The sequence below is a fragment of the Callospermophilus lateralis genome, chromosome 11 (genome assembly GCF_048772815.1).
Source record: "Callospermophilus lateralis isolate mCalLat2 chromosome 11, mCalLat2.hap1, whole genome shotgun sequence".
In the NCBI taxonomy this organism is placed as follows: domain Eukaryota; kingdom Metazoa; phylum Chordata; class Mammalia; order Rodentia; family Sciuridae; genus Callospermophilus; species Callospermophilus lateralis.
The window spans coordinates 22074340-22206890 of record NC_135315.1 but is presented as its reverse complement, the minus strand read 5'-3'; the positions used below and the strand labels follow the sequence as shown (position 1 = coordinate 22206890).

Below are 132551 nucleotides of genomic sequence, written 5' to 3'. Positions count from 1 at the left end.
GAAATTCAGATGCATGTCAACCAAATGTGATGTGTTGACCTTATTTGATTCAAGTCCAAACTAAATGCAAAGCATTCGTGAGCATTTGAGGGAAATTTGAACTCTGATGAGATATTTGATGATATTAAGGAATAAGGTTAAGTGATAATGGTGCTGTGGTTTTTTTTTTTTTTCTTTCTTTCAGTCTTTAAGAGACTTGTTCTGAAGTTCTATAGGTGAAATGACATGATAGTTCAGCTTTGTTTTTAAAGTAATCCAGAGGTGAGGAGGGCGGATGTGAGTCTAGTTTTGGGTTGGCTATGAGTTGATAGTGGTTGAAGCTGGCTGATAAGCACATGGGGCTTTGTGAAGTTATCCCCTGTGCTTTTGTGTATGCTTGAGAATTCTGCAATTGTGGGCCCGGGGATGTAGCTCAGTGGTAGGGTGCTTTCCTGCATGTGTGAGGCCCTGGATTCAATCTCCAATACAGCCAAAAAAATTCCATAATTGTTTTTTAAGTGGAGAGCCTTTCCCCAAGTCTTTGAGATGGGTTGGGTGTTAGATGGGAAGACTCTCTTTTATAGGTGAGAATAGTCCCTCCCTAGCCCCATCACCTCTTTGTCCTGGTTGAAGTCCTGGCTCTCTCCCATGAACTGGGATTTGGGGAAAGACAGTGAGAACCAGAAATTCAACCTGGCTCTGGGCACGTGCTGCCCCTGTGTGGTTGACTTGCAGATGGAACTCTTCAGCCACAGTGGGGACATTTGTGGCCTGCAGTGGACGAGGCCCCTGGCGAGCCCCTTCCTTCTCTGCAGGTCTGATCTCTGAAGTCAGGTTGTCCTAAGGGGATCTTGAGAAGGTCCAGCCATGGTACTGGGCCTCTGGGCCAGGCTTGACAGCCCTGGAAACCACTTGTGACCAAGGCACCCCATCCCTGGCTAATCTCAAGCTGGGGAGCTTGGAGCCAGGCCTGGCAGACAGAAGGGCAGAGAGACCCCATTCACACTCCAGCTTGTAACCTACTGGGGATCTATCAAGTACAGAAAGGGGCAGATTTTGCTTCTTTTTAGCGGGATTTGAGGTAGGGAACAGTGCCACCTTTTATCTGCCCTGGTTTCCAGAACCATCCCTATCACTGGTTGCTCCTGGGACATTAAAGTGGTTGAATGCCCATGGCCACTTCTGAGATATGGGCAAAGTGGTAGGATTACAAAGGAACAGGTGAGTGTACTCAACCCTCTGGGTGCCCCCTACTCCTAGGGCCATGCCTTGTTATCCCAGCAAGGGAAAAGCCCGAGTCACGAGTCACAAGTCATGACCCTACCACGCCAGACTACATTGATCTTTCAGATCCCCGTGGTGCATAAGGACTTAAAGGTGCATGAATGTGGAGTGGCTCCCCACAGGGACAAAGCCCTTCTAAGTAAATCATTAATCACAGTCTCTGTGAGATTGATGCGTGGAAGCAGATCAAATGGGAAACTGAGGCTTGAAGAGACAGTGACCCATCTGCAGTCACAGAAGAAGTTAGGGAAAGTCAGCCTGGGTTGCAGCTATTGGGGTCCCTTCCCCCTCCTTTGTTGCTTGCCCCCTCCCTTCTCATACTGGCCACTGTGAGGGACCTCAGCTGCTGGGAGTCCCTAGAAGTAGTAGCATTTGGTGCAGAGCTGGACTTTGGAGACTGGCAGCTGGACATCTTGGTGAGTGACTGAGGATTCTGGCTTCTTGGAGGAGATGCAGCAATGGAGGGTGTGGGAGTCTGAGGCCCCTTGAACCAGCTCACAGAAGGACCCTGGGCCAGAAAGCCTAGTTCTGAGGATGTGGGAAGCCTGCTGCTCCAAAGAGACTGCAGCATGACCTACAGAGGCTGAAGGGACTTCAAGAGCAGAGGCAGTGCTGGCTGGTGACAGCTTGGTTCTGAGGAAATCTGGACTGGTGGGAAGAAAGCAGGATTTTCTTGCTTTTTTTCCTAGTGGGAAAAGCAGAGGCTTGGACCTCTAATTCTGCTTTTTTAAAATTAATTTATTGGCATTGATCATAAAAAATGTACATGCTTATTAAATAACATTCTAGAGGCCAGAAAAAGAATCTGGAAAAAAAAAAAAAAAAAAAAAGGAAAGTCCCCAACATCTCCCCATGCTTGGAGGAGCCAGGTATTGAAAGAGGGTGATGCAGGGCTCACATCCAGGGAGCTTGCCCTAAGTGGCCTGTAGTGCCTCAGAGACATCAACTTCTTGGGACTAGTGTGTTCATGTGAGCCTAGAGCCAGGAACATGGCCATCCCTGGCAGCACCATGGGCCTCTATCAGAGGTCCTATCTGGAGGCTGTGGGAAACTCTGTCCCTAATTTCTTCTGTGACTACAGATGCGTCACTCATATTTAAAAAAAAAAGAAAGAAAGAAAAAAAAAAAAAAGACAGGTTCAAGGAAGATCAGGGGTGCACTGGGCAGGGGTCTGGGGCAAAGACTGCTTTCCTGTCCTGTGCTGTCTGCAGACTCCCAGCTCTGGGGTCTCTTTGCAGGTAGAGCAGCAAGCTTCTGAGGTGGGGAGTTGGGAGAGGAGGTTAAAAAAAAGGGAAGTGGATCTTGGGGGAGTTGGATGATGCAGACTGGACTCTACAACTCAAGAAATAGGTGATCCTCCATACAGGAAGGGGGTTTGGAAAAGTGAGGGTGCCACCTGGGCTCTGTAGGTCCTGTGCTCTACCAGATCCTAATGGGGTCTGAAATTCACCCCTATTGGTTGAACTATGGTGGCACATCTACTCCAAGAAAGGAACAAGTTATTCTTTGTTGGGCACTTGGTGGGGAGGGTTAATTGGAGATGTGTTGTTGTGACAGGCAGTCTGTTCTTCCTTGGATTTGGTTTATCTGGAATGGTCAGGATAAGACTGAATCCACCCTCTTAGGACCACCATGGATCCCCTTAGAGTGTCAGTAGTGAAAAATGGGCCCTGTGACCATGAAGTCAGAGAGGAAGTTGTAGGGATATAGCAGGTTGCCTGCACTCCACATATGGGTTGCCAATGGCGGTGTACGTCCACATTTAACCCATTTAACCCATTTCCATGGCCTGGGCCAGATCTTCCAGGACAAAGCAGAAGTGGGATTCCTATTGGGCCCTATGCCAAAGTTTCAAAGGATTCCAATGTTCTCCTCTTTCCTTAGCCTTTGCCCACCCCTGCCCTCTTACACCCGTCAGTCCCTATACAGGTCCCTCATCTTCGAGTTCCCTCGTCCTAAGCTGAGTTACCGGCCCCACAAATCTGAGGGATAAGCTTGGTGAGTAGGGGGCGAAAGGGATGACCCATCAGGTGAGGCTGGAGTAGGAGGGAGGACACACCTGCGCACTCATCCCTTTAGCTTCCCGAGCACGTGCGCAAAGCAATCTGCGTCCACCTTCTGTTCGCAAAAAAACGGTCTGAACGCCGATGCTCCGCTGTTTAGAGCTCTGCGGGGCAAGGGCCCTGCTATGGTCCGTCGGTCCTTCGGACGGCCTGAGGGGGATCGCGTGGGCCACAGTCACGAACCTATCGCGGTGCGGAAGGCAGCCTTTTCCTTCGCGGGATGGAGGGCTGGGTGCGGGCCCCTACACACCAGGTGGTGGGGGGAAGTGTGGCACCACCCCCAGCCTCGCCAGGCAGCTCCCCGCGCCCCGCCCTCGACGGCCCCGGAGCTGGCCCAGCCGCGCGGCTGCAGTGACACCCAGCGGCCGTGTGGTGAAGTGCGGGCGCGGCGTCCTCCGCTCCGGGCGCTGGGGCCGGCCTCCCGAGGTTCCCCGTGGTGGTTAGGAGCGGGCACCTCCAGGAGAGGCCGCGCTCTGCAGCGGCTGCCCGCGGGTCACTTCCCCTTCCCCTCCCCCGTTTCCTCCCCTGCACTCGCCGGAGCGCCGGGAGATCCTGCCCTGCTGCAGTGTCCGGAAGGGCGGGGCGGGGCGCAGCAGCGGCGCTGGGCTGTGACCCCGAGTGGTTTCACTTCTGGATCCCGCTCCGGTGGTGATGGAGAGTACCTGGCCAGGGGCAGCGGGGGGACACGCAGGCAGGCCAGATCCAGCGCTCGGAACCCCCGGGATGTCACGCGACCCACGCCTTCCTTGGTTTTCCACCCCCCTGGGTTCCGCCGCGCTGTCCCCCCCCCGCCCCCCTCCCCAGCTGCCGCTCCTCCCTCGCAGCCACCGCCCCCGCCGGGGCTGCAGACCCCCGGAGAGGCCCTGAGCAGCGTGGGCGTCAGCAGGAGCGAGCTGTGAAGCCGCAGGCCGGGGGTTAGGCTGCGGGCTGCTGAGACGCCCGAGCTGTTTCTCAGAAGTGCAGCTGCCCCGCCCCTCACACCCCCTCTGCTCCCACCTCGCGTCGCACCCCTTTCCCTCTTCGCCCAGCTGTGCTTTCCTCTCCCAGACCCCCCAACCCGGGAATCTGCGTCTGGTCCACGCGGAATCAAAAGAATCCTGGAAAGGGTGCTTGGACTCTGCAGAGCTTCCTACAATTCCACAGGTGAGGGGACAGGAGCCTGATACCTCTCTGTCCCCCACCCCTGTGGGCCAGGATTGAAATTTCATAGTACAGTTGAGAAAGTGACCTCTTCAGAAAATCACAGGCCGCCACCACCAGCAACATCGCGGCACCTGTTTCCCAGGTTCTGAGGCTGGTGGGCAGAGAAGGGAGAGGGAACAAATCCTCAGGCGCTTTGGTCTGATTTCTGGAGTTCGCAGGAAGTTCTGGAGCCAGGGAGAGCAATGAGGTTGAGGCTGAGTTTAGAGTCCCACCTGAAAGGTCTTTAAAAGACCTCTGACGACAAGAATGCCCAAAGAGGAAAAGCAAAGTGTTCTGAGCAACCAGAGAGCAGCAAGGCTGAGATTGGAACCCAGTAGCTCAGGTACTCACAGGAGCCTGCAACAGGCTATCTTGCTGGGGACTTCAAAGTGTTGGTGGATTCACTCTGTATTTACCCCTCTCCAGGAGTCTGTGTGGGGAGGCTGAGAATGTAATTCCAGTGGGGGTGGGATTGGAATTGTGCTAGTGGCAGGACAAGCCTGGGGGAGGAGGTGGCACCTACCCCCTGGTTCCCATCCACCAGCCACCCCAGGGCTGTGGTTTATTTGACTAGGCAGCTCTTCTGGCCCCAGGGCTGGGGGGCTGAGAAGGGAGGTGAGGTGATGGGAAAGGGCTGTTCTGGGGCTTCCTGCCCCCTCACTCCCAGAGCAGGGGGGCAGGTTACATCACCCACAGGCCCTCTAACCTCCATTCTTTCCACTGCAGTGCTCTCTCCTTGGGTATGTGCATGTTATTCTGGGGGAAGGTCTGTTATTTTGGGGGCAGGGAGACAGCTGCCTACTTCACAGGTCAAGATAGAGTTAAAAACAAAACCACAGCAAACTCAACACCCCATGTCCTTCAGGGACTTTCCATGACACCTTCCTTCCCCTCTGCCCCAAGTCAGGGAGTACCTCCCCAGAGGGCCTCCCCACCCCAGGTGCAGTGGCTTTTGGCTTTTATGCAAACAACTGTCTGACCTGGGAATGCTCCACAGCTAGAACTTCTGGCCTGGGCCATCCACAAACTCCAGAAAGTTCCAAGCTCTGGCCTTTCCAGAGCTCTGACCTCCACTCTTCCTCAGACCTTGGATTCTAAGAAATAGGGAAAAGGGTAGGGAGCTTGGTCCTTTCCCCTGCCTGTCTTTGGGTGGCAGTTGCCTGCAGGCGGAGGTTTGGCCCTGGCAGCCTGAGTGACCTGGGGTGTTGAGGGATGGGGGTGGAGGACAAGGAGGCTGCAGGTGTGGGGTGGCTTCCCCTGCCAGGCGGCTCACTACCTCCTAAAGCAACAAACTGGTTCCCAAGAATTAGGAAAGAAAACTCTCCTCAGGCTGGAAGGAAGCAGGGTCTCTCCCCTGTTCCTTGGCAAAAGGGATCAAGGCCTCCCTGTCTTCCTTTTCTCCCTGAGCCGCTTTTGCCTGGGGAAGGGAGTAGGGCTGGGGAAGTCCACTTACCATTCTCTCTGAGGCTGACAATCAGCAAGGGAGAGGCCGATTTGAATTATTTAATGTTAAAATACAAAGGCAGGCTGCTCTGCCATTCCCCTCTCCCTGTCCTTGGTGTGGAGTGGGGAGGGAAAACCTGCTGGAGTTCCTCAAAGCAGAAGGGAGGGAGATGGTACTGCACGCAGAGCCAGGGCATGCTGCCATCAACCTGGCTTACTGATCCCAAACTCCAGAAGGTCCCAAGCTCCAAAAGGTCATTCTTCTGCCTCTTCTACAGATGAGGGCAAGCGGGATGGGGATAGTTTAGATGAGGCTGGGCAGAAGGCGGGATCATCTCTCAAACCCTTCTTAAACATTGTCTAAGAGAACAAGATAGGAAGAGGGCCTGATCTTATGCCACTCTCCCAGGAATTTTCTCTCAACACATTAGGTTTGGTCCTCCAAGTACCTATAGACTTATCATTTTTTGAGACAGGTTCTTCTCACATGTTGCCCAGGCTGATCTGAACTCCTGGGCTCAAGCAATCCTCCTGCTTCAGCCTCCCAGGTAGCTGGGACTTCAAGCATGCACACCATCCCTGGCTTATAGACTGTATTTAATGTGGCTGAGTTTAATGACTGCAAATTGAATTTCCCAATGTGGATGTTTATGAGACCTAACAGATGAAAAGGCCAGGACTTGGCTAGTGTTAGGAAGATGCTCTGTTGAGGGAGAACAGGAGGGGCATCAAGTAGCACAGAAAGACACTGTGCTTTCAGTGCATTGATCCTCCTAAGTTCAGGGCACCCAGCCTCCTTGAGTTCCCTTTCCCAGCTAAGGACCAGTAGAACCAGAACTCTACCATGGGGTCTAGTGCCAGAACAGGACACCAAGTGCAGTTTTAGCAAGTCCTCAGGGGAGATGGTTTATTTAGGTGATAATCCCATTCATCTTGATACCTGGACTTTAAGAAATAGCCCAAGTAGGGCTCAGGATATAACTCAGTAGTTAGAGCTTTTGCCTAGCATGTGTGAGACCCTGTGTTTGATCCCCATTAGGGCCAAAAAAAAAAAAAAAAAAAAAGGGAAGAGAGAAATAGCCAGAGGGGCTAAATTAAGGAAATATTCCTTGGGGCAGAATGAAACCCTTCCATTTTCTGACAGCAGCACCCACAAATGACAGGCATGCAACAGGATTAATTTTAAACACACCAGAATTTTTTTTTTTATTTTTTCAGTGTAAAAATTGAACACGGTAAAGACACATTGACAGCACAGCAGGGCTGTTTCATATGCGATGTTGCACTCATGTTCTGCTGAGATCAGCATGGCTAGCTCAAAGCAGGCTTTGGACAGTCCTTTTTTTTAATATTTATTTTTTAGTTTTAGGTGGAAACAATATCTTTATTTTTTATTTTTATGTGGTGCTGAGGATCCAACCCAGTGCCTCATGCATGCTAGGCAAGCACTCTACCACTGAACCACGACCCCAGCCCCTGTGGACAGTCTTTACAGAGGAGGGGGCACTTTACAGTGCTCCAAATGGTTGGATTCTGGGAAAAACTCCAGAGGAAGGGAAAAAAGCTTCTACTGTGTAGGGGGCATTTCTGAGAAATAAAGATGGGAGGGAGAGGCTGTGAGCACAAGCCAAGTGGAAACTGCTATGCAAGGGCTCCCGGCCGTGCTCCTGGCGGTAAGGCCACTCTGAGCCTCAAACCTCCTGTGTTCCTTCCTCGTCATTCTGCAGACCAGGGTCATGCACAGACCACACGTGTGGTGGCTTTGGCAACCAGACATTTAAAATAAGCTACGGTTTTTCCAGTAGCCAAAATGATCCTTCCCCAAAGCTCATAGACTGAGAACCTGAGCATGCAAAACCACAGTCTGGGTGAAGACATGTCTACTTTTTAAATGACCTGCTAATTCTTTGCAACCCACAGTACTTTGGTTTCTGTGAACCCACAGAAGCTGGCCCACCACGTAGGGCCTTGTCTGCTAACCTGGAAAAGTCCTTTTAAAAATGAGTCATTAGCAATGGGATCAGTCATTTTTAAGGCCGCCCCATTTTCCTAGCATGTTAAAATGTGTGTTCTCAGTCTCTTCAGAAGGGAAAGCAGCAAAACCACACTTAATTCAGAATATAAAACAGGTCCCGTGGATGTATTGCAAGGGCTTGGAAGGAGGCGGCCCGCATTGTGGGGCCACTCTCCAGGCTTCCTGGAGTGGGGTCAATGGAGAGATGGACAGTGAGAATCATTTGAGAAAACTTGGGGACTAATAGTTGAAGCTCAAGACAGTGAGGGAGCAAAGCTATTCTAGTTTCCTGGGTGCATCACCATGAAGCATCCATAGCATGTGGTTAACTGACACTGGTTCCAAGGTTCAGCATAGTCTCTACTCTGATGCACTAGAACAATGTGAAGGAAACTGTTACACATCAGTTACCTTCATTTGCAATGAGATTACTATTATGGCTCTAGTAGGGTCTTGGGATATTTTTCATGTCTTTAAATCCAGACTCCGTACATATAGCAGAAAATTTACAATTATCCAACATAACCCATCCCCACCCCTCTGTCCCAAACAAAATAAAACAAAACAAACAAGTAGAACTAACCCATAGACAAAATTACATCAACCTCACAACACCTCTGAAAGGTAGATATTGTGGTGTCCTTACATTTTTAATTAAAACATTAATTTCCAATTTCAAATAACAACATAATCAATGTTAATGTATAAGATAGTCCATTATTATAATATTCAGAGGGAACTTGCATCAAATTTCTTCAAAGTGCAAAAACCTGTTATTGATAGCATGGCTGGGTATAGACTATCTACAGCTTTTGTTACTTTTTGAACTCACACAAGTTCTGGAAATAAAACTTCTAGACTCAGAATTCTAAGTCCACAGTCCTTAGAACTAGGAGTACTCAACCCTGGGTTCATTGTTCTTACTCGGGACCATTCCATCCTGTGACCTTACAAAACAGTCCATTTCCTAGAGTGATCTAGCCTTTAGTTTCAGGTCTAGCCTTTGTCCTCATTTTAGGCACTTAAATCCCAAGTCATTCTGCTCATCCTACTTATGTCTATAGAGATTTCCAGAACTATACTTTCTGTATGAACATAAGAATAGTTTTCAATTCTTTGAGGGATAAGAGATATCATTCATAGTGCTTATCTTTTTCTGCTCTTGATGCTATTTTTTTAGGAGAGAATTTTCACCACTCCCCTTTCTTTTCTTGAGCTCACAAGTCCTCATTCTGAGTCTTTGAGTCCTCAAAGATGTCCAAGCTCTTTCACAAATCTTAAGTGTCCCTGAATTTCCAGAGCTCTACTAGAGATCCATATGCCTTCTCTCAGTAGAGTGCAGCTTAAAGTTAGGCCTTCAGAGAAACATTGTCATGATGGTCTTACTGCCTGCTCTGAGATATATCTCAGAAATATTCTTGCTTTGTCTATTTTTGTGCTGGGGATGGAACCCAGCACCTTGCTAGGCAAGTGGTCTACCACTGTGCTATATCCCAGGCCAAAAGAATTGCTTTTCCCCTAAAACCTTTAAATCTCATCTTCAACAGAGGGGACAAAGAAGCAGAGGAGGGAAGAGAATAGCTATACAGATGTTACTTGGAAAATAGTTAATAATACGGTGTTTCAATTAGTTAAGATTTTTGTGTTTTCAAACATTTTCCTTTGCAAAAGAAATTTGAGGTCATTTTCTTTCTGGGACCCTGTGAATACGGGCCTAGAAAAATGATAAGTGCTCCATTTATAAGGTAAGAAATTTTGTCATTGGTAAAGTCAGAAGCTGAGTCAGGAACAGCTCAGAATGGATAGCAAAGCTAAGATTAGTTGGCTTATCAGTGCCACTCAATGACTTCTTGGAAGAGTGACTTAAGGTATCTACAGATGGTGGATTTATCAGTGCTTCTCTCTCCTCTGGTGGTGGTGGCGAAGGGTGATGGGAGAGACACTTCTGTTTAGTTCTCTGCCAGGAGGAAGGGCCTGTGCAACACTTCAAATTGTGTTAGCATTTGGAGATCCGGTTCTGTTCTTTTTCGATCCTCACCTCAACTCTGCACCTTGGCTGCAAAGGGAGCTTTTTGTTGGTGTGGTTGGTCCCCAGATTGTGGCCTCCTTAGTATGGGGTGGGAGCCTACCTACAGGAGGCTAGTAGGAAAGGAAGGAGAGAGATTAAGCTCATGCTCAGGGCCTCTACTTAAGAAACCTGATGTGCTTCCTGAAACTGCCCCCAGGACTTCAATGCCCAACAGCGGTGGAAGCAATCCTGACCCTTCTCTCCAGGCGTCTCCCCTCAGCCTCACCCCAGTGAGGGTGGTGTTAGTAAAAGGAGTGCTTGTGAAGAAGGAAGTGTTTCCGTGGGTGGTGGTAACCACTGCATACCACTGGTTTCACCTTCAAGACTTAAGAACATGCAGCTCCACATACACATTTTCCCTGGAGTCAATGGGAACCCACTGAGGCTCAGGATGCTACCTTGGAGGTACAGGCTTTGTGTCACCCCACTCAGAAGAATGCAAGTCATTCAGTGAGTCCGTTAGTCATAGGACAAAGGAGGGTCGGACCTGTAGAGACCCCAGGCTAGTAGAATGGGCCTTAGTTTACCATCTTGATATGCAAAAGTTGGTCTCTTCAGCAGGACTGAACAGTCATCTGGTGGGAATACTTTCCTTCCCCAGCTTTCTTTCCTACTAGTCCCTGCTTCCCAATTCTCTTCTCTTGTCCCCCAAAGAGTCAACAGGATGTGTGATATTTCAAGCATATAATAAGCAGCTCCTCTTTCACAATGGGTGTATGTGATCTGGCAGAGCTTGGAGCCAAGTGTTACAGAAATACAGTGATGTACTGAAGACTACACACCAAAATACACCTAGCCCTTTAGCGGAAAGCTCAAACGTATTGGGAATGTTGCCATGGAATTTCATAACCACCCCTTTTTTCCTCCTGAGACAGACGCCATGCTACAAAGAAGGATAAGCCATTTGTGCAGTCTGAGGTGGAACATTTTAATTACTGGCAGCACAAAAATGAGTTGAGTTAGAGCCGAATGCATAAGCCCTTTAGAAATTAAAACGCTAATCTACCAGGAATTCGGAATTCTTGGCTCTGGTAGAAATGTTCATAAAGCTGGCTCTTAATTTGTAAATAGGCTCCATGAAGTTGTCCCTGGAAGCAGAATTTATTTTCCCTAACACAAGTTCTTAAAAAAGAAAAAGAAAAAGAAAAAAAAAGAAAGAAAGAAAGAAAGGCTTTGGCAAGAAGCTGCAGGTGCCAATTTGTGTATACACTTTGGGCAAGATCAAAATACCCTCCTGTTTTTTGTTTCTCCTCACCATCTTCTTCACATTCACAACTGGGGTGGTTTAAGGAAAAAGTTAATGCATTAACATTTTCACACCCAAGAAATATGAAACACATTTTCATATACAGACTCTTCTACTTAATACTCATATACTTAATACTCATATATTAAGAAGTTTAAAGAATAATTTGTGGTTACTGCATAATAACGTATAAATTAAGCTGGAAGGGACCATTGAGAAGGTCTAAATCCAACTTATTTTATGGTTGAAGAAACTTTAAGAGTTAAATGATTTGTTCAGAGTCACAAACTAATTAGTGGCAAATACAGGGTTAGTAAACAGTTTTGGTGACCCCTAGTCCACTGCTGGTATTACAAATTATCATAGTACTTCTCTTCGATAGCTGGATGACCAGTAATCACAACAAAGATGACTGATAAATCTGGAGAAGCTATATTAGACTTTCAGGGATTTTCATGGAATACCAGTGGCTCCATTTAAAATGGGGGAAAAGAGAGTCTACACCTGCCTGATCAAGGAGAACCTGTCAGTAGAGATGCCCCGGCTCACCCCATCTCCAAGTTCAGCTCTGAACTAAATAACCAACATGGCGTCCATCACTGACTCCCCTCCAGAGGGGAGGAGGAGGCTAAGCCTTATGTTTTCGATCCTTGTTTTTGTGTGTGTGTGGAAAAAAAAATCATTTTCAAGTTTGCTTTGGGTCTGTCCTCTAATGCTCCATGAAGGGAAATGAACTTTTAGGTAGCTGCTGGGTTCTTTTCCCTGTTGGTGCGCTAAACTATTTCACTTCAGACCCTGCCACGCCAATCTTGATCAATGGAAATGGATGCCGTCATCCTCAGTGGACAACTTTCTGGAGTTTAAATGATGTTTATATTTAAAACTATCAGTTCTTTTGGTACAGAATTTCTCCTGTAGACAACTGGATTAGCCTAAAGTGGCTCAGCTTTTCACTGGTGACGAGAGGAGAAAGGGAAGAAGCAAAAACATAACAAATGACCATTTGCTTATGTGATAGGAGATGTGTCTGATGCTCTGAGATCAGGGCCTTTAGTTACTGGTAACAGTTCTTTTTTTTACTCTTGGACTATAACTTGAGATGGGGAGATTATATCCTAACCCTTCAGTCTTTTGTTAAGAGCAGAAGGGCAAGGCCAGCTGGTCAGTTCTTCCTCTTCATGGCAAAGGATTAAAAGGCTTTTCAATATATGACTGATATATCTCAGAAAGAATCTATTGCAGCACAACTGAGGGGACTGTTCTGACTGGAAACAGACTTCAACGGATGGTCTGTTCTATTGCTGCAAAATATGATGACAAAATACTTCTTTGGCTTTTAAATTCCTTAAAATTCAACTGATGGTAAAACAAAGGTTTCACAAAAGTAAAAAGAAGATTTGCAGACAATGTCTGAATGAAGACAGGGTTTCTCTGACTATCCATGTGAAACATGACCCTACTAAAAATGATGTGGAAAGGAGTGTGGATCTGAGAGCAACCTGTTAGGGTAGGGTTATCAGTTTTTAAAAATGAGATTGAATCCTTAGTGCAATCTCTGTACTGATGTTCATTTCAACATGGCTCTGTGTTCTCCTCTCGCTATATGAGATGAGAACTCATATCGATCATGGCTTCGATATCCACACATGTTACACTCAAAAGGGTCACGGAAGCCATGGCAACCCATGTGAATGGTGAACATCACATAATCCAGGAAGAGGACGCGGCAATGGTCACACCGAAACACATCCATCACCTCCCCTTCTTTGTTGATCACTTTGATGGAGTCTCTTGGGCAGATGGGAGGGGGCTTGAGGAGTTCATAAGAGCGGGGGACCTCCTTCAGCAGTGGCATCCCACTGCGGGCCCGGGGAAGGACCATGTGGTTTTGTTGATAGATGTGATTCTGGCGTTCCTCGTGGTTGCTGTCAGTGTCTGTAGAGTCATGGCCACTATTGTTGGGGGAGAGGCCTCTTTCAGAAGGCAGATTCTTCTCTGGCAGGTGGATGTTCTTCTTTTCCAACTCTTGGGGGGCACCATTTGGCATCTCAGCCCGGGTGAGGGCTATGGGGTACATGCTGCTGATAACTGGAACCATCTCAGAGGTGGGGGCAGGTGGTGTCTGGACTAAGGGGCGCAGGGCTTCAGCCCCAAGATAGCTGATAGCATTGTTGATGGCTTGGTCCATCATCCGGGTCTGTATCATCTCATTCTCCTTCTCATACATGTAGCTGGAATTATAATTGACATCAAAACAGTGGCGCTTCTCACCTGGAACAAAGGAAACGAAGGCTTACAAAGGGCATGTAGCCAAGGCAGATGGGGATGACATTATTTTCCAGAGTCCTCAAAAAACGAGAAAAGGTATGTTCAAGAACACCCAGCCCTGGTGGCTTGTTTCCACAGAGAGTGGAAGTCTCAAGGGATGCTGTTTGCCAGTTACATATTTGGACAGTCAAAATAAACTCAGCGAGCAAAGGGAGGAGGCCGAGATGTCACCAGGCAGAGGCTGCATCGTGAGGAAAGCCCACTGGAAAGAAAAGGAGGAAAAGAGGCTGAAGACACTATGACAGGCTTAGAGGGGAGAGAGCGACCATTGAGCAGGGGCTTGGGCTGCTCAACTTCCATTGTGTGAAGTTGTAAGGTGCCCCCAACTCCCAGACTCTCATTTAGCTTATTTTTCTGTTTGTAATGTTAGGGGATGCTCAGTGATCAGCCGCAGTAGCTTTAAAAATAGCTACAGAGACAGAGAAAATAGCCCCCAAGACTCCCAACTTCCTACTCCCTAGTTCACCAGCCACCCACTGGACTCAGATTGAAGTAAAAGAGCTTCAGATGCAGGCAGCCCTACAAAAGCCTTCTTAAGGAGTGAACCACATCTTTGTCTCTTTACTAAAATGTGCTGTTCTTCTTTACTTGAAAGATGTATCCCAGATACACATGGGATCCTTAGGACCTATCTCACACTTAGCTGAAGACATTTATTTTTTGTGGTCACCCTCTCCCACTTCAAATCATGTCAAACTGCTGAGAAATTCTGAAAATGGAGTGAGTCGCCCGCAGGGCATGTGGGTGTTGTGTGTTAGAAAACAGAGAGAGGCTCTCTGGTCATGGAGAAGGCAGGGACCGTGTGTGTAGCAATGGAGGATTGATGGTACAAGTGGTCTGGAGAGGGAAGAGAGAGCATGGAGGATGAGAGGGGGTGGGCTCAGGCCACTTGGCTGACGTTGGGTTCTTGAGAGATTTGCTGAGCCCTCTCCTTCTCTTCTGTACCATTTCTAGGCATGTTGATGTTCCAAAATTTGTCATTACACAGAAAAGGCTTAAGTAATGAAAGAAAGAAAGTAACACCAGAAGAAAACAAAAAGATCAGGAGAAACAGTTTCTTTTCTTGAGGCATTTCCAATGTAGTGGGAGAGAAATGAGACATGTATATATGAAATTGGAGACAAATTACAGGATAAAAAGTTGTGAAAGGGCTGCTTTGCTCTAGGAGACATTTGATTTTATTCTAAACGCCACAGTTAAGGTATTTAAGCACAGGAGTAATATGTCTTCTGTAACAAGGATTAAAAGGCAACATATAGGCGAAGTCAAGACAGTAAGAATTTCCAGAAGTCAAGACAGTAAGAATTTCCAAAGTACTTGGGGGAGGGAAAGCATTCTTGGAAAATCTGAATTTTGAGAAGGGTCTTGATGAACTGGTAGGATTTAGATTATCTGAGGGATAAGGGAGGACATAGTAGTTGGGGGACAGCAGAAATGAAGGCAGGATGGTGGCACTGTGCAGGACACTCTGAGGGAAGAGTGAGAGAGTCTGCTAAAGATATGGCAAGAAGTGCAAAATAAAGTATCTCTCAAACTGCACTTTCCCCTCACACACTGCACAGAGTAGCATGGACTGTTTGATTCCAACTCCATCAGTTATTATTTGCATGATCTTGTGTGAAATGGACACAGTGATCATAACTACCTTGTTGGGATCACTGGAAAGTGCTGAGAACAGCAACTGGCACACAAAAGACACTTGGTAAATGCCAGGGTTTTAAATATTTTTTTCCTTTTACTTAAGTTTGAAACAGTTTGTTTTTTCTTTCCTTTTTCTATTATAAAAAATGTAAAGGGCTGGGCACAGTGGCGCATGCCTGTAATCCCAGTGGCTTGGGAGGCTGAGGCAGGAGGATCAGGAGCTCAAAGCCAGCCTCAGCAAAGGCGAGGCATAAAGCAACTCAGTGAGACCCTGTCTCTAAATTTAAAAATCCAAAATAGGGCTTGGGATGTGGCTCAGTGGTCAAGTGCCCCTGAGTTCAATCCCCAGTACCCACCCTAAGTAAATAAATAAATAAGTAAAATGTAAAAAAAAAAATTAAAGGGAACTTTATATTACTAACAAATGGAAAACTAGAATCTTTGCTGCAAATAGCAGGTGTTACTGTGAAAAACCAAGACAATGTAAGAGTAATTTATTAAATTTTGATTAGATACTATGAATACTTGGACACTAAGATCCTTTCTCTTGGTTAAAAACAGAGATTGGGTTGGGGTTGTGGCTCAGCGGTAGAGCGCTTGCCTTGCACGTGCGGGACCCTGAGTTTGATCCTCAGCATCACATATTAAAAAAAAGTGAAATGGAGGTATTGTGTCCAACTACAACAAAAAAATATTAAAAAAAAACAGAGATTACTGGCTCTGTGCATTGGTGCCTGCCTGTAATCCCAGCACCTTGGGAGGCTGAGGCACAAGGATCAAGAGTTCAAAGCCAGCCTCAGCAACTTAGCAAGACCCTGTCTCTACATAAAAAATTAAAAGGGCTGGGATGTGGCTTAGTGATAAAATACCCCTGGGTATTTTTTACAAAAAGCAAAAACCCAGAAAGTACCAAGTGAGAGATTAGTATTAAAGACAAATAGGATCTAATTAAATCTAAATGTTTCTCCTTGGTATAAACAATCTCCTTGGAGATTGAATGAAATGTAAAAAGAGAATTATTTTCTTAATCAAGGTTTTAAAATGCCCTGTGAGCTTCTTGTCAGTTTACATTGTGTGTGTGTGTGTGTGTGTATATTTTTTTTTTTTGAGAGAGAGATATATTTTTTTTAATATTTTTTTTTTTTAGTTTTTGGTGGGAACATCATCTTAATTTTATTTTTATGTGGTGCTGAGGATCGAACCCAGTGCCCCGTGCATGCCAGGCTAGCGTGCTACCGCTTGAGCCACATCCCCAGCCCCATATTGTATATTTTGGGAAACATTGAAAAATAACAACAAAACAAAATATGGTGGGGCCAAAATATGGTGGTGACCAACCATAAGGTTCTGGGTGAGCAACCATAGGGTGTGGATGTGAACAAACAACAAATGGCTGTGTGCCCTTGAGGGAGAGAGGCTACGGTCATTGATAGGGCAATGTGAGAGATGGACCAGAAATTGAAGCCAGAAAGGCCAGCTAAAAGACCTACTGGAACCAGATGGATCTGTCCTGCGTCCCCACTACCTTAAGGCCAAGCTGATAATTTCCAGACAAAAACCTAAGAGGGAAAAAAAAATATGTGAAGAAAAGTACCCTACCCTGACAACTCAATGAGAAGCGACAGAAAATTATGCCTTTGCCAAAGTAAACAATGGTTCCTATTTTCAAGTCCCAGATTGGATGTACCTTTGTTGAGGCTGACTGGAAGAAAGACACTGCAAGTACAAAAACCAGCTGAAGGCACAAACGTTCATTCTCTTGAAAGTGACACAAGAGTGATGAACTTTGGTTTCTTAGCTTTTCAGAGTTTTGATGATTTCCCAGTGTGGCCTGCTCTGCCAAACTCCCTAAATACCAGGATTCCTCTTGAATCTCTCTTTTTTTCCCCACCTAACAGAGAGGCTCCAGAAAGTTTCCCCGGTGGGGCGTATCACAAACTATTTTCATCCTTTCTCCCAGGAGTTTGCTTTTTTTTACCCAGGCCTACAATTTCACAATCTATACCACCCGAGGCATATATCAGAACACGAGATGAGTGCTGAAGCTGCAAGAGGCAAAACATTAAGAGGAAAATAACCCCCTGGATGAGTGGAAATATGTGACTGAGTTCTGTGGTTAATGCAGACCATTGTTCATTGTTAAGAGGGGAGGGCTCAGATCTTCACGTGCAGCTTGCAATCATCGGATCCCCTCATCTAGGAGTTACCGTAACTTGAGCAGTGCAGATGATTATCAGTCACCTGTAGACACGATGACTCAATGTGTATGAAACTCTGAAGGGGTAAGCTACAGTAATTGAAAAGCCAACAGCTCACGTTTCTTTAGTAACACACTCATAAAAAAGGTTAGTCAAACCACAAGAGTATAACTGCTTCCAAAGCTGCTCAGAGCCTCTAGTCCAGCTTCTAGTCAAAATCACACCACACCTTTGAATGATTCATGATACCAGCTTCAGGCTGAATAGAGGTTTTCTTCCAATGAAAATACACAGGGTAACAGTGAGTCCTAAGTTTAGAAACTCAGGCTGCCTGGTTGGGCCATTTCCTCCCCATGATTCTTTTTTTTCCTTTAGTACTGGAGATTAAGCACAGGACCTAGCACATGCTAGGCAAGTGCTCCAGCCCTTTTAATTTTTTTTCTTTTGAGACAGGGTCTTGCTAAGTTGCCCATAGTGGACTCAAACTTGCAATCCTCCTGCCTCAGTTTTCCTAGTTGCTGGGATTTATAGCCATGTGCCACCACGCCTGGCCCCTGGTGATTCTTTCTAAAGGTGTCAAGCTCTGGTATCCAGGCTTTGGTAACTCTAAACTGAGTAATCCCCAGGCATGAATTGATGCAATGTAGTGAGGGCATATGGTTGTTGGCTTCTAACTGCCATCTTAGAAACGGAGAATCAGACTGAGCATGTGGATTCAGACTTCTGTATTCAGAGTTGATGGTTAAGTTCTACTACCTAATCCATTTACTTCTGGCCCTTAGGCTTCACGGTACCCAACAGGGTACCTTAATGAATACAATAATATAGCTATGTTTTTTGGTTTTTTTTGTGGTACTGAGAATTGAACCCAGGGCCTTGTGAATGTGAGGCAAGCACTCTACTGACTGAGCTATATCCTCAGCCCCAACAATAGCTACTTTTAATTAAGGTCTTACTGTATACACAGTGCTGTACTAGATTCTCTGTACTCGCATTTTATCATCCTTTAGGGGTTGATATCTTTTAATCTGTGGATTATTGTCTTTTAATCAGATGAAGAACCAAAGGCATGAACAGGTTGATTCACTTTTCAAGGCTGCCCAGTTTTGGTGAATAGAGAACTGGGATGCAATCCAAGAGTTCACGTCTTAGCACGTGTTGCAGTATTAACTCCTGTTTCCCTACAGCTACCTTGCCCATGAGGCCCAGTCACATCACTGGCAGCAACTTCAGATGCTCTGCTGGGGTGGTTCCTACAGCAGCAGGAGAGGGGGGTTACTGGCAGCAACTGTATTTTTTCCCCACATGGACCAGTGCATACATTCAAAGTGTTCCTTGATGCATAGAGTTGTGATGTCCATCAAATGCTTAATGGAATGCCTGGCATACACTAAGCACTCAAAAACTGACAGATCTATTATTATTGTTGTTGCTATTATTATTTGCTTAGCACCATGTTGGTGCTTTGAGGAATACAAACATAACTGCAATTCAGTAGATGGGATACAGCATTTACACAATTTCATTTCAAGACAGCATCCCTAATGCTAGCCAAATGATAGAAAAAAGAAGGTGGCCAAGACAGTGGAGGGAGAAAACTATAGACTGCTTTTCAAATACACTACATACAACATGAAGCAAATATAAATCTATTCTTTTCTTTATGCTTTGTAATCAGAGGCAGTGGTGGTGATGGTGCTGGAGACTGTCTTTGTATGGTAAGAAGAGAACATCACAGGAGTGGGCAGAGGACCAGTGGTGGGTGGGTGTGGACAATGCATTTTTTTTTTTTTTTTTTTTTTTTTTGGTACCGGGGATTGAACTCAGAAATGCTTTACATACCAAACCATTTTTATTTTTATTTTTTATTTGGAGATAGTTTCTCCTCCTGCCTTATCCTCCCAAGTTACTGGGATTACAGGCAAGGGCTACCATACCCAGCTGGACAATGTATACTTGTGTGTGTGTGTGTGTGTGTATGTGTTGGGGATCAAACCCAGTGTCTCACACATGCCAGGCAAGTACTCTTCCACAGAGTCACATCCCCATGCCTAACAATGTGTACTTTTAAGGGCAGCTTCCAGGCAGGACATCCAGACCAAGAGCCTGGAAAGAACTAATAGGCACAAGTGGGAAAAGAAGCAGGGTGCAGTGGCACACACCTGTAATCCCAGCGACTCTGAATGCTAAGGCCAGGGGATTACAAGTGTGAGGTCAACCTCAGCAATTTAGCAGGACCCTGTCTCAAAAAAAAAAAAAAAAAAAATTTAAAAAAAGGGGCTAGGAGTGTAGCTCAGTGCTAGACAGCCCCCAGGGAGGAGGAAGAGGAGGAGGAGGAGGAGGAGGAGGAGAAAAGGAGGAAGAAGAAAAAGGGAAAAGAGTACAGAGAAGTGGGGTATGTCCCTGTGGCTAAAGCAAAGGCCTAGCAGTTAGCTGAAATGATGAAATTAGAAAAGGTAAACTGGAGACAGATTGTGGGAGGCTCAGACAGTTTGTGAAAGGCTGACCCAGTGGGTTGGATTTTATTTCACTGTTGGAGCATTGAGAGTTATTTTTAAAAAAGAAGGTAAACTGACTTGGCCTTCAGAAAAATAACACAAGTCCAATACAGTCACCATGATGAGGTAATGGGAAATACTCAGGTTTTCTTTTCTTTCTTTTTTTTTTTTTTTTTTTTTTCAGTACTAGAGATTGAACCCAGGGCCTCACACATGCTAGGCAAGCACCCTACCACTGAGCTATACCCCAAGCCCTTAGGTTTTCTTTAAGTGTTTAAAATTTCTCAAGTCACTTTAATGTGTTTGCTGTTACTACATATAATTTCCCACGTGTTCCCACTTATTGTTACTGCAAGCACATGTCAAAAATAAATAAATAAATAAATAAGAAAAAAGTCAAGTAAAAAGAAATGGAATATCCAACAGTTGTGATAGTTCTGGTCTCAACAGAAATGAGACTAAAATTACTAACACTCTCCCAGGAGGAGAACAGAACAAACAGCAGCAGGAGGAGGAGCAAGAACAGAAAACCTGTGAGAGTGGCAGTGATGAGACTTGAGCTGGGGACCACATTTTGTGGCTGTAAAAGTCACTGTCCTCCATAAGATATCACGAGGTAGTTGGATGTCATCTTTCCTGACAGAGTCACGGGAGAAGATAGTCCTTTTCTCATGCAGACACACTGTCAGGACAGGTCAACTGCCATCTTCTAGGGGTCTCCCTTTACCAACTTTCAATGAGTTGAAAGTTGGCTCACTAAGGCCCCCACTGGCACACAACATGCAATGCTCTGTGACCCCTCAAGGAAGGCTGTGGATATGACATCTCATAGACTCAGGTTTGGCCCTGCTATGCTACCATCAGCTGTGTCTCCCCAACTCTTTGGTCCCCCTTCCCTCCTGGGTCAAACAGCAGGTTCCTAATACTTCTAAATGTCAATGATACCGTAATGCTTGTGGAACTATGGACATCAAGCTTTTGGGAAGGAGTGGAAGGGGGTTCTGCTTTTAGACACAGGTATTAAAACTGCTTCCTGTTGCTCTGCTAACCAAAGCAAGTAATTTCTCATTAGTCACTTTGCAGGGAGAATCAGTGGTGTTTGCTAAAGTGTCAAAACCTCACTAACAAACACATTTACCATGGCTGAGGGAGAGCTTTATCCATGCTCTTTTCAACATGAAAGATTTAATAAACTAATACTTAAAACTTTTTAAAATAAGGAGATGCTGTGGTAGTACCTGTAGTCTGAATCATATATCTGTTTTGGGGGAAAGAATGAAAACAAGAAAGAAGGTAGACATGTAGTCATTTTCCTCTTCCCTCCAGGATAGAAATCTGGCCTCCATTTTGAGTCAAATACTTAAGATTGGCCTAATTTGGAGTCTAGCCAAGCAAATTCATAATAGGACAACAGCAGTGAGAGAAAGGCAATCTACTGGAAGGGTTAGGAGGCTAAAAGTAAGCTCCTGGCTTCCTTTCAAAAGAACTAAACCATTCTGATGCCATAAAGATGCTGTTTTCTGAAGATGTGTGTCAATGTATTTCCTATTAGACACAAAGTGATACAAGATTTCTTGAGGATTTTTTTTTTAAGTTTTAATTTTCTCTTGGTTGGGCAATTTGGTTTTACTCTTACCTGTTAATAATAGAGTTTTCATGTTTCCAAATATACTTAAGACTTAATCTAATAGGTCCCTCTTCTTCAGATCATCTCTTAATAGATAAAAAATGCTACCTACTGGTAATCATCTCTAGCCTGCCGGGAAAGTTGCAGGCTGACCTGATGCTATAATTTCACCTTTACCCTCACAGTTCAACAGGTCAAGGAAGCCGAGGCTGGTCTGAGAGCAGTGCAGCCGTCAGCAAGGATTAAAAGGGGTGACTCATTCTGGCTTCACACCTCCCCCATTGCCATTTCCCTGGCAGCTGAGCATTTTCAGAAAATGGTGCCTTGGAGAGGAAATGTAGGAGAGGGAAGAGGGGAAAGATTAGTCCCACGTGTTCTATGTCACTCCATCTCTGACACTGCATAGTGCCACAGATAATGTTCTTTTCCCTTCCTGTGACACCACTATTTTTTGTCACAAAGGCTATTTCAATTAAATGATTCAGGGGGTTCTCCAGGAAAAAAAAATATCTCTCAAACAATAGTTTAGGATATAAATTAATGCTAGAAGATTAGAACAGTGCTCAGGAACAAGAACACCATGTATCTGACAGGAGTCTGATGAATAAAGGACATAAGAGCAAACAAATAAGAGATACCTGAGATACCTGGGTGCCCTGAGTAAAATATATGAATGGTGAGTTAGTACTACTGTTTTTCTTTTTCTTTTTTCTTTTTTTTTTTTTTTTAGATTCTCAGATTAAATAATGTCTTCCTAAATTTTTCTTTTCAAACTTTAAAGGCTGGGAGTATAGCTCTGGGATAGAGCATTTACCTAGCATGCTTGAGGCCCTGGGTTCAATCCCTAACATCGTGAAAAACACAACAACAAAATCCCAACAAAACACCTTCAAACATGAGATATGGTTCATGACATGAACCCCCATCTATATAGGAAAGAAATTACCTGAGGTCATACACGGGCCCCATAATACAAAGTGGTATTCCTAAATGTTGTCTTAGATTTTTTCTCTAAGTCATGCCACAGACTTGTAGATGAGAGAGGCCTTCATGATCATTTCATCACCTATTCGGTCTTTCCATTTCACAGATGAGTGAACAGCAAGGTTATGTGATCTGTCTAAACATACACAGTTAAGAAATGATAGGTCTAGAATGGAGCCTGGGTCTTCTGACTTCTAATCTGGCTTTTCTGATTGAGCTGTATCAGAATTTACCAACCAACCAACAATGTCCCCAGTTATTCTGGGACCTGAAGCCCTGAACTTGTCACCTAAGCTGAAATCAACAGCTCACTTTACTCAGTTTCTGATTCTAGCACTGAGTAGAAATCAGCACCTTCAGAGTCAGCAGCATCTCCTGTGAGACTGGAGGTGAAGGAGCAAAAACGCTGCTGTCAAATGGTGAGAAACAAACGGGATGGATCCCTGAGATGACGAGCAGAACCCTGTGGACCCCACACAGGAAACAAGCTGTGTTTTTTAACCCATGAAAATACCAAAGCAGGCTGAAGCTGTAGTTCAGTGGCAGAGCGCTCACCTGGCATGTGTGAGGCACTGGGTTCGATCCTTAGCACCACATAAAAATAAATAAAGGCCTGCTGTCCACCTACATCTAATAAAAAAAATTTTAAAAAAGAAAATACCAAAGCAACTTTTATTTTAGTAAGTAGGGCTTTAGCTCAACTATACATTTAGGGCAGCAATGAGAACTAGATGCCCTCTCTCAAATTTTAGTTCTCTTGGATCAACAGGCATTGGCCAAAACTGGATTAAAATTAAGATGCTTTACATGGGGTTTCCTTGCTTACTTCTCCCCCAAGTCCCTCTCCATACCAGCTTCAGCCATTACTGGAGTTAAAAATTTTCCAAATTAAAATACACTCATGCCGGTAGAAAAACAATTCAAGCTTTCTTTTATATGGCAATTGGAAACTCCTCACATAAGGTCAAAAGACAAACAGGCAATGATTTAAGACAATGACTTGAACTCACAACTGAATTTCCTCTGACATTTCTCACCAAGGGGAGAGAAAGCAGTAAGGAGGAGGGAGTCTCCCTAAACTGGAATATACCAAAATTTTTTTTTAAAAATATGTTTTGGTTGTCAGTAGACATTTATTTTTATTTATTTTTGTGCAGTGCTGAGAATCAAATCCAGTGCCTCACATACGCTAGGCAAGCACTCTACCACTGAGCCACAACCCCAGCCCTGGAATATACCAACTTTAATATGGCAATTTATTTCAAAGTGATTAAAATTGTACAAAACCTTTTAATTAATAAAAATAAAATAAGCAGCAACACCAAGTCAGGTAATTTTGAAATGGGTTCTTTCAGTATACTCTACAATTCACATAAAATGCTTGTAAAAATTTAGTCAGATTGAAAAACCAGGCAGGCACTTGTCTCCATAAAAGTTACTGAAAAGAATAAACGTGAAAGGACTGAAGTAGGAAATCAACAGCAGCAAGCAGCTTTGAAGATATTGTCAGGTTTCTAAAATATTTTTGTGTTGAAGAAGGTCTGTTTTCGTGTGATAACTATTTTTATTCAATATCACCAACTTTCAATTTGTAACAAAACTGATATATTCAATTCAGTCATCTATTACATATCTATTTTAAATATCATGTATACAGGAACATCTGGAAGAGTCCAGCAAAATATCCCTGCCATTTGGAAGTTCTAACACATTAATGAACATAAATATTTCTCAGTTGTTTCATTCTGCTGTAGTTTTTGACAATGTGAAAACCAATGACATAAAAATTAATTTCAGTAAGACAAGTGATTAAATCAAGCCATGTTATTTAAATCTATGTCGCCCAGTCACTTTCCCTTAAAACCAATTCTCAAATTCAAGAAAATATGACAATACGTTTCAGAGAATGAACAAAGTTTGAGCATGCAAGCAGAACCAACTTATAACATATAATTACAAAAATGCTATCTTGAACGTCTTGCTGGTGTAAGTTGCATAAACTCATGCAACATATGTCATTCAGAGTGAAGAGGAAGGAACAACATTTTAAACACCACCTCCATTTAGGAAACTGGATACCAAATGCTCCCATCTTCTGTTGATAAGATTCTTCAGTTAATATCTTTTATTCTATTTTCTAGAGCCATCCAAATGAATCACACCAAATGAAAGTGTACAATGGAAAATAAGTACCTTGTTTTAACAGAGGTTAAATTAGAAGGGCCTGTGTTAGTAAGCATCTATATGTTATCTCATTCAAACTATCTGCTAACAGCAGCAGGAAAAAGATTTGTATTCTTACCAATGAATTTCTGAGGCATTGAGCTTTTTCGTTTTGCCACATTGCTTGCTAATCTGTCCAGAACGAGAGCTCTTTCACTTCCCATCTCTGCTTTGATGTGTCTCGCCTCCGCACTTGCTGGTTTGGAGAAAAATAAGAGGGAAAAGAACACGCTGGTAAATGGGGAGAAAACAAAATCATCTGGTGTCTATGGTCTGTTGTCGTTACCTGTTATTACTGCTCAGATTTCTGCCGGGGGTACTTGGCGTGGTCAGTGAGGCCGCCACCAGGGCACATTCAAATTTTGCAGTCTTATGCTGAGATGGGAAAGCCCTACCCATCCCCAACCAGTACCTTCATTAGCAAGAGGAAGTATTGAAGAAACAGCCTGGACGTGGTTGGTTACAAAAAGATAGATGGAGATCTTCTAACCCCCATCAGTCTTCTTTCTGATTCTGAGTAACTGCGTGTGACACCTGCACACTAATATAATTCTTCTTAACAACTTTGAAAAAAAAATGGTGCCCCAGATTTACTGCTCTGTTCATGTTAACAGCACTTTTGAAAATAGACACACTCACCCAGATAGCAAGAAATCTACTCAGTGATTTGTATATTGAAATTCTGAGTGTTTTTTTTTTTTTTTTTCTCTTTTTTTCTCAGCATTCTCCTCTCAGTTTCTTTCAAATTCTGTTTCTCTGGGCTCTGCATGATCTATTTCACATGCTCTCTCTATTTTAAAATTTCCCTGGGCCCCACTGCTTTATTGAAATTCAAGAAAATTTTCTATAATGAATTTCTATTATATTTCTAATGAAAAAATGTAAATAAAAACTGCTAAGAATGTGGGATAATTGCCCATCCATAAATAGACATTTGAATGATATAGGCCTGCATTTCCAGCTCTGGCTGCACAGCATGATCACCTGAAGCACGGGTAAGAAATATCTATGTCGACCCCTCCCCAGATTAGCATGATCAGGTGCTCTGGAAGAGAGGTCTAGGCAACAGTATTTTCAAAGCTTCCCAGATAATTTTAAAATGCATCCAGAATTACATACCACCAGAAGAGTATATAAGTAGTACCTATATCTAATTTACTAAAACTAAATTGGAATAAATATAATTTACCTTGGTACAGCAGGATTACCCAAGAAGACCTCATGTGTAAGGTTCAGAGATACTAGCATCTGTAAATATAAAACTTAAAACTTTTGCATATGAGTCTAGCCTGAGCCAAAGAGTAGCAAACTATTGCAATTAAAAGCTAGATAGTAGATATTTTAAAAATTGCCTTTGTCGGGGCTGGAGTTGTGGCTCAGTGGTAGAGCACTTGCCTGGCATGTGTGAGGCCCTTAGTTCAATCCTCAGCACTGTATATAAATAAATAAATAGAATAAAAAATCCATTTACAACTAAAAATTATTTTTTAAAAAATTATCTCTGTCCTATATTCTTGGGTGAGTTTCTGCCCTATGTCCCTTTAAACATGCAAAATCCCTGTATGAAAACAGGTTTCTGGCTGCATTTGGCCAGAAGGCCATAGCTTACCCACCTCTGCCACACACTGAAGTATTGTGATAGTGTAAGCATTTCTGTTTTACCTAAGCATTTCAGGAAATCCAAACTAAAAAGAAGTATCCATACATCTCTAATGTGTCTAAAGAAGAAGATATTAAAATTAGTTTAAGGGACTAGAGTAAAAAGCAAGTGATGACTGCAGAATGGAATCTCCTACCCAACCCTGTGCCTAAATACAGAGATTCGGGAACCATCAGGGCCTGTTCTGTAGTTGAAGAGTGCAGTGTGTTTGCAGTGTGAAGTGATTTTCAGTTGTAGATGGACACAATATCTTTATTTTATTTTATTTTTTAAATTTTTAATGTGTGCCAGGGAAGAGATTTTGATACACAGAAATAATGTCACAAATTCCATGGTCTCTCAGACATTCAGGATCACAAATGGACATATCCAGAGAGAACACTGGCTCCCTTTACAGTCAGTGAATTACAGGGAAAGATCTTCAGGGCAAGACTGTCAAGCATGGCTACAGTAAGAACCTAAACAAAATTAGAAAAAGAATTATTGTTCATTTTATTATTGGCATTAAAAATAAACTCTAGGATCTGGGGTTGTGGCTCAGTGGTGAAGCGCTCACCTAGCAAGTGTGAGGCGCTAGTTCACTCCTCAGTACCATGTAAAAAAAATAAATAAATAAAATAGAGGTATTGTGTCCAGCTACAACTAAAAAAAATATTTAAAAAATTAACTCCATGCCAGTCATTACACAAGATGTTATAAAGCTCAGTGTTTTGTTTTTAAATTCAGGAAAAAGAGGAAATCTGACTCAAAAAAGAATAAAGGAAGAGACTGGTGGCAATGACAATATTTAACTGGGCTATGTGAGTTTCTTGTCAAAAATAGTTCCAGATTCTAAAGAAATAAATCTCCAGTCTATGCTATTAACAACTATGTATGTAAATGAAAACAATAGGGGTCAGAATAAGGGGCCTGGGCAGCTAACTTCTGGACTAGTGGCAGAGTAGTTGGTCTTTAGCACTTGGGCACAGGACACTGCTATTGAGTGAAGTGGATCGAATTCTGTCCAGCCTGGGGATAAGTTTAAATGACCAAACAGGAAACTATTATATATACTATTTCCTTTCACACAAACCACCACCAGATGTGGCAGTACCCAAAGCCCCAAAAGCAGAAAGATGAAAGCCAAAGCCTGGAATTTGAAGTAAGTCCCTGCTGTTGTCACAAAGAGATGTCTCCTTAGAAGCAGAGGAGAAGCTCCTCAGTTTGTGCTTTGATTAGGAACCTTCGTTCTGGCTTGAGCAATTCTAAGAGGATTAAATCCAAGTAAAACTGCTTGCTACCCTGTATTTGTTATAAAAAATGAAATGAGAATGAAGATCAGTACTTTGGGAATGTTCACCCATCACTCCCACTGTACCACTGTTCTTATAGGCCCCTGGCCAGATCACTGCCTACGACTTACCCCAAGCATTATTCTGCCTGCCTCATCTTCCCATATGCCTCTCAGCAGTCACTGCCTACATTTTACCAGAGTCACTATCAATGATAACAAGCAACTTTCTGAGGACACGTAATCAACATCCTTTACATTGGGGAGGGTGCTGAAATGTGGACACATTGACCTAAATAACCGTAATTAGGGCATGTCACTAAATGGCAACCTTCTGAGATAACATCACCTTATATTCCTGGTTACCCACCAAGATGCTCTTAACAGTCATTTCCAGATAAATCTTACTCTGTAAATTGGTGACCAAATGCCTGACATTTAAGTAAATTAAATTCCAGAGTGTTCATGGGTGGATAGATAATTTAAGGCATGGTTAGAGACTTCTCCATTTCCACAACTCTGAAAGAAATCCTCTGAAACTAATCTAGGACCCCCACCCCGTTCACTTGCACCCTCTCTCTAAATTGCTCACTTAATACAGCACCTCTAAGATCCCAACCCTTAATGTACACTGGAATACACACTGGGGATCCAGTTCCTTCACAAAGTTAGCTATTTTCTAACTGGCAAGTTAGGCAACAGCTCATTTTCAACTGAATATGGTGTGCTATCATTTTTTTCCCTAAGTGTCAAGTCTTTTGCCTTGAAATTGTCGGACAGCTGATTCACAGAACCACCACATGAGCACCCTTTAAGGACACAAAGAAATACTTTGGAGCTGGACCAAATCTTTGGGATTGCACAGGGCAGTACAGTGCACTGAAAATACAAACAAAAGAGGGCTATTGGCTTTTGGTCCTCTGCTCCAACTTCAGGACCCAACTATTTATACAGTCTAGACCTGCTATCTCACCATATCACCTCTTAGAAATGTAAGTGAAGGGAAATCAGTTTGGCAAGAAAGTAAGGGAACAAGATAATGGGTTTAAATGACGAAATAGGAAATCCGTTCCTGGGTGGTGTTTGGTGGTTTAATGTTGCAAGTGGTGGGTGTGGGGAATATGGGATGATAGCAAGGAACAGTGTGCACACTTGGTTCTCAAATGCGCATAGAAGGAGTAGAAGAGCAACTCTGGATCAATTTCCCTTTATCTCACTTGCCTACTATATAGTGGATATAATAATTTTCATTTGCAAAGCGATTTTGAAGACACGTTGAAAAACAAATAGTAAAATGTGACATAAAAATCACTACCTTTATTCACTGCATAAGCTTTTATAGTTTGGTTGTTAGTTAACTGTTTCCATGATGCAAAGTGATTATATCAAAGTGATTAGAGATTTAACTATATAACGGTGTTGTGCTTTTGTTTTTGTTCAAAATCAGTCATTAGGTCTTTAAGTGTTAAATGGAGCTTAAATAAGAGGCATTGCTTCCTGTCTCTTCTATGGTGTGGTCAGTCTCATAGAGAGTGGAACAAAGGGGTGCTATTGTGCAATAAGAATTGTCTAACAAGAGATTACTATCAAAGGCTGAGGCAGGTTCGGACAAAAAATGTTACATAAAACTGTTGCCTTTTTGAGTAAGGAAAATGAATACAACACATGAGATATCAATTGGAAAATAGGCAAGTTTTTAAGAACTTTATTCTTTGTTCTGCTATAGTGGTAAAAACACAAATTTATTCTGAAACCCTCATGTTTGCACCAGCTCTTTTGGAACAAGGACAGTGAAGATGGAAAGTCTGACTTATGGATTCATCCATAAATGTAATTATTCGATTACTTTAAAAATCTTAAAGTAATCTGGAACTCATTGTTACACAAAAATATGTATGAGTCCAAGTATTCACTTTGTGTGGAATGAGATTCATTTGAATCTCCATACCAATTATTAGTCCCTTGAATTAGAGATTGATCTAATAAGAAAATCAAGTCTAGGGCTGGGGATGTGGCTCAAGCGGTAGTGTGCTCGCCTGGCATGCGCGGGTCACTGGGTTCGATCCTCAGCACCACATAAAACTAAAATAAAGATGTTGTATCCACTGAAAATTTTAAAATAAATATTAAAAAAATTCTCTCTCTCTCTCTCTCTCAAAAAAAAAAAAATCAAATCAAGTCTATGGTTTTCCAGATTTTTTTTTTCTTCTGGCCTTATATACTCTATTAAGACAACAGAACTGGACTATTTTGATGGCGTCACTTTGCTGTCCAGTATAGAAACTTGGGCTAAAGTAGCAATAACTTAGGTATCTCTATCAGGCCTCTGCATTGTATCAAGAGATCAGTTTATTATTGGGTTGTGAATTCTTCCAGAGTAGGGGCTCAGCTTTTACTCAATCTTACAAAAAATTCTGACATTAAACTCAACAAATGTTGTCTGGATAAAATAAAATGATTAGTAAGGCCAGTTCTGTTGCCCAATACCTACACAGTCTTTTGGAGCTTGGTCAAGCTTTTTCATCCATCTGCTTCCACAAAAGCCTGCTTTCTTGTGGAGGCAGCTTTGTCCCTGGGCTTAGCTCTCCTACTCTGCTGCACTTCAATATTTATTTATTTATTTTATTTATTTATAGTACTGGCCATGGAACCCAGGGCCTCACACATGTTAGACAAGTGCATTTCCACTGAGCTTTGCCTTCAGCTTTTTTTTTTTTTTTCCCAAGACAAAAATCATGCTAAAAGCCCAGGCTGACCTTGAACTTGTGATTCTCCTGCATCAGCCTCTCAAGTGGCTGATATGACAGGTGTGCACCACTGTACCTGGCCACTGCACTTCAATTTAAATAAGCACTTGATGTGTGAGTGTTGTATCCATAGTAGCCATGAAACATCATCACTTTAGAGGTAAGGGATGAAGGCATAAGATGTACAGCATTAGTCAGGCTCAGAATGGAATAGTCTGTCTATACCATGATCCCAATTTTAAGACAGAAACAGAAATGAAAACCATATAGGAAGTACTATCAACAATTAAAGGATTGCTTGTGCTGGATGAAACAGTCTTTATTATTTTCAATCTCAGATTTAAATATCAGGAGATATTTAAAACATAAAAGAGTAATACTTTATTGATATTCAGTATTTATATTTAAGCTGTGACTTTATACATTTTGTCATCTGAAACCACCTTTATACATATTTGTTTAGAAAAGTTAAAACTTGCTGACTTGGTTAACCCTTTATTTTTTTGCTGAGACTTAAAAGTATGTTGCACGCATCCATCAAACCACTCTATGAAATGCAAATTAATCTCTGCATTTCAGCATTTCCTGAATCACCAAATACCACTGAAGATAGATAAAATATTTCTTCTGAGACTTTTCCTTATTTCAAATTTCTAATTGTGAGGATGGAAAGTAAGATAGTGGCTTACTGCAAAATCAATAATTTTGTAGTTATTGTATGTAGAACATAATTTACTGATTCCCCCCGTACTTCCTGGAGAATCAAGACATGCACATATACATATGTGTGTCTGTTACTATGTGTTACTGTGTTTCTTTGGCTAACCAGATAATATTTAACCTTTTAAAAATAGAGAAAATCAGGGGCTGGGTTGTGGCTCAGTGGTAGAGTGCTCGCCTAGCACGTGTGAGGCCCTGGGTTCGATCCTCAGTACCACATATAAAATAAATAAGTAAAATAAAGGTATTGTGTCAACTACAACTTAAAAATAGAGAAAATAAAACCAAAAAGTGGAACTCCCCACCAAATGTCCATTAAGTAATGAATGTATAAACAGAATGTGGGCAAGTCCATGTAATGGAATAATACTGAATCATAAAAAAGGAATGAAGCACTAGTACATACCTCAACATGGATGAATCTCAAAAATGTCACACTAAGTGGAAGAAACCAGACATAAAGGGGCACATATTGTATAATTCCATTTATATGAAATGTTCAGAATAAGCAAATTTATAGAGGCAGAAAGTAGATCAGTGTTGCCAGAGGGGGTGGGAAGTGACGACTGGTGGTTACAGGGTTTCTTTTGGGGATGATGAAATGTTCTGGAATTGGGGTGACAGTTGTACACCTTTGTAAACATATTGAAAGCTATTAAATTATTTGATTTAAAAAGCTGAGTTTTATAGTATGTGAATTGTATCCCAAATTAAAAAAATAAACATAGCCAATCACAAAAGCAACTGAGGCTCTAGGGATTTTTAGGTTATTTACTGAACTTTGACAAGTCTCAATTTCTAAAATGAGGATTAGATGTTCTCTTTTGTCCTTCTAACTTTAAATACTATAGATTCAATTTGGATTTTTTTAACTTGGGAATTTCTCATAGTGAGTGATTTGCCCACTGTCTGAAATATACAAGTGCAAGTAATGATGGCCGACATCTGTTCTTGGGCAAATACTGCTTAACATTAAGTATGTTGCTTAATCTAAGTTTTAGGTTTTTTTTTTTTTTAAGGAGTAAACATTTCTCTTCAGAAATAAGGAGGAAATCCAACTCCTTGATAAAACCAAAGATGCCAACAGGATAAAAAGCAGAAGCAGTACACACCAACGGAATTCAGTTGGCCAGCTCCCTGTACCATAAAATTGGCTTTATCTAAAACAAGAGTTTCCTCTCACTGTACAAGGGCAGTTTAAAAACTCATGGTTTCTACTCCATTATTCCTGAGTTTCACATTTATTTCTGTCATATTTTTGTAATCTTTCTGCTTTAGATTGTTCAAATTATTCAACTGCAGCTACTTCTGTCAAACACCAAATCCCATGAGGGGATCTGTACCTTTGTTCCCATAATCTAATAAAACATCTTTACCCCAAGTCGGAGACCAGGCTGATAGTTAACTGGATAGGACAAGGACAACTTCAGAGATGCCATACAAAAAAATTTCAGCTGCTTCAACCAAAGAATAAAAAAGGAAATGCAGCCATAATTGACATGTAGAAAGACGTCTAGTGTTCACTAGTAGACATCTAATTCAAATCACTGAATAAAATAGGAAATCCCCAAATCCAAATATAAACATCACAATAAATCATATGAGCAGGCAAAAATGTGACTTATGGGCCCTATGCAAAGAAAATCCTTGTGGTTTTAACCAACTCTTCCCTAGCCACTCCCCAATTGCCATTTCAGTTAGTTGACAACTCCATTCTTCATCAACCTGTTAGGAAATCCTGTTAGCTCTGCCTTTTATACACACACACACACCTCATCAATTTTACCACGACCAAGACACAATTTTCTTTGGTTTGAATTCTTGCAATGGTACTCTCCAATTTCTAATCTTGCCCCAAATACAATCTATTCTCAATGATGAGTTACAGTGATTCTTTTCAAATGAGATGTCTAATGATGTCAACTCTCTGGATTTAAAACCCTCTAGAGATTTCACTGAGAGTAAAAGCCAAAATGAGGTCTGATAGGATCTGGTTTCCCATTTCCTCTCTGGCTTCATGTTCCATTACTCATTCTGTTCCAGTCATATAGGACTGTTTACACTTTAAATTTGAGCCCCAGGGCCTTTGCACTTGCTATTCCCTAGTTATCTACAGGGCTCACTCCTCATGCCCTTAAGCCTATTAAAATGTTTTTTTGGTTCAAGTCTTCCCTGACTCACTCTCCCTGCTCATTACTTCATTTTTCTCAATAGCACTCATTACCTTCCAACCTTCTAATTTATAGTTTGCTTGCTTTATTCATAATCTGTCTGTTCCCATCCAAAGACAAACTCCATGAGGGCAGGGTGTTTGGGGAATTTTATTTACTATCACATCCCACCACCTAAAAGGGCAGATACTCACAAAATGTGTGCAGCGTGAGCACTGTGGAACTCACCAGTGTCGCCCAGGTCGGAGCTCTGAAGAAATGTACGGCAGCGCTCCTTGTGCTCCTCAAGGGAACTTCTCTGCTTGTAACTCCTTCCGCAAAACTCACATTTGTAGGGTTTCTCCACTGAAAGGAGAGCACAAGGGCAATCAGCGACCTTCAGGAGTCTCCCCGGCTCCCTAAAGATGGCAGCCTACAAGAGCTTCACCAGAAAATGAGAGTGCTAAGTGGAGCCAGTGTACTGGGGTGCTTTTGAATCTATATTAGTTTTACATTCAGCAAGCTGTAATAGGTTATGGGCTATGGTTGATTCTTATGTCAAAGTACTCTTCCAAATGATCCTCTCCTGTCTCAGAAAAAAGGATTTGGATTTAATAATCACCATTGAGCATAGTGTTTGGCTCCAGGTTAAATCTCATTCTTCTTGTTTGACAAAAATAGGGCTCTTTTATTCCTCAAGAAGGTTAGTGTGGTGTAAGAAGGAAATGGGAAGGGATCCCTTATTCGTGATGTCCATTTGGCTCTAAGTATAGACTGTGATAGCTTTTGGGAGTTAGCCATTCGGCTAGAAACTCTAGCACATCAACATGTTTGGATAAATTTATCTCACCCTTGTCAAGTGGCACAGCAAAGTCTGGGTTTACCAATACAAATTGAACTAATTAACTAAGGATAATTTTAATTAATAGAATTAAGATTTACTGTAACAATGACCTCATTTAAATTTTTAAGATGAAGCATAAGTTTCCTCAAAAGTTCATCTACCATATAATTTGGGTAAATTTATCCTTTCAACTCCCCCAAATACTTTATTGCTTGACATATATAAGTAATAAACTCTCTGTGCAAGCCTGGCTTTTCTGACTTGTTGATAAAATGTACTTGAAGAATTTTTCAGTTTTAGGGACTGAAATTTTAATTTTCTTTCCATTTGTGGTGTTGGGGCTTGAACTCAGGAATTCATGTATGCTAGGTAAGTGCTCTACCTCTGACTTACACCCCAGCCCTAAAATTTATATTTATATTTTTATTTTTTAAATATTTATTTTTTAGTTATAGGTGGACACAACATGTTTATTTTATTTTTATGTGGTGCTGAGGATCAGACCCAGTGCCTCACGCATGCTAGGTGAGTGCTCTACCTTTGAGCCACAACCCCAGCCTCCTAAATTTTTTATTTTTTAACTCTTCTTCCTCTGCTTAAAGCAGAGGCATTAGAATTTAAAGTGCTATAAGATTTTTATGAAATCCCAGACTAAAATAAAATGCAGGTTTGCTAAAGCTAAAAAGTTAAGCTCTAAAATCTGTCTTACAAATGCCTATTATTATTATTTCTTTTATGTAAAAGGCAACAGAAAAGAACTTTTCTAAATTTTGAATGAATCTCACCCTTAGTGCACTACTTTGAAAAATGAGCTGTAAAAGAAAGAAACCTTCCCTGCCACTTATGATCTCTCAGGAGGGGTTTTGTTGGGTTGACTTGTTTAATCCTAGTCTCTCAATTGTGACACGTTTTGAGGTCGGGGCTGGGTTTTAGTCGAAGCAGTAGATTCAGATTGACATAAAAACAAACCTTTTTTTTTTTTTCAATTAAAATTTTGTCAGATAACATCAAGAACATCAGGTCCCAAATTTGAAAATAAACCTAGTCTTATTTTTCTAAGAAGGAAATTCTAAAGGTTTGAAAAAATGTATTGTTTTGCCTGGTCAAAATAAGGAGTAAAAATATTTAAGAGAGCAGATGGCTTTTTATGAATTTTTATTGCTGCCCATCTCTTAGAAATTAGAAATAAGTAGGCTGAATGATGGGAAAGTTGGGTGTAGGAAACTTAGCCAAGAATGGCCAAAAAGGATCTCTCAACAATGATTGACACTTGGTTTACAGGTTTTATTTTTTTCTTTAAAAATTTTTTAAAATACTTTTAAAACTATACATTCCTTTGTCCAGTTTTCTGAAGGGAATGTGTGTGTTTGTGTGTGTGTGTGTGTGTGTGTGTGTGTGTGTGTGTGTGTTTATGTGTGAGGAAAATAATCTTTTAATAAAGTTTACCATAAGAAAATTCTGATGGTTCTAAATTTCTTATAGAAATTAAGGCATTTTTCCAGGGCAGGCTCTTCCTGTCTGACTGTTGTTCTCCAGGGGTGTAAGGATGTTGAGGAGATCATCTCTACTGAGGCAGACGGAGAGCAATTAATGCCTTAATGGAAGTGCAATTAGCCCTAGAGGTCTGCTGTTGTAACCCTTCAGAACTGGAATGACAGATTAAAGTCTCCACACTTAACTCTTTCTAGCTTCCACAGTTACTAGACATGGAATGTTCATTTCCCTCACTTACCAGAATGTGTCCTAAGATGCCCAGTGAGCGCATCTCTTCTTTGGCATGCGTAGTTGCAGAGGTGACACTTAAAAGGTTTTTCCCCTGTGTGCAGTTTAATGTGGCGGAGGAGGTTACCTTTCTGAGTAAAAGATGCCCCACACTGATTACACTGGAACGGGCGTTCACCTTTAAAGGGGACAAAAAAAAAAATTCTGCTCACCAGGCAAGTGGAAAAGCACATGCACATATTAGATGCCTATGGCAAAAGCTCATCTTCTAGACAGTTCTGTCCACACTGCGATCACTTGGGAGCTGCATTTCCAGACAAACAAGATTACTTATGAAATCTTCCCTCCGGAAGAAATGAAGCACCCATTTAGGATGGTATTGTCTTGTCTTGAATCAGAGCAAAGAGACAAGGGTAGCTTGCAGAGTTTTCTAGATGTAAACGTTTATATTACTTAGCATTCCTTTTAATATAATTTCCTTTGAAATAAGACAGAGGCAAGCCCCAATAAGGTGTTGAGAATCGAGAGGCTCTTTTTTGGAGTATTCATATCAGATGTCAGATCTATTGGCTCAATGGGACTGTCATTTGCAAGCTTTCCTATAGACTGCCTGTTTACTATCTGAAGATACAGTCTTTATAAAAACTTGTAATAAAAACCGTGTCCTGGGCTGGGGTTGTGGCTCAGTGGTAGAATGCTTGCCTAGCACGTGTGGGGCACTGGGTTCAATCCTCAGCACCACATAAAAAATAAATAAATAGGAGCTGGGGTTGTAGCTCAGTGGTTGAGCGCTTGTCTAGCATGCATGAAGCACTGGGTTCGATCCTTAGCACATAAAAAAGAAATAAAAATAAAGATATTGTGTCCATCTACAACTAAAAAAAATTTAAATAAATAAATAAAGTTTTAAAAAAAAGCTATGTCCTTTTATCTACCACATTAAACCCAAAACAGTAAGGAGATCTGCTTTTACCGAAGTATTATGCAAAAATATACAGATATCATCTAAGAAGCAAATCACACAATTCAACTCCTTACTTACTAATGGAAGAAAAAGCATTTGGTTGACCTAGAACACTGTGCTCTCTATAGGCTTCTTTTTTTCTTCTTTTTGTAGCATTTGCAATATGTTTGCCAAATGCACAATGAAGCAGGAGGGAGAGATACATCAAAATTACAGCAAAGATCACTGGAAGTAATCCAAAGCCCCAAATCCTACCACTTCATTCCTTGAGCGGCTGTGTTAGGACAGTTTTCAGAATTATGGAAAAAAGAGACTATTTACCCGTATGGCTCCTCTTGTGAACCATTAAGACATTGAAGCTAATGCAGGATAATCCACACACATCACAGTTCATCTTTCCACTGGTTGGCCTGCCACTATCATATGAGACAACATGTCTCTCCAGCTTAATATTTTCATACTCATTATATTCTCTTGCATAGCTATAAGGAATTTCTGGCTCTTCTGCATTTCCCAAGGGCTCTGGCTTTAAAACATTCTCATCTCTTTCACTGTATTCATCTTTCTCTTTCATCAAATCATCTGCAGGGGAGAAAATGCAAGACATGAACAATGACTGCATTTGAAGCTATGAAAGCAGTTCAGAAAGCAGAGACCCACAACTGACAATTAAATACCAAAAGGAGCTAACATAACATTGTACATCTACAAATGCCATTAAGATGATTACTCATTATTTCAATTCAAAACCACAATCTTTGGAAAACACAAATACTCACACACATAAAAATAGATGACAGTGTTTTAGCTATGCAGAAAATTAGAAATAATAAGTTTTTGCCATAACTGCTCTAAGGGACCATGAAATGAACATTTTGAGCAACCTGTCTCCAATACTAGGGGAGAAGAAAAGCTCTGAGATCTAGTACCTTTTTTGGTGGCTGTAGTTAAAAAGGAATGGTGATGTGCTCTTAGGTTTCAAGGAGAAAATATCATTTTAATCCTTCAGACAAATCCAATTTATGAGATGTGAGCCACTATGAGAACTAAATAGTTAGCACCGTTTTTTTTCCTAATTTTGAGCCACACATCCCTTTCCATGCATATGAACTGCTAAAACACATTTTATCTCCTTATCTCTCTTGGGACTGATAAAGACACAAAACTAAGAGTAAAGGAAGCTGTCAGTGCTAGTGAAATAGTGTTGAGAAAGATAAAAGGAGAAGTAATTCTTAAGTACAACCTAAGGATCCACTTCTATTGACATAAGTATACGAGATCATTCTAAGCAAAGGAAGGGACACCCAGACCCAAGGCAAAAAGGAATAGGCTTAAGAACTAGAGAGGAGAAGAGGGTCTGGCTCCAGTGAGCTGGCTGACCAAGTACCATCTTAAAAAGGGCTGTCACACTCTTAAAATGAAGAACGTAGGAAACAGAGAAGGGAAATTTATGTGCCAGCACCAACAAAACCTAAATATTTGCCTGACAAGATTACAAGTGTTTTTAAGGGATTATTCATGTATATGTATGCTATAGAAATACTTTCTGCTTTAAACATTGTTTTTTGGAAATTGGAAGTTGTACTTCCCTGTGAGGAATCACATGTCAATGGAATTTAAGGCTAACAGGGAAATTAGAGATCAACTAATCTGACCCTCTTGTTTCTCAGATGAGGACACCTGGGAGCAGAGGTTTCCAGCGATCTGTCTGAGCTCACACAGCCAGGTAGTAGCAGATATGTGACTAAAACATGAAACTTAATCCAGACCTATCAATTACTTGGATATGACCTCACACACTAGATATAAAAGGTCTAAGTGGCATCCTACCAACTATGCCATGCCCCCCCTTCACTGGAGTAGATGTTAAACCCAAACACTCTGAAAAAAAAAAAAAAAGATATTTTTAAAAAGCACACTCCTTCCAAAACACATCAGTAAGTGTTGCTCCTGTTGCCACACAGGAGGAAGTACAGCTGCAGCTGGGCCTGGCTTGCTACCTTCTACCCAAGTTTCAATTTTCACTTCTATCAAGGTTACCTTTCATCTATATTAACTGTGTTTGCTTAATAGAGCAAGACAGGGCTTAACCACTACCAGCAGAGCCCTGGCTGCAGCCCTGTTTCACTGCTTACCACAGTCCACGGTTCACAGCTCTCGCTCTTTGGCAGAGGCAGGGCTGCAGGATAAGCTTGCCATGTTCCACATTTGCCTGTCCTATGATCTGGATTGCATATGAACTGACACCTATGTCCTGCTTGGAAAGGGGTTCATTTTCTTCTTCCTCTGGATGGGTCTTGCCTGCTTTCAGATGGAGTGTTTCCTTAAGTGGTTTTGTTTAAAAAAAATTTTTTTTGAAGAGAAGGATGCACCTGAGACTTGTACCCTCCTTTCTTCCTCCATCACTCCAGCTGTGGGTGATATCCCACCAAAGCTTGAGTGCTCTTCAGTTTGCATGTAGGCGTTTAAAAGAACCTCAACGGAAAACTTTAGCTACTGAAAACCATAAACAGCAGAGTGAAAGGGCCAGCAGAGAAGGATTCTTTTCATCTTGGTTAGAAAATGTAAATATGACTACACTCAGGCCACCCCATGGTCAGTGAACATTAAAAAATAGCAAGATCAAGGGGTGGTCTTTCTAAAAACAGAACAGAAGAGAGCTGTTCCTTTTCTCAGGGTTTTGGTCAGCCTGGCCTGGAACTCAATACTAGTTCAACTTGGTTCAAGGTCAGACCTTAGATTTATGTCCTTTATGATTTAGCTGTGGAGCAAGAAAGACAGTATTTGAGACTAGGACCTGTCATAGGGAAAGCATAAGAGTCACACGGACAAGGCATTAATTAGGGAAGTCCTTTGGAGTACTGGACCAAAAAAGTTCCTGGTATAGTTGCTCCTTGACCAGTTTTAGATAAATGACCTGCAGGACCTCTCTATAGGTGAAGGTAAACAACTGCATGTTAGAACAAATTAGAATCTAAGGTATGAATAGGATTTCTGAGAGATTACTGGGCTTAGCATTCAGACTCCAAATATATCCACTGAAACATCCAGGAAAGACACTAGACTGCTCTAATGAAGAGATTCACTCCATTCCTTGGGAGGAAGACTTGTTGGAGCAAAGGAAAGGAGGAAACTCTACTTAGTTTTCCTAGAAAATGCTGATGAACATGTCTAAAGTCAAATTTGTTATCTTTGACTCCAAACTTCCTTCTGACTTGTGACTGACTGATTTTTACAAATGGCATCTCCCCTCTTTCATCCTTCAAACTATGGAATCCTTTCCTTTTCTCTCTTTACATCAAGTTTGTCATAAGATCTGTCAACTCCATATCCTCAGGCTCCCTAGGTGCCACCTCCTCTTTTCATTCTGTTTGCAATATAGTTTTTAGTCTTCCATCACATCATGCCCAAACACACCCTCTCTCAACATTCTTTTCTTTCTTTAAAAAATATTTTTTAAAGTTGTAGGTGGACACAATACCTTTATTTTATTTATTTTTTATGTGGTGATGAGGATCAAATCCAGTGCCTCACACACGCTAGGCAAGCGCTCTACCACTGAGCCACAACCCCAACCCTCAACATTCCTTTCTAGTCAGATTTACTACGAGGTTATTTATGCTTACTGCCTCTATGGCCTCAAAACTGACAAAATCCCCTGGAATCTGGCTTCTGCCACCATAATTCGTTGAATCTGCTTCCCTGAAGATTACTGATAATCTCCTGATTTCTAAATCCAGTGCTTTTTTTCTATGCTATTCCTCCTGACTTCTTGGTAGTCCTTGACACCACTGGCCACCATTCCTTGTTCTTCTATATTTCAATTTCTTCAATGAAATCGTACCTCCCCTTGCTTCCTGATTGCTTCTTTCTACCTCTTTTTCCTCCCTCTGCCTCCTACCTACTTCCCTAATCCTCTGTTTTCTTCCCTCTATACACCTCTCCTATGGTAATTTCATCCATTCATAAAGCTCCAACTAGCATCTTTTTCTTTAATTTTTTTTAGTTGTAGATGCACACAAAACCTTTACTTTATTAATTTTTATGTGGTGCTGATGATTGAACCCAGTTCCTCACATGTGCCAGCCTAGTGCTCTACCACTGAGCCATAATTCTAACCCTCCAATGAACATCTTAAATAATTAGTTCCCAAATATATATCTATGGGTGTAAACTCTCCCTGTTTTCAGTCTTCTATTTCCACATTCTTCCAAAGTTATCTTCTCAGTTTTTCAGACTACAATTCTTAGAGTCATCCTTCTTTTTTCTTGTTTGCACCCCACTTTCAATCACTCATTGGTTCTCTTTGTACCCAATCTTCAATCTGTGCCCCATTCACTATTCCCTGTGCCCATTGTCATAATTCTCAGACCCTCTTGCCTTTCCCACAACCCATGGTCTCCACATTGTTCTCCTTTCTCCCTTCCAGCTCACCTTGTATATTACCACAAGGTTGCCCTTCCTAAACTATAGCTCTGGTCATATTCCCACCCTGTCAAAATTTAACAAATTTTAACCAAACTAAACAACTTCTAAGTATTCTTCATTTTGCTTATATCATTTTTCACTGCCTAAAGGTCTTTCCCTAACATTGCCACAGGTCCGAGTCCCATACATCTTCTAAGGCCAAACTCTCTCCCTTCTAAGTATGTCTTCTCCAATCTTCCCACCTGGAAAACAACAGGTTTCTTCTTCTTCTTTTAAGTTTACTTATAAAACTACTTCATCTCCCCTATGGACATGTAAGCTTGCTGAGGGCAGAAGCTATGTAAGCCATGTACAGGTACCTCAGTATTCCCTATGACTTTGCTTAACCTGTACCTATTGAAAGCAGTGGTTGCTTGATATGGTGGTACGGTAGTCCCAGTTACTTGGGAGGCTGAGTCTGGAGGATCACTCGAGCTAGGAGTTTGAGGTCAGCCTGGGTAACATAGTGAGACACCCAACTCAAAACCAACACGTAAATAAACAAAAGATCAGAGGTTATATGGTTTTAAAACAGAAATTTTAGGGCTTCTACCATAGATCTATAAATCTGAGTGAGGGAACTGGAATATGCATTTCAAAACATGTTTTCTAGGTAAACCTGTATACAAAGGAGTTTGACCCAGTGCCCTGATAAAGTAGACATCCAATAAATTCTTGGTACCTAAATATACTATTACATTAGCCTCCTAGCTGGCCTACAGTATATGTGACCGCTGTTATGCTGTATCCTGTTTGCCAGATTAATTGTCCTGTGGCAATGAAACCCTTCTTAGGGACTTTCAATGATTTCATCTTTTTTTTTTTTTTTTAAAGAGAGAGAGAGAGAGAGAGAGAGAGAGAGAGAAAATTTTAATATTTATTTATTTATTTTAGTTTTCGGCAGACACAACAACTCTGTATATGGTGCTGAGGATCGAACCCGGGCTGCACGCATGCCAGGCGACCACGCTACCCCTTGAGCCACATCCCCAGCCCGATTTCATCTTGTTTACAGAATAAAGTCCAAACTCCTTAGCAAGGCTAGTCCAGAACCTGCCTCACACCTACCTGATCATCTCATTACACTTGAACTTTGCTACTCAGAGTAAAGTTCTTGGATCCAGCATCCCTTGGGAGATTGTTAGAAATGCAGATGCTCAGACCTCAGTCCAGACCTACTAGATCAGAATTTGTAGTTTAACAAGATACTCAAGGGTTCTTCTGCACAGTTTGAGAAGGACAACAGCAATCTGACTAATCATGGTCCCAAGCTTGTTCTCCAGCCTTTCCCACACCTCAGACGTCCTTCCACCACACCAAAGATCTATTCACATCCCAGAAGGAGATTAAATGCCACTTCTTCCATGCAATCTTCCTTGATATCCTTGACCAGAAGAAAATTCTTCTTTTTCTTTGTTTCATATACCTGTTTCATTCAGCTTTAAATTTAGCATGATGCAATTAACATCTACACATCTATCTTTGTATAGTAGGCATGTTCATAACATGTTACATGTAAACCCAATAACACTGTTCCAATGACTTATATTATATGCTCAGAGATGTTTATCATCATTTTTCACTGATTTTCAGTTGTCAGGGACTAGCAGCTTCTGAAGTATTTAATAAATACAGAAAATCATAAAGATCTGGCAACAAATACCCAAATATACTTGAGAAACAGCCTCACTGTATACTTAAGTCATAAAGTGAATGGACCTTTTGTCATGTGAATAATCCCCCATTTTGTTTTTGCAAATTCTAATCTTCTTATTATATGTATCAGGTTTCTTAGACATACAATTAAATTAATGATTTTAAAAGAACATCTAGAATCTTCAAAGATACCAGCAAAATTTTATTTATTTATTTTTTTTTTGGAGGGGGGAGTAAAATTTTATTTCTTAAGTCAGGTGGTGGTTTCAAGGATGCCTGTTTTGTTATTATTATATAAACTGTACATGTAATTATATGTGTCTTTTTATATGAATGATCTATTTCATAATAAAAATGTTAAAGGCTTTCTAAGTAAATTTTTTATAATTGAACTTGTGGGGAAAAGAACATAGCAAACCGCAAATTGCTGATAAAGGTAATTGCTACACATTCCCAGAGGAGGGAAAAGATGTCTAAATTGAATCTAACCCATAGGAAATTAGATTAAACTAAACTTCTTTCTAAAGGAGCTGCTCTGGGGTACAATTGTTCCCATCTTTGTCTATGTTCAGAAGGCCTCTTAGGAAGATGACACACTAACACACACACCCCCCAGAGAGAATTTTGTAGGCTGAAGAGAACAAAGGTCTGGCTCATGGGGGCTGATGCACATGGTTTCATTTCCTGGGGTGATGGTTATCACATGAAAGGCTTGCACTCCAGAGTAGACATTTTTGGTTTCACCTGAGACACTGCAAAAACAATGGGTCCTGGAAAGGATCCAACATCTAAATCCTTCAGGGGCAATAGCAGTCTCAGCCAACTGTGCCTCAGTTTGTTTTTACAGGCACATAAAATGCTCCGTTGGAGAGAAGAACCTATCAAAGTCACAAACAGAACAGGCAACTTGGGTGCCTTGGAGAGCACGTTATTAGGAACTTCCTCATGTTAAAAAGTAGGTTCCAAATTTCCTTCCTAAACTATAGGACCTCAGAATCCAACTCTGAGAAGAACTGAGTTCGAAGTAATAGTCTCAAGTTTGCCAGTGATACTGTGAGAAGGGACAGAACAAGTCAGAGGCTGTTAGGGAAGACACAAACGGGTGATGTTGTTTAAGTGTTTTACAAGGATCGGGGGTCATAACCATGAAATCCTCAGCACATGCAAAAGTCAACTGGATAACAAAGAAGCTTAATCATCTTAATGTGGCATTTTAATGATGCCACTGATTTGCTATGCCAATTCAGAGATAATGAGGCCCTAATGCTACAGATGTTCAGCCAGGCTAAAAGAAAGGGGGGTGGGCTTTTTGAGCATGCCATTTTCTAACTATCCAATTAAACAAATTGTGAAAGCATCTAAATAGTTTACCAGGTTTTGACAGCTGTTAATAGGATTTAGAAGCTTGAAGCATTAAAGAGCAAAATGGGAGATATATGTATTGTAGGTATTTAGCCTACGGAGTTTGTTGCCATCATCCAATCCAACACAAACAGATGAACTACAACAGATTCTCTTATAAAATTAATACCCGTACTTCTTTCTCACAATGGCCTCTTTGTATTAGGAACGAAAACACTGAAATCGTGGGTCATTTTCATTTTCTAATTCACACTTTTATGGATAAGTAATGAGAGACAAAAACCTGCAATATTTTTTTTTAAAGTTGTAGTTGGACACAATACCTTTATTTTATTTATTTATTTTTATGTGGTGCTGAGGACTGAACCCAGTGCCTGGCAAGAGCTAGGCAAGCGCTCTACCGCTGAGCCACAACCCCAGCCCTAAAAACCTACAATATTTTGAGAACTAAAAAATAAAGTTTCAGAATTTCTTTACTAGTAAAATTATAAAGTTTCAATGGAAATTTTGATTATTGATTTACAGGATTCATTATGGTTTCTTCTTTCTCTTTTAAAGCTTAAAATGATGGACAGTTATTAACTCTAAAAATGCCTCTTTTTTTTAAAAAAAAATTCTTAGTTGTTGATTGACCTTTATTTATTTACTTATATGTGGTGCTGAGGATAGAACCCAGGGCCTCACATGTGCTAGGCGAGCACTCTACGGCTGAGCCACAACCCCAGCCCCTAAAAATGCCTCTTTTTAAATTAGGAGAAGGGCTGGGGATATAGCTCAGTTGATAGAGTGCTTGCCCAACAAGCACAAGGTCCTGGGTTCAATCCCCATATACCACACACACACACACACAAAAAAAAAAAAAAAAAAAAGGAAAAAGTGATTCAGACTAACAAGAGATAAAATACTAATATCCCAATAGCAAAGAAATGATAGATATTGAGTAATATGTGGTTGGTTTAAGTTCTCATTAAAACATATTCTCATCAAACTTTTAAATTTACCCATATAGAATCTACACTGGTAATCAGTAAATCATGTGACTTCAAATGTAATCGCATTATCATGAAAACATAAAAAAAGTTTCAGTTGCAAAGGACTTCCCTCAATTTTACTGACATAAATTTTTGTACTATTATCTGATTATCAAATAGGTCATTCATTGGCATAATAATACAAACAATTTTGTTCAATAAGCAATTCATTGCTTCCCCGTTAGAACAAGAGGAGATTCACCACTTTTAACAACAGGAGTACAACACTCAGCAGTAGGTGAGGTTCCTGTTGGTCAGTTGAGCTAAACTCCTAAATGTCATGGAACCAGGTGCAGTTCTTTATCTAAAACTGTTGGAAGAAGTGGAGAACATGATGTATGAAAGTTCTTTCCAAACCATAAAGCAGTCTACAAATATAAAGTTCATGCTGTCAGTTATAGAGATTACCTTTTTCTATTATTTTACAATGAATTATATGACTTTGTGTTTGTATTTCTGGGGGAAAAAAACCCTGCTATTCATCAAAAATAGTTGATAAAATTCCCTAAAGAGGTTGAGGTTATGTTAAAGAGTAAAGATAAACTAAAGTATGTACCTGGTAGAAATCTCATTCATAAATACATAAGGAAAAAACTTCCTTTTCATTTAAACATGAACTATTGACTATCTTTCTTAAAATTAATATAAAATTAAAAGCATTTATAATATAATTCTTTGAAAAATTGTCATCCATATATAATTAAATTGGCTAAAAATGTTCTGACTGTCACCATATCAAACTCAGGACCACAGGTAAAGGAAAGGAATGAAATGTCTTCCATATACAGAGCCAAAGAAGGTCTTGGTGTATCTAGTGTGTGTTATGTTATGTGATAATTAACATATATATTCCACATAAAAACTAGAAGTATTTTCAAGCCAGAGATGGGCTTTTAATGATATTTGTGTCCCCAGAACTTATCAGAAGGATAAATTACTTTAAAAATTGAATGAACTAATGAACGAACTTCTGGGGCAGCCTAAACCAATTTACTGATGATAACCAGGCCAAGGAAGGAAGAAGTAGTAAACGAATGAGGACAATATGGCCCTATTGGTCTACAACAATCTGAAGCTGATATGCAGCATGTAGATTTTCTCTTTTAGAATACACGAGAAGAGACCACAGTCCCACGTGATGGTCAGTTTTGCAGCTGATATCCTTGCTCTCTGTAGTCTGGCTCCTGCCACTCCTACTCCATCCCTTTGCAACAATAACGCTCTGCTTCTTGATCCTCTTCCCTTAGCTCCATTCTTCACTGGTTCTCTTCCTTCCTCGCTTATTTATTTTCTCTGTTTACTCCTCTGTCTCCTAGATGTGAATGATCTCCAGGGGTCTATTTCTTGAAACTTTCACCTCTTCACTTTACCATCTCTCTCCTGATCCAACTTTTTATGGTGGATGATTCCCAAGTCCATTTCTAAAAGATCCTTCCTTCTAAGCCCCAGGCATATACATCCAATCACTTCCTGGATTTCCTACACTTGGTTCATACTCCAACAAGCTGCAAACTAGCTCATTATTTTTCTTCTTCTTCCTTTCCAAAACTATTCCCCCTGTAACATGCCCATTTTCCATCCACATAGTGCTATTCAATGTCAGTGTTTGTATTTTGTTCTACTTGTATCCTCAACATTTAATACTGTGCTTGGTACAGAGCTCAGGGACTGCTTCCCAAGTAGAAGGAAGGAAGGAAAAAAAATTGAAAAGGAAGGAAGGAAGCAATGAACAATGACTTTGTTCTTTGCCTCAAGTACAAAATTAGGGTTGATTGTGTTTTTAAAAATCACACAGACTGCAATTTTGCCTAAAGCTAGCACATTAGCTCAGAGTAGAGGGAAACAATAAATTGTATTTCTAACTAAAGGTATTCCAATCAGACCCAAATTATATAAAGAGTTCTTAAAGGAGAAGGAAATGAATATAAAGATTAAAAATTAGATGATTCTATTTTTTCTAACATGAAATTAGTTAAATTTTTAAAAATACCAAAAATAATATAAAAATTACCATCTGTAATGTATTATTTGGACTTTTGGCTCTCTCTGCTTCCTTCCCTCCACTGGTTTTCAAATAATGGGATTAGAGCACTGAGAAATATTGGAGAGACTCAATACTGTCTTCTCCTAGGTGAATGTATAACATTAAAAGCTCACAAGGGAATAAGCTATCTTGTCACTGGAACATGTTCATCCCTGGGGGTGAAGCACAGCAACTGCTTAACAGCTGCCCAGTCATACACTTTAAGGCTGCAAGCAAAACTGCATCCTAGCTCAACCAAAAACTGTGGAGGAAATATTGTCTAGCAGAATAAAACTAGAATGGAATCCAGCCAAGAAACTGAAGAACATGTCCCTTCTATTTCAAATGGTAATTCCAAATGATCACAAATAGGTTTCTATTAATCAGATTCAAATAATGGAGTAGGTATTGATAATTACAGGGAAGGGACAATATGGAATTTAGCTTTTTTTTTTTTCCTACTAAAATCTGAATCTTTGCAGTAACTACTTAGGTGACTTGAACAAGTCACTTGACTTCTATGAATTTCCTCATTGAGGCAAAGATGATATCTATACCTCACAGGGTTGTCACAATAATGAAATTAAGCAAAATAATGTATGTAAAGGTACTAGCATAGTAGCTGACACATAATGTTTATGACCTTGAATTAGGCAAGGTCTAAGATTTCTTAGATATGACACCAAAAGCATGATTCATCTTACAACTCAATAATAAGACAAATAACCCAATTAAAACACAGAAAAGATTTGGACTGACATTTCACCAAAGAAATTATACATATGGACAATAGGCCAATGAGAAGACACTTGATGTCATCAGTCATTAGAGAAATGCAAATTAAAACCACAATGAGATATTCCTTCACACCCACTAGAATGGTTATTACCAAAAAGACACACAATGATGAGTGCTGGCAAGGATATGGAGAAAATGGTGTACTCTCTTTTGTTGCTGGGGGGATATAAAATGCAGCCATTTTATTTTTTAAATGGTGCAGCCATTTGGAAAACAGTTTGGCAAGTGGTAGGCAGCCTTCTAAATGGCATCCAGTGATCTCTGCTTCCTAGTTCATACATGGTGTGATGTTCCCTTGAGTGTGGGCTGGACCTAGGTGATTTGCTTCTGATGGCAAAAAGCGATGGGAGGCGTCACTTCTGTGATTAGGCTATAAAAGACTGTGAGTTGGATCTTGTTCATCATCTCTCCTTGTGTGCTTCTCTGAGAAGTAAGCTAGACAGATTATATGGAATGGGAGGCAACATGTGGCCAACCTCAAAGTCTCACAACCCTCAAGACTGAATCCTGACTGACCATGAGTGAGTTTGGAGCTGACCCTTCCCTAGTCAAGCCCTTGTATGAGACCACAGTAAAGGTCAGTGCCATAACTGCAGGCTTGGGAGGGACTGTGAAGCAGAGGACCCAGAGACAATGTGCCTGTATTCCTGAGATCATACATTTATATTGTTTTAAGTTGCTAAGGATTGCAGTAATTTCTTACACGCCAATTGATAACTAATATAGGCAGTTTCTTACAAAATTAAAAAAAAATTTACCATACAACCCTGCAATTCTACTTTGAGGTATCTACTCAAAAAAAAATGAAAACATACATTCACACACAGACTTGTATGTAAATGTTCATAACAGCATTATTCATAAAAGCTGAAAAATGTAAACAATCTGAATGTCCATCAACCAGCTACCTTATAAATAAAATTTACTATATTAATACAATGGAATACTACTCAGAAATAAACTACTCAGAAACAAACTCCTGATACACACAGAAACATGGATGAACTTCAAAGAAGTTGAAGAAGCAACTTCTAAGCAAAAGAAGCCAGAAGTAAAAGGTTATGTATGGTATCATACCATTTATATAAAATGTCCAGAAATGAGTATCTATAGAGACAAAAATCACATTAGTAATTGACCACAAACAGGTACAAGAGGTTTTTAGGGTTATGGAAATATTCTAAAACATGGGGGTATTACAGTTGCACAACTCTGTTAAGTTTACCAAAAAAAGTCAATGAACTGAACACTTGAGCAAGGTATGAAAATTATAACAAGATGAATGTTGTTTTTTTAAAAAGAATAAATATATACAGATTAAAAAAAATAAAAATAAACCAACAGCTAGCTATCCTCTATTGACACTACCTCAAAGGGAAGATTTGTAACTACACATTTATCAGCTACTACAAAGAAGATCATGACAAATGTTTTTTTTTGTTTGTTTGTTTTGTTTTGTTTTTTAAGCTATGACCAACCCCACAAATCTTAAAAGACTATCTTTTAGGAATTTAGGAACTAGTATATAGCTCAGTTGTGGAGCCCTTACTTAGTACAAGGGAGGCATTGGGTTTGATCTCCAGCAAAACACACACACACACAAAAACACACACACACACACACACACACACACACACACTCACACCGAAAGATTAACTCCTCTGTTTTCATGCAGATGATTTCATGTTCTCTTAAATGAAATTAACAAAAATAAATGGTTAGGGGGCTGGTTTGCAGATCAGTGGTAGAGTACCTGCCTGGCATGTGTGAGGCACTGGGTTTGATCCTCAGCACTGCATAAAAATAAATAAAGATATTATGTCCATCTACAACTAAAAAAATATTTTAAAAAGAATAAATGATTAAAAAAAACACAAGATGCATCTCCTACTTGGCAGTAGGAAAGGAGGCTAAAACAATCAATTATAAAATAGTTGGACTGACAGGATACTATTGTACTTAGTAATTTTATTATCAATTTCAGATACATACCTAACCACTGATTTTTGCTTCTTCTAAATTGTGCTATAATCCACAAGTATACAGATTTTCAAACTGTGGGTTACTTCTTTGTCATATTTTATGTTCATTGACTATACTGTCTCAATTTCTATTCTATTAATAACTTAGTGAACTTTGCTAGGCTATAATTATCAATTAGTTAATGAGTGCATCTCTGACCTGCAAGTCAGCAGTGGTATAAATGCACATGGAGGAGTGCTCTGAGGGTTCATTCAAGGATGTGAGGACTTAAATTTCTCATAAATCAAAAGAAAAAAAATTAAAGAATTATCTTTCCTATATGGTCTCAGAGAAAGAACTAGCACAACCTGAAAGACTAGAAAATCAAGCTGATGGTGAGTAAGGGAGAGGTCATATAAAAATGCCAGACATGGCTTTGGACTCCAAGCACTAAAGGAGGTAATAAAAGACCATTAAGTTGTTTCCAAATTTGGGTGGGTAGGAAGTATGGTTACAAGCATGGACTGACTTAAGTTCATCAAAAGCCTTTCATATTTTCTCTAGGGCTGCTCTGAATTTACTCAAGGGGTAACAAAGGATAACAAAGGCATATCTGGGATTTCTGCTTCTGTAGACGCAGGTGCAGAAAAGCCTGGTTCTAACAAATCTTGTCAATGTCTTTAATGCCACCAGACTGATGAATATAGTGAAATATCTGTCACGATCCCATTTTTACTTTTTCAGTTGACATAATTAACAAATCTATTAAGGGTAAGGTCACAAATTATTTTTAATTATTAAACCATGGGTCTCCATATGTTATTGTTTAGACAGCATCACCCACTGCAGAATACAGTCTTCAAGACTGTCATTCCTGCAATCTCAAATCTAGATCCAACTGCAGTCAGTTAAAGCAGATTTCAACCAGGCAGCTAAATGAGAAAACATCTGGACCTACCAGTCAAACTGAGAAAGGTCACATGTTAAATCCAGATAATCTTGTTTATTGCTGTTTGAAGGTTATACACCAAGGGCTGGATTACCAAGGTCCTCCTTTAGGCCTGGCTTTGACATCTTCATTCATCTGCTGTGTGTGTGACACTTTAAAATCCAAAGCCTTAAAACTACTGTATTGTTAGTCACTTCCAAATGTAATTTTCCTATCTCTGAGCCCAAATACTCTGTCAACCAATTGTTGGACTTCTGATTAAATGTGGGAAGAAACCACATAATAGAACTGTCAAGGGTGAACATCTAGCATTTTAAAAACTGTTTTCAGAGACTGGGGATGCAGCTCAGTGGTACAGCACTTGCCTAGCAAGCCTGAGGCCCTGAGTTCAATACCCAGCACTGAAATTAAAAACAAAAAAACAGCAGGACACAGTGGTGCACAACACCTCAAGAGGCTGAGGCCAGAAAATCATGAGTTCAAAGCCAGCCTCAGCAGATTAGTAAGGCACTTAGCAACTCAGCAAGACCCTTTTTCTAAATAAAATATTTAAAAAGGTTGGGGAGGGCTGGGGTTGTAGCTCAGTGGTACAGCACTTGCCTCTCATGCATGAGGCCCTGGGTTGGATCCTTAGCACCATGTAAAAATAAATAAATAAAAATAAAGATAATGTGTCCATCTACAACTAAAAAAATTATTTAAAAGGGGAGGGCTGGGGATGTGGCTCAGTGGTTGAACACCCTAAGTTCAATTCCTAGTACCAAAAAAATACCAACAAACAACAACAAAAAACTGTTTCAAGTTTACATTTAGCATTTTTCTATCCATGAAGCCACCTGCAACTTCTCCATCAAACTTAAGAAAAAAGAGCCTGGTGCAGTGGTATATGACTATAATACCAGCTACTTAAGAGGCTGAAGCAGGCAGATCCCAAGTTATAGGCCAGCCTGGGCAACTTAGTGACACCGTCTCAAAATAAAAGGACTGAAGATGTAGCTCAGCAGTACAGTGCTTGCTTAGCATTTGTGAAGCCCCCTAATACCAGCAAAAAGTAAGTAAAATTTAAAGAATTAAATTAAAAGATTGCTCTAGGACAGGTTTCAGGATGGTGATAAAGAAAGGGGAGTGGGTTTATCTTAGATTTTTTTCATAATTAGTGAATATTATTCTATATACACACAGAACTAAACCAAAATTGTTTATGTTGGAAGCAGTTCCACATGTCAATAAATACAAAACCATCATGAACACAGTGAAGTCAAGAGCCTTAAGACCTGCTTTGGTTAGATCTTTTAATCTCTTCTGGGTTGTGGACTTCTGGGAAAATTGTACTCTTGGCCCAGAAAAATGTACACATGCCTGCAAACACAAAATTTAAAGGCTGTAAATAAGCCTTTAAATTACAGGTGCCTCTAGGATATTCTTTATGTACTATAAGATAACAGTTGGAAAAATAAAACTTTTGACTTAAGTACCCTCAAAAAGAAATTTGAAAGGGCTCAGCAGATTAGTAAGCCACTTAGCAACTCAGCAAGACCCTTTTTCTAAATAAAATATTTAAAAAGGCTGGGGAGGGCTGGGGTTGTAGCTCAGTGGTCCATTGCTTACTGGTACATGTGAGGCACTGAGTTTGATCTCAGCACCACATAAAAAATAAATAAATAAAATAAAGGTATTGTGCCTATTTATAACTAAAAAAAATTTTAATAAGAAATAAATTTGAGGGACTGGGGCTGGGGCTCAGTGGTAGAGCGCTTGCCTAGCATGTGTGAGGCACCGGGTTAGATTCTCAGCACCACATATATGCAATTAAGTAAATAATAAAGGTCCATCAATAACTAATAAAAATATTTTAAAAAAGAAATAAATTTGAAGTCTTATATTTCTCCTTTACATAAAATGGACATTAAGAAAATATTAAGGTGAAATTCCCATTTTAATCGTAAGTTTACTTTTAAAAATAGATAATTGTTGGAGATGGGGTTGTAGCTCAGTGGTAGAGCACTTGCCTAGCATGTGTGAGGCCCTGGGTTTGATTCCCAGAACCACATAAAACTAAATAAACAAAATAAAAGTAAAAAAATAGATAATTATTTATTGTAAATAATGAAGGTTTAAATTGTTACTACATACTTTCAGATGTATCTGATGAAACATAAATTACTGCAATTTGATTTACCTATCATAAACTAACAAATACATAAATTAGCTTTAACTAAGGAATTTTCTCCTTCAACTTCTATTTCCAGTTCACTTTACCTATAGAGTCTTATCCCAATACACTACCCTTACATTCTCAGCTCTTCTATTGCTTAGTCTATATCTCTCCAACCAAGAAGAAGAAGAAGAGAGAGAGAGTAAGGCTATTTTTGTTACCATGAAGTGCAATATGTCAAAAAAAAATTCCTTCTGGATCAAATTATTAGAACCAACTGATTAAAACAATCATGGTATATTATACATGTACATATACATATATATATACATGTGTGTGTATATATGTATTATTTTTTATTTGTTGATTTTGTTCATTTTATTTATTTATTTATATGCAGTACTGAGAATTGAACCCAATGCCTCACACATGCTAGGCAAGTGCTCTACCACCAAGCCACAACATCAGTCCAAGATTATATTTGCTAAAACAGATATATTGATGCAGGAAGAAACATCATGACCAATGCCACAAAGTAGGAAGCCCAGAAATTACTCGCTTATTATACAGGGAATTTGAAGGGGGGATACCTGTGATTGAACTCAGGGGCACTCTACACTGAGCCAAATCCCCAGCCCATTTTGTATTTTATTTAGAGACAGGTTCTCACTGAGTTGCTTAGCGCCTTGCTTTTGCTGAGGCTGGCTTTGAACTTATGATCCTCCTGCCTCAGCCTCCTGAGATGCTGGGATTACAGGTGTGGGCCACCATACCCAGCTATAATCCTTGATCAATAATTATCAAATATAAAAAGTAAAGTTTAGGGGAAATATATCTCTCTCTTTCTCTCTCTCTCTTAGTTGTAGTTGGACACAATACCTCTATTTCTTTTATTTTTATGTGGTGCTGAGGATCAAACCCAGGGCCCCACAGGTGCAAGGCAAGTGCTCTACTGCTGAGCCACAACCCCAGCCCCCTCCCCCCACCCCGGAATCTCTTAATGAGAAGATAAAGGATAATTTGCGAAAGTCTGATTAAAGAAATTATTGAGTTGACCCTTTGTTTGGCATCCTGAAATTACTTGCACTGTAGAGATGGGTGAGGGATGTGCCTTTCTTTAATGAAGTAGAAAAGGATCACTGCAAAAGAGGAGATGGGGAAAAAAAATGGCAGTGGCTTCTAGGGCAGATCAGCTTTAGGAAGAGAACATACTGAAGTTGAGAACCTGGAAATTAATTCTCTTAAAATAATCCACACGCATTCAATCCTTGAAAAATCTTCCCAGTGTTTAAAGAACACAGTTAAAAAAAAATCCCATTGCCAAAATGTACTTAAATGCTCTCCTTCACTTTATTTGATTAATCAACAATTGTTTAGTGAGCACTTGTGGACAAGGTAAGGAATAAATGGACAAATCGATGATTGGATGGAAAGGCAGAAAGAAAAGGGAACAAAACATTTGCTATCTGCCCAGAACTTTGGCGTAAAAGAAGAATATGTCCAAAAAAGATTGTCCTTGTCATATCTTTGGGACACAATAAAGTATAATAAGACCTGCCACAACACAAATGTACAAATGTGGTTACAACATGATTGGTGACTGCCTGCAGTTATCCACCCCACTCCCTTCTCAGATAAGAGGAAGCTGAAGTTCTTTGTGCTGTGGAAGTGGGCAGGAAGTAACAGCTTCATGATCCTTCGGAACTTTTAAAGTTTAATGCATGTCAACTGTGTCCACTATACACTTCACAGTGGTTGTTTTGTGCTTTTCCTAACAGCACAATTGCTATATTTCATTAACTTTACAATAATATGATCCCCATATTTTGTAAGATAAAATTTCTGGATCCTATCTACTATAGGGAGATCAGGAGATCTCATGTACTCTTCTCAACTCCAACACTATTCTCTTTTATGCAAATTACCCTACCCCAACAAAAGCCCCTGCGGGTTTACAAATTATTAGGAAAAAAAAAGAAAAAGAAAAACAAATTTATAAGCCAGGACAGGTTTTTGTTCATTCCTCAGGTTGTGGTGTGCTGGTAAATGCTTACCAACCAACACAGTGAGTAGGGAGGGTTTTGTTGATTTCAGTAGTATAAACAGTCCACCATGGCCAATTTCAAGCTACCAGTGTAAAGTCAGCCAGATCACAAAATTCCTGAAATTAATTAACTAATTAATTTATACCAGGGATTAAACCCAGGGGTGCTTAACCATTGAGCCACATTCCCAGCCCTTTTAAAATATCTTATTTAGAGACAGGGTATCACTGAGTTGCTCAGAGCCTCACTAAGTTGCTGAGGCTGATTTTGAACTCTTGATCCTCCTGCCTCAGCCTCATGCTTGCTGGGATTTATAGGCATTTGCCATCGTGCCTGGCAAATTCCTGAAAATTTAACAAGTGACAGTGAGCTGGCTCTGGCACACCACAGGGACTATCCTTTTCCCCCTGCAAGGTCCCCGCTTCATGTAGCTATCAAACTGCACAGGAAACATGATGGCCCAGTCACCACGGCTGGTGCCAAACCTTGTGTGAGCTCAGGACTCAATGGCAAGAGTGGTTGCTGTGGGAGTCAGCATGCTCCACTGTGTGTTTCATGAGTCTGCTATCCCTACTGGAAGGAGGCGCCAAATGACTGCTCCACAGAAGGAAAATGAGAAGGGGAAACTTCCCAAGGATCCAGTAAGGACAATGGGAAGACCCATTTTCCTTTAGTTATTTCGATTGTTCATCTTCTTTTGCAGATACCAAATGCACACCTACACATTCCTCTTACTTCACTGTGCTACACAGTCTGGTTTATAAAAAAAAAAAAAAAAAATCCAGAGATTTGTTTTGTTAAAAAGTTTCAAGGAGACCCTGTCTCGGTTTTATCACCAACAGAACCACTGTGTGACACAGTGGAAGCTCTAACACTCTGCCCAGTGCAAGCACATAAAGAAATCCCCTGTGAGTGAACTTGTGCAGCAATGCGCTGCTGATTTTGTAAGATAACCCTTGCATCCCATGAGCGACAGGCTTGATCTGGGCTTGAGAGATGTAATATTTTGATAAAAAACGGCACTTCCTTTTGAAGCATGTATCTGCGTGTGCTAAGCCATACCGCGGAACCTCAATGAGCGCAAGGCGAGGCTGACTTGGTCTCTCCCAGCTCGCTCCAGCCAATCTCCTTCACACATCTATTGTAACAGCAATTAGCATCCATGAACCACAAATGTGGCTTGCTTTTTTCCCCTTTCAGCTGCATCAAAGTAGTGAGTACTTCTTATACTCACACAACAGTTGTACACCTCAAAAGGGATGGAGACTGTGCCATGGAAAGCTACTGAAGATGAGAGCCATTTCCTAAGGGGGAAGTTCCTTAATTCAAACATCTCTACAGCATAAGGTGTCACAATTAGAGAAATTTTAAGGCCTTTCAATAAATTATCAAATTTGACTTTTCTTGGGGAACCTGGCAAGATCCATAACTCTAACAGGAAAGAAGAAACCAAACAAAAACACTAAACACCACAGTACTATGAATTAAAAAGAGATCTCTTTCATGATGGGCATCATGTATGTTTAATATTCAGTTGTAAAGTCAGGAAACAAGGGTTTGGTGTGTTGATAGTGTCCTGCCAAAAATCATGTCTGCCTGGAATCTCAGAATGTGATTGTATTCAGAAACAGGGTCATTATAGATGTAATTAGTTAAGATTACACTATATCTTCTCCATGAGGCCTTCGTACAGTATCCCAGCTCCCCCAGTGTAGTCTCAGAGCTGAGTTTTTGGATTACACTATAATCTTAACTAATTATAGTTAAGATTAGGCTGGATTAGGCTGGGTCCTAAATCCAATGACTGCCATCTTTATAAGAGGAGAGGACATACAGAGAAACACAGGGAAGAGGGCCATGTGTCAACAGCAGCAGACATTGGGTGAGGCTCCCAAAAGCAAGAAAAATCAAGGTATCCCAGAAGCTAGAAAGCTTTCCCCTGAGCCTTCAGAGGGAGCATCGTTCCTCTGAATGGAGACAGAAGTTCATGTTGCTTTAAGCTACTTGATGTGTAGTAATTTGTTATGGAAGCCCTGGGAAACTAACACAAAAGGTAAATGTGCAACATGGGCAGTGTAAATGGCTGCTGTCCATGGGTACTGAGGGATGCTGTATTTTTTCTGCCCCAAGAGCAGCTCTAGAATGAATGGCTAGTCTAAGTAGGAAGAGGGCTGCTGAAAAATGGGGCCAGAGAGTTGGCAGCCAAACTTATATTCCCTAAATATTCAAGGAGAGAAATCAATGGCCATTGGCAAATGCCATAGAATCACAGCCTCATAACATACATGCTCATGACAGGCCCTTTCCATTCATTTTCTAAGTGGGAAATGGCAAAGATGGGAATCCAGTGTCAGAGGAAGAAAGACTGAAAGAGAAAGCTGTGAAAGTTCTACTTCAGTCTTCCACTCCTAAGTCCATGTCTTTTATTTATTTATTTACTTATTTATTTAATTTATATATGACAGTGGAATGCATTACAATTCTTATTACACATATAGAGCACAATTTTCATAGCTCTGGTTGTATACAAAGTATATTCACACCAATTCGTGTCTTCATACCTGTACTTTGGATAATAATGATCATGTTCCACCATCATTAATAACCCCCTGCCCCCTCCCTTCCTCTCCCACCCCTCTTCCCTATCTAGAGTTCATCTATTCCTCCCATGCTCCCCCTCCCAACCCCACTATAAATCAGTCACCTTATATCAGAGAAAACATTTGGCATTTGTTTTTTTTTTTTGGGGGGGGGATTGGCTAGCTTCACTTAGCTTTATCTTCTCTAACTTCATCCATTTACCTGCAAATGCCATGATTTTTCTCCAGGCCCTTGCTGAGCTGGCACTCCACCACCTTGCACCTCATCTCTACCTGCTCATATCCCTGGGTACAGTAGTGTTAAACACATCTCACCTCTAGCCCTGATCTTTAGAGGCTTTGATTTTACTGTGTTCTCTGAGATCACAGGCCACATATAAGCCATAGGGATATTCTTTCTAATGACATGTTTTAATATTGGTTTAGTTTCTGTTTTTGACATCACAGTATTGTGCTGACATTTTAGATTCAAGAAGAAGGTCCTAATATCCTTTATATTCAGTGAAGTGCCTGCTATACTCCCAGCATTCATTGGATGCTAAACAAAAATAAGGACTTGGGGATCCCTGGGCCTTTTCCTACTGCTCAAGTTCAGTCTGAAGTTCAGTCTCAAGTTGCAGTTGGACACTAAGGAGAAGTAATAATTGTTCATAGGTGTCGATGACAAAGCTGGAAAAAGAACTCTGGACCTCTTCACTCCCAGTGTTTTTTCAATCCAGTTGAATTATACTGCTTCATTGGAAAGCATTTTTAGAAAGATGTAAATGTGGAATATTAAGGTTCTTTTTTTCAAAAAGTTTGTAATGTAATGTAGTTAAATCTCATCATTTACAAACAATACCAGATAGAATATAACTAGGTATGTAAACAAGTACTAATAGAACATATTCCAAAAACTCAGCTCTGAGACTACACTGGGGGAGTTGGGATTCTGTAAGAAGGCCTCATGGAGAAACAAACTTGAGTTGATGTAACTATTACCCGTATATTATCCTTATGGACTTAAGTTTTCAGGAAGAAAGAAGGAACCAACTAAATGGAGTTACAACATTTAATCCACATATGGTTTTATTCCTAATTAATTTATGTAAACTTCAGTGAAAGAAAGCTCAACTACATGTGCATGTGATGAGCAGAGCTGTTAATAACAGATATATATATATAATTTTTAAGATAATAGTGTTAGAGTACCCACTGATGCCTTTTAAAGATATTTATATGAATTCTGTTCCTTTCAAGGACCAAAGCTTTCTTAACTCATCATATAATTAAAGTATACACTAGGCCAGGAGTAATAAAATTATGGCCTGCAGGTTGGCTCACTTTTTTTTTAATATTTATTTTTTAGTTGTAATTGGACACAATACCTTTATTTCACTTATTTATTTTTATATGGTGCCGAGGATCAAACCCAGGGTCTTGCACATGTGAGGCGAACACTCTACCGCTGAGCCACAACCCCAGGCCCTAGCTGTCTGTTTTTATAAATAAAATTTTATTGCTACGCAACTATGCCCATTCATTTTATGTATCTTCTTTGGTTGCTTTACACTATAATGGCAGAGTTGAAGAGCTGTAATACAGATTGTGTGGCTCACACATTCTAAGATATTTACTATCTGGCCCTTTACAGAAAAAGTATGCCAACCCCTCTACAAGGTTCCTAGGACTATTTTGTAAAAATATATAATAATATTTGTGGAGTGGGAAGCAAGTAAATTTATGCTAAATGTTAACATCTACACAATTTTTCTGAATATTTTTATTTTGTTTTACAAATAATTCTAATTGGATAAAGACTTTTCCCCCCTAAAAATTAGTCTGTCTTTCTAAAAGAGAAAAGATAGAATGTTTCCATCAGGGCCTGAAATTTTCTGTAAAGTAACTAAGAGCTGGAAACTTGTTAACATGTACATGACATTTAATTTTTTTAAGATGTAAATTAAACATTACAATTATTCTGAATTTAAAGCACCCCAGACAGGTTAGTTTCTAAAAACTTTCAAAGGACATCTTTAAAAATGCTTCTGTTAAATTTAAAATAGAACAGGATTCTAAAGCATGTTTTCTATATTTGTAATTACAATTTAGCTAAATTTCTCTAATTAATTTTAAAAGTATAATCCTAACACCAGTCTTTTTTTTTCCTTTTGGTACTGGGGGTTAAATCCAATACCAAAGTTAAGCAACCATTAAGCCATGTCCCCAATCCTTTTTATTTGGAGACAGGGTCTCCCAAATTGCTTAAGATCTTGCTAAATTGCCTAGGCTAGCCTTGAACTTAAATCCTCTTGCCTCAGCCTCCAGAGTCACTGGGATTAGTTAGGCTGCCACCACACCCAGCCTAACTCCAGTCTGTATGCACCATTGTACTAAGTGCAGAAGTAGCCTATAGATTTTTTTTTTCCAGTAGTTGGGGGTGAATGAGATTGAATACCTCAATATAAACAAGAAACCAGTTAAAGTGGCAGAAGTATCTTATTATGCAATGCGTATATCTTCTACCAGCCAATGCTACTTTTCAATTCTATTGCTTCCATAATTTAATGTGTATAATTTGAACACATTGATCATATTGCATCTGTTTTAAAAGAAGGACTCTGTAATCACTTTTTCCAAAGGTATTTAGCCCAAATTAAGAGTCAATATTAATATTACAGTAATAAATTTGGAAGTTAATCATGAAAGAATGGAATAATCCATTTCAATAATCAGACTAGACTAAAGTTAGCCTATTCATTTCTTTCTGAGTCTTTAGAGGAAAGAACTGTTTCTTCTCTCTTCCCCAAATTATTTGGGATGATTGATCATGTTTTCTAGTGTTTACCAAGAACAGCATGAGACTTCCAGATCCCTAACAACTGGAAAAAATAATTTCTACACACAGATGTCCATTAATCCATTGACACGTTGTTGGAAGTAAGGTGATAGAAATGGCATAGACTGCTACAATAATCAAAGAGAATCCACACTGAATGGATCACAGAGATTGAATCTCCCTCTTAACTCTTCTCCTTAGTAATATCCAGAGCAGATTCAGAATGAGCAGAGGCCTACAGTCTACAGTATAGTTACTAAAGAGGTGCTACATCTCCTGGGGTTTTATAATGTTTATTTAAATTCCTATTTTGAATGAAAATTAACTGGTTTCTTGTTTATATTGAGGTAATCAATCTCATTCACCCCCAACTACTTGAAAAAAAAAAAACAAAATCTATAGGCTACTTCTGCATTTAGAGCAAAATCTAACACAAATGATAATTTCCCAGACCGAAGATTGTACAGGGATCACTATTTCAATACAAACTTAATGGTGCTGCCTACCAGAACTCAGAAGCCCTAACTCAGAAAGATGGAAGTCAAGGCGCAGCTACCATTTGCCTCATTCTGAGTGTGACTCCATGGATGTCACCTTTAAGAAGCTGCATGAAACTGATACATCATATGTCTTTCCTCAGCACAAATGACCACATCCTGTGCCAGGCAGCAATTTTCTGTCTCTGTGGTTAAAAACTGGTACAAATTAATGTATAGCTCGGCAGAGCTGGAATGTTAGTTGAAGCTGTGATTTGAATCTCAGAAATTTTAGACAAAGAACTCCATTTCTTGGTCTTAAGCAATCAAAGTAAAAGAAAAAAGACTCTGAGAAGACATTTTCTTTTCTTTCTCTAAGAAACACACATATATATGCAAATATAACTAACCTTTCATTTAGTCACTTACTCAACAAGTATTTATTGCACACTTACTTATGGGACAAGAACTGTTCTTGGTGTTGCAAGTATCTGGCAGTGAAAAAGACAGTCCAAAATGCAAGGTCAATTAAGGATGGAAGGAGACAAATAATAAATGAACAAATAAATCTATGATAAGTGCCATGCAGAGAATTAGAATAGGGTACTGGGTTAAAATAGTAACTGGGTTATAACAGAAACCCTCTCTGAAGAAATGATATTTAAAATGAGATCTGAGTGACATTTATAAAGTAATAATGATTAAATTTATTGACCTAATTACCAGCATATAATGTGAGCAATGTAAACATAAACATAGTGCTTAAAATTCACACAAAAAGCCTGAAAGTAAGTATTCCATAATGCAATAGAGGTGGATTTTGGATGGTACAATAGAGGTGGATTTTGTTTTTTTCTTTCTACTTCAATGAACTTTCCAATCTTTGGTATTAATACAAAAGTATATTTGGTCTTTGCTCCTGTTCCCAGTTCTGGGCACAGAGCTCCTAAAACTCTTGCAATTTCCTTTGTTGGAGAAGTATCTTTCTTAATCCTAACAAGCCTCTTTCAATAGCACCTGAGTTTATGCTAATGACTAACTTAGGTTGGGGCCTTTAGATAGCTTCAGGATGGAACTGGTAACCAAAAAGATAAGTAATTAGATGGTTGGAATCTTCGGCCCCAAACTCTAGGAAGGCAGGGGGCTGGAGATTGAACTCTTATAAAAATTTTGAACAATAAAGAGAGCTTCCAGGTTGGGGAACCCAGAGAAGAGCTGGGAAGGTGATATGCCTGAAGAGGGATCCCCATCTACCTTGTCTTATACAGCTCTTCTATTTGGCTGTTCTGAGTTGTATCATTTATAATAAACCAACGATAGTAAAGTGATTTCCTGAGTTCTATGAGTCATTCTAGCAAATCATCATTCCTGGAGTGGGGAGAGTATTTGTGGGAACCTTTAAATTTGCCCAGGTTGTACAGAGGTATGGGTAACCTAGGGACTTGGTACTTAAAATCAATGTCTGAAATAGGGGTAATTATGTGGGATTTAGCCCTTAACTTATGGAGTCTGCTCTAAGTCTGGGAATTAATATTAAAATCGAATTGAATTGTGGGACATCCATCAATTGAACTATTGTCTGAAGAACTAACTGGTTGTTCATGTTGAGAAACATTCCAGAATTGGTTTTAGGAGCTGGATTTGCTAGCCCAGTGTTGACGCAAAAAAACATGTGGTTTGGAATGAAAAAGGATAGGGGATATGGAAACACTGATCACTGGGGGCCATATGGTCACTCGTGGTATGGAGCAGCAGCTACTAATGGTAAAAATTACCAGTGGAATTTAGAAATGGACCCAACTCCTGAGGAATTGGTTCACTGGATGCATTAGGAAATGCCAACTTATAGGGTAAAAGTGAAATATGTAATCCTTTCTTTATCTATAATAGCTAAAGTGAAAGAAAAAGAGAACATTGGGTCAGATTTTGACACTAGACCAAACTCAGGTTCCAGTTGCCCTGAGCTTTGGATATTAGATTCAAAGCTGCACCCAAAGGGGAATACTTAGAAATACTTATTGGGAACAATAGAAAAACTCATAAGATCTCTAGACACCAAGAGGATGGTCCAGATAAGAGAGGGGAAAACCAAGAAAGTATTGAAACCAGAGGATATAGTATAAAAGATTATTTTATAAATCAGTATCATTATCTTTCTGAAGAACCCTTACAAAAATGGATTGTGAGAAAAATTAATTTACAGGCAGTATGTTGGGTTTTTGTTTTGGGGTTTTGTTTTTCTTTGTGGTGCTGGGGGTTGAACTTAGGTCCTGGTGTGTGCCAAGTATATGCTTTAACATTGAGCTACAGTCCCTGCTCTGTATCTTCGTTTTTAAATGCTGATGAGTGCAAGAGCATGTTTGGGTTGATATAGTATCCAGAGCTCACTATGGAACAATCACAGATGGCTACACATAGTCTAGACAATACTTTATTCCTGAGGGAACCACCTGTGTAGCTTTCAATAAAGCTACATCATTCGAATAAACTCAGGTGCTATTGAAAGCCATTGTAAGGTCTATTTACTCCAATAAGTGTGTCCAACTCCCCCTACAAAAGTTAAATGGAACACCCCAGATGAAAAAACTGATATATTTCACACTTGTGGAACTGGATTTATAATAATTATGATATTTACTTGCTGAATATGCCCATTTCCCAAGTCATGGTAAATGCCAACATTAAGGCGGTATCTAAGAATGTACATATTGGCTATAGTATGGTTAAGTTAGTACAGCCACAGAGAAAATGAGAATGAAGTTTAGAAGGAAGAAGTTTATTATACTCAGTATAGGTCATACAGGGTGTAGCACTAGTGTAGTCAGGAAGAAGAAAGAGGAAAGAAAGCATTAGGTCACAGCTTTTATTGAGGTTTCTGTAGGAGGGCAAGGCAGGACAAGGTAAGCAGCTTAGATAGGAGTGTGTGTGTGTGTGTGTGTGTGTGTGTGTTGTTAGGAATTAAACCTAGGGGTGCTCTATTGCTGAGTTACACGCCCAGTCCTTGCATTTTTTTTTTTTTTAATTTTGAGGCAGGGTCTTGCTAAATTGCCCAGATTGACCTTGAATTTTTGCTCCTACTGCCTCAACCTCCAGAGTACTGGGATTATAGACATGGGGCACCACACTGGCTAGGATAGGCTATTTTGAATAATCTTATTAGACTTGGAAGGATAGGGATGGTTTCTAGTTGGCAGGTACCAGAACCTAGGATGATTTAGAGCTGGGAAAATATTGGCTTGGTGTGTGAAAGGTAGATAAGGAGATAACTTGGGTTATAGATTCAGGACTGGTGGGTTTGTATATATGAAAAGCATGCTCCTAGATGAGACTTTTACTACATCTAAGAATTGCCTATCCTTGGGAGGAACAGGTCTATTAGGCCCTCAAATTACAAAGCATCAAAAATACAAATAATAAGAAAATAAAGTATAATTGACCTCATGATGAATGTATGCCAAGTAGACAAATATAGATGCTAAGAAAATGCAGTTGGTACTGGGGGACACTCCAGATTACTTTACTGAAAAACTGAGCAACAGTTCAAGAGGCCTTTCTGAATTTTCTGTCTTAGTTTCTCCTCAGAGGTCTTACAGATACCAAAAAGAATGTTAGATTGATTAATAAGAAAATGGGGGAGAGCCAAAGGACTCATCCCATCAAAGTTGATGTTTATTAGGAAGTAAGCTGAGGGCTGGGATTGTGGCTCAGTGGTAGAGCACTTGCCTGGTATGTGTGAGGAACTGGGCTCGATTCTCAGCACCACATAAAAATAAATAAATATCCATCAACAACTAACAAAATATTTTTAAAAATAAGTAAGCTGAACTAAGGAAATCTTCATGGGGTGAAAAAAAAGAGGTAAATAAAAGGGGGAAAATCAAGGGACTCATTTCTAGCAGGGTGTTATTAAGAAATGTGTTAGGGGATGGGGATGTGGCTCAAGCCGTAGCGCGCTCGCCTGGCATGTGTGCAGCCCGGGTTCGATCCTCAGCACCACATACAAACAAAGATGTTGTGTCCGCAGATAACTAAAAAAAATAAATATTTTTTTTTTTTAAAAAGAGAGAGAGAGAGAGAGAGAGAGAGAGAGAGAGAGAGAGAGGGAGAGAGAGAGAGAATTTTTTAATATTTATTTTTTAGTTTTTGGTGGACACAACATCTTTGTTTGTATGTGGTGTTGAGGATCGAACCCGGGCCGCACGCATGCCAGGCAAGCGCGCTACCGCTTGAGCCACATTCCCAGCCCCCCCCCCAAAAAAAATATTAAAATTCTCTTTCTCTCTCTCTCTCTCTCTCTCAAAAAAAAAAAAAAAAAGAAAAGAAATGTGTTAAATAAAACAGACACTGATGGTTGAAACAAGCTCTTAACAGAGACTATTTAAAGTTGGGTGGATAAAAAGGAACCCTTGTTGGTCCTCCTGCATTGAAGGGCCCCCAAAAATTCACTTTATTTGCTCCAGTTGGGAAAAAAATTGAATCCAGAAAACAAAGATGATAATGAGAAATCTAACCTTAATTGCTTGGGGCAATAGGCAGATTAATCATGACAAATATTGAAAAAGAGCCCTAATAGTTGCCAATGCCTATAATCCCAGAAACTTGGAAGGCTGAGACAAGAGGGTCACAAGTTAAAAGCCAGCCTCAGCAGATCAGTAAGACCTTGTCTCTAAGTAAAAAAACAAAAAAGAGTTGAGAATGTAGTAAAGCATCCCTGAGTTCAATCCCCAGTACAAAAAAAAAAAAAAAAAAAAGCGGGGGAACCCAACTGCACCCTATCGACCCAAAAGCCCTTTTGCACAAGAGAAGATAAAATGGTCGGGAGGTAGAGAAGTTGTTTCCGGGGCTCCTTGACATGGAAGCTTCATATATTCTGGTACGAAAACTTACTGGCAAAGATTAACACAGATTAACACTAGATTAGAGAATACAGAAATATGAGAGTTGAGAGGGTTAAGGTGGAGATTTAGATGAAAAAGGAAATTCTCCAAACATCAATGGAAACTGCCACTATATTTGAAGGACAAAAAAGTAATCTTAAACCCTAAGATACCCATGATGTCTTGGGTGATGTCAGGGAAATGCTCTAATGGGGAGGGCCATGCACAGAAGAGTTCTATCATAAAATAGAAATGTTTTCTTCTGGGTGATGCTACCTGGGAACTGAAGGAAGAAATTCACAAGCATCAAGCCTCTTCTCCCATTTAGAACTATGTGAGAAGCTGTCAGATTCTAGTGACACTCAGTCAGTACTCTATAAAGTAGCCCTTGACTGATCAACAAATTGCTGCTTGGTTTTAGATGGCAGTTCTAAGGAAAAGGGACAACAACATCTTTGGAAGACACTTCTCTGATTGAAGAAGGTGACAGCAAATCAGTTTGATGGGCTGAATTACCTTTGTTTTCCAAGCAGTCATGGAAGAACTGAACAATATAAGTACCTTTGTTTCTACTGAGTCATGGGTAATGGTCAGTGCCTGGTCATGTGGCAAAGCAAAGGGGCAATGGAAAGTTGACTTATTAAGGGAATTCCTGTATGAGGCACAGACTTATGGAAATCACTATGACAGAGAGAAGGAGAAATAATAGCTGAGGGCAAAGAAATGAACAAATGGGTTATGTAGCAAGTTTTCTGAGTTATCCGAGCAATTTATTGAGCCTGGGGGTGGGGCAGTGGGAACCCTCAAGTTTGCAGATAAATCAGACTGAAGTGTAAGTAACACCTGGGAACCCAGTACTTGAAATTGGCATTCAAGTGGGGACAGTCTTGTGGGACTGAGCCCTTAGCCCATAGGGCCTGTGCTAACTCTGGGAGTTAGTACCAGAACTGAATTGAATTGAATTGTTGAACACCCAGTTATTATCTGGAGAATAGGATAACTGGCTGTTGTGTTGGAAAACACCAAGACAGACTTTCTATAATGAATATGTACTACTTTAAAAGGGAAAAGAGTACAATAAACATTTTTTAAATAAAGTTAATATAACTTGTGGATATACTAAATGCAAATATTTGTGAAACAAACAAATCAGAATCACTTCTCACTAAACCCACAAATGCAAGTTTCCCTTGGAGAGCTAATTTCTCCTTCATACTAACCTTTGACCATATTAAAACCATTAGATTTAAGCCGTACACTATGGCTCACCTCCTGTATCTTCATCTTCATTGGTTGGGGCTTCTGCACTGTCCACATTTTCTACTTCATGAGGTTTGGTTAAATTGTAGTCATTCAAAACTGTTGGACTTTCTAAAAAACAAAAAGAGTTCTAAGTATGTGATAAACTTTAAAGAATTTTTATAAATATGTATAAAGTACATGTCATTTCATGTTCAGCTCTACAGAATCCTTTAGTAATAAACAGTATGCCCTCACATATATCTAAGAGGGACCTGTGTAAAAACTTTTCAAGTGGAGAACTACACATGGGGTTCATGGCACCTTCCAATTCATGCAATTATCTTTAATATTTCTTCCACCCAAGTTCAAAATCACTCATGTTTTTTTCTGGACAGAATTTTTTTTCTTCATTCGTATCTCATGATATTCAGCAGAATGCCATTGCTATTTATGTCCAACTATCAATATGCAGTAATGAGAAAGATTGAACTTGGAAACACTGATATGATCCACTTTGGGAAAAATGCTGTTTTGAACTTTTAATAAATACTGACAAGGCTTAGATATGAACAAGTCATCATGCCTATCCTACCTTCAAGGAACTTATACTTTGCAGATATGGATAAGAGAAGCCTTCAACCATAATGCAAGGCAGACTCAGATACAGGGTGGAAGGAAACAAAGTGTAGTGGGAGTTCATAAAGGAAAGAGAGCAGGCATGATGAAAGTATTCTTAAATAAATAGAAAGCTTGGTAAACATCAAGTTTAAGGGAAATATAATTTTGTTACAATAAATACTGATAATACTAGATGTAAGAGAAAATGAATAATGTATCTGGAATTATTTTCACATGTAAGCTTAACAAAAAGATAATAGCAGAGGTATTGAACTGAGGGCTGGGGTTGTGGCTCTGTGGTAGAGCACTTTCCTGGCACACGAGAGGCACTGGGTTCAATCCTCAGCACCAAATAAAAAGTAAATAAATATGTCTGGGGTTGTGGCTCAGTGGTAGAATGCTTGCCTCGCACCTGTGAGGAACTGGGTTTGATCTTCAGCACCACATAAAAATAAATAAATAAACAAAATAAAGGTATTGTGACCATCTACAACTAGAAAAAATATTAAATAAATAAATAAAGGTTTTATGTCCACCTACAATAAAAAATATTTTTAAGTAATGAACTGAGAAATTACTTTCTATCAAACTCCTTCCTAGGATTCCATAAAATATTTACTGAATACCTATTATTGCAACAAATAATCAAAGACACTGAATCCTGTGGCATTTAAGCTGGGTCAAAATAAGAGAGGTAACTAGAAAATCTACAGAGGCATGATGAAACTCATGGTGCAGGTTATGTACTGGAATGTACATGTAAAACAGAAACACATTTCATAAAGAGGCTCTGAAAATGTCGTAATCATGGACTCATTTTTTGATTTATGAATACCTAAGAGTCTAATTTCTGCATATTATAATGTGTATTCTATAAAAGTGGTTCACTTTTCTCAAGCTTGAAATGAATAACATATAGTAGACTCTTGATCAATTAATGCAAGGTTCATGTTCAATTAAATATGAGATTATAGCTCACAATTATACAAAACACTTAAGTAATACATTTTGTAATATACCATAAATTTTGATTCAAGCAAAGTGAGTTAATTGATGGAGAAATCATAGAATTATTTTTAGGAAATAAATTATTTTAAATGTTTATAGTTTATCCTAGAGAAGGGGGTCACTGAACTATAGCCCAAAGGCCATGTGTGACTCTGGCCTGTTTCTATATGGGTTCAGGAAGCAGGAATGGTCTTTACATTTTTTTCCCACTAATTAAAAAATTTTTTTTTTAGTTTTAGATGGACACAATACCTTTGTTTTATTTATTTATTTTTATGTGGTGCTGAGGATCAAACCTCACCATGCAAGGCAAGTGGTCTACCACTGAACTACGAACCCAGCCCGGTTTTTATATTTTTAAAGGGTAGTAAAAATACAAAGAAGAATATGGGACAGAGACTACAAGTGGCCTGAAAAGTCTAAATTATTTACAATCTAGCATTTTACAAAAACAAAAAAAAAACTGTTCTACAGTAAAACACGTCATTCAAAGTTAAGTTACCATAATATTCAACAAAAGCTGTCTTTATCAAGATCAACCAGTTGAAAATTTTTAAAAAGGAAAAGAAAAACCCAGTATTCAATATTGGGCAGAGTGCTGTTAGGCCCTATTTTGCAAAATAATTCATATGATCTAAATGAATGAGTTATTTGTTTTATAAGCAACTTTTTGTTTTAAAAGCAACTTTTTATTTTTTGTTTTGTTTTGGTACCAGGGATTGAACCCAGAGACACTTAATCATTGAGCCACATCCCCAGCCCTTTTTATTTTTTATTTTGAGGCAGGGTCTTGCCAAGTTCCTTAGGGCCTCACTAAGTTGCTGAGTCTGGCTTTGAACTTGCAAAGTTTTGCCTCAGCCTCTCTAGCCAACGTGCCATTAAGCCAGGCTGACAACAGTATTTAAAAAAAAAAAAATAGCATTTTTACTATAACCAGAATAAGAACACTCCTCTTTCTTTGGTATTATCAGCAAAGTTATGTTTTTAGAAAGGAAAGACCCATGTTACCTGAGGGCACAGGCTGCTCCTGAGTGCTTTTCAGTTCCACATTTGGTTGTATATCTGAAAAGAAAGATTATGAATAAATGGATAGGGTACACTGACACAGATTTCAGCATTCCAAATTTAATAAGGATCCCATTTTGAAAACTCTTTCAGAGCAGGACTACATTTCCTCTAGCTCTCCTTAAAAGTGCCTCAAGGAGAAGGAAATGAATTATTGATGCAACAATGTTATTCTGAGAACTTCCTCCCAGAAGTTACTTATACAAGAACAGTGAGCAAAACACAGGGCCCAATAGAGACAATCTCAGATATCCTATTCTTCCTCCCAATATTTTATTATAAATATTTTCAAACATACAGATAGAAAAGTTAAAATAATTACACAGTGAATATGCATTACCCACTGACTAGATTTTATAATAGCATTATGCTATTTTTTGCTTTTTCACAGATTTTTCTCCTATCCATCATTTTACTCCATCTATCAGTTCATCTTACTTTTTTGAAGCATTTCGAAAGAAGTGGTAGATATTGGCATATTTCACATCTAAGACTTTGGCATGTATACTATTAACAACTAGAGTTCCATATTTATTTATAAGATTTTTTTTAAAGGTAAAAGTTACATAGAGAAGGGTGTGGTGGCACATGCCTGTTATCCCAGTGACTGGGCTAAGGCAGAAGGACCACAAGTTCCAGGCCAACCTCAATAACTTAGCAAGGCCCTAAGTAACTTAGGGAGAAACTGTCTCAAACTAAAGCAATAAAAAGACTGGGAATGTAGCTCAGTGGAATGTGACTCTGGGTTCAATACCTGGTATTAAAAAAAATTATAGCAAAATGCTTTTTTTTTTTTTTTTGGTACCAGGGATTGAATTTAGGGACATCTGACCACTGAGTCATATCCCCAGCCCTATTTTGCCCTATTTATTTAGAGACAGGTATTTTTTCTTTTTTCTTTTTTTGCTACTGGTGATTGTACTCAAGGGCCCTACTAAAGCACATCCCCAGCCTTATTTTGTATTTTATTTAGCGACAGGGTCACACTGAGTTGCTTAGTGCCTCGCCTTTGCTGAGACTGGCTTTGAACTCAGGATCCTTCTGCCTCAGCCTCTCAAGCTGCTGCGATTACAGGCTTGCGCCAACACACCAGACTCATAGATCTTTTTTATTTTTTAGTTGTAGTTGGACACAATACCTTTCTTTTACTTATTTATTTTTATGTGGTGCTGAGGATCAAAACCAGGGTCTGGCACATGCGAAGCAGGCGCTGTACCGCTGAGCCACAACCCCAGCCGAGGCTCATAGGTCTTAAGTATACCATTTAATGATGTTTTTAAAGGCATATTCTTGTGTAATGCAAATCCCAGTCAAGATACAGAACATTATCATCATCCCATGTCCCCTCCTAGTCCCCACCCACATACTCCAGAGACAGCTACTGTTTGTTTTTTTTTCATTATAGATTATAGTTTATTCTAAAACTTTTTAAAAATGGGATCAGACAGACACATGGTATAAATTATTTTGTCTGAGGCTTCTTTTACTCAACATAAAGTTTCTGAGATATATCCCTTCTGGGGTGTTTATCAGTATTTCACTCTTTTTATTATTAAGTAGTATTTCACTAAATGAATATGCCAGTTTGTTTATCCATTCTCCTGTTGAGGGACACTTAGACTGTTTCCAGTTTTGGCTACTATGAGTAAAACTATTCTTTTTCTTTTTAAAAACAATATACTCTTAAATTTTAGAATAGTAACAGAAAATCGTGAAGATGGCACAGAGTTCCCACATACTTCATTCTCAGTTTCCTCTATCATCATATAACATCTTATATTAGTACGGTACAACTAATGAAAAAATACCAAAACATTTTTATTATCTGTATTCAGATTTCCTTAATTGTCCTCTGAAGTTCTTTCCCTGTCCCAGGATCCCATATTACATTAGTCATAGTGTTTTGGGCTCCTGTTGGTTCTCAGACTTTCCTGAGCTGCTCAGGTATTTTGTAGAATGTGCTTCAAATGGGATTTGTTTGTTTTTCTCATGATTAGACTTGGGTATGTTCATCCTTGTCAAAGTCTTTCTGTGGCCATATGCTTTCCTATCTCTTGAGTAAATACTCAGGTATGGAACTACTGGGTCACAGAGCAGGCAAATTTAGTTTTAATAGAAACTGCCAGAACCAGTTTAAATATGGTTGTATCATTAGCAAGAATGATGCGCTGTATCCTTGCCAATATTTGGTTATTATCAGAATTTTAAAATTAGAGTCATTCTGGTAGATGTATATTGGCATTCTATTTTCATCTGAATTTATATTTCCCTGAAGAACCAAAAATATTGAATATCTTTCCATGTGCTTATTTATACATTTTTCTTTTTGAAGCATCTGTTCAAGGCTCTTGCTCATTTTTATTAGTTTGTATTTTCATTATTTTATAGGAGTTCTTTGCAATCCTTTGTCAAATATATGATTTCGTACTATTTTCTTCTGGTATATAAATTACTTATTCATTATTTTAATGGTATTTTTTTTCCCTAGTGTTGGAAATTAAGTCCAGGGCCTCAGGAATGCTTGGCAAGCACTCTGCTACAATCCTAGTTCCTTTAATAGTATCTTTTGATATTCAAAAGTTTGAAATTTTGAAGTCTAATGTATCCATTTTAAAACAGATATTTCTTCCTGTTTCTTATTTAAGAAAAACTAAAACTTAAAATTAGTTTTTAGTGGTTGTTTGGTATCTTCAATATAAATTATCAGTTTTACATCTTCCTTTCCAATTTTTATATGTTTAACTTCTTTCTAGCTTTATTACACTGGCTAGAATTCTAGAATTCCTAGCAAAATTGAATAGAAGTTCTGAGAGGGGTCATCCTTGCTCGGTTTTCAATTTTATGGAGGAAATGTTCAGTATTTCATCATAAATTATAATTTTAACTGTAAGTTTTGCACAGAGCTCAAGAAGTTCCCATCTATTCTTAGTTTTTTAAGAAGGCTTTTTGTTCTGTCTTTATAATGAACAAATATTGAAATCTGTCAAATACTTTTTATGTATCTATTGAAATGATATGTTTTTTTCTGCATCTATTCTGTCAATTTGAATGAATCACAAACCCTGGGATAAATTCCTTGGATTACATCCCTTGTACTTCTGGGACAAACCTCTGATATAGTTTCTGCTTTGTGTATTTCTACATCTAATTATTAGTCTGTTAAGGATTTATTTACAGTCTACTAAGAATTTGTGTATTATGTTCATGAATGATTTGGACTTATAATTTTCTTTCTTTCTTTAATGTGTTCATTAGATTTTGGTATCAGAATTTTTTATTATTCCCTCCTCCTTTATTTTCTGAAAGAATGGTCTGAGATTTATTTCCTCCTTAAATATCTGGTAAAATTCAATTGTTTAATTGTGATATTATTTGGGCTTGGAGTTTTCTTTATTTTTTCTTTCTTTTTTTTTTTTTTTTTAAACACAGGATCTTGCAAAATCACCAAGTCTGGCCTTGAACTTTCAATCCTTCTGATTTCCACCTCCCAAATAGTTGAGGTAACAAGCCTGGAAAACCATATCTACCTGGAGTTTTCTTTTGATAATAATTTCAATTTCTTGAATTGATACAAACCAATTCATATTTTTAAATGCCATTTTGCATTAGTTTCAGTAAGTTTTATTTTTCAAAGAATTTTGTCTACCTAAATTGTCAAATTTATTTGTGTAAGATGGTGACATTTCCTTGTTATTCTTTTAACATCTGTAAGATTTGTAGTTGTTTTCCTTTTTGATATTGATAATTTGTATTCTCTTTTTCTTTGTTAGTGTAGCTAGAGGTTTATCAAGTTTTTAAAAAACTCTTCTAAGAAACAATCTCTGAGTCAGTTAATTTTCTCTATTGTTTGTTGGTTTTTTAATTGATTTCTTCTTTTTTTGCCAACATTCATAATATCTTTATATTTAGGAATTACTCATTTTTTATTTTTTATTTTTATCTTTATTATTTTCTTCCTTCTACTTACTTTGGGTTTAATTTACTCTTCCTTTTCCAGCATCTTAAAATGAAACTTTTGTAAACAGTTTTATCCCTGCCCTCTTTTCTAATTATTATTATTATTTCAGCACTAGGGATTGAACCCAGGGTTGCTTTACCACTGAGCTACACCCTGATCCCTTCTTACATTTTATTTTGAGACAGGGTCTCGCTACATTGTTCAGTCTGGTTTCAAACTGCTGATCCTCATGCTTCAGTCTCCTGAGTAGCTGGAATTACAGGTGTGTGCCATGGCACCTTGTAGGAAGGACAACTTTTTTTTTCAGTTTTCATTTATTTGGAGATTATTTTGCTTTCAGCCTTATAGGAAATTTTTGTTAAATATAGAACCCTAGGTTAGCAGTTTTTTGGGTTTTGCTTTGTTTTTTTGAGTTCTTTAAAGATGTCATTTCACTGAATTCTAACCTCTTTCGTTTCTGAGGAGAAGTCACTGATGTTTTGAGGTGTTTCTTATTCACAATGCATTCTTTTTTTTTTCTGAATGCTTTCAAGATTTCCTCTTTATTTCTGATCTTTAGCCATTTAACTATAATATTTACAGCTAGTTGTATTTTTATTTGCATTTATCCTAGGTTCACTGAACTTGTTAATCTATAAAGTTAAGTTTTTCATCAAATTTGGAAAATTATCAGTCATTAGTTCTTCAAACACTTTTTCTGCCCATCCTCTCACTCCTTTCCCTCTATGACATCAATGAATGTAAGTTAGACCTTTTCATATGTTCCCAAAATTTCCTGAGAATGTTCATTCCCCCACCATTTGAATAATTTCTATTATTATAGCTTCAATTTCACTTATTCTTTCTTCTGTCATCTTAATTTGTAGTAAAGACTATCTGATAAATTTTCTATCTCAGACATATTATAATTTTAATTCTAGACTTTTTATTATAGTTTCCCTGCTGAGATTTCCTATTTGTTAATTCATTATAAACATATTTTCCTTTACATCTTTGAATATTACTGCCAGTTCCAATAGGTATGTCATCTTGAAGTTACTCATCATTCATTTCCTTCTCTCTAGAAGAAGGATCTCATTTTCCTGCTTCTTTATATGACCTAATAATTTTGGATTGTATCCTGGATATTTTCTATGAAGAAATTCTGAATTCTGTTATGTTCCTCTGAACTGTATAGCAGATTTTTTTTCTTTTCTTTCTTTCTTTCTTTTTTTTTTTTTTTTTTTTGTGTGTGTGTGTGTGTGTATGTTGGTAATGAAGATTGAACCTAAGGACATTCTATCAGGGGGCTAAATCCCCAGTCATTTTTATTTTTTATTTTGAAATAGGCTTTTAACTAAGTTGCCCAGACTGGCCTCAAACTTGTGATCCTCCTACCTCGGCATCCAGAGTCACTGGGATTACAGGTGTGTACTACATTACCTGATTTGGGAGTTTTTATTTGTTTTTCTTTTCTTTTGGGGATGCTGGAGATTGTATGCGGGATTCAATTCAGGGGCACTCGACAACTGAGTCACATCCCCATCCCTATTTTTTTGTATTTTCTTTAGAGACGGGGTCTCACTGAGTTACTTAGGCCTCGCTAAATTGCTGAGTCTGGCTTTGAACTCGAAAAACTCCCAGCTAGGCCTCCTGAGCCGCTGGGAATATAGGCGTGCGCCACCGCACCTGGCTTTGTTTATTTTACTTTTCTAAGAATGTGGTTAACTTGCCTGGGCTCAGACTCAAATTCTGTCTCACCTGTGGTAAGTGGCAGTTAGGATGACCAAATGTCCCATTTTCCCTGTATTGAGTTCTCTACAATATAAAACTGTGATAGTCTTGAGGCAACTCGGATGTGTTGGTCACTTACAGAAACATAAATTTCTATTTAGTCATTTTAGCCTCAGAAGGGCTACTTAGATTGTGATCCTACTAATATCAGGTAAAATATATGGTCAAAGATCAGCCAGATAATTCATATACAAAGTAGTCCTATCTAGCTTTCTCCTTTTCTCTAGCTTTTTTTAGGATTCTCCCCTCACTTCTCAATGATGTGTTGCCATGGTTTTTTAAGCCAGAAAGACTGTAGTTTTTCTATCCAGTTTTAGTCACTCAGTCTTCTCAGAGCACACTGCTTAAGATGGCCAACATGGAGATTGGGCAGTCTGAATGAGGCAAAGTGGGTTTCCACATGGAGGGACAGACAGCATGGGATATCAGAGCCCCAACAGGGTAAGAACAGCCTTCAAGCAGGAAAACTGCCTGATTTGGAGTGCTGGAGTCTAAGAAGGGTGGAGAGAACTTCCAAGTTTAGGGACCGCTTACCAAGGAGAATCATAAGATGAGCACAGCAAGGACATCTATGCAGTGGGGAAGTCTGGTGTTGTGTTTTAGAAACTGAACAGACCAAGCAGGATGCGTGCTCCAGAGGGTGATGACTGGCAGCATAAAGTCCAAATGGAGTGAAGAGAACTTCCATGTATGAGAGTGCTCCAATGTGAAGTGTCAGAATTTGATTGAGGTTAAGAGGGCATCCATAGTAGAGGTACTCTTGGGTGTGTGTGTCAGACAAAACAGCTGAAGAGTGTGTCCACAGAGTGGTGATCATAGTGTGAGATGTCAGACCCAAATTAGGCAAGAAGAGCACTGGTACTACGGAGATAGTAGTAGCAATAGATGATTGGCTGTATAAAGAGGGAAGGCTCAAATATGTAAATATAATGCAAAAAACAAGAGCCAGGTTTTACCTTTATCAGAGATAAAAGTTACAAATGTGGAAGCCTGTAGTACTATATTGGAGTTGGCAGTATTGGCATGAAGGGATATAAAATATAGATGTAAATGAATGTATATGGATACACATCAATATCGTAGTCCCTCACCTTATTCCCTGGGAGCACCTGAGAACAGGGACACACTCCTACAGCTTCTAACACTCAGGTACTAACTTTTAAATATCATTTTTTAACTTAAGGGAGCCAGGCTCCTTGGAGATGGCTAGTTCCAGGGAATTCCAGGGTTGGGGCAGAGAAAGTACAAGATGAATATAATATTTTACTGTACCAGAAAGCAAGGAGGAGTTCACAGAATAAAGAAAATATCTTAGGAGGATACTTCAAAATGTTTGTTCCCTCCAAATACCTATTAATTACAAAGGTAAAAGAGTAACCATACAACGGAGAAGACTGGTAGGCAAACTATTTGAGCGAAGCTACATGAGATCGTCCAATAATGGGACAAATGAAAATGATGTGCCACCTGATGATAAGCGGAACACAGAATCACATTTGTGATATTCCTGCCAAATATATGTAACATGAATCAAGCCATGAAGAACTAGACAAACTCCAATTGAGAGAGTTTACACAGCAACTGCCTTGTAATCCTCAAGTGTTGAGGTCAGAAAGATTGAGGAACTGTTCGAGGCTGAAGGACAGTAAAGAGACATGCCAACCAAGTGCAATGTGTGAATCAGAACTGAACCTTCATTGTTGGAAAGAATTTGGAAAAATAGGTATTACCTCCTTTCGGGAAGTGGGGGCATGCCTACAATTTTGTCCAGGATAAGTTAGTCCTATCTATATAGTATTTAATGACTCAGTGATTTTGTTCCTGGGAATGCATCCTAAGGAAACAAGCCTACTTGTGCAGAAACTTGTACATGCACACACTTACATACACAGAATGCTTATTGCAGCCTTATTTCTAGAAACAAAAAAGAAAAGAAAAACAACTGGAAATGACCTAAATAGCCATTAAGAAGACAATATTATAGAATTTCTGCAGTCATCCAAATGAATGGTGTAGATCTAACTCAGATAAAAGTCTATGATATATTTTTAGAGGGAAAAAATATAAGATGAAAAAAAGATGTAAAAATATGTGTAATTTCATTCCATTTATCTGAAAAATGCATATTGGTTTTTACGTGTTTGCATAGCTGCAGAAAAATTCTAGAAGGCTCAACTGCAACGTTACTTTTATAGAAGAGGAGATGTTGAGTTGGAAGATAGAGAATGATCTTTAATTTCCCACATATTTTGTTCTTTTGAATTGTTACAAGAAACATATACACTTTATGACTTTAGAAATAAATATTTAAAGAACAAAAAAGAACATTACAGAAACAGCTGGAGAGGACTGGCTAGGGTCTGGGGATTGAATGGTAGTAATGCATCAGTATTGATTTCCTGGGATTGATGGTTTTACTATGGTTCTGTAGGAGAAGGCAGGACATATACGTTCAAGTATTTGAAAGTGATAGGGATCATGTCAGCAAATTACTCTCAAAATTTCCGGAAAAAAATAGTTTTTTTTTTTTTTGGTACCAATCTGCAACTTTTCTGTAAGTTTGATAGTGTTTTTAAGTTGAAAAAGCTAACTGTGAAACTTTCAACTTCACACTGAAAGGATTCTTAACAGGAAAAAAAACAAAGAAAGAAAACTAGTTCAAAGGTTTCACATGAGCAACCGTCATGTGGGAACATCTTTTAGTTAAACATAGCAAGATAGTTTTTAAGACGGTGACCTACAGGCAAAAGGTGCTGGTCTTTTGAACCTTTTAAACTGACAATGACATTTAAATAGCTCGCAATAATATTTGTTCAAGTGTCCTGTGCGTATTGTAAATAATACCAGAAGCAACTGAGTATAGCTTCTAAGAGAAAAAGGAGATTCTGAGTAGCTTTACATTCACAACTTCAAAGAGACAGTAATACCATCTAAATTAGACCATATACATGTCCTTCTTGGGTATTGAAAAATACTTAAAACACAAGGACAAAATACACTGGGGTCCATCTCCCCCTTAAACTTAAAGGCCTTTATAAGAACATGAAGCCTATCCAAAGACAGTGGTGGACAGATGGTGAAGGAATTCCCAACCAAAGATCAGAAACTTGTTGCATATTCTTACATGCAACGAAAGCTTTATAATTTTTAATTTATCATTTTGGAATTTCTTTAAACTTAACCCCAAAATTAAAGACCACATAAGAGTTTCCATTTGATGGGGTCTACTTATGTCTTTTTAATGTGTAGACAGTCAGCATAGCTTTAAAATATTTTCTGAAAGAATACTCTAGAAAGCTAAAGTAGAAAGGATCCCCATATGGGCTGGGGTTGTAGCTCAGCTGTAGAGCACTCGCCTAGCACATGCGAGGCACTGGATTTGATCCTCAGCAACACATAAAAATAAATAAAGTAAAGGTATTTTGTGTATCTACAACTAAAAAAATATTTTCTTAAAAAAAGGATCCTCATATTCACAAAGAAGATTACATTGTGAATACAGAGAAAGTAGGGTGATTGCTATCTGTATGATTTTTTTTTTTTTTTTTTGCTGGGGGATAATGAAAATGTTCTAAAATTATCTATTAGTGATAATTGCAACATCTGTGAAAGTTAAGATTCATTGAATTGTATACTTTAAATAAGTAAACTGTGTAGTATATGAAATATCTCAATAAAACTGTCACAAAACAAACAACAACAGGATTCTTATAGTGCTATCGATAAATATAAAGTTCCCTGTACTGATGTGTATATATATTTGGTGTCCATAGGTTAATTTTGTTGAAATATAAATCTCATTGATCTTCTACATTACTCCTATTACCTGAACAGGTAAAGCATGTTCCTGCCTTGGGCCTTTGCATTTACCTTTCCCTCTAACTGTAATGCTCTCCCCTACTCCAGCATCCAACCAAAAAAAAAAAAAAAAAAAAAAAACAGCCACCTGGCTCACTTCTCTCTTCAAACAGGTGTCTGCTAAAAAGTCATATTATCCAACCAATTTTACCACATATCCTCTACCGTATCACATTATCCAACCAACTTTACCACATTGTCTTCTACTGTAGACATCCTATCCTTAAGTCACCCTACTCTGCCCCTATCTTTCCCCTTGTTTTAAAATTTCTTAATTATCACCACTTTTGTCTTTTAGACAGGTTCTTACACAATTGTCCAGGCTGGCCTCAAACTTGCAATCCTCTTGCCTCAGCCTCCTGAGTCACTGGGATAACAGGCCTGCACCACCATGCCCGACCACTGTTCATTTTCTAATGTCTCTCCCTACAAGAATGTAAATTCCCTGTGAACAGAGATGTTGTCTGTTATAACTGTATCTTCAGCCCTCAAAAGAGTGCCCACTCATGATGGACACTCAATAACATCTGTTAAATGCATGCATGAATTTTTACATCTTTACTGTTGATCCCTGTGAATGCTATGGATCAAGCAAGGTTTGGCAAACTATGGCTTGCGCCTGTTTTTGTACAGCCTGTGAACTAAAAATGGTTTTTATATTTTTAAATGGTTCAAAATAATCAGAAGAATGTATATTTTATGAAACTTGAACATTATATGAAATTTAAATTTCAGTGTCCATCAATAAGTTTTATTGAAACACTGCCAAAGCCATTCATTTACAGACTGTCTGTGGCTGTTTGTGTACAACAGCAGAGTTGAATCGTTGAAACAGAGGCTATGTGACCTGCAAAGCCTGAAATATTTATTATTTGGTCCTTTACAGAAAAAATGTGCAGAGTCCTGCTCTAAATTTGTTACTTCTAATAATGCACTGTCCAGTACAGTAGCCACTAACTACATGTGGGTATATAAGTTTAATTTTAAATTGATTAAAATTTAAAATTTGGTGTCTTGGTCTCACCAGCCACATTTCAAGCACTCAGCAGAACTCCAGTGGATACTGAACTATACAGTACATATAAACAACATTTTCATCATCACACAAAGTTCTTCTAAACAGCATTGCTCTAAATTCTGGAACCTCTTGATGCTGCTTGAGAAACCACTGCAAAGTTATTTAAAACAGTTAGTGGATTAGTACAGCATTATTCACAAGAGTCAAGATATGGAATTAACCTAAGCATCTATCATTGAATAAATGAATAAAGAAAATGTGGTAAATATACACAATGGAATACTATTCAGCCTTGCTGGGGATGTGACTCAGTGGTAGGGCGCTTGTTTGCCTAGCATGCATGAGGCCTTGGTTCCATCTCCAGCACCATTTAAAAATAATCTAATATAACTAATAAGTAAATATAGTAAGGTCAAGGGAATACTATTCACTTTAAAAAGGAAATTCTGTCATTTGTGACAACGTGGCTGAACCCAGAGGAAATAAGCCTAACAGGCAAATACTGCATGATCTCACTTTACTTATTTGTGGAATCTAAAAGAATAAAACACATAGAAGTAGAGTAGTTGTTTCCAGAGGCTGAGGAGGGTGTAAAGATAGGGAGATGTTGGACAAAAATACAAAGTTTCAGTTTTACAGGAGGAATAAGTTTTTGAAACCTATTATATAACAGGTTACTACAATTAATAATATATTAGAAATGCTAAGAGAGTAAACTTCAAATGTTTCACAACAAAAATATGTAGTAATATACTTGAAAATAAGAAGTAATCATATGCTAATTAGCTTGATTTAATCATCCCACATTGTATACATATATCGAAACATCATATTGTATCTCCCAGATGTATAAAATTCTAATCTGTCAAATATAACATTAATAAAAACAAAAGACAAGCTAGAAATTAGAAAGTAAAAAAAAATAATAATAAACTAACAATTCTGGATCAAGACAAAAGAAGAAAATCAAACTGTGTAAAACTTAAATATCAAAACAAAACTATATCAGAAACAGCTTAACAATGGCCATTTTCTATTCTTAATTTCAAAACCCTGCAATTGGAGTTTCAGGAAAAAGTTGTGATTTTTCATTAATGTAGTAATCAAAAGAAATAAAACATTTAGACAACACCTTTCACACCAAGCACTTTACAAATTTCACTGATTTAAAATTAATGTGAGGGCTGGGAATGTAGCTAAGTGGTAGAGCATTTGTATAGCATGTATGAAGCCTGGGTTTGTTTCCAAGGAAGGAAGAAAGGAAGGAAACAAACAAAGGAAGGAGGGAAAAATAAAGAGGGAAGGGTGGGAAGGAAGAAAGGTAGTTAGGTTGGTTGACTTTACAGAGGGCAATCTACCACATAATGCCAAACATTTGGCATTACATGTATGTGTATGAATATATACTAAATATCATGTTTTCATCAGGATTTTTTTGGTGTTATTAGATACAACCATTTATTACCTCATTTAAAAGTCAAAATTGTAATACAGCAGAAAATCCTAGTTAACAATCATTCATAAAATATCATTTACCTTTCTGCTCTTCTCTTGATAGGATTTACCGTTTACTTAAACCATAAGTATTTTCTATTCACACTTCACCTTCTTGTAAAGGACATAATTATTCTATTACTGAGATAGGTGACAAATATGTTGGATAGTAAAGTTAAAAGTTACTTATTTTGTAGCATTCCACAATTATTAGATATTCCTAACTGTACTAGTGATCTTGAATTGGTTTCTATTAGTATAGAAACAAGCCTTTGTCACATTCTTACTGAAAGATGAAATTTCAAATTTGTTTCCATCCCTTTACATTCTCTTTTAACTGATATTATACTGCATGATACCACCTAAAAAATTTCACTTGTTAGAAATTTAGATACCAGAGATTTTAACATTTCTAACATTTCATGGCTGCAGAAGTAAAGGGGATGGTTTGCAAATAAAATTTAAACTTGGAACCAGCAGTAGACCAGTTGAGATTTTGTCAAAGCTCATATGTGAATATTTTACCTTTAGCTCTAATATAAATTATCTACTAATAAAATCAAATATTTATATTAGCAACAACATTTGTGACCACATTTCTACTCAAGTAATTACAAATTTGCCTTTATTTTTGATACTATTAATTAATAATTACTAGCTAACAAAATTCTCTTAGCTTCAGAGATCAGATTTCTACTCTTTGGTCTGTTTTCCCCCACAGAAAATGCAGACTCTAAAGGAAAACAAAAAGACAAATTTCAGAGGGAATCCTGTACTGAATTTGCCAGCTGCAGGCAGTGCTCAAGTCTGACAGGTGCCAGGAAGCTATCTCAGAATGCTGATTTTTTTTTTTTTAATCTTCACAACAGTAAACTGACTCCCTTATCTCCATGTCTCTTTTTGTTTAAAAAAGTTTCTGAAATCTAAAATGTCCATTTTTATTTTTTCACTAAATCTTTGGAGTCTGAGGCACTGTCAAGAATGTTTTCACTATTGCAACATTAATACATGGGACTATAAACAAGGCAGAAGAGCGTCAGCTACTATTTCAGAAAAGTTCTTTGCCTATTCTCTTTATTACCACCACAGATAATAATTCCTGGAATTCTATTACCATAAGAACAGCTCTGTAAAATGAAATTGATCCTTATAACTGATGATGTCAGAATATTTGAATTGGAAATCCCTATCTCTCACCATCTCAAAGTGGATCAAGGATCTAGGAATTAAACCAGAGACTCTCCATCTAATAGAAGAAAAAGTAGCCCTAATCTTCATCATGTGGGAATAGGCCCCAACTTCCTTAATAAGACTCCTATAGTGCAAGAATTGAAACCAAGAATCAATAAGTGGGATGGACTCAAACCAAAAAGTTTCTTCTCAAAAAAAAAAAAAAAAAAACCAATCTGTGAGGTGAATAGAGAGCCTACATCTTGGGAGCAAATTTTTACCCCTCACACATCAGATAGAGCACTAATCTGTAGGGTATATAAAGAAATCAAAAAGCTAAACACCAGAAAAACAAATAACCCAATCAATAAATGGGCCAAGGACATGAACAGACACTTCTCAGAAGAGGATATTCAATCAATCAACAAATATATGAAAAAATGTTCATCATCCCTAGCAATCAGAGAAATGCAAATCAAAACTACTCTAAGATACCATCTCACTCCAATCAGAATGGCAGCTATTATGAAGACAAACAATAATAAGTGTTGGCGAGGATGTGGGGAAAAAGACACACTCCTACATTGCTGGTGGGACTGCAAACTGGTGCAGCCGATATGGAAAACAGTATGGAGATTCCTTGGAAAACTGGGAATGGAACCTCCATTTGACCCAGCTATCCCTCTTCTTGGTCTATACCCAAAGGACTTAAAAACAGCATACTACAGGGACACAGCCACATCTATGTTTATAGCAGTACAATTCACAATAGCTAAACTGTGGAACCAACCTAGATGCCCTTCAGTAGATGAATGAATTAAAAAATGTGGTATATATACACAATGGAATATTACTCAGCAATAAAAGAGAATAAAATCATGGCATTTGCAGATAAATGAATGTGGCTGGAGAAGACAATGCTAAATGAAGTTAGCCAATCCCAAAAAAACAAATGGCAAATGTTTTCTCTGATATAAGGTAACTGATTCATAATGGGGTAGGGAGAGGGAGCATGAGAGGAATAGATGACCTCTAGATAGGGCAGAGGGATGGGAGGGGAAGGGAGGGACAGGGGATTAGCAATGATGGTGGAATGTGATGGACATCATTAACCAAAATACATGTATGAAGATATGAATTGGTGTGAACATACTTTATATACAAACAGAGATCTGAAAAATTGTGTTCTATATGTGTAATAAGAATTGTGATGCATTCTGCTGTCATGTATTTAAAAATAAATGCAATTTTAAAAAAGAATATTATAATTGGAGTGGATATGTTAACTAGTTTTCCACTCCTTCTCCTGTACCTCATTCTTACATTTCCTTTAATTTCTCCTACTGTACTACCTCTGCTTAGACATTTCCAATGCAGAAGTTATTCTTTTCCACTTCATAGCAACTCTAGAGGATTTTTTTTAAGTTCTTTAAATGCAGCTGAAATGTCCACTTCAGGTCCTAGTACAGCTTTCTGAAAACACACAAGATATTACTGATGCCACCTTTTGGCTCACTGACCATGGCGAGGGCTTTCTTTTGAACATGTTTTTGTTTGCATGTGGTCTTTCAAAAACATAACATCAAGTACTCAGCCTAGTAGTGCACGGAGATTTTTTTTTTTTTTTAATCTTGTAGCATTGCTAAAAGATAACCAAATGTAATGGCATTTATTATTTCCCCATTTTAAAGACAAGATCCAAGACACACAGAAGGACCATAAAAAGGGTCAAATCAAGTAACTGTGTAGGAATGGGATTCCTCTTGAGTTTCATTGTCATTGCACAGAATATAAATTATGTTTTAAATGCCTTCCTACATAGATTGTAGATCTTACAATACCAAAAATAGAAGAGATTTTAGATTCAATTAATTTCAAATATCTCAGTTGACTAATTCTGTGTATTATTGTTGATTGAAGGGAAAGGAAGATTTTTTTTTTTAATGAAGAGCATGCTTTACGTGAGAGAAATCTCTCTAACCACAAAAATATTTTCTTCCCTACTTCCTTGGACTAAGGTAAAAGGTTAAGAAATATTAATATTATTTGTATAAGGACACCAGATCAAATAGCCCACAGTAGCCTTCCTGTTCTTCCTACCCTATCCTTGTATATAAAGCATTCCATTTTCCCTTGGATTAAGTGTCTAATGAGAAATTGTAGACTGTGGGGCATCGATGAATTGTTGACAACTGTAGCTAAAACAACAAACTCAATATCTTTTTCCATGAGAAGTCAGTTACCCTAACATTGTAAAATTCTGGTGTGTGTGTGTGTGTGTGTGTGCGTATCATGTAGAGAGAAAAGGAAGAATGGGCATTTTATGTCAGTGTTACTTAAAAGAAAAAATGTTTGTGCTAAAATAATTGAATCCATCAAATTCAAATTAAGACTTTTTATTTTATAACTGTAAAATGTCTAGTTTTTGTTACAAAATAATTAGGGTCAAAATAGAATCTATAATTTAAAGTGTGTAATTGACCTAAATGTAAAAATTTAAACAATCAAGGGCTGAGGTTGTGGCTCAGTGATAGAGTGCTCACCTAGCAAATGCGGGGCCCTGGGTTCAATCCTTAACACCACATAAAAATAAATAAATAAAGGTATTGTGTCCAACTACAACTAAAAAATAATTTAAAAATTTTAAACAATCAAACTTCTAGAGGAATACCTAAAAGGATATTTTCATGTCCTTGGGGCAGGCAAAGATTTCTTAAACAGGACACAAAAGCACTTAATCACAAAAGAAAAATAATTGATAAGTTAGTCAGTAAGATTAAGAATTCTATTATTCATCAAATATATTAATAAGCAAGTCACAGACTAGGAGAAAATACTTTCAATACACAACTAAAAAAGTATATGTCTCCAAAATGTATTTTTAAAATGCTTACAAAATCAGTAAGAAAAGAGACAATTAATTAAAACAACATTGACAACAAAACTTAAATAACCAGAAAAGAATACATCCAAATGGCCAATAAACACAAGAATAGATACTCAATGTCATTACTCATCAGGAAAATGCAAATTAAAATCACAAGGAAGTACCACTACATACCTACCACAATGGTTAAAATTAAAAAGACGACAATAGTAAGTGTTGACAAGATGAGGACCAAATAGAACACTCAAGACATTGATAATGGAGGGAAACTGGTCCAACTACTTTGAAAACTACAGCAGTATGTATCAAAGTTGAACATATACCTACCTTTTGACCCAGAAATGCTAGTTCTAGATGTAGATTCAAGAGGCATGAATGTATATGTCCACCAAAAGACACATATAAGAATGTTTATACCATAGCTAAACACTAGAAACAATCAAATGTCCAACAGCAGAGAAATAATAAATTGTGGCACATTCACATATTCAATAACAACACAGATGCATCTCAAAATCTGTTAAGGAAAAGAAGCCAGATGTGTAAAAAAAAAAAAAAAGTACATACTTATCTAATTCCATTTATATGGAATTTAAGAAAAGTAATCTATGATAATAGAAGTCTGAAGTGTTTAATTGGGAGCAAAAGGAGATATTAACAATAAATAGACACAAGGAATCCTTCTGGGAGATGGTCCATACCTTGATTTTGAAGGTTGTATATAAGTTAAAAAAAATCAACTATATATGTTAAAACATACTTTATTGTAAATGTTATTAATTTTTTAAAAATCTATTGAGCACAAATGGCAATGTCTTCCCACTTTGGAGAACAGTTTCTTATGGTTCTCTCACAGAATTTTTATCATATCTGTACTAATCACCCACTGAATGGGCTCCATATAGCTTAAAAATTCTCATAGTGAGGACAGTGATTTATATGCTATGGTTTTATATAGTTTGAGTATCTCCGAAGGGCCCATGTGTTGGAAACTTGGTGCTCAAGGAAGTGGTACTGAGAGACAGTGGAACCTAGTAGAAGGTCCGTCCTTGAGTCATCAAGGGCACTGCCCTGAAAAGGGATTAAAGCAGTTCTCATGCAAGTCCTAGGTAGCTCTAGCCATACCCTCTGTCCCACTTTTGGTAGTTCTGGAGGGAGGATTATAAAAACGAGTAAGCCTGACCTCTCCCCTCTCTTCTGCTTCCTGGTTTGAGATGTGTTCACTTGCTCATATACGTACTCCTACCATGATGTGATACCACCTACCACCTTCCCAGAGGCTTAACCAATGGGGCTCCATAATCTTGAACTTTAACCCTCCAAACTGTGAGCTAAATAAACCTCTTTTCTTCACAACGTAGCCTGCCTTGTGTATTTCATTATAGTAATACAAAATTAACTTATACATGTCATGTGGTAATTAAATATAAAGATATTTTCAGTGATAGTTAATTCCAGAATCTCCCTGAGAATTGGAATTTCAAAATCTGTTTTTATTTTACTCTTTTTTTCCCAATACCCTTATAACTATAGAAGTATATATGCCACTTATCTACAGAAAATAAAACAAAACAAATAAACAAAAAACCTCTTGATCCACATTTCCCTCCAACAGCAGCCCCATTAATTTGTTCACCTTATAGCTGAATTTCTAGGGGAAAACAGTCCATTATCAACGTTTCTACTTCCTCTATTCCCATTTCTGTTTTAACCACTTTAATTTGGTTTCTTAACCATCACTCCACAGAAACCACTTTTGTCAAGGTCACTACAAAGTCTTTTGTGGCCCAAACCAGCCCACACTTTTGGTCCTCATCTTGCTTAATTTTTCAGTCATGTTCAACATAACTGACCACTTACTTCTTAATGAATATCCTTTCTTGAATTCTGTTACACCACACTCTCCTGGTTTCCCCATTGTCTCACTGATTGCTTTCTCTTTTGCTATTCTGCCTCCTGTACCTGACCAAATGTGGAATTTCTCAGGGCCCTATCTTGATCCCCCTCTCTTTAAGTGATTTCCATTCATTCTCTTGGTTTTAAATATCTTCTATGTGGGCTGGGGTTGTGGTTCAGTGGTGGAACACTTGCCTACCATGTGTGAGGCACTGGGTTTGATCCCCAGCACCCCATAAAAATAAACAAATAAAATAAAGGTATTTTATTACAACTAAAAAAAAATTTTTCTTAAATATCATCTATGTGCTAAGGATGACCAAATTCCTAAATCTAACCTCTTTCCTTTAGAAGTCACCAACCCTTCCCTCTAACATTAGTCCCCATATTAGTGTTCTTTTTATTTCCTTCATAGCACTTAGCATAATTTTAATTAATTCAGTTATTACTCATTTTTGTGTCTATCTTCTTTACTTAACTAAATTCCACTAGGACCAATGCTTATTCATCACTGTATTTCCTATATTTTGCATATATGGCACAAAAAGACATTCAATAAATATTTTTAAATAAAGAATGCATAAAACTTTCTGACTTTTTGAATTATACTGTGTAATAAATGTTGTAGTACAAAATTAGTCAAAATTAAATATCATAAAGCTTTCATTGTTAAACTACCTTTGAAAATATAAACAATAAAAACCATGTGCTAAACCCACATATGAAGATGATCCATCACTGATGCCACGTGTGCTGAGTGTTGATAGGTTTCACTGATACTGTTCAAACCATGGACAATGCTTATCAAACTTTAATGTGCACAAAAATTCCCTAGGGATAGTTTTAAAATGCAAATCCTGATTCAGTAAGTCTTGTCTGAGTTTTTGCATTTGCAACAATTGTTAGGTTAGTGTTACAATTGATGCTGATGCTGCTGTCCACAGGCCATATTTAGATTAGCAAGGCTCTAAAGAATACTAACAAAGGACTTTTGAACTAAACTGAACATTTGCTGGACCCTAACTTCATGTCTAATATTATTCTAGGTGATTTTATATACATTATCTTATTTAAACCGTGACTAGTCTCTTGTAGTATAGGAAACTCTTATTTACCCAAAACAGATGGTTCTCAACTTTACCAAGACCCATCTTTTAGAAAACAGTATCTTATAATATGTTTTACTATTGTGAATTAAATATTGCCTACCAACACATGTCCATTTTCTTTAAAAAAAATAAGGCCCCAATTATAAAGATGAAATGAATGAAAATCAAATAATAAAACATACATATTTCAAAATATAAATTTATCAGCACAATTATTTTAGAAGACAGAATAAGACAGTTGATCATGATTTAAAAAGAAATTTTATGCCCTTCTTATTTATTTCTAGGATGAGGGGAGGATAACATTTTTTGCTTTCTTATGTGACTCTCTTTGAAAATGTGCAGTATGAATTCCTCAAAAATAAAATTTTTACCCTTCAAAGGAAAAAAAATGAATAAGACAGTCGAATGTATTTGTTGAATAACTGTGAATGAAATATCCAAATGCAGAAATATACAAATTGCACCAACAATGGTAAAAGTATTGGCTCTGGCTGGGCATGGCCTGCCTATAATCCCAGGGACTTAAGAGGCTGAAGAAGGAGGATCACAAGTTCAAGGCCAGCCTCAGCAAGACTCTGTCTCAAAATAAAAAATAAAAAGGGCTGGGGATGTAGCTCAGTGGTAATGAACTCTAGGGTTCAATCCCCACTACCAAAAATAATAATATTAAAAATAATAAAGTATTGGTTCTGAACTAAACAAACAAAAGTACATAAATAAATCACCCTCCTTCAATTTACCTACCTGGTAGTTGAAATCCTAGACAAATTAGAGTTTACTAAAACCATGCAAAAATGCTTCATGTTTAGGGGCTGGGATTGTGGCTCAGTGGTAGATTGCTTTCTGGCATGCGTGAAGACATGAGTTGGATCAGAGCAAGAGTCTAGTAGTCCTCAGACTCAAAATGTCACTAAGTTTCAGCAAAGGAACAAAATCTTCCTAGGATGAGGGGTGACTTTCTAAAAGAGATGGTATTTGGGATAGTCCATAATGAATGGGTGAAAATTTCAATTGGCTATTAAAATTGGGAAGCCAGAAGATTAAATTGATTTGAAGAGTAAATTAGTTCATTTTTGGATTTGTTAAAATGGAAGAACAGGATTAGAAAAATATGAAGTCGGTGTTCAAGGAACCACAACCAGTTTAGAATAAAAACACTGAGGATGAGGGATTCAGCTGGAACAGTTTCCAAAGGCTACACTGTGGAGCATCTTCAATGCTCAACTAAAGAATACTTAAAATAGGCTTTGAGTAGGGGATTAACTTGATATTTATGTGGATCATTCTGGCATCAATACTCAAAATAAATCAAGAGAGGAAAGCCTAGATAAGGTTACCAGTAGGAAAACAAAACAAAACAAACAAAAACATGCAATGGTCTGAATCAGCAGACCATTCTATGGAACTCTAGGATTCCAGAGGGTCACCACAGGTGGTGATCTTTGGCAGAGGAAATGCAAGCCTAGCAGTAGTCTCTTGCTTCCTCCCCTCTCTCTCTGGAACACCACACATGCATCTGTGCCATATAAGATTCTGGTGTAAGAGAGTGTTTCGTTGCTAAAAACAAATTTTGTTTTGTTTTTGTGTCTAATCCTAATTCTTGTTTAATTATGATGTCCTCAAAGCCATCATATAATCAACAAGTATCATGGAATATAATAGTAGCTATAAGATCTATAGACACTAGATGAATTTTTAATATCAACTGGTTCAATCATTATTTGTCCTACTGTATAGACTGTATCTCCCTCCCCAAATCAAATTTAAAATTTCTAGCTATTTAGGTTTGAGGCAATTAGGATGTTATGTCATTGATGTTTGCAATGGTTATCTGCGGAGTCCTTTGAGAAACTCCAAATTCCTTTCAATGAGATGTGCATACTATGCTGTTGGCTTGGCATAGTTGGAAGCTATGTACTTGCTTGGGAATTCTGGTTTCTTAATTCTACTAATTTGAGTTTTTTATACATTATCCCACTTAATCTTTATTTTATTTTATTTTTTTAATGCGGTCCTGAGGATCAAACCCAGTGCCTCACACATGTCAGGCAAGTTTCTATCACTGAGCACAGCCTCAGCCCTCACTTAATCTTTATAGAAGCTACAACATTTACAAATTATCACATATTACTATGTTCTTTCAGGGTGATTCACAAATAGTCAAAAACAGCTGGTTACATTCATAAATGCCAAGAGTCTATTTATAGTGAATTTTTGTTTGTCAGATTTACAATTTTATTTCTATAATGCATGAAAAATGTTAAAATGCTATCTCATCCTAATTCTTTCATCTACTCACAAAAATATTCTCATTAATTATAGGGGGTTTTGCTTTACAGTAGCAAGCAGAAGTGTGTTGATTAGGATGGTTCATAAATCCTTTGGTTCTGCTAAAATGACTTGCAAACCAAAAATTGTAGTGGACCAGTAGTTTATACCAGTTATGAATATTTCTCTCTCTCTTAGCCCCCTTGAATTTATTGGCACATCATTACTTTAGACAAATATTTCTTGTAAGCTATTGGCCCATCTATTTCTCAAACTTTGAAAGGTATAGCATAATATCTACAGTACCAAAATGGAGCTAAGATGATTCATGTAACAAAAGTAGTTGTTTAGCTTTAGGGACCAGAGGTTTAATTTCATTGAGTCATACATTCTGTCGAACTTGCTGAATCTTAGCCATGCTGACTTTCAAAGACTGTTTAGCAGGAAAGTGACAGTTTTGATACTAGTAGTTTAAAACCTTTATAGAAGAGGCATTTTGTTTTTTCAAATGAAATCTTAAATGGATTTACCATAAATAAACAGATAAAGCATATAATATACATAATAACTATTAAAAAGTCAAACTACGAGAACAAAAAGACTTTAAATAAACAAAAACTAGAAACTTTGAATTATGGATGAAAACTGCAGCTATATCCATCAGTTTCAGGGATGGGTGTATAGCTCAGCATGAGAGTACTTGCCTAGCATGCATGAGGCCCTAGGTTCAATCTCCAGCACCACACAAAAAAGGTTTAGATTTATCCATCAGTTTCAACACATTTATCAGTTCTGTATTTTGTCTTATTTGCAAATATGGAACAAATTGAAGATGCACACATATAAAAAAATTTACCACTTAAAAGTGCTTCACCTGGGCTGGGGTTGTAGTGGTATAATAGAGCTCTTGCCTAGCATGTGTGAGGCACTGGGTTTAATTCTCAACACCCCATATAAATAAATAAAATAAAGGTCCATTGATAACTTAAAAATATTTTTCTTAAAAAGTGCTTCACCTTATTATTTCAGAATTCTTTTGTGTGTGTGATGCTGGGGATCAAATCATGCATGCTGGGCAAGTGCTCTGAAATTAAGCTACATCCCAGGCCCAGAATAATTTTTAATTAAACAATTTTCAGACATGTGGGGAAAAAAGGGAAGTAAACTTTGAAAGTTGAATCACTGAAGATATTTAACATACATAATTCTGAATGAATATTGAACACAAAAATCAGATAAGAACTCAACCCTATAATAAATACTTAAAAGATTTATAATATATATAATCAGGATGTTCTTGTTTGTGAGCAAATGATTATACTGATAATAAAAGCATGTTCCAAGCACCTGAATTGAGCTTTTACTGAGCTAGATTATTACATATATGAAACAGGAGAACTGGTAGTATTCTTAGTTAAATTATTTTATATGAGCAAATATACACAAGAGAGAAAAGATCAGTAAGAATCCACAATCTTACTCAAGCCACATTTATAAAATTTTACTCTTTCCAGAGTTGGCAAAAAAAAAAAGTCCTATTTTTAAGATTAGAAGATAAATTTATACACTGATAGTTTTCAATGCATTAAAATGGAAATGTCATGTGAAAATCAAATGAAAATTTAAATCACATTAGGCTCTAAAGCACATCTGTGAGAAGAGCTACCATGTATACAGGCATATAATCAACTATTAATGAGTGTAAGAAGTTGAGGTCAACTGATTGTTGATTACAGAGATAAAGACAGATGACAGCAAAAAGGATTAGTTGTTAAATATTATCAAAATTTATTTCAGTTTTCAGACAGGAAGAAATTAATTTCTATTAGTAATGTACCTCCATATCTATAAGCAATATTTATAGGTAGGTGGGGGTGATATTTTGTTCATTTCCTCAGATTCTGTATGTCTACTTTGACAGGAAATTATTCTGATATACCAAAAATTAATATTCTCTCAAATAGACATCACTTCTCACATGAACTGCTAATCCCTAACCACTCATCCCTAACCTCGTGTGACTTGTAGAAGTCAAAATGCAGGAGCAGGGGCTGGAGTTGTGGCTCAGCAGTAGAGTACTTGCCTCACAAATGTGAGGCACTGGTTCCATTCTCAACACCACATAAAAATAAGTAAATAAAATAAAAGTCCATCAACAACTAAAAAAAATAAAATAAAAATGCAGGAGTACTTAAAATGTTCTGTAAAATCAGTCAGGCTATGTGTAGTAAGGTATATGTGAAACATAAATGAATTTTTTGTTTAGACTTTGGTCCCATTCCTAAGGTATCTCATTATGTATGTGTCATATTCCAAGATAAAAAAAAATTGTAATCCCAGCAACTCAGGATGCTGAGACAAGAGGATCACAAATTCAAAGCCAGCCTCAGCAATTCAGCAAGGCCCTAAGCAACTTAGTGAGACTTGGTCTCAAAATAAAATGTTAAAAGGGCTGGGGATATGGCTCAGTGGTTGAGCGCCCCTGGGCTTAATTCCCCTGGTACACACCCCCCATCTGGCCAAAAAGTTTCAGATTTTGAATTAGAGATGCTCAACCTGTAATGTATTTAAAAAGTATCCCTGGAAAACTTGATGCTGATTTTGTGGGCCATCTATATCTTACTAATTTACTTTAATGAATTAATATGTGATCCTTAAATCTGCTTATGTAAATTTAATAACTGATATTTGGTTTTAAGTGACAATGTAGTAAAAAAAATCAGTAACATTTTTGTTTTTAAACTTTTTACAGTTATCTTATTTAAGTACTTTAAAAAATTACTGAGTATGTGATAAAGAATCTCTAGCACCGATATCCTATTCACATAAAAATTATTTAGACAAAACGCATCATGATAAACATAATGAAAATTATTTTACAGCTTTATTTTCCTAATTGAATGCAACAAACTCTGAGGGATCTTCTATGCACCACCAACTGTCCCTGGCACTGAGCATACAAAAATAAAACAGTCCTTGCCCTCCCTCCAGAAGCCTAAAGACCAGAGGAAAAATAAATGCTTAAATCAATAAATAATTTTAATACAATGTGGTAGAGGTAAACACAGAAGGGAGAGGCTCTTAACCTAAGTGAAGGGAGATGAGGGACTGGATAGAAGGCACAGGGGAAATCATCATAAGAAGGACATCATGATGATGCCTGAGCAGAGTCTTGAAAGATGTGCAGGCACTACCAGATAGAGAATGGGGTGAAAATACCAACAAGTCATAAAAGTGTGAAATAGCGTATTAAATCATAGGAAACACAAATCAACATTTTGAAAAACTGTGTTCTACCAGCACCTCATGGCCTTATGTGATTGTGGTTCCATAAAACTTTGCCATTTCAACCTCTATATGCTTATAGTAGGGGGCAAGGAAACACCATTTGCAGGCTATATCCATCTATAACATGGAAAGGGACCTGAAAATGAAAAATGGCTACCACAAAAAATCTATGTGTCAAAAGCAGAAGCTAATAACAAGAGAGAGAGAGAGAGAGAGAGAGAGAGAGAGAGAGAAAATAAAACTGCACAATAACCTAGAAACATTTAGTATAGGGTTATTCAGTTCTACATAGTTTAAAACTCCCTGTGAGAACAAACTGCATAACAATACATTCTTAATAGACGAAGGACCTAGAGTTACTGAGATAATGTCATTTGTTATGGACCTTGTTTATAAGGCAGAAGGCTGTACAATAAATATACTCAGAAAGATCCAATATTATTAAAATAAAATCTACCAAGAAAGCTACCAATCATTACCTGTGAAAGTCATCCTGTGGGCCATATCATTTCCCAATCATACCAAATATAAGAGATTATAACACAAATATTAAAATTTAGAGATACATAAAGAGTCTTTGGATAAAAAATATTTAGGGTCACATATTGTGAGAAAAGAAAAAGGCTATCAAGCCTGGTTTATTACATGCATTAACTCTTTTCATTTTTACATGACAAGATTTCTATTTCAAAAGCTTATTTCATCCAATATCTTCAAACATAAAAAGTTTCAATAAAAATAAATGTCTGGGGCTGGGGTTGTGGCTCAGTGATACAGCGCTTGCCTGGCATGGGTGAGGCAATGAGTTCAATTCTCAGCACCACATTTAAATAAATAAAATAAAGGTCCATTGACAACTAAAAAATATTTTTAAATAAATAAATAAATAAATAAATTTCTGTTGATGAAGTAAAATATTAATTAATGAAAAGCTATTTTATATACTAAAAAATGGACCATATAGTCTTACACTTTACGATAAACTACAGTATAATAATTCAACCTTCAAATTAGGCAGAAAATAAAGGTAATCCATAAAATATTCTACTTCCTTACATCGCCAAGAAAGGTATGTGCTATAGGTCAAATGCTATTCTTAGACTGAACCCAAAATATCAAGATATAAAAATATTTAAGTGTCAAAAACATGAGACAGATTAGTCAATCTTGGGTGACTATAATGAAACTAGATGCTTTACTACATCAACTACTCTGTTCTCAAGGACCTGCTATTAGGATAGCTAAACACATCATCATATTTTATTTTTTATTAAATGTTTAAGTTTTTGCAGTAAGCATACTATACACCATCTATGTCTATGGACCTATAGATTTAATCTAAAGTCATCTAAATTCATAACCTTTTAAAACCACTGATCCATATTCTCTTTTTTTACTTACAGTCTATATATTCTGAATTAAATTTTACACATTCCTTTCCTCTTCAGAAAGGGACCTTTATCAGGTTTACCTAAAAGTCTGCTAGGACACCAGTATCCTAAAACACACCATGTAGTTTAGGTTCTTTATTTCACATTGAATAAATGAATTCAGCAATAACATTTATAGAGAAACACTCCAGTTTCTATGGATTTACACAATTTTATATACTTATTCTTGATAAATGATATGATTAAAACTAGGAAAAACTGTGGTGGAGTACTGATTTATAACTTCACAAAACAAATTAATTATTTGTAATAATTAAAGCATGAGAGCTTTTAAAATTCCTTTTTTCCATAGAATACAGCAACCCAACTTTTTTTTTTTTTTAACTGTTCTTGGCCAATGAAACCTTTACATGCTAAAAATTACACTTCATAAACCACTATTTAAATGTTCATAGTGCAAAAGTTTTTAAGTAATTTTCTAAACCCTGATATCAAAAATTAAAAGCATAAAGAAATTTTCACAAGAAAACATTTGAAGCATTATTCAGTAATGATTATTTAAGAGTTTTTATTTAATAAATAATTCTGTTCATTGAATTATATCATTTGGCATTTGTTTAGAGAAAAAATGTTTATGTGGACCAAGGCAGTAAAAAAGTTTCATAAGCAAATCCATGTACTGGATTTAATGACTTAGGACTGTATTATTACACTTGATCATATTGTGAAACAAAGCTTTAACATATTTATCTATGTCCCAAATATATAATCATATTTTCATAATTTCACATGCTCTAGAATAAAGCTGCCAAAGATCAAGGTTCATTGTCAATAAGAGATCCTTTGATTATTAGGAAGAAAATATCCATGATGCTCATATTTACCAAAATAACTTTCAATTAGTTGTGTCAGTATTTCAGTTTTAAACAGAATAAATACTCTTTAAAATTCTCCTTTTCTAAATAAGCGTCTTCCCCCAAGTTGAGACACATCTGCCATTTTCAAACTTTTGGTGAAAAGACTATTGAAGAGTCTACAATAGCAGTGTTTAATTTTCGTTACCCCAAGGAAGTACTTACTATTTTTTTTTTCTTTTTTTTAAGCAGGAAGGATACTTTTATGACTTCCAAGTCAATTCAAATGAAACTCTTAATGTGAACCTGATTTGTGCTTTGGGTAAAATAAGGGTTCACTAGAAGATAGAATTCCAAATAAACTTCAAGTGACAATAACTTTAAAATGGACCTTTTCCATATAATAGAAGAAAAAAGTAGTCTCTGTATTCAGAACAAGTCACTCCGATCAGCCTAATTACAATGGACATTGAGACCAAGGACGAAGAAGAAACGTCCCAAAGCTCTATTCTACCCCAAGTTTGTTGCTAATTCAGGGACGACCCATAAATGTTCTTCCTCTGCAAACTTAGCATTGACCCCTCGAGTCTGACAACCCATAAGAAACAAATGCGGAGAAGTTATAACTTTTCAAAGTTGGGGGAGGGAATGTATGAGAACTGACACGCTTTGCCCTCTGAAATACTTCACATTTACTTTTGACAAAATAAATAACTGGGAGCAAAACCGAGATTCAGAAGGAACTTTGCCGCGTGCACCGGTAGAGCTCCTCAAAGACCCCTCAAGAAAAGTGTGCTGGGGGCTCACCTTCCATGTCGCCGCCGGGCTCCGCAGGTCTGGAGCAGCCGCTCTGGCTGCCCGGCCGCTCCACGTGCTCCTGCCGTCGCCGGGACGCAGCACGCAGCTGGCGGGAGATTCCTGACTCGGGGAGTCCCCGGGATCTGGCCGCCGCGTCGGCGCAGATTGAAGGGGCCCCCGGAGCCAGCGACCCGGTGGTGCGCTGGGTTACAGCGGCGCTGGCTGGCGGTGACTTTAAAGGACGCTTTCACCGCCGAGCGCCCTAGGTTTCCGCACCTTCAGCCGGTTTTGAACGACAAACCCGAGGAACCCCCGATAGCATGGAAGTAGCGCTTCTGTGAATGTCTCAGAACGTCTATTTTTGAAGGATAACGGACGAGAGAGTGAAGTCACATGGAGAGGGTGTCTGCTTTGCTTTCTCAGCCAGCTCAAGTTCACAGAGGTTGTGTCTTAAATTGAAAGACTCAAATTTATTTATTAATTTTTGTCTAGATGCAGGGATGATAGCTTGAAAAAACCCTCATTGAGAACTTTGTTCTCCTTTCTGGGAACTATTTGGTTTGTTTGCCATTACTCATAAAATACTTATACATATTTATTTTCTAGTACCCTGCCTCTTCCTAAATAGGAAACTTTCAAAAATACATATATAATGTATCAGAAAACTAAGTAAAGAAAGTGAAGAGGGGAGTGGTGAGATAGTAAAATTAACTGAAAGATGTTAGTTCACAGAGATACCACTCAATATTTTTCCCCAACATCCTCCCCACTTTATAGATATAAAGCATATATCTGACTGTAGGGAGAAGAAAATTTTTCCTTTTCCTCTCCAGTAGAGTACTAATGTGTTCCACTGTTGCATATTAAGAATGCCATTATGGAAAATAATAAAAACTTTAAAAATAAAAGGTAACTTTAACCACTCACCAAGATCTTAAGGGACATTATTTAGGTGAGTACTAACAATGATCCCCAATGTGTTGAGTGGACAATATACAAATGATTCCACTGCCATCCTTGGTAGAAAATCATATTGTTGGAATATACAAATATATTTGAGGGCTGGGGTTGTGGCTCAGAGGTAGGCACTGGGTTCAATCCTCAGCATCAAATAAAAATAAGGATATTGTGTCCACCTATAACTAAAAAATAAATATTAAAAATATATTTGAGACTTAAAGTTGAGGATTTTTACATTAGCTAACCATATCAAAAGAAACTCATGTTTAGGAGTTAAAATATATATATACTGTATGCTTATGAATTTGTTTAAATAGCCCCTTGGTGTAGATGGTCTGCACTATTTATATATTTTTAATTTTTTAAAACTAAGCATCTAACTTGTACTTGCTTTAAGATCACAGCATCACAGTAGCATCTCTATAGCTATGATTTGGAGTTCTGCAGGATAATATCAATTTCAGAGAAATACTCTAAACACTAGGTTTAATTTTAGTACTGAAAGGGGAAATTTGTTGTTTGTTAGTTTCTAAAAGCAAAAAATAGCACATCAAAATTAGCAGAAGAGGAACTGTAAACTTTCACAGGGATGGTGTCAGGATGAATTGTTATTTGGTTATTAAAAAGTTACAAAGAAACTTTTATTATCATCTATAACAGTGCTCTTGCTATCTAACAATGGAATGCACTGCTAAACTGTAAACATTTAGTTAAGTATTGAGTATTTTAGACTCTACAGTATATTTAAAGGATAAAAAAATGGATAAAATAATTTATGTAGATACTGCATCCTCAAGGTGGAGCATAAATCCCACTCTTTAAGTGTGGCCCGCACATAGTGTCTTCTTTCCAAAAATTACAGAAAGGGGAAAGGAAGTAACTTAAAAAAAAAAAAAAAAAAAAAAAACATTTTTAGTTGTAGGTGGATACAATACCTTTATTTTATTTTTATGTAGTGCTAAGGATCAAACCCAGTGCCTCACACATGCTAGGCAAGCGCTCTATCTCTGAGCCATAACCCCAGCCCAGGGGGTAATTTTTTAGTGGAAAAAACTGACAAAACCCTACCTTTGCCAGGCAATCAAGGTTAACATCAACAGAGGTAAGGCAGGTTACAGTATGTACCCTTGATAAGATGTAATGTCACATAATTTTACCTCTGTGGTCTTCCTCTCAAAATCCTAGTCTAATAAGAAAAACATCAGACAATTTCTAATAGAGGCTTTCTACAAAATACTTGATCACTTACAGCCAGGTCAAGGTCATCAAAAACAAGAAAAGTCTGACAAACTGTCATAGCAAAGAGAAATCTAAGGGGACATGACACTGAATGAAGTGTGAAATCCTGAATGGGCCCCTGGATCAGAAACACTGAGGTTAAAAACTAAGGATATCTGAATCAACCATAAACTTCAGTTAATAGTAATGTATTGATTTATTGTGTGGAAATATACTATATTGGAAGATGTCAAATAACAGGAGAAACTTGGTGAGGATACATGAAAATCCTACACTATCTTTACAATTTTTCGGTAAATAGAAAACCTCTAAAATAAGTTTATTTTAAAAGAGTGGATGGGTACTTTCAACAGACAACTAGCACACATTTGAAGAAGACTTAGCAGAGCCACCCTATATTGCATGGGTATCACAAGATCAATTACTTTATGGTAAGTGGCAAGTCAGTAAAACACTGTAGATATATAATGTTTGATTAAAACTGGAATGACAAACTTCTAGGGAACCGAATACCTAAATTTGTCTTCATCATCATCACCTTAAAAAAGGAACAGTTGAGACTAAACCATGAATCTAGACGCAGCAACTGACAATGGGGTGGATCTGACTCATTGAATCACATTTCATGGCTTAGTCTATGTAGGCAAAATTAACAGTGACTAAAAACGAAATTACTGACAAAGGTTGCTCCTGGACCGTCTGAGAGAGTCCAAATACTGACTCGGCTCTAGGGAAATAAAACTGAAAACTCTTGATCTCACCCAAAATAACCATTCTGCACCCTGTCTGAACCTTGGGCTCTCTACCTACTCAAAACCACTACTGAGGGTGGCGTCCCGCTGCTAAGAAGTAGACAACACATAGGGCCTTTCGGGCCACAAACCTAGTAGGCAAGAAGGAACCATGGACGACGTGGGTGCCATCGGTGGTGACACTCTGGTATTGACTTATCATCCATCCCCTCCGGAAAAGCACAGTTTGGGCTCGTGACTTTCAAATTGGGCCCATTTTCTTAAAGTTACTCCCCACTTAATGGGCTGTCTCCACACTATCTCCCACTTGAAGATGAAAACCAAGAGTCAACTTTACTATGTACGGAAAGGCCTGGAGGCGCCTTGGTGCACTAATGTTTCTTCCAGGTCTTGGTTTTGTGGACAGAAAGCAGTTAGGGAAACACTGGTAGTGATTTTGAAGGAGACTGGACGCAGAGTTGCAGACGCAGTTCATGGGAAAAGGGGCACATGAAATTCCCACGCGGGACGCTGTTTTGTGTGTGTGTGTGTGTGTGTGTGTGAGAGAGAGAGAGAGAGAGAGAAATTAATTCTCCCAAGCTTCTCCCTTCCTCTGGTCCTCATGTGATGGTCCTCGGGCCCACGTGTTCTCTTGGAGAGCACCTCAGTCCTTAGTCTACAGAAATCCCCAGCACGCGGAGCCCTGAATTCGTTTTCCTCGCTCTCTTCTTCGCTTGGGGGCCGAGAGCGCGGGAAAATGGCGCCAACACGAGGTGCGAAGGGCAGCACGACCGCCGCTGCCGCGCGTGCGCCAGGGGCGGGGGGCTCTCCTCCAGCTCACTCGCCCCGCCCCGCGCGCACGCTTGGAGCACGCACGCGCCTTCCGGTGGGGGCTGCTTCCGCGGTAGCGACGGACCGGTAGAGTCGGCGACCCCGGCGGTTTGCTCCGCTGTGTGGGGGAGCGATGGGAAGGTACTGGGCAGGGGCTGAGGTAGGAAGGAGCCCACCTGTCGACGCCTCCCGCCACTTTAGCCCCTGAGCCGTGATGCGAGCGTGGGCCCTTCTCTCCGCGGTGCTCTGGTACCTCACAGGAGGTGTGGATTGTCCCACCGTGCCCCCAAGTCTCTCTGCCCGAGGTTCCCGGTCCTGCCTCCCCGGTTTCGCCCTACCCTGTCCCATTCTGAGCCCTGGCTCCTTGTCTAACTAAAAGGTCAGTGGTTTCTTTCCTCCGCAGTTGGATGCCAGCGTTCATCCTTACTCAATAAGAAAGGCTTCGTTTTTGGCAAGATAGGACACCCAGGTAATAAGGACCTCTTCTCACGGACGGCCTTTCAGAAAAGTCCAGGATGCCATGGACCTGCTAGGGTTGTTCCTGCAGAGGAAAAGGGTGCGAACGTGCACTGTGCATCTGCCCTGTGCCCTCCAGTTCGTGAAGATCGCATCTTTTCATCCTGAACAGCGACCCTAGCTAGTTGTATCGCCTTGCCTAGAGCCGCACAGCTCTTGAGGAGCCAGGATTCAACGCAGATCTCTTGCTGTGATGGCATCTCACTTCCAAATGGTTCTGCTGCTTTGCAACGTGGGAGCCCCACCCACAGGGGTGATTTCCTGGGTGGAAGTCGCTCTGTGTGAAAGTCTGTCGTCCCTCCCCTTGTTTAGTAGATCTCCTATTCATCCATTAAGGGTCAACTCAAATGTTAATCACTGTGGTGTAACTTTACCATACTCCCCAAGGAAAGCTAGTCACCCAGCTACTTTTAGATAACTGGGCCTGTTCACCGTATGTCATGTTTGAACCCTCTCCCTCAACACCACCACTACCACCAAATTGTAGGATAATGCCTTTATATATTCAGGGCCTGGCATTCAATAGGCTTTAAAATTAATATCTTGTGGGACTGAATTCAAAGCATACCATCGTATTATCTGAATCGGAATACGTAATTGCTGCGGGGCCTGGTGGCACACGCCTGTGATCCGGAGACTGGGGCAGGAGGATCATGAGTTCATAGCCAACCTCTAGCAACCTATCAAGACCTGTCTCCAAATAAAATATAAAAAGAGTTTGGGGATGTGGCTCAGTGGTTAAGGGCACCTGGGTTCCATCCCCAATATAAAAGAAAAGCAAAAGAAACAAAAAAAAAAAAAAACATAATTGCAGAACACTGTCCTAGAATGCCTCCTATGGGCTTAGTTATTGTGCCCCACAAAGGAAATTTACAGTGAAATACCAGGTGTCCCTTAGAAATAATAATTATCTTTAAAATAATTTTGCAGTGAATTCAAGGCTTTCTCTGGGCTTTAAATTGATTCCATTATCCCTTTAAAAATTATGATTTTAGCCCAGTATGGTGGTGCACGCTGAGGCAGGACGTTCACAAATTCAAAGCCAGCCTCAGCAACTTAGCAAGGCCCTAAGCAACTTAGGGAGACACTGTCTCAAAACAAAAAAAAAATGGGCTGGGGATATGGCTCAGTGGTTAATCGCCTCTGGGTTCAATCCCTGGTACTGCACCCCTAGCCCTGAAAAAATTATTTGAGCAGCCATGTGTGGTGATCCATGTGGGCTGTAATCCCAGCACTGAAGAGACTGAGGCAGGAGGGTTACAAGTTCAAGCCCAGACTGCACAATTTAGCAAGACCCTGTCTCAAAAGTAAAAAGGATTGGGGATGTAGCTCAGCGGTAGAGAGCCCTGAGTTCAATCCACAGTGCCCTAAAAAATTTCAATGAGTTCTGAACCTGTACCTCCAAATGACTTTCTAAATGTCTTATGTACATAGAATAAGAATATCATGGCCCTAACAGTCTATAGAGTTGTTAAAACTTACCATGAGAAGCAAGGAGAAATTCATACTACCATCCTAAATGCTATAATCACTGATTTTTTTTTTTTTTTTTTTTTGGTACTGGAATTGAACCCAAGGGTGGTGGTTAACCACTGAGCCACATCCCCAGCCCTTTTTTATATTTTATTTAAAGACAGGGTCTCACTGAGTTGCTAAGTGCCTAGCTAATCTGCTGAGACTGCTTTTGAACTCTCAATCCTAATTTCTCAGCCTCCCAAATTGCTGGGATTACAGGCCTGTGCCACTGTGCCAACTTTATAATCATTGATTTTTAAAAGTCTGAAACCACCAGGCATGGAGGCCCACACCTGTAATTCCACAGCTCAGGAGGGTGAAGCAGGAGGATGGCAAGTTCAAAGCCAGTCTCAGCAATTTAGTGAGGCCCTAAGCAACTTAGGGAGATACTGTCTCAAATTAAAAAAAAAACAAAAAAAAAAAAAACTTAAAAAAGAACAAATTAGTATCCTTGGTATGAGTGTATTTTGTAGTTTTGCTATATAATGTAGTTATACATTATTTTATTTTGTCAGTGAAAATATATGTAAAATTACATCAAAATAGCCCAGTCCTTATCTGTATGGATTTGAATCGTGCTAATACAGAAACAGTGGATCCCACCTACTTATGGATTGGGCCAAAGGAAAAGACATTAACAGGTAAATTATTTGATTTTAATATAATTTTAATGATGTGAACATTGTTTTTAAAAAGCACTGTCATTTATTGAAAAGAACAAATTTAGTTTTGACTACAGTTTTTACCTTGCCCTACACTTGGATAAATATGTTAGTCTATGCCTTAATTTCTCCAAAATCTGAAACAGTATTTTTTTTCTTATTTTTTCATGGTGTTGGAAATTGAATCCAGGGCCTTATACATGCTAGGCAGTGCTCTTTCACTAAGTTACATCAACAGCCCTTAAAGCAGTTAATTTTGTATCCTACTTCTGAGCTATATTCATTCAAATATCTTTATCTTTGTACCACTAGTAATATGAGATATTTAATAGGTAATTTTTCATGATGTTAGAAGAGTGCCTTGGGATATAAGTATTATTAATTAACTTGGCTTATGTGAAAAAATTATATTTTATTTACTGAATTACTGGCATAAACTAATTGAAACTAGATGCAAAGAAGTGAATCAAAGTAAACCAATATACATTTCATTTCAAAAGTGTACTTATGTGGCTTTTCATAGAGTAATATGATAGAATTAAGATTTTGTTAGATCTTGGAGTTAAAATAATTCATTAGTTTTTAAATGTCTGTGTCTATTTGTAACCCAAATTTACTAAATAACTTTTGAATTGTTATCTGTTAAATAACCAAATAATTTACTATTTCTGTGTAGACAATAGTCGAATAAGTATAACAGAAACGGGAAAGCTAATGGTGAGAGATTTTCTGGAGCCTTTGTCTGGACTTTATTCATGTACTCTTTCTTATAAGACTGTCAAAGCAGAAACCCAAGAAGAAACTACAGTAAAGAGGAGATATGAATTTATGATCTTTGGTGAGAATGAGCACATTTTAATTTATATATTTAGTTTGAATCAGAATTAAGTATAAGACTTCTTCATTTAGTGAAAATGAATCTGGTATAGGTAATCATTATGATTTATGGATATTTTGAGGTGTGTTTAATTAGGTAAACTCAAATTAACAAGTTTTTCCTAAATAACTCTCTTTTAACTCCCTACTTTCTACTACCTAGGTATGTAAGTACAAACTACTTTATCCAGGTATTTTTCCAGGTAATTTAAAAACTGATCTTCAATTCTATAACAGCAGTGATACTTTCTGCAAATGAAGACCCTCCCCAAAAGCAATCTTTTTTTTTCTTCATACTCTTATCTATATAGGCAACCCACAGAAACCATTTTTCTTCTTCTAAGTAGATAAATATCAGATGAAAGTAACTTTTTTCAGTAAAATTATTAGTTTTATATGTTTTGTGAGGACAAATTGTTAAAGCATTTTACTAGATAAGGTTTCTATGTTGATTTGCAATATTGATGGGATTTAGTATTACAAGTTATTTGAAAAATGTTTGATAGAACAATTAATGCTAGGCACAATTGTTTTCATTCTCATCTCTTTTCAAAGCCTATCGGGAACCTGATTATTCATATCAGATGGCTGTACGTTTTACAACAAAGTCCTGTGTAGGAAGATATAATGACCTGCTCTTTAGAGTGCTGAGGAAAATCTTGGATAATTTGATCTCTGATTTGTTGTGCCATGTCGTAGAACCATCATATAAATGCCATTTTGTTAAAATTCCAGAACATAGCCTTTTACATGAGCTGTTCATAGCTTTTCGAGGTAAAAACAAATTTTAAAACATTTCTTTAATTTTATGAGTTTAGTCCTGAATGATTAATTATTGCATGAATATGAAATATCTTATAAATAATGGGTTTTAAATATTTGTTAAACACTAAAATATATTGTTGCCTGGTTATGGTTTTAAAAATTAGCATACAAGTTATTTACCTTCAAATATGATATATTTTTGCTTGTAATTTAGAAGTCAATATCAATTAATTATCATAGCATTTAATGTATAATATTTTATTTGTAACTTCTTATAGAATTTTTAATTGTATTTTTGAGCATTTAATAACAGGAAGTAACCAAACACAGGCTTTTTTTCCTATTTTAAAAAATTTTTTTTTACTTGTAGTTGGACACAATACCTTTATTTTTATTTATTTATTTTGATGTGGTGCTGAGGCTCAAACCCAGCGCCTCCCACTGAGCCACAAACCCAGCCCATTTTTCCCCCCTGTTTTAAAGCCTTGTAGTTACTTCCTTTAGCCCCCAGATGGAGTAAAGTCATAATGTATAAATTATTCAAATTGTACATCTAACTTTACTACTAGGACTAGATAGCTAGATTAAGTGAACATGTGCTTGCATACTAAATAAAATACTTGGGGCTTTATTAAAATGTTTGGAACTGTTTAGAACCCTTTTGTGAACCTATCGTGTTTTCCTCCCCAGTTGATCCTTTTGCTCCAGGGTGGAAAAGTGCATGCAATGATAGTGTTGACTGTGAAGATATCACTAATCATAATATCCTCAAGGTGAGAAATTCATCACAAGGAAAAAGAACTTGAATAGTCAGTAAAGCTATTTAAAAATTTTGTAAGCCTGGCACAGTGATATATGCTGGTAATCCCGGTTACGTGAGAGGCTGAAGAAGGAGGATCTCAAGTTCAAGGATCTCAAGTTTAAGGCCAGCCTCAACATTTAGAGAGGCCCTTAGCTTTGGCAACTTACTGAGGCCCTGTCTCAAAAAAACAAAGTTGAGGATGTAGTTCAGTGGTGTAGTGCCTCTGGGTTCAAGCCCCAGTACTGGAAAAAAAAATATATATATGTGTGTGTATACACACATATATATAATATATGTGTGTGTATTTATTCATGTTGTGTTTATCCTTAGTAAAAACATTTGTAAGAAATATATTTAAATTATTATTTTAAAATATATATGTAGCTGAGTGGGGTAGCTCATACCTATAATTCCAGCAATTTAGGGGGCTGAGGCAGGAAGATCACAAGTTTGAGACCAGCCTCAGCAATTTAGCAAGGCCCTAAGAAACTTAGAAAGACCCTGTCTCAAAATAAAAACAAAAAGGCTGGGCATGGTGGTGCACACCTGTAATCCCAGCAATTCAGAAAGTTGAGGTGGGAGGATGGCAAATTTGAGGTCCTAAGTAACTTAATGAGAACCTATCCCCAAAAATAAAAAGAGCTGGGATGTAGCTCAGTGGTAAAGAGTCCTTGAACTAAAACCCCGGTACCAAATAAGTAAATAGATAACTAAATAAGTAACATTTTTTTAAAAAGTAAAAAATTAAAAAGACCAAGGATGTAGCTCACTGGTGAAGCACCCCTGGCTTCAATCTCCACTACTAAAACAAAAACAAAATACACCAACCAGACACAATGCCAGATATAACTCAGAAGGCTGAGGCAAGTTTAAGGCCAGCCTCAACAATTTAGAGAGGCCCTTAGTGAGATCCTGTCTCAAATAAAAATAAAAAGGGTTGGTGGTATAGCTCAGTGGTTAAGTGCCCCTGGATTCAATCCCCAGTACAAAACCAAAACAACAAAAACAAAGCAAATATATCGTAGTAATGACTTTTGGTTTCAATGTTTTTAAACTGACATTGAGATTCTTGGCTATTTCAAAAGGTTATTATTTTTTTAGAGTGGTACATCTGGAATATTATGTAGTTTCCAGAATAATATGCATTTTATCTATAATTGAAGGATTGATCCCTGTTTTTTTCCCCCCAAAAGATGATTAAGATTGAAGAATAACCTCACAATCTAGGTTAAACCAGTAGTTCTTCCAAAATTGTATCTGTTCTAGTCATAACAGCTCTCATTTTCTCTGCCATCCTCAGAGACTAAGGACATAGTCTTAAAAATCCCATCCTCTTGGTCTAGTTCCTAAGCCTATACCATTCTTGGTCTAATTCCTATATCATTAATGTTGTGTATGACTTATGGGACATAACTCCATTAATATTAGTTATTAAACTCTGTACTCGAGAAATAATACAAAATTTACATTATTAGTTTGTGATGCTGGTTAGAGAGAAGTCTTTGTTTCCATTTTACATTGTTCTAGGTTTTTTTTTTTTTTTCATATGAGCAAATAGAATTAGAAATAATGAACTCCCAGTTATCTACATAAGGAATGGATATGTTACAAGTAATTCAAAACAAGAAAGTTTGTTTGTTTTTGCAGTACTGGGAATTTGAACCCAGGGGCACTCTACCACTGAGCTACATCTCTACCCTTATTTTTTTATTTTGAAACAGTCTCACTGAATTGCCCAAATTGGCCTTGAACTTTTGATCCTCCTCCCTCAGCCTCCTGAATCGCTGGTATTATAGATGTGTGCCAACAGGTTCCTGCTTAATTTAAGTTTGCTTTTTTTTTTAACTTTATTTTTTCCTAACCATTTTACACATGAATTTACAATAGTTGATAAGGTTAAGACTAGATTAATTTTAGACTTTTTAGTCTTATACAACTTTTTTGGAATTCACCTGTTGTACAAAGCATGGAATGTTTATGCTACTTTTAATTGCCTCTGATACAGCAGAACAAATTGGCTCATGGTGTAGTAATTGTATTTTTCTCTTATACTTTTAAATCTTAGGCAAGAGACAGAATAGAAGAATTTTTTCGGAGCCAAGCGTATACTTTCTATCATCGCCTTAATAACACTGTACCAGCTATGCATTTTGTGGACCACAGTTTTCAAGTAGTACGTATGGATAGCTGTCGACCAGGCTTTGGAAAAGATGAAGGTCTACACAGCAATTGTGCTAGCTGTTGTGGTAATTATAAAATATAAATATCTACATATCTAGGTTATATAGTCAGAAGAATAGATAAATAATTATATTAGGATAATTATTTGAATCTTTTTTTGTACCAGGATTGAACCCAGGAGTGCTTTACCACTGAGCCACATCTTCAGCCCTCTTTGTTATTTTGAGACAGGGTTTCACTAAGTTGCTTAAAGCCTTGACAAATTGCTGAGGCTGACCTCAAACTTGTGAGCTTCCTGCCTCAGCCTCCAGAGTCCCTGGAATTACAGGTGTGGGCCTGATATATACAGCTGATTTGAATCTACACTGATTCTCTTTCAGAAACATATTTACCTAAAGGGAAGTAAAAAGTCAAGGCCCAAATTTCTAAATACAATTATATTAATGTATATTAATTCTTCCTAATATACTCTTGTATTACAAAACATTTTCTATAGTGTTGATTTAAGATACTGTACTATGAAAGAAAACCACATGGTTTTACCTAGAAAACATAGAAATAGGAAATAGGAACTAGAAAACTGGAAAAAGGAACTCATAGATGGGGCACTGCAGAAGATACTGTAAAATACCAGTACTAAAGGAAAAAATAGGGTTCTTTTTCTTAAATCTTTAAGATTGTCATATTGGGCTGGGGTTGTGGCTCAGTGGTAGAGCACTCGCCTAACATGTGGGAGGCTCTGGGTTCTATCCTCAGTACCACATAAAAATAAATAAGTAAAATAAAGGCATTGGGTCCAACTACAACTAAAAAATAAAAATAAAAAATAATAAAAGATCATATTACAATTTAATTGTCTGAAAAAGTGTATTATAGACATAGAAATGGTATGATATTGAAGGCAGATTTATATTATTGATATAAAATATCTGTAAGTTATAATGCTCTCTTCCATGTGTTTTCTTTTGCAGTGGTTTGTAGCCCTGGTACTTTCAGTCCTGATGTTGATGTTACTTGTCAGATATGTGCTTCTACCCAGGTATATGGAGCTAAGTCTTGCCCAGAAACTTCAAACAAAAACCAGCCGGGCGATGACTAGAGGTGGAAGCTTTGTTACTTGCTTGCAGAAGGGGGGGACATAAGATGATTTGTTCACATCACAGAGCATCATAGATAGCTCTATGAAATAAGATCAGTAAGACCAAAACATTGGATAACATACATTGTAGAAACAAAAAAAATAATAATTGGCATAGCATTTCTAAGAAGTCATTTAATCCAGTATCTCCAGTGTACAAAGGACAGTTCAAGTATTAGTGGATGTTTTTTAATGAAATATGTTTTGTTGTTTACAAACAATCTGTTGCTCTGTACCTAAGACTATATTGAGGTCAAGAAGAGTAGCAAAGTATAACATAATAAAATTTTTATATTGTCTGTATATTAATTTGTTTGAAATCACTCTTATGTAAAGGCATGTATATAACCTTTGTAATTAGAACCAAAATATTACTTATTTTAGTCATTTTGCTTTTATTTTATAATTAATAGACTTTTTTTTTAGTATAGGCTTTGATTTACAGAATAATTGAGCATAGAGTTTCTTATTACCATTTACCAGAATAATTGAGCAGGAGTTCCTTATTACCATCCCACATCCTCCTCCTTCCTCACACAGTTTCATCTGTTATCAACATACTGCATTTATGTATCAAATTTGTTGCAATGGATGAACCAATATTAATACATTATTATTAACTGTAGTCAGTGGTTTACATTAAAGTATCAATATTTGTGTTGTAGATTTTCCCAAATGCATAATTAGGTATTCACCATTACAGTTTCATATAGAATACTTTCACCATCCTTAAAATTCACTATGCTTTACCCTTTCTCCCTGAGTCCTTGGCAACCTTGGATCCTCTTACTGTCTCTACAGTTTTGCCTTTTCCAAAATGTCACATAGTGTGTCGACTTTTCATATTGACTTCTAATCAGTAAGCAATATGCAATTAAGAATTCCCCCATGTCTTTTCATGACTTGAAAGCTGCTTTTATTGCTGAATAATATTCTACTGTATGGGATATATCATAGTATGTTTATCCAGTCACCCATGAAGGAAATCTTGGCTGCTTCCAGTTTTTGGTAACTATAAATAAAGCTATTATAAATATTTGTGTGCAGGTTTTCGTTTGGACATACATTTCAACAACTGGGTTAATACCTAGGAGTATGATTACTGGCTTATAATGACTGTGTTTAGTTTTGTAAGAAACTGCCAAACTGTCTCCCAAAGTAGTTTATCATTTTGCATTCCCACCAGCAATGAATAAGTATCCCTGTCATTCCTCCTCCCTAGAAGCATTTGGTATTGTTAGGTTTTTTTTTTTTTTGGACATTCTAATAATGGGTAGAGTGGTATTTCATTGTTGGTTTAATTTCCAGATTCCCTAATGATACCTGATGTTTAGCATCTTTTCATATGGTTATCTGCCCTCTGAATATCTTCTTTAGTTAAGTGTCTATTTAGGTTTTTTTGTCCATTTTTAGTTGGGTAGTTGTTAATCCTCTTATTTTTGAGTTCTAAGAGTTCTTTGAACATTTTGGATACAAGTTTTACTGTATTAGATATATGTTTACAAAGATTTTCTCCCATTCTGTGGCCTCTTTGTCCTTTTAACAGTGTCTTTCACAGAACAAAAGTTTTTATTTTTATTTTTGTTTTTTAGTTGTAGGTGGACTCTATATTTTATTTATTTATTTTTATGTGGTGCTGAGGATTGAACCCAGTGCTCACATATGCTAGGTGAGCACTCTACACTGAGCTACAACCCCAAGCCTAGAACAAAAGTTGTTTTTTGTTGTTGTTGTTGTTGTTGTTTTAGTTGTAGTTGGACACAATATCTTTATTTTATTTATTTATTTTTATGTGGTGCTGAGGATCGAACCCAGCGCCTCGAACATGCAAGGTAAGCACTCTATCGCTGAACCAGAGCCTCAGCCCTTGGAACAAAAGGGTTTTTTGTTGTTGTTGTTTTTTGTTTTTAATATTTATTTTTTAGTAATAGGTGGACACAGTCTCTTTATTTTCATATGGTGCTAAGGATCGAACCCAGCGCCTCTCGCATGCTAGGTGAGCACTACCTCTGAGCCACAATCCCAGCCCACAAAGTTTTTAATAAAACTTTTAATTGCTACTTTTTTCCAACCCTGAGTTGTACTTTTGGTGGTCATATCAGGAACTTGTTCACAAAACTCAAAGTCACATAAATTTTCTCCTATTCTAGAAGTTATAAAGTTTTGTGTTTTTTATTTATTTCTAAGATCCATTTTGAGTTGATTTTTGTGAATTATGTAATTTTTGTGTCTAGATTCATTTTTTGCGTATGGAAATCTACTTGTTTCAGCACTACTTATTGAATACACTCTTTCCTTCCTCCACTGAATTGTCTTTGCTCCTTTGTCAAAAATCAGTTGCCTAGCTAAGTGGGGTGGTGCACACCTGTAATCCCAGCAGCTTGTGAGGCTGAGACAGGAGGATCTCAAGTTCAGAGCCAGCCTCAGCAAAAAGTGAGGTGCTAAGCAACTCAGTGAGATCCAGCCTCTAAAAAAAAATACAAAATAGGGCTGGGGATATGGCTCAGTGGTTGAGTGCTTCTGAGTTCAATCCCTGCCCCCCCCCCAAAAAAAAAGATCAATTGCCTAAGCCAGGAGTGGTGGCACACTCCTATAATCCCAGCAATTTGAGAGGCTAAGGCAGGAAGATCACAAATTCAAGGTCAGCCTCAGCAATTTAGCAAGACCTTGTATCAAAATCAAAAATAAAATGGGCTGGAGATATAGCTCAGTGGTAAAATGCCCCTTGGTTCAATTCCCAATACTGAATTAAAAATTATTTTTGTACTTATGATCATGAGATATATTGCTCTGTTTCACTTCCTGTAATATCTTCCTCTGGGTTTAGTATTATGCTAGCCTCACTTTGCTTTTTGGAAAGAGATTATAGAGAATAGTATCATTTCTCCCTTAAATGTTTGATGAAATTCACCATTAAAACTATCCAGGCCCAGAAGGGATATATCTCAGTGGCAGAATGCTTGCCTAGCATGCCATGAGTTCAGTCCACACTATATCAAAAAGATAAACTATCTGAACCTGAATGTTTTCTGCCTTGGAAAGTTATGCATTCATTGCTGTAATTTCCCATTAAGCACTGTATTTCCTGAATTCTACAAGTTTTTATAAGTTGTATTTTCATCTTAATTTGATTAAAATATTTCAAAATTTTTATTGACATTTCTATGACCCAAATGTTATTTAGAAGTATGTTGTATAATCTCCAAATATTTAAAAAATTTCAAGCTATATTTTTCTCATTTTTGGTTCAATGCCATTTGGTCTGGTAGCAATTTTATATGATTTCTATTCTTCTAAGTTTTTTCAGAATTTATGTTCCAGAATATGGTCTGTCTTGGCAAATGATCTGTGTGAGCTTGAGGGGAATGTGTACTTTGCTGTTGTTGGATGTATATTTGTAAATGTAAATTAGTTTCAGTTGATGGATGATGCCGTTCAGTTCAGGTATATCCTTACTGATTTTCACCTGCTGGATCTGTCCACTACTAATAGACAAGTGTTGACATCTCCAAGTATAGTGGTGAATTCGTCTATTTCTCTTTACAGTTCTATTCCTCTTTGCCTCAACAAATTTTTCTTTCTGGGGTACTGGGGATTGAACTCAGGGGCACTCAATCACTGAGCCACATCCTCAGCCCTATTTTGTGTTTTATTTATTAGAGACAGGGTCTCACTGAGTTACTTAATGCCCTGCTTTTGCTGAGGCTGGCTTTGAACTCATGATCCTCTTGCCTCAGTCTCCCGAGCTGCTGGGTTTATAGGTGTTTTTCACCGTGCCTGGCTGCCTCACAAATTTTGACATTGTTGATAGGTGTCTACACATTAAAAATTCTTTCACCTTCTTGGAGTATTGATCTCTTCCTTTATCATTGTATAATACCCCTCATTATCCTTGATAATTTTCTCAGTTCAAGAGTATTCTTTGTTTAAAATTAAAGTAGCTACTCCATCTTTCCTTCAGCTATTGTTAGCATGGTACATCTTTTTCTGTCCTTTAGTTTTACAGAAAATGATACCCACATGCTGCAAAATCTGCTGTTCTGAATGACAACTTCTATTAAGGTAGTGATACTTTATTTTCTTTCTGAACAGGCTTTGTTCCCTGAATAACTGTAATGGATTGCTAATTAATAATGATAAATACGTTTGAATACTTTCTCCACCAAGTATTGGGGACTAAATTTTACCAGTACTGTTTTTGTGTCCTGCAGTGGTTTTCTGATTATGTTATATATTTACATTTTTGCTGCTTAGACAGTTTATTCTAGCTTAGAGATGTTTTCTACTTCTATGGGGTGTTAATACTACTTTTATGCATAATTTCTTTCTTTTTAATATTTATTTTTTAGTTTTTTTAGGTGGATACAATATATTTTATTTTTATGTGGTGCTGAGAATTGAACCCAGCGCTTCATGTATGCCAGGCAAGCACGCTACCATTTGAGCCACATCCCCAGCCCAGATGCATAATTTCAAATTCACTGAGGAAAGCCTTTTCTGTTGAAGAAATGTATATATGGTTTCAAGATGGTCATGGCTTTCTTAATTCTAGGCAAATGAATTCCAGTCATTTGGGGTCATGATATATACTCAATGAGGTTTTTAAAAATGCAATTGAAGGGACTGGTGTTGTGGCTCAGAGGTAGAGCACTCGCCTAGCATTCATGAGGCACTGGGTTCAATCCTAGCACCACATAAAAATAAAATAAAGATGTTGTATCCACCTATAACTAAAAAAGAAATATTTTTTGAAAATGCAATATCAACTATTTGAGATCGTTCTGATGACTAATTAGCATCGCACTTAGATTTATGGTACTTAGATTTATGGTTGCCTTGTAAATAATCTTTATAAAATAGTTCACAGAATGACTCTGCCTAAACCTTAGGCATAGATCATATTTTATGAGCTGATACTTCAACTCTTAACTAGAACAAAGTTTCTAGTTAAATGATCACTATTATCATTTGTGTTTTTTCCCTAAAACTTCCAGGTTTTTTAATGTTAAAAAGTATAAAATTACACATGTATTTATATCTTCATATAAAATCTCAACACCTTTGTTTGTGCTATTGTATCTTACTTTTGAATCATATTTTTGAGTAACTTTCATAGTGTTTATTAGTAAGTTCAGGCACTATAGTAATGTTGATAGTTGTTCTTCTGTGGGTAGATTTTTCTCAGAAAATATATTTCAGGGACTGGGGTTGTAGGTCAGGGGTAGAGCTCTCTCCTAGCATGTGTGAGTCCTGGATTTGATCCTCAGCACCACGTAAAAATAAAGGTATTGTGTCCAACTACAACGAAAAAATAAATATTAAAAAAAGAAAATACATTTCAGATACTTCTTTCTTATTTAACATCTTTGCAGAGATTTCTGTTAGTCATTTGGTTTGGACTGCTGAACCATGAAAACATTTAAAAAAACAAGCCGTCATCCTTTCTGACTCAAACAAATGTCTATACTATAATCAAAACATTAATAACATAAAAGATGGGAGACTTTTTTCTGTTCAGATTTCACTGAGTCCTCAAACCAACACTGGGAGTAGTGGAGTCCGGGGAGGATCTTGTTTTGAGATCATTTGAGTTTTTGTTTTTTCTCTCTTTTTTTTTAATCTTTGGTACTGGGGATTGAATCAGGAGCACTTAACCACTGAACCATATCACCAACCCTTTTTATTTTTTATTTTGAGACAGGGTCTTACTAAGTTGCTTATAGCCTCACTAAGTTGTTGAGGCAGACTTTGAATTTTTGATCCTTCTGCCTCAACCTTCTTGCTGGGATTACAGGCATGTGCCACCATATCTGGCTTGTTTGGTTTTTTTAATTTCTTTTTTTTTTTTAAGAAAAGTATGCAGTGTGGTCTTGTTCTGTTTTACTTGTTTTTATTTTTAATTAAGACCAGGGAATAATAATAAACATAATGCACTTGTATCTGTTCTGGATGTTGAGAGAAAATAGACCCTAAGAAAGAAAGTGAAAAGGAAAAAGGGAAAGTGACAAAGAAACAAAGATGAAACTCAGGCCTCCAAAACATCTTAGCAAATACTCTTCACTTATAAAATCAAGCACATATTTTCAAGAAGTGATTTTGTTCCCAAGGCAGCAATAATTGATTCAAGGTAGAGTATCTTATATATTACAAAATGCCTCTCCAAAGGGTCACATTGTATAAGCACATACCCAGTATATCTCTGGTATTAAAATTTCATGAGGAGCTAGGTGCAGTGGCCCATGCCTGTAATCCCAGTGGCTCCAGAGGCTCAAGAGGATCTCAAGTTCAAAGCCAGCCTCAGTAAAAAGCAAGGCATTAAGCAACTCAGTGAGACCTTGTCTCTAAATAAAATACAAAATAGGGCTGGGGATATGGCTCAGTGATTGAGTGCCCCCAAGTTCAATTCCCAGTGGAGAAAAAAAAAAAAATTCATGAAGAGACGGGGGAAATGTCCAAAAAGGCCTAAAGGGGAACAATAAAGGGATTAAAAATGTTGAGGAAACACTAGCATAAAAATATTAAATTCCAAAATTGGTATTCAAGACCTTCTACAGTCTGGTTCTAGTTCATCTTTTTAGTTGACTCCTTCATTTCCACCTTGGCAGAAAGATTGGACTAGATCTCAAGATCTCTTCTAGCTCTAAGAGTCTGAATCTTCTCAGTTTGAATACGTTCTTCTAACCAGACTCATCTTGCTGCCTACTAGACAGACTGTGCTCATTCCTTAAATGCAGAAGATCCTTCCTTCTTTGATTCCACTTTATTCAAAGCATTTCTGCCCACATGGATCACTTTCTTCCTTAAATTTATGGCCGCTCACTGCTGATTTTAGCACACACTCTTTTGTTATCATGTATATCTTAAAACTTCTTTCCTCATTTGCAATGCAATTACATTTGTAAATGTAATAAAGAAATTGTATTAAATAATACCTAAAACCTCTTCTAACCTTGATCTAGGTTTATTCTCTTGTCCATCTTCTGTATCCTTTCTCCCTTCCCTTCCTCCACCATTAGATAATAAACTCTTTATGAGCAGGCACTTCCTCATACTATACTATCTTGAATCCCCCCTTACATTATTATGCACAAAATAGCTACAATAATTAGTTGAAGTAATTTGATCCTTAATTTAGAGGTAAACTTTTGGTTACACTCTTCTTGCTATTTATTTTGAACTCTGATAATGTATACCCCCTAATACATTGATTCACACTCTTTTCCCTAATCCAAAGTAATCTGTTTTAAATATCATAATAGCAGAATAAATAGTGTGTGTTGAATTACTGGTGGGTAAATTCATTAGTAATAAATTTGTCTCATTTGAACAGAAAAGCCCTGAAATGGCAACAAAGTTGTCTTCTGACTTATTCAATGGAACAAATGGAAATTGTAATAGCATCACTGTGATTTGCTGCTGAAAAAGTCCCATACTACTCCTCTATCTTGATTCTATGAGTATGAATTTGTGGCACTCAGAACTCACAATTCAAATGACTGTCTCTACCAGAAGAATCACTATTGAATATAATTTTATTCTATAAACTGTTATAAATATTTTCCAACACTGGTGAATTATTAATAATAAGCTAAGGAAATTTGATTTTACCATTTGCTTGGTTTAACAACCATTTTGGCATATATGTTAATAGCATTATTAACAGGTGCAGGTACCATACATATTGGGAATGTTTCTTTTTGAAGCAGCTAAAAACATTAGTAAATTAGTTTAGATAATACATTTGGCAAAAATTTTCTGGTCAAATAAGAAATATTAACTTATTAAAGTAAAAAAACTGATTACATAAACTTTTTATGGTATAAACAATTTCTTTTGAGTTTTGATATAACAGATTTGAGCTGCATTTTTTAAATGTTTATTTTTTATTTTTTACATATACATGACAGTAGAGTGTATTTTGACATAGATACATGGAGTATAACTTATTCTAATTATCCCATTCTTGTGGTTGTACATTGATCACATAAACTTTTAATAACATAATTTTCTAAACATTTATCCTATCAAATTTTATCAGTGTTATTATTATTTGGGAATTTTATATCTATCTATATTTATATTTATATATAAAATATATATTTATATATACCTATAAAATATAATATAGCTTTTTTCTATGTTTATGTACCTTTCCCATCCCTCCTTCCCATCCCAAGTTTCTAATCATTTAATTTTTCCATTAAAGGTGTCATGTGTACCTTTTGCAAATAAGATTTCTTATGAGAGTCTCTGTAGGCACTGGACATACTGATCTTAGGCTTTCTTATCAATTATTAGGTAGACTATTCATAAATTCTTAGCAAAATGTGCCCACCTATTTTCCTGTTTATAAATCTACTCAGTCTTTCTAGAAGAAAGGATGTTCAAACGCAACTTAAGCTTTTTTTTTTTTTTTCTGCAGAGTTGCTTCAGTTGCTGATCATGTGCTTTTACATTTCCTTTTCACTTCATTCTTAGGGTTTTTTTGTTTACTTCAGATTTAAAAAAAAAATGTAAGATGTTTAAAGCCTCTTATAATTCTACTCTATTACCATTTTCCCTCCATTCTCCAAGAAAGAAAAAAAAATACTACTCTGAAATCAGTGGATATCCTTCACATCCCAAGTTTTTAATCACTTAATTTTTCCATTAAAGGCGTCATGCGTACCTTTTGTAACTTTCTTTTTTACCCAGTTTTTTCATTTTTTGTTTTTGCACTGCTGGGGTCAAACCTAGGGCCTCCTGCATGCTGAGCAAGCATTCTTTCACTGAACTTCACTTACACCCCCACCCCCACCCCCTGCCCTTATTCAAATTTTTTGTTTTGTTTTTTTATACTGGAGATTAAACCCAGGGCACTTAACCACTGAGCCACATCCCTAGTCCTTTTTTTTTTTTTTTTTTTTTCTATTTTATTTAGATCAAGGTCTTGCTAAGTTGCTTAGGGTCTTGCTAAGTTGCTGAGGCTGGCTTTAAATTCATGATCCTCCTGCCTCAGCCTCCCAAACCTCTGGGATTACAGGGAGTGGCATCACATCTGGCCTCCTTATTCAATATTTTTAAAAAACATTTTTGTGTTAATACATTTAGATTTAGCTCCATTCCTCTTCTACGTCACTAACTTAATACAGCAAAAATTATTTCCCATCATTTGTTAACATTGTAGGTTTGTGCACCAGTCAAGTTCAATCTAGAGACAGGAAATAGTAATTTAACCAGAGGGAGTTTAACAAGGAATTGTCAAATATACAAGAGAATGAAATAATGAGGAATTTAGCTAGCAAGATAAAGGGAGGCTGGGGATGTAGCTCAGTAGTAGAACGCTTGCCTAGCAAGTTGAGGTACTGAACATACTGATCTTAGGGCTAGGGAGATAGCACTACATGCTACTCCCTGATTCAAATAATATACTGCATCCTGTCAAACAATCTTTTCCTTTCAGGGTTTTGCCTCCCAACTAACAACTGTGACAGAATTTTTTGTTGGGGGGCAGTCAGGGATTGAACTCAGGGGTACTCAACCACTTGAGGGCACTTGATTCTCAACACCTCATAAAAATAAAAAAATAAAGGTATTGTGGGGCTGGGGTTGTGGCTCACCAGTAGAGCGCTCGCCTAGCACATGCGAGACATTGGGTTCAATTCTCAGCACCACATAAAAATAATTAAAAAATAAAGGTATAAAAAATAAAGGTATCATGTCCATTTACAACTAGAAAAAAAAAATTTAACTTTAGTTAAGAGAACTCTAAAGAACATAGGAATAGGGCTGTGGATACAGCTCAGTTCGTAAAGTGCTTGCCTTGCATGTCCAAGTCCCTGGGTTCAATCCCCAGCACCACAAAAAAAAAAAAAATTATATATATATATATGTGTGTGTGTATATGTATATAATGTGTGTGTATATATATATATATATATATATATATATATATATATATATATATATATATATATACATATATATACATTAGCAGATAGGAGGAGCAACTACTACTACTAGCCCTAAATTAGAATGTCTAAACAAGAGTTATCAGCCCCTAGGCCTGAGTCCCACTCAGGAAAAGTACAGTCATAGGTCACTAGATGGAAGAAAAATCACTGTGGTATTAAAAGTTCTGGAACTGGACAGAGACCCCATCCTATAGTTTGCCAAGGAAAGCTGTTCATGGGGAAGTTTGTCACTAGAGACACTCTATTACAAAACCACACAAGGAGGAGAGGTTGTCAGTGAAGCTGCTGACCACAGACCTGAAAAATTTGAACACACTGCCAGTCTGCCACGACAACATCCTGAACCAGGAAGAAAATTACTCCCACCTTCTGCAATGGCTCTCCAGCATCCTCTTCTGACAAAGTTTATTATTGTTCTAACTGCAAAGAAAATTTATTTAAAAGGCTCAGATCCATTTTCACAAAGAAGGCAAAAAGATGTATTTGGAGCTGGCAATAAATTTATAATTGTCACAGTTCAACCCTAGTCAACTTCCACATGCACCTTTACATACACAATTCAACTCTTACATGTGGATAAAACAAATTTTTATTTCTACCTAATAAGATACATAATATCCATCTTGCAAATACTCTCCATTTCCCAAAACAAGATACATAGTCCCAGCAGTCATTATTTCTATGACTGGCTATATCAATGACTCCTTAAATTCAGTCACCATATCACTTAATTTTACACAACCTAAAGAAATTATAAAATTAACACCCAACAATTTGTATATAAAATAAAACAGCAAAGGAGAAAAAAAAGTGGGAAGTATATTAAAGGTGTAACTATAACAGAGAAAATATGCAAAGCTTCTTTGTTTCTAATGGTCATAGCTATGACTTCCCTCTTCAGCTACTTGTTCCATAGTTCTGGGTTTTTATATAGTGGAGTGACTGAAACCTTAATTCCCAAAAGATCTGAGTCCTCATTGTTCTGCCTGACCACCTCCCACTTTTCTAGGATTGCTATGTTTTCCATTAACCTTTACTATTGAGTATGGAAGAACTAAGGCACTCCAGAGAATCTCCTGGGTTTCAAACATGGTTCTTCCTTCATCTCTTGTGTAGCAACCCAATTTTCCCTTGGTAGTCAGGTTCTATCACGCCAGTCAGTGAATGAACACCCTTTCTATACCCCCCCACCTTTTCCCCTCTGCTTGTTGGTTCGGTGGCATATGGAGACCAAAAGTTCCAGGTGGTAGTCTCATCTTCCAAATCAGGAAAGAACCATTGTTGTGTCCCTTGGTAGAAAGAGCCCCTTCCGTTGGGAACAGAAGATCTCCAAATCAGCAGAATTCACAGTTGTCAGCATAGAAAGCAAAACTTTTGCAAGTGGGTCATTATGTATAATAGTAAAAGGAACCACTCCCATGTCTACCCTTTGATTCCTGGACTATTCTGGGTCTAAGGGAGGTAGCACTACATGCTGGTCCCTGAATATATTGCATCCTGTCAAACAATCTTTTCCTTTCAGGATTTTGTCTCTCAACTGGCATTGTGACTGAGATTTTTTTGGGGTGGGGGCAGTGCCAGGGATTGAACTCAGGGGCACTCAACCACTGAGCCACATCCCCAGCCCTATTTTGTATTTTATTTAGAGACAGAGTCTCATTTAGTTGCTTAGCACCTCACTTTTGCTGAGGCTGGCTTTGAACTCACGATCTTCCTGCCTCAGCCTCCTGAGCTGCTGGGATTACAAGCATGCACCACCATGCCTTGCTGTGACTGAGATTTGAGTAAGCCATTTCACCTTTCAGTAGGGTGATGGGATATAGGCTAAGACCCACTAATTCCATGGTTATGAGCCCAGGACTTCATTTCCTTTGCTATGAAGCGAGTTCCTTAACCAAACTCAATGTTGTGTATACTGCCACAGTTTACTCAGTGTGATGGCAGGGTCCACAGGTGACAAAGCTAGCTGAAGCATTCCCAGCAGAGAGGGCAAATCCACATCCAGAACATGTGTCTATTCCAGTGAGGGTGAATCTCTTTGACTATTGTTTGGACAGTTTTATTTTGTCAGCATTTAAAAACGTAGGCACACAAGTTAATGAATAGAAAGTTATCCGCCAGGTATAGTGGCACATGCCTGTAATCCCAGCAACCCAGGAGGATGAGGCAGGAGGGTCACAAGTTCGAGGCCAGTCTTAGCAATTTAGTGAGACCCTATCTCAAAATTTTTAAAAAGAGGGGCCAGGGAGGTGGCTCATTGTAAAGCACTCCTGGGTTCAATCCCCAGTTTAAGAGAAAAAATTTAAAAAGGAAGGGGGGGGCAGAGAGGAAGTTATCCTGAGTGCATTATTCCTTTTGATTTATAAGCACATGTCTCAATTTGAAACAGCAAAATTTTATTAAAACAAGAGAACCACTTAATGCTAGAATTGTGAAGGAAAGTTCTATCCCCTTAAAAACTAAATGTCGTCTTCTTGAAGGTAGAACTAATAAGAAAACCATCCTAGAGAGAAAGATGCCTAGAGAATTCAAAGGGAAAAGTTGCACATGCTCCCAAATAAAAACTGACACATACATGTATAACACTATGTGCCAGGAACTGTTCTGTATTCAGTGTATTAATTCAATAATTCTCATATTCATCACAGGAGGTAGATACTCACGTTTTATAGATGTGGAAAAAGAGACACATAGTTGAGTCATTTGCCCAAAGTCATCCAACTACTAGGTGGTAGAGTTGGCACTGGTTGTCTCTGGAATCTAGGCTTTTAATTACTAACTAGTCTGTCATTGTTTTATCTTAACAGGTAATATTATTCCTAACATTTTACATGAGATCTATAAACAAAGCAGTTCAATGGAAAAGTGCCTGTTGAGCAATTAAGGTATCACAAAATGCAAAGTTTAACCAAATACAGTGAGGGAACACTAACATTATAAGTCAAAGGGTGGACTAGTGTTGATTGTGTGTCAAAACCGCCCTCCTCCTTCCTGGGGTTATCCTGCTTTGAATTTTCTTTCCCTCTTCTTAGAAAACTCCCACAGATTATAAACACTGTTCTTCCTAAATTTTTTTTCCTAAGTCAGGAAGCTATTTTCACCTTTTATATCTTATTTTTCATCCTCCAGTTTCCTTTCCTTTCAGACTGTGGCCACATTTGCATGTTAAGTGCATTCACCCTTGGCAAGTGTCGCTACCCTGCAGCACAGGCATCTGATAAACGTTTCTCAGGGCCTTCTTGTCTTCTTCCTCCTTCTGTGTTTCATAAGTTTCTATGGTTCCTCGGAAGGAAGAACACAGATAAACTGACAGATTAGTATGATTACCTTTACCTCTGGGTGGAAAAAAAAAGCTTAATAGTCAAAACCTGATCTCAAGAAAAAATGCTTTTAAAGTAACAATAATGGAGAAAAACATTTACATATCTCTGGCAGTTTGTACAGATGTTAGTGGCCTAGAGAGGAAATTATATTCTAGATCTCACTGCAGCAAGCTGTTTATTTCACCAGGAACCAGTTCTTCAGAATTGAAAATCAACTAGTCAAAGAACTTTTGTGTTTTTCACTGACACAGAATTTTAACTGTCAGGAAGCAATATAATTTGAGACAGCTATTACACAGTAATGAATGTGGGCTTTCTGAAGACCCATGAAGTCCCAGGAACATTGTTGGTGTCAAAATACACTTCTAGAGTAGTCTCATGTTTTTTTTTTTTTTTTTTAAGAGAGAGAGAGAGAGGGAGGGAATTTTACTATTTATTTTTTAGTTTTCGGCGGACACAACATCTTTGCTTTGTGTGTGGTGCTGAGGATCGAACGCGGGCCGCACACATGCCAGGCAAGCGCGCTACCACTTGAGCCACATCCCAGCTCCCCAGGTGATAGACTTAAGGGAAGATTTCAGAAGGCAGATAGAGGAGGAATTTACATTGCTACAAAACACAAAACTTTCAAATATATTAGTTAAGCATTGCCATTTTTTTAAACTCTTTTACTGCAAAATACATCATGGTGCAGAAAAGTGCATTCAACATAGAAGTAAAGCTTAACAAATTATCAGAAAGACACCTGAGGAGCTGGGGTTGTGGTTCAGTGGTAGAACACTTGCCTGACATATCTGAGGCACTGGGTTTGATCCTCAGCACCACATAAAAATAAATAAATAAAATAAAAGTATTATGTCTATCCACAACTAAATATATATATATATATATATATATATATATATATATATATATAAAAAGAGAGACACCTGAGTTACCTACTACCCAGGTGAAGAAGTAAATATCACAAGCATCCTTGGCACCCTGCTTTTCAGTGTGCCTCTTCCTAATAATATCATCTCTCCTCCAAAGAGAATGCTTTTCTAAAAAGAATTTCCTTACTTTTCTTGGAATTTAACCATGAAAGTGTGGCTCCCTAAACAATATGGTTTTCTCTATTTTGAACATTATGTGGAGAAAATCATATTGGATGTATTCTTTTGTGCCTTCATGATTTCTAAAGATCAATCTCACATAACTTTAGTTCATTTACATTTTTTTGTTGTATAGTATTTCATTGTAGAATACACCCGTTCTACTATTAGTGAACATTCAACTTGTTTCCAGTCTGGGGCTGTTAGGACATCCTACTAAAAAATTTTAAAAGCATATTCCATTTGATGCACATGTGTTGAAGTTTCTCCAGGGTTTATAAATGGAAGTCAAGATTCTGGATAAATCTTCCAATTGTAATACCAAACTGTTATTCAAAGTGGTTATTTATATAAATACTAATTATTTTGTTTGCAAGTTCCCAGACCAACATCTGTTACCATCAGACTTTAAAATTTCACTAATCTGATGTGGGAGCAATGACATCTCATAGGGGTATTGATTTGTATTTTTCTGATTAGTAGGTGAGGTTGAACATTAGTTCATATGTTTTTGTTTTGTTTTTCTTTTTTTAAAATTTTTTTTAGTTGTAGTTGAACACAATATCTTTATTTTATTTATTTTTATGTGGTGCTGAGGATTGAATCCAGTGCCTTGCCTTTTGAGCACTCCACTGCTGAGCCACAACCCCAGCCCTGTTTTGTTTTTCTTTTTGCAGTGCTGGGATTGGAACCCAGAGCCTTACATCTGCTAAGCAAGCATTCCATCACTGATTTTCTCTAACCTTTGGAGTCTCTGGGTTCCATCCCCCAACCAGCTCATATGTTTGTTAGCCATTTGGATTTTCTTTTTTGGAAAGTGCTTGCTATAATTTGAATGTATTCCCCAAAAGGCAGGTATTAGAAACATTGGAAACTTAAATCACCAATCACCAGTGCAACAGTGTTAAGAGGTAAGACTTTCTTTCTTTCTTTCTTTCTTTTTTTTTTTTTTTTTTTTTTTTAGGTACTGGGGATTGAACCCAGGGCACTTAACCACTGAGCCACATCCCCAGCCCTTTTTTATATTTTATTTAGAGACAGGGTCTCACTGAGTTGCTTAATGTCTTGCTAAATTGCTGAGACTGGCTTTGAACTCACAATCCTCCTGCTTCAGCCTCCCAAGTTGCTGGGATTATAGGCATGTGCCATGGTAAGACTTTTGACAGATGATTAGGCCACAAGGGCTTCATCTTTACAAATGAATTACCACTATAAAAGGGCTTAATGCTGGGAGTTCTGTCTCTTGCTCTCTCACACTTCCTCTTTGCCATCCATCTTCCACCATGGGAGGACATAGCAGAAGGCTCTCTGTCAGATGTCAGTGCTTTAATATTGGATTTCCCTTATAAATTACCCAGTCTGTGATATTATTACAGAATCACAAAATGGACTAAACAGTGCTGTTCAAATCTCTTTTTTTTTTAAATATTTATTTTTAGTTATCAGCGGACACAACATCTTTGTTTGTATGTGGTGCTGAGGATCAAACCTGGGCCACACGCATGCCAGGCGAGCGCGCTACCGCTTGAGCCACATCCCCAGCCCCTCATTATGTTTTCTTATTTGTCTATCCCTTCTCTAATACACACTAAAATATTATAGCTTTTATAATCTGCCTTGTCCTTTTTCAAGAATACCATGGTTATTTTTGATCCTTTGCATTTTAGAATCAGCTTATTAAGCTACACACACACAACTGCTGGGATTTTGATTGGAATTGCACTGAATCCATAAATTGATCTCAGAAGAGTTGATATTTTTACATTATTATGTCTTCTAATCCTTCAATATCATATTTATTCTTTTGGTTAAGCCTTTGTAAGTTTTATTTTATTATTTATTATTTATATTTTATTATTTATGCATGTCGGATAGGTATTATGCATTTATTTATTTATTTAGTGATACTGGGGATTGAACCCACAGGCTCTTTGCTATTGCGTTATATTCCCAGCCATTTTTATTTTTATTTTGAGACAGAGTCTGACTAAATGGCTAAGGCTGTCCTTGAATTTGTGACCCTCCTGCCTCACCCTCCTTAATAGTTAAGATTACCACTATGTCCAGTGGTCTCCCATAACAATGTATTAGAGTTCTTTCAAAATGTTTGCTTGATATTTTCCTAGGTATTTTATAATTTGGGTGCTATTACAATTGGTACTTTTTGAATTTCATTTTGTGTTTGTGGCAGACCTAAATACAATTGGTCCATCAACATTGATTTTAGCAAATTATTAAATTTCCTTATTTTCACAATTTATGTGTAAATCTTCTGGATTTTTTGATGTACGTATTAAATCAACTGCAATTAATTTAATCTTTTTTCTTTTTACTTTATGAATATAGGATTGTTCATGCTTTCTATTTCTTTTTGGATCAGTTTTGGGAAATTACATTTTCTAGGATATTGCCCATTTGATCTAAAATTTCAAATTTCTTGGCATAAAGCTATAGCTAATATTCTTTTATCCTTTAAATGCATATAGTATCTGTAGGACTGTCCCCTTTTCAATCTTGAAATTGATGATATATGTGCCTTATCTCCCTTTCTCACTTTTTGTCATTCTTGTCAGAGATCTGTCAATTTTTTTAGTCATTTCAAAGATCCAATGTCTGTCCTTACTGATCCTCTGAGTGTTTGTTATCTATTTTATTAATTTGTGCTCTTTTTCCTTCTGTTTTTGTTTTTGTACCGGAGATTGAACCCAGGGATGTTTAACCACTGGGCCACATCTCCAGCCCTTTTTTATATTTTATTTAGAGACAGGGTCTCACTGAGTTGCTTAGGGTCTCACTAAATTGCTGAGGCTGGCTTTAAACTTGTGGTCCTCCTTCCTCAGCCTCCCAAGTTGCTGGGATTACAGGTGTGTACCACCGTACTGGTCCTCCTTCTCTTTTCTTTGGATTTACTTTATTGTTGGTGGTTTTATTTTGTTTGTGCTTCTTGACATGGATACTACAAACTTTCATTTTTAAGCTTTATTTTATTTTTAATTAACACATAATTATGTGGTACAGTATGATGCTTTTTATACACATGTACATGGTATGATGTCAAATCAGGGTATTTAGCATATCCATCACCTCAGACATTTACATTTGTCTGTGATGAGAAAATTCAAAATCCTGTCTTCTAGCTCCTTGGAAATACATAATATAGTATTGTTAACTATAGTCATCCTACTGTTCAATAGAACACCAGTACTTACTGCTCCTATCTAGCAGTAATTTTGTATCTGTTGACAATCTCTCCCATTCTTCCTCCTCCCTCCTCTCCTAGTTTCTGATAACACTATAGGTATGTTTAAAAAAAAAAAAATGCTCAACAGCTGGGCACAGGCCTGTAATCCCAGCAGCTCAGGAGGCTGAGAGAGGAGGACTGTTCAAAGTTAGCCTTAGCATCAATCCCTGGTACAAAAAAAAAAAAAAAAGCTCAACATTTTTAAGTATCAGGAAAATGCAAATCAAACCACAATGAACTCTCACCTTCCCCAAATTAGAACGTCTGTTACCAAAAAGACAAAAAATAACAAATGTTGGCATGGATATTGAGAAACAGAACTCTCATACACTGCAAGTGGTAATGTAAATTAGTTATTATAGAAAACATTCTCCCCACAAGTCTCTGGGTTCTACCCTCCCCAATCCATCCTTATGCTACCACCACCAGCTCCTGTCACCAACAGCATTTCTTTAAAATATGCAGATGGGCCAGGTGTGGGGGCACATACCTGTAATCCTATTTATTTATTGATCTATCTATCTACCTATATATCATCTATTTACTGGGGGTTGAACCCAGTGGCACTTTATCAATGAGCCACATCTTCAGTCCTTTTTATTTTTTACTCTACAGTTGGTAGAGTGCTTGCCTTGTATGAAGGCCCTGGGTTCAATCCCCAGCTCCAAAAAAGAAAACAAACAGGGTCTCACTAAATTTGCTGAGGGTGTAAGTTGCCAAGGCTAGCCTCAAACTTATGATTCTCCTGCCTCAGCCTCTTGAGTCTCTATGGCAAAGACCTGGCCACATTCCTTAAAACTGAGCCCATAGCAGACAGTGAACCATCATGGCGCTCCTTCCTGAGAAGTCTGGAGAGCCTTGTGCTCTCTCAACATAGTGGCAAGCACTGTTACTGCTAATCAGTAAGTCTTGGCACTTAAGAGTGCCAGCTGCCATCCTAGCACTAACTATTTTCCACCCCTCTCTTGCCCGTAGGCAAGCTACAGAGTCTAAAAAACTCATCTCAAATTGTCCTGGTATCTGTATATGCAGGAGATTGCCAAACCAGCTGCATGAACATGCACTGGCAGAGAACTATGGAGTAAAAAAGGACTGTATCTTGGGACTTCTAGGTCCCTTGAGAACACAGGCATGACCCTGGCCTTCCACCCAGGCTGTATTACCGGTCCTTCAACTGGGCCAGGATCCCATTTTGCAGTGCCTTAGCCACAAACTGCTGCTGCTCCTCAGACAGCTTTGGAGGGAAAAAAATATGTCAGTTGGTATAAAGGAGAGGTACCGATAGGTCCAGGCTTCAGTGGCTGATCAGGCCAACATTCACCAGGAGGAGGTTCTAAGAGCCTCTGGGATGCTCCAGTTATGGCTCCTGCTTCCCTCTTAACTTACAGGAGGTCATAGACTACATCAAGGAAGAAGGGGATGCAGTCCTCAAAGTCTGGCCTAGGGAAGACAGCTAAGGTGAAGGGTGACCCCTCACAAAGTGTAGAGAGCACTGTGCACCCCTCTCCTCCTGAGACTAGGTTCCCCGACAGTTCTCTCTGTTCAACAGTTCCTCCACATATAGCCAGACCCTACCTCACCTATCAAGGCATCCAAGACTTCCTGAATGGCTTCTGCACACACTTCTACTAAGTGCCCAGCAATATTGAAAAGGCTGCTTATGAGAGGATCTGGTGGACTGCCCATCGACAGCCCACTAGAGCTTTCTTCTCAGACCCCTGGGGGCAGGGGGTGGGGGAGATAAGCACAGTCCTGCTGTGGAAGATTATCCTCATTGTGACAACTGCCATCCCTACAGACCCTCTCTTTCTCCCTAGTCCTTCCTTAGGGCCCCTTATTCTTTGTTCCAGATCCTGCAGACACCTTCCTTGCTGAGGTACTTAGTGATCTTAGCATCACATTTCACTCCTTCCCAGTCGGATCCCAGAGGCCTCTCATCATATTCTACACTTTCTCCTTCATGTTTCTAGAATCTTCCAAACTCAATTCTTTCCTGTAGAGGTAAAATTTATGAACCTGGTCCACCCCCATGAGACCCCATTTTTGTCTGCCTTTCCCTTAAAGACCATCTCCCTGTGTTTTTCTTTCTCTTAGTCTTGTCCTGTTAAAATGAACCATCCTTCTTTCCAGACACCCACCATCATTGCCTCCCACTTATCTTGGCTTCCATTTCCCTAGCTTGCCCCCAATTTAGTCCCAACCCAAAGTTCTCCACTTCCAGGAAACCAAAACTTGGTTCTTCAGTTTTTGCCATCAAAATGCAGTCCTCAGACTACACTAGGAGTAAGGAGGATTTAAAATTAGCGAGGAAGTTAGCTGGGCACCAAGGCACATGTCTACAATCCCAGCTGCTCATGAAGCTGAGGCAAGAAGGTCACAAGTTCAGGGTCAGTCTAAGCAACTAAGTGAGACCCTATCTCAAAATAAAAAGTAAAAAGGAGTTCGGATGTAACTGAGTGTTAGAGTGCACCTTGGTTCAATCCCCAGTACCACAAAAATAAATAAAAGAGGAAGTTAAATAGTGACTCTCAACTTTGTTCATGAGCACCTTGGAAATTATTACAGACCCCTATTCTTAGGCCACACCTCAGACCAGTCAAATCAGAGTTAATGGAGATAATACTCAGATATCATTAGTTGAAAAGTCCCTCCCCCAGGTACTTTCAAGACATAACCAATGAGCACAGTGGTACATGCCTGTAATCCCAGAGTCTTGAGAGGCTGAGGCAGGAAGATTACAAGTTTGAAAGCAGCCTTGGCAATTTAGTGAGGCCCTAAGAAGCTTAGCATGACCTTGGTTCCCTTATTCTGAATGTGCATCCTGGTCTGGGGATGTGATTCAGTGGTTAACCCCGCCCTGCCCCCCCACCCCCCACAGTATTCAATCCCTGGTACCAAAAAAAAAAAAAAAAAAAAAAAGAAGAAAGAAAGAAAAACAAAAAGAAAATACAACCAATGAGAATCATTATGTTTAGAGGAGACACATGCAACCTCCTCACTAGAGTTAAACCTTAACCCAAATCCCCATGCCACCACTCAGTTGACCCCACCCACCTGGAAGTCTTGGCCAGTTGGGCCGACGGGTGGATGGGTACAACCACCCTGAACTCACTGGGCTATCATCCTTACCTAAACTTGATGAACCACCACCGTTCTCTGCAAAGAAGAATTTTAGAGACTCTTCAGTTCATCTCTAGTGCACTATAGACATTGTTCTCCCATGGATGAAACTTCTATTCCTGGAGCCGGAACCCTCACTGCCCATGCCAGCAAGCCTGCATTCTCATCATTGTGTGTAAACAGCAAAGCTGTATTTGCAGATCCCTTTCCCAGATGATTGAAGAAGCATCCAAGGCCCAAAGAGGGGGCAATGTGTCCTCACTCACCCAGACCTCTATCTTTATCTCTTCCCAAGTCTTCTTTGGCAATACAATCCTGCTGGGATCCAGGAAAAAAAAAACAGAAATGGTTCCACAGAAAGCACATTTAGAATCACAGGAATCTTATGGCCTAGCCCCTTCATTTTAAAGTCAGGAAAACCATGACTTGGGAGGCTGTGGAGCTAGGGAGGGGCAGAGCAGGACTAGACCTAAGCCAACTCCAGTCCTGTGCCCTCTTCACAGCCAGTGCTGGCTTGTGTGGACTAGCCAGGTAATGCAGCTGTGCTGCCTGGGCCAACAGGCCTTCAGCGAGGGTACTTAGCAAATCAGGTTGTCCTGGCAGCAGTCTGGAAGCCCAAGGCCAACATTCCACCCAGGTTTCTTCTCCAACAGGCAGATTTTCCCCTTTGCTATGGCTCCCACCTCTGGGTACATTTTACTACATTCTCAGCCTTAACAACTATACAATTCAAGGTTATTTGTTGTCCTCTGTTTAAAAATGATATCCTTGGGGCCTGGATTGTGACTCAGTGGTAGTGTGCTTGCCTAGCATGTGTGATGCACTGGGTTCGATTCTCAGCACCACATACAAATAAATAAAATAAAGGTCCATTAACAACTAAAAAATATGTTTTTAAAAAAATGATATCCTTGCCCATTCTGGAATGATGAACATGAGGCCCAGCACCTCACTCACCCTCTGGAAAGGACTTCGTTTGTCTTGCCCCAGAAATTAATAGCTAAACTAGCACAAGAAAGGCAGAGAGGGAAAGTAAGGCAGAAGCGGTGGGGGTGGAGGGAGGACCAGTTTTCTCCCTGTAAATTCCTTCTTTCTAGTCCCTCCCAATACCCACACCTTGCCCTCAAACTCCCCTCCTCCCCACCCCCCCAAAAAAAGAAAAAAACAGGATAAACCCCACTACTACTGGGAGACTGAGCTGGGAGCTACCACATCTAGGAAAGGGCTGGTGGTATGATCAATCTCAGTCCTTCTCAATCCTGAGTCAAGGATTCCTCTTCCCTGGAGCTGTCCCCACATCTCCAGGCTCACCAGCTGCCCAGCCCAGGCTGGTACAGAGCCTGACTCAATCTATCCCCATCCCATTGGGGTGTTCAGGGACCCCAGTGTACTCCTACCAGGCCTTGCATACTCATTCTCTCCTTGTCCACAAAAGGAACTTTTTTTTTAACTATTATTTTTTAGTTGTAGATGGACACAATACCTTTATTTTGTTTATTTATTTTTTACTTCTATGTGGTGCCGGGGATCAAACCCAGTGCCTCACACATGCTAGGCAAGCACTCTACAGCTGAGCCACAGCCCTGGCCCACAAAACAAGCTGTTTAATTCAATAGTCCACGATCTGCTCCCGGAGGATAGTCACTTCCCTGAAGTGCTGGGGAAAAGGAGCTCACACTGATGAATCCCTAGTTATTCAGTTATAACACAGTTATCTTGCCTGGTCTTCAAAAATTCCTGTGAGGTAGACATTTTTATCTCTATTTTACAGATGAAGGCTGAGGCTCTGAAAGGCAAGTATGTGAGTCAGTAGCCTAGCTAAAAAAAGTGGC

At 38.2% G+C, this 132551-nt stretch overlaps 2 protein-coding genes across 3 annotated transcripts; one reads left to right on the top strand and one right to left on the bottom strand.

Moving 5' to 3' along the window:
- Positions 1 to 12713: 12713 nt before the first annotated feature.
- On the bottom strand, positions 12714 to 97852 carry Ikzf3 (IKAROS family zinc finger 3). The gene is made up of 8 exons (XM_076869277.2): positions 97782 to 97852; positions 69951 to 70004; positions 67344 to 67445; positions 37177 to 37437; positions 35902 to 36069; positions 33575 to 33691; positions 24858 to 24974; positions 12714 to 13550 (listed from the first exon to the last, which is right to left on the bottom strand). The coding sequence occupies exons 1-8, from the start codon at positions 97786 to 97788 to the stop codon at positions 12847 to 12849; spliced, it is 1530 nt and encodes a 509-aa protein (XP_076725392.1). The 5' UTR covers positions 97789 to 97852; the 3' UTR covers positions 12714 to 12846.
- Positions 97853 to 101747: 3895 nt separating this feature from the next.
- On the top strand, positions 101748 to 109949 carry Zpbp2 (zona pellucida binding protein 2). Of its 2 annotated transcripts, XM_076870973.2 has the most exons (8): positions 101748 to 101796; positions 101937 to 102002; positions 104080 to 104205; positions 104903 to 105064; positions 105658 to 105876; positions 106558 to 106640; positions 108735 to 108915; positions 109822 to 109949. In XM_076870973.2, exons 1-8 carry the CDS (start codon positions 101748 to 101750, stop codon positions 109947 to 109949), a joined length of 1014 nt encoding a protein of 337 aa, XP_076727088.1. The 2 variants fall into 2 exon arrangements, with proteins under 2 accessions (XP_076727088.1, XP_076727089.1); XM_076870974.2 differs by lacking the exon at positions 101937 to 102002 and having other exon boundaries at positions 101751 to 101796.
- Positions 109950 to 132551: the final 22602 nt, after the last annotated feature.

What these genes read in the sequence shown, in the direction of transcription:
- Ikzf3 (XM_076869277.2), bottom strand. An exon ending in GGAGCAGCCTGTGCCCTCAG is followed by an intron (nt 67,446 to 69,950) that starts GTAACATGGGTC and finishes TTTGTTTTTTAG; the next exon opens with AAAGTCCAACAGTTTTGAAT. An exon ending in CTCCGACCTGGGCGACACTG is followed by an intron (nt 24,975 to 33,574) that starts GTGAGTTCCACA and finishes TCTCCAAACCAG; the next exon opens with CAAGTGCGGAGGCGAGACAC.
- Zpbp2 (XM_076870973.2), top strand. Translation starts at nt 101,748, where the DNA reads ATGCGAGCGTGGGCCCTTCTCTCCGCGGTGCTCTGGTACCTCACAGGA. An exon ending in GCTCTGGTACCTCACAGGAG is followed by an intron (nt 101,797 to 101,936) that starts GTGTGGATTGTC and finishes TTTCCTCCGCAG; the next exon opens with TTGGATGCCAGCGTTCATCC. An exon ending in AAAGGAAAAGACATTAACAG is followed by an intron (nt 104,206 to 104,902) that starts GTAAATTATTTG and finishes ATTTCTGTGTAG; the next exon opens with ACAATAGTCGAATAAGTATA.